The sequence below is a fragment of the Pan troglodytes genome, chromosome 1 (genome assembly GCF_028858775.2).
Source record: "Pan troglodytes isolate AG18354 chromosome 1, NHGRI_mPanTro3-v2.0_pri, whole genome shotgun sequence".
Classification (NCBI taxonomy): domain Eukaryota; kingdom Metazoa; phylum Chordata; class Mammalia; order Primates; family Hominidae; genus Pan; species Pan troglodytes.
Window position 1 is genome coordinate 208,925,581 of NC_072398.2, and position 142,976 is coordinate 209,068,556.

The 142,976-nt window shown below is 47.1% G+C and overlaps 3 protein-coding genes, 1 long non-coding RNA gene and 3 pseudogenes across 12 annotated transcripts; 1 reads left to right on the forward strand and 6 right to left on the reverse strand.

Moving 5' to 3' along the window:
- Positions 1-581: 581 nt before the first annotated feature.
- CDC42 (cell division cycle 42) lies at positions 582-61,997 on the reverse strand. Of its 9 annotated transcripts, none has more exons than XM_063812540.1 (6): positions 61,942-61,997; positions 14,913-15,067; positions 11,701-11,773; positions 6,968-7,077; positions 6,650-6,847; positions 582-2,087 (listed from the first exon to the last, which is right to left on the reverse strand). In XM_063812540.1, the coding sequence occupies exons 2-6, from the start codon at positions 15,015-15,017 to the stop codon at positions 1,998-2,000; spliced, it is 576 nt and encodes a 191-aa protein (XP_063668610.1). In that variant the 5' UTR covers positions 15,018-15,067; positions 61,942-61,997; the 3' UTR covers positions 582-1,997.
- On the forward strand, positions 24,656-25,185 carry LOC104006664 (M-phase phosphoprotein 6-like; annotated as a pseudogene).
- A 153-nt stretch (positions 61,998-62,150) lies between the features above and the next one.
- Positions 62,151-67,875, reverse strand: LOC134809326 (uncharacterized). Its single transcript, XR_010154774.1, has 2 exons — positions 67,718-67,875; positions 62,151-63,084 (listed from the first exon to the last, which is right to left on the reverse strand). It is a non-coding gene; the product is annotated as an uncharacterized LOC134809326 (long non-coding RNA).
- Positions 67,876-80,881: 13,006 nt separating this feature from the next.
- CELA3A (chymotrypsin like elastase 3A) lies at positions 80,882-91,783 on the reverse strand. The gene is made up of 8 exons (XM_003307857.6): positions 91,723-91,783; positions 90,347-90,432; positions 87,899-87,996; positions 87,647-87,781; positions 86,426-86,562; positions 85,925-86,067; positions 83,569-83,721; positions 80,882-80,974 (listed from the first exon to the last, which is right to left on the reverse strand). Exons 1-8 carry the CDS (start codon positions 91,763-91,765, stop codon positions 80,957-80,959), a joined length of 813 nt encoding a protein of 270 aa, XP_003307905.3. The 5' UTR covers positions 91,766-91,783; the 3' UTR covers positions 80,882-80,956.
- On the reverse strand, positions 82,322-82,434 carry LOC112207033 (U6 spliceosomal RNA; annotated as a pseudogene).
- Positions 91,784-104,144: 12,361 nt separating the features above from the next.
- LOC456491 (chymotrypsin-like elastase family member 3B) lies at positions 104,145-116,480 on the reverse strand. The gene is made up of 8 exons (XM_513081.7): positions 116,420-116,480; positions 115,049-115,134; positions 112,584-112,681; positions 112,333-112,467; positions 109,651-109,787; positions 109,153-109,295; positions 106,796-106,948; positions 104,145-104,237 (listed from the first exon to the last, which is right to left on the reverse strand). Exons 1-8 carry the CDS (start codon positions 116,460-116,462, stop codon positions 104,220-104,222), a joined length of 813 nt encoding a protein of 270 aa, XP_513081.4. The 5' UTR covers positions 116,463-116,480; the 3' UTR covers positions 104,145-104,219.
- LOC112207024 (U6 spliceosomal RNA) lies at positions 105,564-105,676 on the reverse strand (annotated as a pseudogene).
- Positions 116,481-142,976: the final 26,496 nt, after the last annotated feature.

Sequence of the window (142,976 nt, forward strand, 5' to 3'; positions counted from 1 at the left end):
ATGATCATGTAGATCAGTATAATGTCCTAAAGGTAAATAAACCTTTCTTGCTACCTAAAGAAAATGTATCCCATATTCAGATTCGCAGCACAGAACCTGTATTCTGATAGTAGTAGTTTGAGATAACCAACTAGGTGTGGTGATTCCCAAACTTGGCTACATTTTAGAAATGCCTGGAAAACTTAAAAATCACATTGTTCAAGCTGCACTCCAGTTGGAGAACCACTGATGCAGAAAACTTGGGGGAAAATGAGCTGCTTTCCAATGATCTATGGATTAAAGGTACACTGACATTTCCTTCCACCATGAGCAGTGAGCTTCCTGAACACTGCTTCACTAAGAATTATTATGGACCTACTTGGTATTTAAGGGAAGGGTCAAACTTAGAGGAGAAAGCACAAACCTGAACATATAGAGGGCTAAATATTATCTCAAACTAAAATGCCAGAAAATAAAAATAATAAAGCTTTAAAATTTTATCCCAAAGTTTGTTAGAAATTGATGTTATCAAGAGTCAAATTCCCACTCCTCAATATCTGAAAAGTAAGAGACGGAGGGAAAATAACAACCCTCAGGCTGGCTTGTGAAGGGTTTTTGTTTGTTTAATACATCTGAAAAGAATGCATATACAAAGAATTGAGACATGAGAAAGCATTGGTTCAACACTAATGCATCTACAAGAATTAGGTTTGGGAAGGTGGGAAAGATTACCTCAACATTTTTAAAAATTGGAAACTGCAACCAAAATAAGCTGAAAAATCCCTATTAACACTTAAGAAGAGTCTGCATGACTCTTTCCATGATTTTTATTAAACTAGAGAGCCTCAGGGGCTGCTCTAGGGTTCCTCATATGCAAAACAGAAATAAGGGGATTCCCCTGACTGGTCCCCATGTTGTTAAGTGTTCTCCCCACCCCCACCCTACCCCCAGCTTCTTAATGAAGCAGGCCTCCATCCTCCTAACTTGAGAGGATGTGAATCATTCCACAGATGTCTGTCTTCTAGCACCACCCCTCGTATTTCCTCTACATAACAGGTCTTCAGCTGCATTCTAGGAACACCATATACTACTGAGCTGCAAATCTATGCTAAGCATATAAGACAATGACTGAAAGGGAAAAAAATTTTTTTAATTACAAACTCAATTCATTTGGTGCATTTCAAAGGTGCAATACTTTTCTTCATTTATCAGTGAAAGAAGTTAGAAATTAACTTCCCAAAAAAATCAGCAAATGGCAAACAAATGTCCTTGAAAGTCACAGTCACATATAGTGCGTCCTAGAAAAGAGGAGGGGCAAGACGGGCTCCACCCACTTTTATGAGTTTCATCAAATACTGGATCTACTCAAGGGTGGAGAGAAAAGGCAACTTTCAAAAAGGAGTATGTTATTAAATGAGGCATTTACTATACTCCTTCCTAAGAGCACCAGATGGGGAACATGTTTTCTAAACTAGATCTAGGAAGTGGAATGTGGAATCAATCCGTCCTCCTCCCCTTAAGGGCTAACCACTGGTTAATGAATTAAAAAAACAAGACTAAAAAACAAACCCCACACACACTCCCCCCAAAAAAAAGAGGAGGGAAAAAAACAAAACAAAACACTAAGATGTCCCAGATTACTCTCCAGAGTGGAACCAGGGAGCAGCTTCAACAATTCCAATTAGTCTGTTACAGAGTCATCCACAAGCATGCCTTGCTTTTAAACAAAAAAAAACACACACACACACACACAAAAATTTTTTTTTTGAAACAACAAAAAAAAACTAGTACTAATCACTTTTCTGACAATACAATTACTCAAAATTAACTAGTACTGGGAGGGGGAAGAGGGGGGCCATACCTATGGGCCTTGTCTCACACGAGTGCATGTGGGTAGGTGCAGGGTATTTGTCATTATTGCAAAAACGAATTTTAATTTTTAATCTTTAGTTTGATTTAAACATTGCTTTTAGTATGATGCCGACACCAGCTGTGCAGAAAGGGCTCTGGAGAGATGTTCATAGCAGCACACACCTGCGGCTCTTCTTCGGTTCTGGAGGCTCCAGGGCAGCCAATATTGCTTCGTCAAATACATTCTTTAGGCCTTTCTGAAAAGGGGTAGAAAGAAAAAATGGGCGGTCTGATTTTCAGTATAATAAAGTTGGAGTTCAAATTTAAAACATTCAAACCCCCAAGAGTTGGCAAAGAAAGAAACATTAAAAACAACCCTGAATCTCAACACAATAATCTCACTTCACCAAGATTTGTCCAGGGCACTGGAAGGATTCAGCAATTCAGGAGCAGAGGAGCAGATATTCATGAGTGAGACAGTGGTCCTTTGAGAAAGCTTTGCGCAGACCAATGTATGTCACAAGAAGCAAACAAGCACATGTGTCATTTGCTCATTCAGTATGAGTTTTGTAATGTGCTGCTGAAACATTTTACATAAAAACAAGGGAAGCAGCTCTGCATTCAAATGAAACAGCTGGATATGAAACAGAGGACTGAGAGGACGGGCACGGGTCAGTGGCATCCTTATTCTATGGAAGGCACAGGCAGAGAGAGAGAGGGTGATTATGGTAGCTGCAAAGATAGTCACTTTGAACTCCCTTTATCCCACCAGTTAGACAGAGTCAAGGAGATTCAAGGGAGCAAAAATGTGGGTACCTGATACATACGTAAAATTAGAGCCAGTCAGTGCAACAGGAATAAAGCTTCATCAGGCATTTATACAAACGGTTGTATATTTTTAATTTCAAAATTTGAAGGTAACCACAATTGTATATTTCCCTCACAATAAAATCAGAAGCAGGAAAATATAAAGGTGGCAGCTTTACATCTCAGCATTAACAAACTGTAAGTCAACTGTTTAAATGGATGCTACTCTTAAAAGATAATGTAACAAATGAACTCATAAAGCAGTAGCAGATACATCAATATCTCCCCCACCCCAGACTGACAAATACTCCACTACAGCACAGACAGCCAAAGCAACAGCAACACAAAGTTTCACCACACAAAGGAAAACCACAAAAGAATCCTCCCTTCCCCATTACACTCTACTAGGTCACCCCTTTTCCATAAGGTTTGTCATGCAATTACAATTAACAATTGATCATAAGAGTAAAATGATGTTTGTGTTACTTTCTCCATCTAGAACTAAGATCTAGAAGTGTTAAAACTCTTGTTATTTTCTCCAAGAGGACATTCTTAATGCCAGACCAAGTTCCCTTTTGCAATAGTAATCCAAACCAAAAAGCTCTGAGCATCAGGCAACTCAAGCAGCAGAACATTAAAACAAGTCCAACTTGACTACTGATCACAAAAAATTTATATGATATTGCATTCTTGATCAAAAACTAATACAGAGGTTGCTCTAAGGTGGTGAGTAAAAAGACGCAGAGGCTTTCAAACAGGATGGTTTTATTCCTTTGCTTTTAAACGATCTTTCTACAGTAGTGGGACAGGAAGCAGCAGCAAAGAAGGGAAGGAGAAAACAGTTTAGAATATACAGCACTTCCTTTTGGGTTGAGTTTCCGGAGGCTCGAGGGCAGCTAGGATAGCCTCATCAAACACATTCTTCAGACCTCTCTACAAGACAGAGGGGAGGAGAGAGAATAGCAGCCAGGTTAGAGGATTAGAAAGACTAGCAGGTACAACAGCAGTCCGGATTAAATGAGCTGAATTCACAGAAGCAATGTGCCTTAAGAAAAAACGCTAGAATGCTAGATCTTAAGCCCATTATAACCAGGAGAGTAGATAACTGACCAAAAACTTCACCTCAAGCAAGGTTAACTGAGCAGGAAAGCAATTTTTATTAAAACGCAATATGTTGACTTCTAACACATTTTGGAAATAAATCTATTACAATTTCAGGCTTATGTGAATTCAGCCCCTGAATAACTGAAGGACACAAATAGCAGACTAACAGGCATGCTATGTATTTCTAGGTTCAATGACATATCTGAATGTGATTAACCAAGATTTCAGAGTAAACTGGTTTCCCAGAACGGAAAGGTTCAGACATTTAAAAAGTGTTAATTGTGCAACAGTACCAACTAGAAGGACTTTAAAGAACAGACTCTAGAAACAGCATACACTTCAGTTATTCAGCAATGTTATTAGAGCAAGTAACCACCACCCAAGTCATAAGAAAACAAAGAATGGGGTCCTAGAATGAGTTTTAGCAAGCAGTCCAGTGCTTTAAGATGTCTGCATGGGTATCAGAGCATAAAGCATGGAGTGAAAACGAAGAATATTCTCAGATCTTACGGGGATTAAGATACAGAAATACACTTACACCTCAGCCAGAAACTCCAACATGACAGTGTGACTCAGCATTGGTGGTACTTAGGACCCAGGTCTACAGACTCACCTAAAATCACCTAAATCTGAAGCCACAAGTTTACCACCCAAGGTTGTTTCACATGTTCTTTAGTTTGATCAGTTTGATCCCAAGTAAATATGTCCTAAAAGTTCCAGAACACAGCTCCAATTGTAAGTGCCAACCCCAGACCACCCCAAGTGTTCCCACCTCCACCCTGCCCCCATCCATGACATCCCACAGGACTGGTACCCACATGTCACATTAGACACAAAATAAATCAGAAACAGCAGTAAATTCTTTAAAAGCAGCAAAAGTTAAAAAGCCTTCCTCTTTCTACATCATTTACAAAGTAGAAATGCCACATAAAAGTTAAAATTCCACTGCAATTCTTTCTACACATCTAGGAACCAACTCTGGCAGTAAAATATAAAAGGAAGGAAGGAGTACAGAAAGGGAAATATACTTTATAAGGAAAAAAAGAGGAGGAGGACTATTAGAAACTGGAGTGTATCCCTTAACAAGAAGGAATTCCTTTCTTGCTTACCATGGACGAAGATCAACAAATGCTCTATGAAACAAAACTAATCTTTGCTTGACCACCATCTGTTTATATTAAGACTTTAGTTTTAGAGGAATCAACAAACAGAATCTGTAAGCCTCAAAGTTCTAGCTCCCAAACACAACCACAGACCCCATTTTCTAACTTCCCCTCTTTTGACTTCTCCATACTTCAAACTCTGGTAAGAAAAATGTACCTGCTAAGACCTTTTAAACTTCATACTCTCTACAAATGGATTTACTATATACACCTGTTGATACTGTAAAAATCTTACATTAAAAGCATCCAATTATCTAAAGCATCACTAGTAACCTAAAAGTGAATCCACAGGGCCTATGTGTCTTCCCTCAAAGCAACCCATATCTAGAGAACAGAGGTATGCATCAGAAGCACACAGAATTAGTGTCTAACATGGACATGACTGTTTCACACATGACTTTCCCTTGTCTCCCCCAATATACAGACACAGGCACACTTTTCTGGGAATGTTACTAAAACACACAGAGAAGCACCAGGCATTTTTTAAAACTCTCAAAACAGTGCTATGCATGAGAAGGTGTAAAATCTTCTAAACTTTTAAATAACTGCTTCTATAATAGCACTAAACTGCCCAAAAAAACGAGGATTAGAAGATTATGTTTAAATCATCTGATACTAGGCCTCGAAGTTATTTTGAGAGATATCCCAGTTAAGCATAAAAGTTTTATCTGTAAATATCCAACCAAGTACTAAACTGACTATTAAATTATGCACTAGGCCCTATAAACTAAATACCTAGTGCATATGTAATAAGTAATCATATATGCCATTTACCCTAGTATACGCGTAGTTAAGAATCCAATAGTGTTTTTTAGAAACACAATAAAAATGAATGAATTACCTGAAAACATAAGCATAAATATAATGAGTTTAATATAATTATTAGAAACCTCCACCCTTCAATCTTGCCCTATTAGGCATGTCTGCTCAGTGTTCAAACTTCAAAGCATCAGTACCAGTAGAACATACAACTTTTGTGCTAATTATTCCCATAACTTTTTCCTTTGCCCCCAGAACAGTACTCAAAGGACGGAATCAGCGATATCATGAAGGTGAAAAAGTTTAAACCATACACATCAGTTACAAGTCCCATTCCAAATACCCTAACATTGCTCCCTATCTTCAACAAAATCTGAGTTTCCCATCAAACTACAAAAGGAGTTCCAATTAAATCACTCAAAAACGGCCGGAATGCATGAGGAAGGAATACTTCCAAAAATATAGGAATAGAGACACTATATAAAGCATGCTTGAGAACTGTGGCAGAAATAGCCATGGCTGCCTTCTTTGACATTAAAGTCTCAATTATTATGACTAATTCCCTATCCTGGTTGAATTGCCCAAGAAACAGTATAGTATCAATTGTCAGAATTGGCAAGAAAAGATCAGACATATTCAGATGAAAATTTAAGTGTTTAGAAAAAAAAAAAATCATTCACATCCTCTCTTGCAAGTTTATGCTTATCTGAACCTTTCCTGTAAGGTTTTTGTTTTAACACGACCCTGACCACTACGAATCATTCAGTACAATACGAGAGCTTACCAACACAAGGGGTTTAGGAACTAATAATATTCTCCAAAAAACAAAGAGGCCTCTAACAAAAGAACATACAATATGAAGCTGTTCATATTCTTGCTGGGCATCTTTGAGCACTGCTGATCACTGTTAGAAATAACTCCTGTATCCTAATGCTCTAATAAATGACTCGACCATAAATACACATGGGGTTTCATGCCACCCTTACCTGTGTAAGTGCAGAACACTCCACATACTTGACAGCCTTCAGGTCACGGGCCAGCTTTTCAGCAGTCTCTGGAGTGATAGGCTTCTGTTTGTTCTTGGCAAGTTTCTCAATAGTAGAGGGGTCATCTCTGAGATCAATTTGAGTCCCAACAAGCAAGAAAGGAGTCTTTGGACAGTGGTGAGTTATCTCAGGCACCCACTAAAAAAAGGTATTTTAAAATACACCTTTGTTAATCAACAAGCCTCTAATGCTATTTATAACAGGTCAGTAGAAATTCTGAGATGATCTTCTTAGGGCAAGAGTATCTGATCAGCTTACCTTTTCTTTCACATTTTCAAATGAAGATGGAGAGACCACTGAAAAACAGACTAGAAATACATCTGTTTGTGGATAACTCAGCGGTCGTAATCTGTCATAATCCTCTTGCCCTAGAAAAAAGAAAAATATTGGAGAGAATTCAGCAACTGAATCTTGGTGTCCTCAAAGTGTTAAAAGCATGCTGGTCATTACTCAAAAAGCAACTTACTTATCTAATAAAATGTATGGCTTTGTAATATAATATGTGGGCAATATTCTCAATCAGCTAATTCTACAAACTTCAAGCACTCAGAACAGCAATGAATTTACTATTATGTTATTTGCTTTTATTACCAGTTTGTGGTGTTCAATCTTTGTGTCCATTAGAAACCCAATAATAAATGTAATAATAAACTCTTGCTACAGAAATGGTTAAAAATCAATCCTTGTAATCCCAGCACTTTGGGAGGCCGAGACAGGCGGATCACCTGAGGTCAGGAGTTCAAGACCAGCCTGGCCAACATGATGAAGCCTCATCTCTACTAAAAATATAAAAATTAGCCGGGTGTGGTGGTGCACATCTGTAATCCCAGCTACTTGGAAGGCTGAGGCAGAAGAATCACGTGAACCCAGAAGGCGGAGGTTGCAGTGAGCCGAGATGGCATCACTGTACTCCAGTCTGGGTGACAGAGTGAGACTCCATCTCAGATATGGGAAAGAAACAATCACAGTGAAATCATCTAAGGAAAGAAAAACCTCACTGAAACCCAGATGACAAAATCCACTGCCCATCATGACTACAAACACAGGTTCATATATTTAGTTAATGCGTGTATATAAGACCGGTATCTGAAACTGATAACGCCTAGAAAACAAATTTAGCAAGAATTAATCGATACTCAAAATAATAAAAATACTTAGAATTAACTTAATCAGAGGCAAAAGACTTGGATAACAAAAAAATTCAAAACTGCTGAAAGAAATTAAAGAAGACATAAATAAATGGAAACACATCCCACATTCATGAACTGGAAGACTTAATATTGTTGACATGTCAACATTATCCAAAGCAACCTACAGACTCAATGCAATTCCTATCAAAATCCCAACAAGGGATAGTAATCTTGAAACAAGGGACAATAGACAAAATAATCTTGAAAAAGAATAAAGCTGAAGCACTCCCATTTCCTGATTTCAAAACTTACTACAAGGCTACAATAATCAAAACAGTGCGGTATTGGCATAGGGAGATATATAAGACAATGGAATAGACTAGAGAACCCAGAAATAAACCCTTACATATGTGGGCAAATAATTTTTCTTTTCTTTTTTTTTTTTTTTAGACAGAGTCTCACTCTATCACCCAGGCTGGAGTGCAGTGGCACAATCTCGGCTCACTGCAACCTCCACCTCCCCAGTTCAAGAGACTCTCCTGCCTCCACCTTCTGAGTAGCTGGGACTATAGGCACACACCACCGCACCAGGCTAATTTTTGTATTTTTAGTAGACACAGGGTTTCACCATGTTGGCCAGGCTGGTCTTAAACTTCTGACCTCAGGTGATCTGCCCACCTCAGCCTCCCAAAGTGCTAAGATTACAGGTGTGAGCCACCGTGCCTAGCCTAGCTCAAATAATTTTTGATAAGGGTGCCAAGACCATTCAGTGGTAAAAGGACTCTTCAATAAATGGTGCTGAGAAAATGACATATTCACACGCAAAAGACAAAGATGAAACCTTACCTAATACTATATACTAAAATTAACTCAAAATGGATAAAAGGTCTAAACGTTAGACCTAAAACTTTAAAACTCCCAGAAAACATAGGGCAAAAGATTCAGGTGGACTTGGCAATAATTTGTTTGGATATCACACCAAACCACCAAAAAATAGACAAACTTCATGAAGTTGTGAAAATTTTATACATCAGAAGATAGTATCAACAGAATAAAAACGCAACCCACAAAACAGGAAAAAATATATGCAAATCGTGTATGTGATAAGAGATTAATACCCGGAATCTACAAAGAACTCCTAAAACTTACCCCCCCAAAAAAATCCCAATTCAAAAATGGGCAAAGAACTTGATTAAACCGACCTTTCTCCAAAGATATATAAATGGCCATAAGATGCTCAACATCACTAATCATTAAGGAAATGCAAATCAAAACCACAATTAGATACCACCTCACACTAATTAGGATGGCTACAATTAAAAAAAAAAAACAGGAAATAAGTGTCGAACAGAAGAATGTGACTATATCAAACCCCACGTACTGTTGGTAGGAATATAAAATGGGACAGCCACTGTGGAAAACAATACGGAGGTTCCTCAAAAAAATTAAAAACATGATCCAACAATTCCACTTCTGGGTATATACCCCAAAAGAACTGAAAGCAGGGTGTCAACAAGGTATTTGTATACCCATGTTGATAGCAACATTATTCAAAATAGCTAAAACGTGGAAGCAATTCATAGCACCAGTATTAAAACTGGAACCCAAACATCCATCAACTTGTTAATGGATAAACAAAACTGTGATATATTCATAGAACAGAATACCACTCGGCAATCAAAAGAAACAACTACCAATACACACAACATGGACAACTCTCACAAACATTATGCTATGTAAAAATAGTCACACAAAAGACTACATATTGTATGGTGCCATTTATATGAAACCCTAGAAAAGGAAAACAGTAGAAACAAAGAAAGCAGATCAGTGGTTGCCTGGAACCAGGTCAAGGTACAGGGCTGACTGCAAAGGGAACCCAGAAATAAACACTCACATATATGGTCAAATAATTTTTGATAAGGGTGCCAACACCATTCAGTGGTAAAAGAACTCACCACAGAAAATTTGAGGGGTGATAAAAATGTTACACATTTTATTATGGTGGAGGGTCTGCAAAATGCATCACACTGAACACTTAAAACGATTTTTTTTTTTTAAAAGACGGAGTCTCACTCTGTCACCCAGGCTGGAGGGCAGTGGCAGAATCTCGGCTCACTGCAACCTCCGCCCCCTGGGTTCAAGCAATTTTCCTGTCTCAGCCTCCTGAGTAGCTGGGACTTAACAGGCATACACCACTACACTGGGCTAATTTTGTATTTTTAGTAGAGATGGGGTTTCACCATACTGGCCAGGCTGGTCTCAAACTCCTGACCTCAGGTGAACTGCCTGTCTCAGCCTCCCAAAGTACTGCAATTACAGGCGTGAGCCACCGCGCCTGGCCTTAAAATGATTTTTATTGCACTACGCATCAAAAAAGCTTTCAAAAGTACTCGCCAGAAAATGTAAAGGCTTATAAATAATAAACTTTGAAATCTGAAAATACTAATTTTCAACCACAAGTAGCCATAAATTATCTTTTCTTGCCAGGCGCGGTGGTTCACACCTGTAATCCCAGCACTTTGGGAGGCCGAGGCAGGCGGATCACCTGAGGTCAGAAGTTCGAGACCAGCCTGACCAACATGGAGAAACCCTATCTCTACTAAAATACAAAAAAATTAGCCGGGTATGGTGGCACATGCCTGTAATCCCAGCTACTCAGGAGGCTGAGGCAGAAGAATCGCTTGAACCTGGGAGGCGGAGGTTGCGGTGAGCCGAGATTGCACCATTGCACTCCAGCCTGGGTAACAACAGCAAAACTCCATCTCAACAAAAAAAAAAAAAAAAATTTCTCTGTGCCTTTGGACACAAATGAACACAGAAGAAAACCCCTCATTTATCATGACATTATGGGTCATTGTTTTCTCTATATTCCAAATTTAATATACCATTACTTTTATGATTTTAATGTATTAAAAATTTCTCTAATCTTTATTGTCTCTCCATTTCACGTTCTCAATTAAATCCAAACAGTTCCTCGTGGTACACAGTATAACACCACATTCCATGGGAGCAACATGTTAACTTGCAAACAGTAACAGTAACTCAAAGCACAAAGTTTAGAATTCCTACATTCTAAAGATACTCTAAAGGATATCTTTCTGAGATTTTCCTCTGGCTAACTGAGCTGATAATAAGACGGCACATAGAGAAAAGTCAGAAATTAAGATGAGCAGCCACTCTTGAAAACAAGAAATAGCACTGAGGAATTAGGTACATTTAAGGAAGAAAGTAATTTGTTCTTACAATTTGGATAGCTGACAAATGTCAATACTGTGAGCAGATAATAGTTCACTCTCAAAATATTTTCAGATACAGTTTAAAATAAGCTATCTAAGAAACTAAACATGTTATTAGACACATAAATTGAATAAGCCTTCAAATATCAAGAGTAATAATAATAAATACTGTAAATGGCTTACGACCTTATAACCTTAGGCATATTTAGGAAACTCTAGGCTTTAAAAAGGAGCAGGTAGGGGTGAAGGGAGAGAATCAGTGGGCATGATTCCTATGAATTCATTCCCTTAGTCCCTCCCCAACCACTAATGCAGTCCCCAATTCTCTGCAAGGTGCACGCATCAGGATTTTAGTTCAATTTGGAGCTTGTATGATGCACTCTAGTCTCACTCTACTTCATCTACTACACTGTTCACCCAGGGTACTCCAAACTCCTATTTGCCAACCCAGGTCTGGGACTGCTCCTTGGTCAAGCATCGACAATCATTATATTCAATCCTGCTAACTAATAACAAAAGGCAATTACTTTGCTCATGTGCTAGTTTCTCAAAATGTCCACAAGAGACAGACAACTAGCAACTGTTAAAGATCAAAACAGTATAAAAGACATTAAGTTTTCACCTGCAGTATCAAAAAGTCCAAGAGTATATGGTTCTCCACCAATCATAACTGTGACTGCATAGTTGTCAAAAACCTAAAAACAAAAAAATACAACACTGTTAGTGTGCAAGGAGAGAGTTAAAATGGCACAGGACAACTCTTAAGCTAAGGCAGTGTTTCCTTGCTAAAACTTAATCGTCCCTTAGTCCATCCATCATCCTTATATAACCAATCTTGCCAACCAAGTCCTTGCATGAGCTAAATGATTCCTGGAAAAAGACAAAGGATGTGTTCTGAGATTTCTGCTCTACCCCAGCAGCCTGGATAAAGAGCCAGAAAAGGTTTAGAGGTGTCACAGGAGCAGAGTCCTCTAGCTACACAAAATGAACCGAACCTGTTCAAGTTTGAAACTTTTCAGACAGTGGTCTACCTCAACATTCAATCTGATTCCTAAGAAACTACTTCTTCATAGACCATTTCCTTTTCATCTAGAAATAAAATATCCTAGATCCATGACCTTTCTTCCTTTCAGAGTCCTAGAAAAGATGAGCCTTGTTATAAACAAGCCCATTTGAGAGAAATAACGGTTCCCTCAAAGTACTCAAAGTGTCCAAGAAAAAGCTGGCAGATTATTTGCTGGGAAGTTTTTTTTGAGACAGAGTCGCACTGCGTCATCCAGGCTGGAGTGCAATGGCATGGTCTCGGCTCACTGCAACCTCTGCCTCCTGGGATCAAGCGATTCTCCCACCTCAGCCTCCTGAGTAGCTGGGACTACGGGTGCATGCCACCACACCCAGCTAATTTTTGTATTTTTAGTAGAGACAGAGTTTCACTATGTTGGCCAGGCTGGTCTCAAACTCCTGACCTCATGATCCACCTGCCTCGGCCTCCCAAAGTCCTGGAATTACAGGTGTGAGCCACTGCACCCAGCCAGCTGGGAATTTTATGAGTAAAATTCATGTTATTGGGCACAAACTGCATGATCTAAGACATCTTCTTTAACAAGATGCTTAATATGTAAATAGACCATAAAACCCTTATCAAATTCAGTACAGCATATGCTAATATTGGTTGTACGAAGTTATTTGTGAAAATGGGAGGTTTAACAATGCTAAATGGGAAAAGACCCAACACAAATTCTGGAGTCTTTAGAATTAATTTACAATTGAAAAGCAATGCTTTCATATACAACTATAATCTGTCAATTTACAATAAAAATTTAAAAATTAAATGATATCTACAAAAAGAAAAGCAAAGCTTTCCAACTAGGAGAAGAATGCCACATTTTAAGACCAGCCCTACTTAACTTTTAGGTACCTACTCTGATTTTCTGACTTATGTTTTAACAGATTGTTCAAGAGCTTATTTAAATGTAAAGAAGAGAAGCAAGGGCATGAGGGAGATGACAGTTAAAGGAAAGTCGGTTCTTAAAAACAGGAACAAAGAAATTGAATGAATGTGGTTAAGCTCTCAAACCAAACAGATTATTTTCTTAAATCACACTTAAGAGACTCAAAAACAACCCTCCTTTACTAGATTGTTCATATCCAAAACTAGACTAAGAATCAGAAAAGCTGGCTTCCATTCCAAAGTCTACTTATGCTAGTGTAATTACGCTAAGTAATTAAACTTAGACTTCTAAGTCTCATCCCTAAATTGGGCCTGAGTACCCTCATCCATTAAGACATGGGTAAGACAATATATATTGTCCCATCCAGCTCTGAATTTCTATTACTCTAGAAATGGCAAGCCCCAACTCATAGATGGGAACTTAAATGCATTCTACACCAAATCCATTTCCATATTAACTTCAACAGGTACCATGAGAACACTATTTGTGCCTCATGGTCCATTCATTTACCTAAATCGGTTCATTTAAAATTTTATTCTACTACTACTCTTCCTTCCACTCTATCACTTTTCCAGAGATGTACAACACAAACATACATATAAAACACCCACAAGCCCACTTAAAATATAACACCAGAAGATCAAAGTCATAAAAGACTCAGAAATTATGTTTACAAGTAAATAACTTCAATGGAGACTGAAACAGAAAAATTCTGATAGCTGTCCTCACTCTGAAACAAGATTCATGTACCTCTAAATGTCCCCTGTAAGTCCACTGAACCTCAAAACGTCTTCCATTTATCTTGTCTCCAAATGAGCCAATTCAAAATATCAATGTGATTTTAGTGTTTAATAATACCTTCAAATTCTCCCCCCTTCAAAAAAAAAACCTTCCTTATTTTTGAGACAGGGTCTCACTACCTTTCACAAATGAGTGTTACTCTAACTCTTGTCTCTCTCTCACTTCAATATTTTTGTTATTCCCATCTTCCTTCTACCATTCCAAAGAGTTGATTTAAAAAACAGTTATGGGGCCAGGCATGGTGGCTCACGCCTGTAATCCCAGCACTTTGGGACGCTGAGGCAGGTGGATCATTTGAGGTCAGGAGTTCAAGACCAGCCTGGCCAACATGGTAAAACCCCGTTTCTACTAAAAATACAAAAATTAGAAAGGCGTGGTGGCGGGCGCCTGTAATCCCAGCTACTCAGGAGGCTGAGGCAGGAGAACTGCTTGAACCCGGGAGGCGGAGGGTGCAGCAAGCCGAGATCGCGCTACTGCACTCCAGATAGAATGGGCGATAGAGACTCCATCTCAAAAAAAAAAAAAGAAAAAAAGAAAAGAACAGTTGTGGGGGTGACCCCCAAAGGATTCTGTTGGTGTTCTCGAAACATAACAGGTCTTCTCTTCTCTGCCCCTAAGAACCAGTTTGGAGCTCCATTACTGCTAAGCGAACAGCTCCACAAGAAAAGTGGAGACACATACTACTTTCTCTCAAGTTACAGGACCTCAAATGGTATCCCAGGAGACCTCCAAGTACTGATCAATAATTGGCCAAAATATCAAAAAAAAAAAAAAAAGTCACCTCATTCCAAGATGTAGGGCATACTTCACCAAATTGAGACCACCACTCGTTAGAATCTTGTCTACTGGAGTTTTGCCTCCCAGCACTTCTTGCAAACCCTGTGTCACCCCTTCTGACTTTCCACTGATTTTTCAGCTGTTTATAAAGTGTATATAATTTACCCATGAGAAGTCAAGATCTTTAAAAACAGGAAACAAAGGCAGACAACAGAAAAAAATTCAGTACACATAGAGAAAGCGTTTTCAAAAGGATATCAAATTTTACAACATTTTACTAACAGAAGGAAACCTTTATACTTACAGTCGGTACATATTCCGATGGAAATTTGTTTGTTGTGTAGGATATCAGGAGACATGTTTTACCAACAGCACCATCGCCCACAACAACACACTTAATTGTCTGCATTGCTGAAATAGTTTTGTATCCACTTTAAATATTTCAAATCTGATGTTGACCTGCAAAAAGATTAAAGACATTTGTTTATTTATACTTACATATGGATTTTTCTTCCTCACTTAGCAACAGGTTCAGGCACTGAGAGCAAGAAAAGAAGTAGCACAATTATTATGGCTAAAAGAAGCCAATAAGAGAAACAATGACTTGCTATAAGTTACAATAACAAATAAGGTCCATTTCTAAGTTTCTGATCCCTGGCTGTTTCAACTTCTTAAGTGTTATTTTTAAAAGGTCCAAAGGGTGTGATAATCAGCGAATTTATTTTTATCATGAAAGAGAAGAGGCTGTATCAGAGAAAATTCCACATAGTGTGCTAAATATTATTTTGTGAAAGCTGTTCTTCAGTTACACGTGCACACACACCTGTATGTATGCATGTATGTGAACTAGACTGCAATACAAAGGCCACTGCTTTAAAGAATGGTTCATGATCCAGCCTTATTCAGCCTTACTCAGGCTCTGACCAACAAGCAGCAGAGCACCACACGATCACACGGTAATTATATGAGTAACGTGAGGAACTGAACAAAGAACAGGGTGATCGCTGGCCTCAGCAGCTGTTTTAGCACCAGAATGCCTAGTCCAAAACCTACATTTTTATAATGAAAAAGTCAGATTGCTCTAAAGCATACTGACTTATAAACAGATACTATAGCTTCTCTTACTAGAGTCCTCCTCCATTTTAAGAAGCTATCAATTACAAGTACCAAAGAGTCATTAATTTGAGATGCTTTTTTTCATGTAAACATCTCTAAAGTCAGAATGTATCTTTGAGTCTCTTACAGTCATTATCAGCCATTTTTCCCCCACATTTTGACTTCTATGAAATTGGAATCTTAGATTCAATGAAATACTTTAACAGTTTTCTGAAAGAATAAAAAGAAACACCACCCAATATGTACCTAAATTTTAAGATTTATATTTAAATTAATTTAAATTATAATCCTAAAGGGGTTATAATTAAACATAAAAATACAGAACCACCTAACTCTTGGTCAGATGCCACCATGCTCCTATAGCACCATTCACAACAATTAATCATAACAATTTATAAATGCCTATTAACATCCCTGTAAATGAACCTATACTACCTCATGCACCACTATACTTCTAGCACTGAGCACTTCTAGACTGACACACTGTTGAGTTGTTGATTGGATGCAAAAATCACGAAACAAAAGAACATGAAACTACATTAGTGTGAGTAACCCACATGAAATACACACTCTCCCGCTCCTCATCAAAATTATCTGCAGTATATTTTTCTTTTTTTTAGACAGGGTTTTACTCCCGTCACCTAGGCTGGAGTGCAGTGGCACAACCTCAGCTCACTGCAACCTCCACCTCCCAGACTCAAGCAATCCTCCCACCACCTTGGCCTCCCAAGTAGCTGGAACCACAGACACATGCCACCATGCCCAGCTGGGTTTTTGTTTGGTTTTTGTTTTTTTAAGAGACGGGTCTCACTGTTACCCAGGCTGGTCTTGAATTCCTGGACTCAAGCAATCCACTCGCCTCGGCCTCCCAAAGTCCCAAAGTGCTGGGATTACATGCATGAGCCACCGCAGCCAGCCATATTTATCCTTCTTTATTCAACTTCCTTTTATATCTCTTTTTTCCTTCTCCTTTCCCTTTTATGCACTAAGAAGCACCCATACTAACTAATACAGCATTAAAGGTTAACAACCCTGATCCCTAAGATCAATCAATTACTGGTTAAATCTAAAAGCACTCAAATAATAGTAAGCAGCAAACACTTATACAGCATTTACTAAGTGCTATGTACTGTTCAAAACATATTACACATATTCACACATTTCATCCTCCCAAAAAGCCTATGAAGTATGTGCTGTATTATCCCTATTTTACAGATAAGAAGAGTGAGGCTCAGCAAGTAACTAAGCCAAGGCTATTCAGCCAGTAACTGGGAGAACTGTAATTTAAACCCAAGCAGTCTGACTCTCAAGTCCCTGCTTGTTGTGTGTGTGTGTGTATGTGTCAGTGCAGTGGCATGATCTCTGCTCACTGCAACCTCTGCCTCCCGGGTTCAAGCGATTATCCTGCCTCAGCCTCCAGAGCAACTGGGATTACAGGTGCATGCCACCACGCCTGGATAATGTTTGTATTTAATAGAGACAGGGTTTCACCATGTTGGCCAGGCTGGTCTTGAACTCCTGACCTCAAGTAATCCAACTGCCTGGGCCCCTCAAAGTGCTAGGATTACAGGTGTGAGCCACCGTGCCCAACCTCAAGTCCCTGCTCTTGATAAACATTACATTACACTATACTAAGAAGTGACATTAATAAAAACAAATATAATCAGTGCTAGTGGAATGACAAGTATATATCCATGAGTTACCAGCAATGCAAAGAGGAAAGCAAATATAAAGAAGAGGAAGCAAAAAATAGGGGCTAAGCTCATTTCCTGTTTTTCACCCTGCATATAACTACTGAATTTTATTGGGAGAAGGGAGTAAGATAAGAGTTTGTTCTTCCCCTTTCTATTTACCCACAAATCTTCCACTTCTTAGACTTCCCGACCTGACTGCTCAGCAATTTGTTACAAACTGGTTGGTTGTGAGTCCCCTGTTAAGCCTGGGTTCTGGAGTCAGAGTGGCTCTACCACACACTGGCTATTCAACCTCTGTGTTATTCAACCTCTGTGTAGCTTGGTTTCCCCTTCTCTAAAAATGAAAACAGTACTACCTTTCTCATAAGGTAAACTAAGATAATACATGTAAAGAACTTGCAACAGTGCTTGGCATACAGTACTTGCTTAGTACATGTTAATTATTAGTCTTCAACAAGTAATGGTAACTTTAAAGTCAATATAAGGAATTTTAAAACAGCAATTCCAAACTTCTTAGAAAGAAACTCATAACACTTTTTATCTCCAAGATAATTACAGTACAGTCAGCACTCCATGTACACAGAGGCAGAACCCACAGATACAGATGGATAACTGTACTATGTAATTTTATATAAGAAACTTGAGCATTCCAGGATTGTTGTATCCTTGGAGAGTTCTGGAATCAATCCCCTGCAATATCAAGGGAAGATTATACTAATTGTTCTCAGTACAAATGTAGTCAAATGTAGAGTTACCATTACAAAGATGGTCATTTCAGAGTCAAGTTCTAATTAAGACTATTCTGCAAAGCATTTGGCATGTATTAATAATTGTTTCATGTGTTAAATAAAAACTATAGGAGGCTACCGTTGTGGACTAATCTCCTGCACTAGGCCCCAAGTGACCAGACTAAAAATCAAAATGGAGTTACTCATGCTAAAGTTTCACATCACTAAACTTAAATTTAGTTGTTATCTGACCTTCTGAGAAACAGGAGAGATGACAGCCAGTTTACCAAACAGGCCACTTTCAATCTTCAATTGGAATGATAATGAAGTTCCCTCTGCTTTAACCCTTACACAAAAAAAAGCAGCCTGAAGTAACCTGATATTAACTAATCAGTTATTTTTCTATTGTTCTGTCTTCTCCCTGTCCCTGCCTTACAAGAAAGGTAGCTCTGAAACAACTAATAGGCCCTTTGTTCTTTGCTTCCCCTTTCCTCAGCTCTTCTATTAAGCCAACCTCTTCTGCTCAGCTCCTTCCAACACTTAACTCTGTTTTGTGGAATGAAGCACACTGCCCAACTCTAAAATCACAATAAAGCCAAGTGAGATTTAAATTTGTTGTAGTTTTGCCCTTTAACACATGTATTAAAGAGCACAGTGGCTCACCTGTAATCCTTGCACTTTGGGAGGCCAAAGTGGGAAGATCACTAGAGCTGAGGAGTTCAAGACCAGCCTGGGCAACATAGTTAAGACCTGACCTCTATTTCTTTTTTTCTTAATTTTTTTTCTTAATGTCACCAGATACTCCACAGATTGGGATGGGTAAAGGGAGCAATCAGGGGAGAGACTTTGGGTTTTACAATATATATAAGCCAGACATGTTCATATACCCTATGTTAATTTCCTATTAAATAATGTCAAATCACTACGGCAGCAAAGAGGCCACATAGAAACAATTACCATTCTGCTAACCAGAAAAGTTATTCTGCGCCGGGCACGGTGCCTCATGCCTGTAATCCCAGCACTCTGGGAGGCCGAGGCAGGCAGATCACAAGGTCAGGAGATGGAGACCATTCTGGCTAACACGGTGAAACCCCATCTCTACTAAAAATACAAAAAATTAGCTGGGCGTGGTGGCACGCACCTGTAGTCCCAGCTACTCAGGAGCCTGAGGCAGGAGAATCGCTTGAACTCGGGAGGCAGAGGCGCACTGCAGTGAGCCAAGATGGCGCCACTGCACTCCAGCCTGGGCAACACAGTGAGACCCCGTCTCAAAAAAGAAGAAAAAGAAAAGCTAAGTTATTTTGCACCAATAACTGAATCCTACCTCTTTTTAACAGTGAAGTTCATTTGTACCACAACTTAGAATTGGGGTTGGGCAACTTACAGCATAAAAAATGATTCTGCAGGGTCAGGCATGGTGGCTCACACCTGTAATCCCAGCACTTTGGGGGGACAAGGTGGGGAGATTGCTTGAACCCAGGAGTTTGGGACCAGCCTGGGAAACAGAGTGAGACCCCATCTCTACAAAAAAAAAATTAGCTGGGTGAAGTGGCACACACCTGTAGCCCCAGTTACCAGGGAGGCTGAGGTGGGAGGATTGCTTGAGTCCAAGGCTGCAGTTGGCTATGATTGTGCCACTGCCCTCCAGGCTGGATGACAGAGCAAGACCCTGTCTCAAATATTTTTTTTAAATGATTCTGCCAATCATAAGGAAATAAAATTGTGAAATAAGGTATATCTTCCTTCTTTCCTTCCTGGCATCTACCCCTCCAATACCCGTATCTTCTAGGTTTTTTATTTTTCTTTTTTTTTTTTGAGACAGAGTCTTGCTCTGTCACCCAGGCTGGAGTGCAATGGCGTGATCTCGGCTCACTGCAACCTCCGCCTCCAGGGTTCAAGCGATTCTCCCACCTCAGCCTCCCAAGTGGCTGGGATTACAGGCACGCACCACCATGTCTGGCTAATTTTTGTATTTTTTTAGTAGAGACGGGGTTTCGCCACGTTGGCCAGGCTGGTCTCAAAATCCTGACCTCAGGTGATCCACCCACCTCAGCCTCCCAAAGTGCTGGGATTACAGGCACGAGCCATTGCACCTGGCCTCTTCTAGGTTCTTAACACTATGGGAATTCAAATATCCTTTAAGAATCTCAGAGCTATAGCACCTGAAATTTTAAGTCCACGCACTACAGATTTTAAAAGGTTATGGAACCCTCTCTATGGTATCATTATGATTGGCTGGCTGCCATCTAAACTCCACCAGACAATCCCTGAGCAAACGATCTGTATGGAGGAAGGGGATACTCCCAGCTACAAATGCCCTATTTTCCCGTGCCCCATGGTTCATTCTAGGCACAAACAGACAGCAACCTTAAGATTTGAGATTAAATATTTGCTAGTAAGTTTTACAAAAAATTTATATTCTCAATAAGATTACACCTCTTTTAAAACTATGTCAAGTATTAATAGTAACTGTGAATAAAAGGCAAGTCAAATTTTTGGTAATACACCAAATATTTGGCAATATTTGGTTTCCGTCCCCACTTTCTAGCAGAGAGCTCCTAAAAACCCTAGGAATTTCCTGAGGCCTGAGTGTCTCTTGTTTTTCATAACAAATTCACACCTGAATTTATGTTAATAAAGTGACAGGGTGGCGGTGGAAGGGATGCTAGGAAGTCTCAGGATGGGGCTGGTCACCAGAAAGACAAAGTGACTAGAGGGATGTAACTTTCAGCCCCATGCACCAACCTCCAGAGAGGGGAGGAGGGCTAGAAACTGAGCTCTATGAAAACTCCAGAACAGGAGATTTGGAGAGCTTCCAGGTCTGTGAACATTTCAAGGTGAGGGGAAAGCAGGTCACCTGAATCCCTCCCCACCCACAACCGTGCCCTATGTATCTCTTCCATTTGGCTGTTCGTGAGTTGTACCCTTTATGACAAAGGCATAAAGGTAAGTAAAACGGCCGGGCACGGTGGTTCACGCCTGTAATCCCAGCACTTTGGGAGGCCGAGGCGGGCAGATCATGAGGTCAGGAGATCGAGACCATCCTGGCTAACATGGCGAAACCCCGTCTCTACTAAAAATACAAAAAATTAGCCGGGCGTGGTGGCAGGCGCCTGTAGTTCCAGCTACTCGGGAGGCTGAGGCAGGAGACTGGCATGAACCTGTGAGGCGGAGCTTGCAGTGAGCTGAGATCACGCCACTGCACTCCAGCCTGGGCAACAGAGCGAGACTCCATCCCAAAAAAAAAAAAAAAAAAAAAAAGGTAAGTAAAACGTTTTCCTGAGTTCTATGAGTTGTTCTAGCTAATAATCAAACCTAAGAAGGGCCATGGGAATCCCAAAATTTGTACTCTACTGGGCAGAGGTATAGGTAGCCTAGGCACTGCATTTGTAGCTGCTGCCTAAAGTGAGGGCAGTCTTCCAAGACTGAGCCCTTAAGCTGTGGGGTGGGAGTATCAGAATTAAACTGTTAGTATCAGAACTGAATTTTCTTTTTCTGACAACCACATTCACTCTAATCCAAAACACACTAAAAGTAAAGTTGTCTTCATGTGAAATACATTTGCCCCTGAAGTAACCCATTTTCATACTTAGGATAAGAAAGAAGAGGCACTACAGGAATCAAGAGAATGACCCAATTTCACAATCTTCCTGATCAGTTCAACAGAAGGACTAGTCTGGTTGTAGGATTAAACAGAATAAAATCAAAACTACTTGTCTCTCCTGTCAAATCCAGCCACTTTGGAAAACGCAGCTTATATAACCTTCTGCTGTAAGTTATAGTAGCATATCTAACGTACAATTTTTTAAACACCTACCCATGCATGTGATTTTTAGGCAACCAAAAGTACTCAAACCACAGCAATGTATTCCATGCATTCACACACGTATGCAAGTGTGCTAACAAACTGTCTTGTTTGCATAACTTCTTGTTTGCTTCTATATCACAGAAGACATGTAACAAAAAGCATACAGCTGGCCTTATATGTTCGTTAGAAATGCTTGTTCCGACCGGGTGCGGTGGCTCACACCTGTAATCCCAGCACTTTGGGAGGCCGAGGCGGATGGATCACGAGGTCAGGAGATCGAGACCATCCTGGCTAACACGGTGAAACCCCGACGCTACTAAAAATACAAAAAAATTAGCCGGGCGTGGTGGCAGGCGCCTGTAGTCCCAGCTACTCGGGAGGCTGAGGCAGGAGAATGGCGTGAACCCGAGAGGCAGAGCTTGCAGTGAGCCGAGACCGCACCACTGCACTCCAGCCTGGGCAACAGAGCGAGACTCCATCTCAAAAAAAAAAAAAGAAAGAAAGAAAAAAAAAGAAATGCTTGTTCCTCGGTGCTGTAAAGAAATAGCACTTGAACATAAATTTAATTTTCTCAGCAAGGCCATTTATACCTTCTGCAGAAAGGATACACTTGCCCGCAGTTTTGCCACAAAAGTACACCGAGCAAAGGAGACAGGGTCATTTATAACCTGACGTGTCTATCCTACTGCTATGTCCGGTTTTTATTGGCTGGAACGGGACCTCACGTTTTGTATTTGTCCTGATAGGCTAGCAACTTACAACTTTTAAAAAGAGGCAAATAAGGCCAGGCGTGGTGGCTCACGCCTGTAATCCCAGCATTTTGGAAGGCCGAGGCAGGCGGATCACGAGGTCAGGAGATCAAGACCAGCCTGGCTAACACGGTGAAACCCTGCCTCTACTAAAAATCCAAAAAAATCAGCTGGGCGTGGTGGCGGACGCCTGTAGTCCCAGCTACTTGGGAGGCTGAGGCAGGAGAATGGCATGAACCTAGGAGGCGGAGCTTGTAGTGAGCCAAGATCATGCCACTGCACTCCAGCCTGAGCAACAGAGCGAGACTCTGTCTCAAAAAAAAAAAAAAAAAAAAAAAAAAGAGGCAAAGGCAGAGGACAACAAAGGAAGGAGGAAGTAGCTTGTGGAATGCTGAGAAAGGTAAAAATACCTTTAAACAGGCTATGACCTAATGCTTGCTTGGACCAGTATAAGCATGCCAGGGCAAATATTTAGGCTAAATTGTGGGAGCTAAGAACATAAAGTACACTGATTTATTTATTACAGCTAGCAGATATTTAAGAATGTTAGCACAGGTCTTTGAATAAATTTTGCTTTTAAGAGAAGTTACTATTTATTTCTGATTAGATGTGGGGGAAGTCTTTGAAGAGGAATCTCTACTTTACTTTTTATATGTTCAATTAAGAATACAACATTGCTTAGAAAATCCTACCCAGAGGCTGGGCACAGTGGCTCAAGCCTATAATCCCAGCACTTTGAGAAGCCAAGGCAGGTGGATTGCTTGAGGCCAGGAGTTTGAGAACAACCTAGGCAACATGGCAAAACTGCGTCTCTACCAAAAATACAAAAATTAGCTGGGCATGGTGGCATGCGCCTGTGGTCCCAGCTACTTGGGAGGCTGAAGATCATCTGAGCCCAGGAGATGGAGGTTGCAAGTAAGCCAAGATTATGCCACTGCACTCCAGCCTGGGCAACACAGGGAGATGCTATCTCAAAACAACAACAACAACAAAAAACAAACAAACAAACAAAAAAACCTCTACCAAGGCTGGGTGTGGCGGCTCACGCCTGTAATCCCAACACTTTGGGAGGCCAAGGCAGGAGGATCACTTGAGCCCAGCAGATCAATGGGCAACATGACAAAACCCCATCTCTACAAAAAATTAAATTAAAAAAAAAAAAAGTGGTGGCATGTGCCTGTAGTCCCAACTACCAGGGAGGCTGAGGTGAGAAACCACCTGAGCCAGGAAGGTCAAGGCTACAGTGAGCTGTAGTCACACCACTGCACTCCAGCCTGGGTAAGAGAACAAGACCCTGTTTCGGCCAAGCGTGGTGGCTCACGCCTATAATCCCAGCACTTTGGGAAGCTGAGGCGGGCAGATCACTTGAGGTCAGGAGTTCGAGACCAATCTGGCCAACATGGTGAAACCCAGTCTCTACCAAAAATACAAAAATTTGCCAGGTGTGATGGTGCTCACCTGTAGTCCCAGCTATTTGGGAGGGTGAGGCAGGAGAATTGCTTGAACCCAGGAGGCAGAGGTTGCAATGAGCCGTGATTGTGCCACTGCACTCCAGCCTGGGGACAGAGTGAGATTCTGTCTCAAAAAAAAAAAAAAAAAAAAAAAAAAAGGAATAAAATGGAGATTACAATAAGATTTTTTCCTCAAAATACTCAAGACTTGTAGATCTACTCATTCATCTACTCATTCATTCAACAAGCCTTTACTAAGTACCTACCATGTGCCAAGCTTTGTCCTATATGTAGGCACACCCCACAATTCACATAACAAAGTTCACGCCCTCTTGGAGCAACAATTCCAGTGGGGTACACAGACAATAAACAAGCATCACCCCCTACATATTTTTCCTTCAATAATACTACCAACTGACATCCTTACATGTAACTTTCTCATTCTAGTCTCTTAACTAAGAAACAGCAGGTGGCCAGAACACAGCACAAGCTGAAGCCAGCATGGCACCTGAGCACAAGACCAAGTTCTCCAAGAACCTGCTGTACATGAAGTTCATGCAAAGAAGACTGGACTCAGAAACTAAGAAATGACTAGAAGAGGAAGAAAATAAAATTAGTTAAGAGCACTGGTACTCAGATTTGCCAGAGCTTAATAAGTAAAGAATTTCATAACAGAAGAGCAGCATCTCTTGTTATGTGAAGATCATTTCTATGGAAGGAATTTCATTCATCAGATTTACTCCTGAGGTTGAGAAATTAGTGCTTCAGATGAATACTAAGAACAAAGCAGAAATTGAAGATGAAACAGTGGAATTTTACGTGTCAGATGAAGAAGAAATGGCTAGAAGAAATGGCTAGAATATGAGACCTTGGTGGGGACAACAGGAAAAAAGTCTGCCAAAAAGGGAGATCAAGCCAATTATGAAGACAATGAAAATGGAGACCTACAACTAATTAAAGCAAAGAAAATGTTCTTAAAGCCCCGGGATCAAAATACAGAACTTAAGAGATGGCTCAGAGATGCCTTGTGAAAGTTAGCAGCATGTTTTGTAACTAGTTCTGATGGTGCCTCTATAGTTATTAATACTATAACGTTTATTTGTAAAGAGATGTATAATTTTGGAAACATGCTGTTTTTGAAACAGATGAGTAATGGATGTCATACATCCTCTGCTAAATGGTACTGAGTGGATTTTTAGCCCTTGATCTTCAAATATACAGGTTTCCTAAAGATTTTTTTTGTTTTTGAGACAGGGTCTCACCCTGTCACCTAGGCCAGAGTGGAGTGGCTCAATCACAGCTCACTGCAGCGTCAACCTTCCTGGGCTCAAGGGATCCTCCCATCTCAGCCAAATCTTGGGTGTCTGGCCTTACAACTCACCCTATTTTCAAGCTACCCTTCCACTACAAAACCTCTCCTTCTCTGAGACCTTTCCTAACTAGTCTAGGTATTGAAACTGCCCCAACCGCCTGACCACCTGCTATGTTTGTGTCCCAAAATTCATAAGCTGACACCTGATCACCAGTGTGATGTTGTTAGAAGGTGAGACTGCTGGGAGGTGATTAGGTCCAGAGGGCAGAGTCCCCTCATCCCCAAATGGGATTAGTGGCCTTATAAGACACCCCAGAGAGCTCCCCTACCCCTTGCACCATGCAAGAAGACACAGCAAAAAGGAACAAACTGGTCTGGGTGCAGTGGCTCAGGCCTGTAAACCCAGCACATTGAGAGGCCGAGGCAGGCGGATCATCTGAGGTCAGGCGTTCAAGACCAGCCTGGCCAACTTGGTGAAACCCTGTCTCCACTAAAAATACAAAAATTAGCCGGTGGCGCATGCCTGTAACCCCAGCTACTCAGGAGGATCGCTTGCTTGGGAGGTAGAGATTGCAGTGAGCTGAGAGCACCAAAGCAAACTTGGGAGGCGGAGGTGGGAGTGAGCTAAGAGCACCACTGCACTCCAGCCTGGGAAACAGAGTGAGACTGTCAAAAAAAGAAAAAGAAGAAAAGAAAAAACCAGCATCTATGAACCACAAAGCAGGCCCTCACCAAACATCAAATACGCCAGCACCCCAATATTGTCCTTCCCAGGATGCAGAACTGTGATAAGTTTCTGTCGTTTACAAGCTACCCAGTCTATGGTATTGTTAAAGAAGCCTAAACGGACTAAACAGAACCCATGGCAAGGCCCTTCTTCTTGCCTTCTCAAACCTTCTCATGCTCCGTTCCCCTGTACTCTCCATGCTCTAGCTACACAGGTCTCTTACCTCCCCAAACGTGCCAGGCTCTGTCCTGCCTTCAGGTCTTTTTTGGCCCAATCTCTGCTCACCACAACCTCCGCCTCCCAGGTTCAAGCGATTTTCCAGCCTCAACTTCCCGAGTAGCTGGAATTACAGGCATGTGCCACCACACCCGGCTAATTTTGTATTTTCAGTAGAGACGGGGTTTCTCCATGTTGGTCAAGCTGGTCTCAAACTCCCAACCTCAGGTGATCCGCCCACCTCGGCCTCCCAAAGTTCTGGAATTACAGGTGTGAGCCACTGCACCCGGCCATGCCTTGAAGTCTTTACCAACAACACTCCTGCCCCTGCTCTTAAAGCTTTTGGCTTCTCACTCTCCAGATCTCAGCTCGAATCATCATCTCCTCCAAAAGTCCTCCCCTGACCACATTATCCAGGGCAATAGTGCCCTCCCTCCTTACACTCCTTTCATATTACCTTATTTCCTTTATTGTAAGGTCATAATCTATAATTATCTTGTTTATCTGTCATATGGCAGTAGAAACAGACTTTTAAAAATAAGGAAATCTCCATAAAGGTAATAACTGCTGTATGCCCACAAAATAGCTCAATACCAGTCACACAGGACACACTCAACGAATAAATGAATCACAGGAGTAATTAACCATGTTATTTTTAGTCACATATGCTTAGTTTATTCTAATAGATTTTTTTTTTTTGGAGACAGGGTATCACTCTGTCACCTAAGCTGCAGCACAGTGGCGCAATTTCAGCTTACTGCAACGTCTGCCTCCCACGCTCAAGCGATTCTCCTGCCTCAGCCTCCCAAGTAGCTGAGACTACAAGCATGCACTACCTCACCTCACCCAGCCCCTCTAATAGATTTTAAGCTCTCTGAGAGAACAACTAGGCTTATACTTCTTTATTCCCCGTCCCAATGCAGCCAATACAATACTGAACAGTATATTAAGGGCAAGAAAAAATAAAATTCTTAAATGTCTTTTACAACTTTGTTGACTAAAGTAGTAATATGAAAAAAACGCCCAGGCACAGAGGCCTGTAATCCCAACACTTTGGGAGGCCAAGGTGGGTCAATTATTTGAGGTCAGCAGTTCAAGACAAGCCTAGCCAACATGGTGAAATCCCGTCTCTGCTAAAACTACAAAAAATTAGCCAGGCATGGTGGCGCACGCCTGTAATCCCAGCTACTCGGGAGGCTGAGGCTTGAGAATCGCTTGAACCCGGGAGGAGGTTGCAGTGAGCTGAGATCATGCCACTGCACTCCAGCCTGGTTGACAGAGACTCTGACCCCTCCCCCTCCAAAAAAAAAGACGAGATTTTTAAAGACAAGCAAATATGGGTTCCAATCTTAGCTCCACCTCAATGTGTACGATCCTGGCAAGTTACTTCACTTCTATGCCTTAACTTTCTCATCTACAAATTGACATCTAATTCACAAGACCACTACAGAGAAATGAGGTAATGTATATAAAGCAACTGGTACACCACCTAGCAGAGAGTAAATACCTAATATGGCACCTTATTCTTATGCAAAATTAAAATCTGCAGAAACAGCCCTAAAAAGATCAGAACAGTTGTTAAGTAAAAGCATCTAAATATCATGAATAAGAGGGAACTCAGAAAAATCCTTGCTTCTACTAGAGAGGATTATTTGCTAATTTTATCAATCCTTTCAGAAATCCCTTCATTCCAATCTCAAAGAGCAATTTAATTTAATAAGTGTCACATTTGTAGCCAAGAGATTCAAAATGTTACAGAAAGGGCTGTAACCCACCTCGCCCTATTTTAAGAGACGAAATAACCTAATCACACAGCAAGTATTTCTCAAGTCTCTAACATGCCCAAGGAAGACTACAGAGTTGCAGTAAAGGGCATATGCTTTCAATCAAGCAGCCCTAAAGCTCAGATTCCCATTCTTGTGTGATTTTGGGCAAGCTACTTAAAACTCTTTTAAGCCTCGCTTCCTTTGTAAAACAGAGACAATAGTATCACCATCACAGGTTGTCAGTCACTCTGCAAAGAGCACTTAACACTCAACTATGAACTCTTACTATCAACGTGAAATAATCCAAATATGCAGGCAATTTAGCGGTGGCTCACGCCTGTAATCCCAGAATGCCGAGGTGGGTGGATCACCTGAGGTCAAGTTCGAGACCAGCCTGACCAACATGGTGAAACCCTGTCTCTACTAAAAATACGAAAATTAGCCAAGCGTGGTGGTAAGTGCCTTTAATCCCAGCTACTCAGGAGGCTGAAGCCAGAGAATTGCTTGAACCCGGGAGGCAGAGGTTGCAGTGAGATTGCGCCACTGCACTCCAGCCTGGGCAACAGAGTGAGACTCTCAAAAAAAAAAAAAAAAAAAAGAAACTTCTCTAGGCAATCTTCTATAGCAGGCTGTGTTCTAAACTCCATCAAAGTGAAAGTCAATTATACACCCCTGAAAACAAAATAAGAGCACTCACAAGGCCAGGCGCAGTGGCTCACACCTGTGATCCCAGCACTTTGGGAGGCCGAGGCAGGCAGATCTTCTGAGGTCAGGAGTTCCACACCAACCTGGCCAACGTGGCAAAACCCGTCTCGACTAAAAATACAAAAATTAGCAGGCACGATGACGCACACCTGTACTCCCAGCTACACAGGAGGCTGAGACAGGAGAACTCCTTGAACCCAGGAGGCAGAGGCTGTGGGTGAGCCAAGATCATGTCATTATACTCCAGCTTGAGTGACAGAGCGAGACTCTATCTCAAAAAATTTTAAAAAAAGAGCATTCACAAGAGTATTTGATTAGAAGGGAAGAAAGATTACAGTAAGATTTTCCCTCAAAATATTAGGAAAACACAAGGTTTTTTGTTTTTTTGTTTTTTTAATGCCCTACACATATATTTCCACTTCAGGTAATTTATCCAAAAAGAAGGAAATACTTTATCAAGAAACAATGAGATGCTGTATCATCAAAACAGTTAATGTAACAAAAAAAAAAAACAAGTAATAATACACCACAGGATGAAATGTTATACATACTAAAGATGACTGTGAAGGCCTGGCGCAGTGGCTCACGCCTGTAATCCCAGCACTTTGGGAGGCCAAGGCAGGAAGATCATAAGAGGTCAGGAGTTCCAGACCAGCCTGGTCAACATGGCAAAACCCCATCTCTACTAAAAATACAAAAAGTAGCTGGTGTGGTGGCTCGCACCTGTAATCCCAGCTACTCGGGAGGCTGAGGCACAAGAATCACTTGAACCCGGGAGGCGAAGGTTCCAGTGAGCCATGATGGCATCACTGCATTCCAGCCTGGATGACAAGAGCAAGACTCTGTCTCAAAAAAAAAAGTTGTGAAGGTTACCAACAAAGTAATACAATGTTATTAAAAGCACATAACTGTTAAATCCTTTTTTGTTCTAAAGGGGAAAAAAGCGCAAAAGAAATTTAACAGTAGTTGTGCTGGTATGTGTGCAGTTGAAGAACAAGATCCCAAGCACCTAACAGACCCTCTCTAATTAGGACACAAGTTAGGACCTAAAACATCTGTTAAAATAGGATTTCGTTCTTCCAAGAACCTACTCTATTAACTTATTACAAAAGTTATCTAAGTAAGATATCTAAATGCCTACTACAGCATTACACTGGGTAACAGAAATCTTGCCTTCAAAGGCCTTTAACACATTTCAATAATTTACTAAATGCCTACTCTGTACCAAATTCTATGCTAGAAAGTTCATCATACATCATCTAGTATACTTTACTGGTTATGAGGAGAAGAGGCTAACAACTGTAGTAGTCTCAGATTGCTACAATTTTACACTATGAAATACGAGTGCCACAGATTTTCAGAGTAAACATGGGAGAGTAATCTAAAATAATGTGAAAATAAATCTCTAGTTAGATAGGAGTATCAGGAGAAAAGGCACAAGCAAGCATGCAAAGTGGAAAAAAGAAACAAACAAAAAAAACTATGAGTCCAAGTCATATAGACTCTAAAAGCTAAGCACAACAGTCACTTCTTCCATATCCATGAACAGTGTTTCAGGAGTATCAATATTGTGCCTGTATTCCAAGGTGGACTGCCAAAGACAACCAGATAGTCAAGGAAGTCAGCTAAGAAACTAGGGTAATAATCTAAGATTGAAATGGAGGATCTGCCCTGCGGTAGTAGCATAGAAATAGAGAATAGGTCATCAGATTGGAGGTGGAGTGTTTAAGGACAAAGTTATAAAGAAGTTTTTTGGTTTGAAAAATTAGAGGATAGGTTTGTACCACAGACAAATGGATAAGTTCGGAAAAAATCTTTTTTTTTTTTTTTTTTTTTTTAAATAGAGCCACGGTCTCACTATGTTGACCAGGCTACCAGGCTCGTCTCAAGCAATCAAACTGCTGGCCTCAAGCAATCCTCCCACCTAGGTCTCCCAAACTGCTGGGATTACAGGCATGAGCCAACACAGCCAACCAGAAAAAAACTCTTAAGATCAGGCAACTTATGTTCTTATACATGCACCAAAAAGACAAATCTTTTCAGAATCAGTACAGAGTAATTTGGTCATAAGTCTACAAGAATGAAATCATGCCAGCCTATATCAGAAATCCTAAACAAGCAGACATTTGCAGCATAAAATAAGTCACTACATTACCTAGGCAGCAAACGTGACAAATTGAGAACCTTTCTTTTAAAAGTTATGAGGTGAGATGCCAACTACAAAACAAACTATGATTATTTAGACTTTCTTTGTTCTAGCTGATGAGGTAGAAGTACCTACATTCAGATTCTCAAACAATTTGTCTTATAAACCACAAGCCATTTTTTAAATGGGTCAAACAGCCAGGCATGGAGGCTCACGCCTGTAATCCCAGCACTTTGGGAGGCCAAGGCAGGCACATCATTTAAGGCCAGGAGTTTGAGACCAGCCTGGCCAACGTGGTGAAACCCCGTGTCTACTAAAAATACAAAAATTAGCTGGGTATGGTGGCACATGCCTGTAGTCCCAGCTACTCGGGAGGCTGAGGCAGAATTGCTTGAATCCAGGAGGCAGAGGTTGCAGTGAGCCAAGATCACGCCACTGCACTCCAGCCTGGGTGACAGAGTAAGAATCCGTTCTCCAAAAAAAAGAAATAAATAAAATAAAAAAGGGTGTTCCATAGGGGTGATGGGGAGGATGAAACGTCATCAAACAAGTTTAAGAAACATCAAGTTAGGCCGGGCGCAGTGGCTCACGCCTGTAATCCCAGCACTTTGGGAGGCTGAAGGGGGCGGATCACTTGAGGTCAGGAGTTCGAGACCAGCCTGGCCAACACGGTCTCCACTAAAGTGGAGATGGCCAACATCTCCACTAAAAATACAAAAATTAGCCGGGCATGGTGGCGGGCACCTGTAATCCCAGCTACTCGGGAGGGTGAGGCAGGAGAATTGCTTGAACCCGGGAGGCAGAGGTGGCAGTGAGCCAAGATCATGCCACTGCACTACAGCCTGGGCGATAGAGCAAGACTCCATCTCAAAAAAAAAAAAAAAAAAAGAAAGAAACATGAAGTTAAACTGATTGACCGTCTAACTTCCCTAACCCTTTAAAATAAACTTATATACATTATGATTTCCAGGATGAAGACATAATAAAGGGTTTTTTTTTTTTTCCCTGAGACAGAGTTTTGCTCTTGTTACCCAGACTGAAGTGCAGTGGTGCAATCTCGGCTCACTGAAACCTCCACCTCCCGGGTTCAAGCGATTCTCCTGCCTCAGCCTCCTGAGTAGCTGGGATTACAGGCACATGCCACCACACCCGGCTAATTTTTTGTATTTTTAGTAGAGACGGGGTTTCACCATGTTGGCCAGGCTGGTCTCGAACTCCTGACCTCAGGTGATCCGCCCGCCACGGCCTCCCAAAGTGCTGGGATTACAGGCGTGAGCCACTCTGCCCGGCTGGGTTTCTAATTTATCTGACACCCAAGCCCATGGAAATGTCTTTCAGATATTCTGAAACACATTAAGCCACACAGGCCTTACTCTAAAATTATCCCCTACCCTCATCTTTACTAGCTTATCAACTATTAGGATGATCTAACATTTCCTTTGCCCCTATGATGAACACAGCAAATAAACAGCACGAATAAAATAGCAAAATAAAAAAACACTGATATCCATAGAACTATCCTTTCAAGTTATAAACCAAACTTTACACATTCTAAAATCTAATCACTTATTTTAAAATCTTGTTAATCTTAAACCCTATAATAAAAATGTTTTTTAGGCAAGCAAGTGATATGAATGTATTAATTCCATTTCAGAATTTATCTAAAACTGAGTTCTTCTCCAATAGTATTCAGCTAATGAAACAAATACTAGTAAAGTTGTAATGAAAATCCCTGAAACCAGAGATAAGTGTTATTCAAGTAACATTATTCTTTCACTTCCCACTCCTCTTCATCTGCTTTTATATAGATTAAAAACAAACTAAAAATATTACAAATACTCCTAAGCTGTCTTCCAGCAAAGCAAATGAACCATAGCTGAAATCTTGTTTATGCTTTCTTCTACTAAATTTATCCTCTTTTCTCATACCCCTTAACACTAATTAACATAATATTCTTTTATTCCACCTCCATCTCCCTCTGGTTTAATCATCTGTTCCTCATTTGATCTGTTCTCAGACACCTCTCCTCCTTCCACAAGGAGTAATGAATTGCAATAATCTTTTTTTTTTTTTTTTTAATTTTTTGAGACGGAGTCTCAGCTGTCACCCAGGCTGGAGAACAGTGGTGCATCCCCGCTCACTGCAGCCTCTGCATCCCAGGTTCAAGCGATTCTCGTGCCTCAGCCTCCCAAGTAGCTGGGATTACAGGTGCATGCCACCATGGTTAATTTTTGTATTTTTAGTAAAGACGGCGTTTCACCACGTTGGCCAGGTTGGTCTTGAACTCCAGCCCTCAGGTGATCTGCCTGCCTCAGCCTCCCAAAGTGCTGGGATTACAAGCATGAGCCACCGCACCCAGCCTACTGATAATCTTTTAATTGAAAAGGACATAGATGGCTTCAAATGGCCACTTAAGACACAGAGAATGGACACAGGTAATAAACACAGGTGTTCCTGAGACACTGATCCCCCAGCTCTCAGGGATAGTCCTGGAGAATTTCTCCTACACCATATAGTTAAAGAAGGAAAAAGGAAATATCAGAGAAATAAATTCAATCTGGCCCTTGAAAAATAATAGGCTGGGAGCCGTGGCTCACGCCTGTAATCCCAGCACTTTGGGAGGCCAAGGCAGGCGGATCACCTGAGGTCAGAAGTTCAAGACCATCCTGTCCAACATAGTGAAACCCCGTCTCTACTAAAAATACAAAAATTAGCCAGGCATGGTGGTGTGCACCTGTAATCCCAGCTACTTGGGAGGCTGAGGCAAGAGAATCGCTTGAACCTGGGAGGCAAGGTTGCAGTGAGCCAAGATCGTACCACTGCACTCCAGCCTGGGCAACAGAGCGAGACTCTCAAAAAAAAAAAAAAAAAAAAAGAAAAGAAAAATAGCAATAATTTTTTCAGGTGGGTAGCTGAAAAAGATGATTTTGGTTCTTAACATTTTCCCTTGAAATTGGAAATATGATTTTAGCAAAGAAAGCAGAAAACATGTTTACATTCGACAAGCTAAATGCCAAGTCTGTATTTCACCTAAGTTTTCATAATGAATATGAATTATCCTAATCATATGCTTAGACCATTCCTCGTCACCACAATTAGCTTTCAATAAAATGTCACTTAAGTTCAAATGTACAATTAAGGCCCCGTGCTGTGGTGGCACATGCCTGTAATCCCAGCTACTAGGGAGGTGGAGGCAGGAGAATCACTTGAAGCTGGGAGGCGGAGGTTGCGGTGAGCCGAGATTGCGCCATTGCACTCTAGCCTGGGCAACAAGAGCAAAACTCCGTCTCAAAAAAAAAAAAAAAATTAAGGCCCGGTGCAGAGGCTCACAACTGTAATCCCACAGCTCTGGGAGGCCAAGGTGGGAGGTCACTTGAGGCCAGGAGTTCAAGAACAACCTGGGCAACATAAAAAGGCCCCATCTCTACAAAAATATATATATATATTTGCAATTAGCCAAGTGTGGTGGTGCGTGCCTGCAATCCCAGCTACTTGGGAGGCTGAGGTTGGAGGATCCTTTAAGCCCAGGAGTTCAAGGTTACAGTGAGCTATAATCACACCACGCACTGCAGCCTGGGTGACATAGCAAGACTCTATCTCTAAAAAATAAAAATAAAATTAAAAAATACGTAATTCGGCTGGGTGCGGTGGTTCACGCCTGTAATCCCAGCACTATGGGAGGCCGAGGTGGGTGGATCACCTGAGGTCAGGAGTTTGAGACCAGCCTGACCAGCATGGAGAAACTCCCAACATGGAGAAACCCCATCTCTACTAAAAATACAAGATCAGCCAGGCACGCTGGCACATGCCTGTAATCCCAGCTACTCGGGAGGTGGAGGCAGGAGAATCACTTGAACCCGGGAGGTGGAGGTTGCAGTGAGCGGAGATCATGCCATTGCACTCCAGCCTGGGCAACAAGGGCAAAACTCCATCTCAAAAAAAAAAAAACTTTAAATAACACATTAGTTCCTGATAATGGGCAGACATGAGGCAATTCTACGTAATAGGCAGGAAACTACAATTCCTTTAAAAACTAAATATGCTTCAGATTCATTTTCAGATTATGATCCTTGCAATAAATTGTGGTACACTGCCTAAAATAAACCAGGTTATGCTTCCATAGGAAAATAAAATGAAATAAAGCATTCACATTGTTTCCGAAATTTGAGACATCACTCTAGCAGTCCTGAAGAGGGTGCTTCAAGCCTTAATACACATAAAAATCATGTGGGGATCTTATTAAAATAAGATTCTGGGTCAGTAAGACTGGGATGAATCCTGATAGTTCTAATGAGCTCCCAGGTGATGCTTATGCTGATGGGTCCACAGACTATACTGCATACCTGAGGCCTGACACCCTTGCTTCTATGACAACGGTAAAGGTAACGGATAAAAATGTAAAGGAGGCCGGAATGCAGCGGCTCACGCCTGTTAATTCCAGCACTTTGGGAGGCCGAGGCAGGCAGATCACGTGAGGTCAGGAGTTGCAGACCAGCCTGACCAACATGGTGAAACCCCCCCCCACCTCTACTAAAAATACGAAAATTACCCGGGTGTGGTGGCGGACACCTGTAATCCCAGCTACTCAGGAGGCCGAGGCAGGAGAATCGCTTGAACCCGGGAGGCAGAGGTTGCAGTGAGCCAAGATCGCGCCACTGCACTCCAGCCTGGGTGACAGAGCGAGACTCTGTCTCAAAAAAAAAAAAGAAGAAAAAAAAGGTAAAGCAATCTCCACTTCATTTAGAAATGTTTTTGGGCTAGACGTGGTGGCTTATGCCTGTAATCCCAGTACTTTGAGAGGCCGAGGCGGGCGGATCACCTGAGGTCAGGAGTTCGAGACCAGCCTGATCAACATAGAGAAACCCCATCTCTACGAAAAATACAAAATTAGCCAGGGGCGCTGACGCATGCCTGCAATCCCAGCTACTCAAGAGGCTGAGGCAGGAAAATTACTTGAACCCAGGAGGCGGAGGTTGCGGTGAGCCGAGATCACGCCATTGCACTCCAGCCTGGGCAACAAGAGCAAAACTCCATCTCAAAAAAGAAAAAAGAAATGTTTTTGGATTCATCAGATTAGTCCGGGAGAAGGATGGTTATTAAAATGTTTATGTTTGAGAGAAACACAGCTTCTCAAAGATGGCGGGGAAGGGTCCTCAGAGTTGTGCCAAGAGCAAAAATCTATACAGCACTCACTATGTGCCAGTGAACAGTCCTAAACACTTCATATATATTAATTCAATCTTCCTAACACTGCAGCCCTGTTAGGTAAGCACTACTGCTACCCCTATTTTAGAGGAAGTAAACCTGAGTCACAAAGACGTTACTTAGACTGCACATACCTAATAAGTGGCAGAACCAGGATCTGAACCCAGGCAGTCTGGTACCAGAGTCTATGCTTTTAATCACTATAGTAGCAATATACCAATCAAGAACACACAGCAGAATTGAAATGGCAAATGGCAATGGCTTAATTTTACAGAAAAGGATGCAAGGTTAAAGTGTAAAGCGTTACAGAACAACAGGAAGTAACAGAGCCTAAATCAGACTTTGTCTTAAGGTGATAGAGCACCAATGCTTAGTGAATACCATGGCTGAACAATATAGTTTTCTGCTCTATTAGAAATTGTTCTGGACTTTAGTATAATGGCTAATGCCAAATCTTTGATTTAAAAAATATTTTTCTAAAATTGCAAAAAGGGACGCCACATTGGTGGCAGAAAGCCTGGTTCCACTTCACGGAATAAGCAGTTTGAGATCAATGTCCCAGAAGAGTTTTGACATTCAGGACTTAAAATAGCAGCAGCAGCAGCAGAGGTAGCTGAAATGGCAAGTAATGAAAATTGCTTTAGTAAAAATATTTTGGACTGAAGGTATGAGAAACTAAAAGTAGAAACTAGTAAGACACAAAGCATAACATGACCAGGAATCTGATACAGTAGTGAACAAGCGGTAAAAGTTATTTGCAAACAAAGAAATAAAGGAAGATAAGGAAACAAACATTAAGTGAATAATTTTTAGGAGAGTAAGAGAACTAGTAGTCATCACAGATTTTCTAAGTGATGGTAAATTGTCCAGACAGTGCAGCTGCAGAAGATACTGACCTAAACAGATGGAAAAAGTCAAGCAAGAGTAGATTAGTAATTACTACTTCAATGAGCCCAAATAAAGATATGGCTGACCAAGCACAAAAGCTGTCTCAGGAAACACAGCAAAAAGGCCCATGGAATATTAGGGAAAACGTTAACCCTCAGACATCATCAAATTCATTCACTTGAAAAATATTTCTTAAAACCTACTGTATGTATGGCAGTATTCTAGGCATTAGCAATGGGGTGACCATGCCAGGCCAAAGCCCTGCCCTCACAGAACTTACAATCTAATGAGGAAATGTATGTGGAAGAGAACACTGAATAAGGCATTACCATAAAATTCCAGAATGAAGCCTTTTAATACAGAGAGATATTTTCATGGAAGATATGTTAACACAATATTTAACCCTCTCTCCCCTTCAAAGGAAGCCCTGGAGCCTAAGGTGCTCATTGTTTCTCATCCTCTCAAAAAAAAAAAAAAAAAAAAAAAAAACTCTAAAACAATAGAGAAGTGCATTTAAAATACATCTATAAATAAAAGCACAACTTGTCTTTTACTTCCAAGAAAGCCTGTCAGCGGCACAGCCGCTCATGCCTATATCCCAGCACTTTCAGAGGCCAACAGGAGCAAATAGCTTGAGTTCAGGCATTCCAGATCAGCCTGGACAACATGACGAAACCCGATCTCTACGAAAGATACCAAAATTAGCCGGGTCTGGTTGCATGCACCGTAGTCCCAGCTACTGCAGAGGCTGAGGTGGAAGGATCAGTTGAGCCTGGGAGGCCGAGGCTGCAGTGAGCTGTGATCACACCACTGCACTCTAGCCTGGGCGACAGAGTAAGACCCTGTCTCCAAAAAAAAAAAAAAAAAAATCACCAATTTTTTATTTAACTCCCTATACTACTCTAGGCTATAACATCTGCCTTAGATTCCCAAAAAATTAAGTTTAATACGAACAGGTATTGGTTGTAACATGAAAACATTTTAAGAGTATAAACAGAGGATGTGATACCTTTCTGGTCTTGAAGAAATTACTGAAAACGAGCTCATTCAATACTTAGTTGATTACCAATCTCTTATCTCCATCTCAGTATAAAAACTATAAATTCAGGCCGGGCGCGGTGGCTCACGCCTGTAATCTCAGCACTTTGGGGGGACGAGGCGGGCGGATCACGAGGTCAGGAGATCAAGACTATCCTGGCTAACACCGTGAAACCCCGTCTCTACTAAAAATACAAAAAATTAGCCGGGCATGGTGGCGGGCGCCTGTAGTCCCAGCTATTCGGGAGGCTGAGGCAGGAGAATGGTGTGAACCTGGGAGGCGGAGCTTGCAGTGAGCCGAGATTGCGCCACTGCACTCCAGCCTGGGAGACAGAGCGAGACTCCTTCTCAAAAAAAAAAAAAAAAAAAATATATATATATATATATACACACACATAAATTCAAACTACTGTTATTTTCTAAAAGGAAAGATACAAATTGATATTATTTAAAATTATTAAATATAGAAAACTCAAGAAAATAAGGCAGATGTGTTCCAATTTTATATGCCTAAAATATTACATCAAGGCTAACAAATGTATTTCAGAAGATTCAAGTTCCACACCTATCCAATGGTCTGTAATGCCTACACACTACAGAAAGCTGCCTTGAACCTACACTCCTTTTAAGTGTTTACCAATCTGTTCTCTATAGAAATGAGAAACAGTGGGAAAGCACTTGTTTCGACATGAATTATCTTTACAACAATGCATTACACAATTGGATCTCATTTGCTTTACAGAGTCAACATTTTTGTGTGATACTATTGCAGTCGCGGAAGGATACAAAATTTAGAATGTAAACACCCTAGGGAACAAAAATTGTGATCTCTGCTTGACCCCAGGAGTCCGAGACCAGCCTGGGCAACATGGCGAAACCCTGTCTGTACAAAAAATACAAAAATTAGCGGGGCATGGTGGTACATGCCTGCAGTACCAGCTACTCGGGAGGCTGAGGTGGGAGGCTCACTTGACCCCGGGAGGCGGAGGCTGCGGTGGGCCAAGATCGCGCCACTGCACTGCAGCCTGGGAGTGCAATATCCATTATATTTAGTAACGTCTTTGAGACCCTGTCTCAAAAAAATAAAAATTGTGATCTCAAAATTATGAAAATATTAAGTTTTTTGCTTAAAGATCGAAGTCTCGTTTTTAATAACAAAACTAAAATGTCTAGCATAGATCTGGCATAAACTGATCCTCTTTTCAACACAACTTCACCACAAAAAGTGCACTTGAATCAACCTACGGAGATTCCCAGCATGCAGTAAGTCATAAAGGAGAATAAACAGTCTGGGAAAGTCATTTTGGACCGAAAAGTGTTCCCACAAATAAACCCACCTCATTCTAGTATAGTCAAAGGGACCTCTATTTAAAGTTAATGCCACGCAAGGGGCCGTGGACGGTGTTGTCTTACACTTTATTCCCTGACACAAACTAATCCTGGGATTTTAAACCTTCCTAGCTTTTAGGTGCACTGAAGGCGGTCATGAACACATGTAACAAGCTTTCAAAACATCATCTGTGAATACGACGTCTTGGGAAGCAGGCAGGATAAGCCACTGGGTGACCGACTAAGGCTGCAAAATGCTGTTTGAATTTAAGTCCCTGACTTGTAGGAGTTAAGTCTCACTCCTTATACCGCGATGACGTAATCTACCACACTGCATTTATCTTGGACTTAAAGGGGAGGAAAAACAAACGAACAAAGAAAATTCCCCCCCGATAAGAGGAATTAACCAAGCAGCAGAACGACGGCTTCGGGAGGTGGTTAGGTAACTCCCCGAAAGGGAAGCTTCAGCTAAATCGGCAGGGAGCGGGCTGGAGGAGCGGATGGAAATGCTAGGAACTCGACCTCCGAAAGGAAGAGCAGCCTGGAGGCCGTGGCCGGCGCGGAGGGGAGCGCGCACAGGCACCGCCGCGGGCAGCCCGCGAGCTGCCCTCCTGCCGCCGCCCCGCCGCGGCCGCAACGCCACTCCCCTCCCCCGCCCCCCCACCCCCGCCGCAAAATGTCCGCGGCGGCACCCGGCGAAGCAGGAAGTCCAGGCCGGAGCGCAGGGCACGGAACGCAGCCTGCCAGCCCCGAAGACCGGCGCCCGGCCCGGCCCAGGCGCCCGCGAGTCGCTCTGAGGCCCCCGGCCGCCCTTAGGAGCCCGCCGGGCCGGGCTGGGGGGAGGGGAGCCCGGGCGCCCAGGATGGGTGTGACCCCCTTCCTTCCGCCGCTGCCGGTGACAGCCGGGTCCCGCTCGCGCCCCGAGCCCCGGCCGCGCGCCCCTCCGCAGACGGGCGCCCCCTGCCTCCCCGGCCGCGACCCGCGCCCCGGCTCCCCCACAGAACGCGGACCCGCGCCCGCCCGGAGGACGCAGCGCGAGCCGGGCACTCCCCCACAACCCGTGCTCCCGGGCCCCCCACGATCCTGCAAACGGGGTGTCCCCGAGGACTGGGAGAGGACGGAGACGGCGGGGACGGGACGGTAGGGTGGCCGCTCCCGCGGGGAACCTCGGGCCCCGCACTCACCTCAGCTTCTCCACCGGGGCGTTGGCAGCACTGCGCGGGGTCTCCTCGGCTGCCGGACAGGGGCACGCACCTGACGTCAGCGCGCAGGAGACGCACAGTTGGGTGCCCGCGGAAGTGGGAGGAACAGGGAAGGGGAAGAGGCTGGGGCGGGTCAAGGCGGTGCCTGGACTGCCCTGGCTCCGCCCGCCTGTCGCGCACGCGCGGGCCGGCGCAGCTCGTGAGTTCGGGGCTATGCTCTGCATGTTTTCCCAATGGTTGTATTTGTAATAATACTGTGAACGATAGTATGCAAAGCGCTTCCTCTACCAGTTCTTTTTTGTTTGTTTTTTCTGAGACAGTCTTGATCTGTTGCCCAGACTGGAGTGCAGCGCGCGATCTCAGCTCACTGCAACCTCCACCCCTTGGGTTCAAGCGATCCTCCTGCCTCTGCCTCCCGAGTAGCTGGGATCACTGGCACCTGCCACCACGCCAGGCTAATGTTTGTATTTTTAGCAGACACGGGGTTTCGCCATTTTGCCCAGGCTGGTCTCGAACCCATGACCTCAAGTAAGTGATCCACCTGCCTCGACCTCCCAAAGTGCTGGGATTACGGGCGTGAACCACCGCGCCCGGCCCACTACCAGTTCTTTTGATCCTTGCAAGCTTGTGAAGCAAGGTATTGTCCCATTTTGCAGAGAAGACGGAAGCTTCTCTGAAAGGGCTGGTGACTTGCCCCAGATCACAGGGGTGGATGGTCTCTCACTCCCCCGGGCCTGTATTCAGTCCGCCGTGATGTGAGAACTGAGTATCACTCTTCTTATCTCTACCTACACCCAGTGTCCCTCGCTGTAGCCACATGGGTCTTTTTTAGAGTTACAACCTTCCCCCAACCACAGGCCTTGTGTTTTGTTGTTGTTGTTGTTGTTGTTGTTGTTTCTTTGAGACGTTCTTGCTCTGTCACCCAGGCTGGAGTGCAGTGGCACGATCTCAGCTCACTGCAATCTCGACGTCCCGGCGATTCTCCCACCTCAGCCTCCCAAGTAGCTGGGACCACAGGCGCATGCCACCATGCCTGGCTAATTTTTGTATTTTTTTGTAGACACAGGGTTTTGCTGGATTGCCCAGGCTGGTCTCGAACTCCTGGACACAAGCTATCAGCCTGCCTCAGCCTCCCAAACTGCTGGGATTACAAGGTGTGAGACATTACGTCTGGCCAAGGCCTTGAACTTTCTTTGCTCTGCCTCCCTCCTCTTCCCCCAAATTTATATCACTGCATTCTTCAATCATCCTATCTTCGCAGTATCTATTATTTGTCTTCTCTACTAGTATGAAAGCTTCAGGAAAATTGAGAACTTCCCTCTCTTATTCTTAGATGTTTCCCCATGTTAGAGAAAAATCGCTTAAATTGCTTATCCTAGGCCGGGCACGGTGGCTCATGCCTGTAATCCCAGCACTTTGGGAGGCCAAGGCGGGCGGATCACGAGGTCAGGAGATGGAGACCATCCTGGCTAACAGGGTGAAACCCCGCCTCTACTAAAAATACAAAAAAATTAGCCGGGCGTGGTGGCGAGCTCCTGTAGTCATAGCTACTCGAGAGGCTGAGGCAGGAGAATGGCGTGAACCCAGGAGGCGGAGCTTGCAGTGAGCCAAGATCGCGCCACTGCACTCCAGCCTGGGCAACAGAGCAAGACTCTGTCTCAAAAAAAATTAAAAAAAAAATTGCTTATCTTAATAACAGCTCATTTATTGTCTACTGCCACAGCTATTTGGCCAACAAAGACACTTAATTCCAGTATATTGACTTATAGTCATATTTTCTTTTGGATTTTTTTTTTTTTTTGAGACGGAGTCTCGCTCTGTCACCCAGGCTGGAATGCAGTGGTTCGATCTCGGCTCACTGCAACCTCCGCCTCCCGGGTTCAAGCAATTCTCCTGCCTCAGCCTCCCAAGTGGCTGAGACTACAGGTGCCCACCACCATGCCCGGCTAATTTTTGTATTTTTAGTAGAGACGGGGTTTCACCATATTGGCCAAGCTAGTCTTGAACTCATGACTTTGTGATCCACCCGCCTCGGCCTCCCAAAGGGCTGTGATTACAGGTGTAAGCCACCGCACCCAGCCCTCTTTTGGATTTTTTAATTACCCAAAAATAAGAACTACATTTTTTAGTGTTTACTGCAGGTATGGCTAATAGCTTTGCAGGTAGTAGTAGCTAATTTAATACTCACAGCCACCCTATGAGTTAAGAACTGTTACCCCCACTTTATGGTTACATGAACTGAAGCTCAGAGGTGTTAAGAGACTTGCCCATAGCCGCCATGCCAAGCAGTGGCAGAGCTGAGACTTGCACTCAGGAGGCTGGCTCTAGTTGACTACGACACTACCACACTATCAAGCAGGTTTATTATAGAGAAATTAGAAGATAAGCTTCAGGCCAGGCACAGTGGCTCACATCTGTAATCCCAGCACTTTGTGAGGCTGAGGCTGGTGGATCACCTGAGGTCAGGAGTTGAAGACCAGCCTGACCAACATGGTAAAACCCCATCTCTACTAAAAAACACACACACAAAAATTTGCTCGGTGTGGTGGCAGGTGCCTGTAATCCCAGCTACTTGGGAGGCTGAGGCAGGAGAATCATTTGAATCCAGGAGGCGGAGGTTGCAGTGACCCCGAGATCATGCCATTGCACTCCAGCCTAGGCGACAAAAAAGTGAAACTCTGTCTCAAAAAAAAAAAAAAAAAAAAAAAAAAAAGCCAGGTGCGGTGGCTCATGCCTGTAATTCCAGCACTCCGGGAGGCCGAGGTGGGCGGATCATTTGAGGTCAGGAGTTCAAGACCAGCCTGACCAACATGGTGAAACCCTTTCTCTACTAAAAATACAAAAATTAGCTGGGTGTGGCATGCACCTATATTTGCAGCTACTCGGGAGGCTGAGACAGGAGAATTGCTGGAACCTGGGAGGCAGAGGTTGCAGTGAGCCGAGATTGCGCCATTGCACTCTAGCCTGGGCAACAAGAACAAAACCCCACCTAAAAAAAAAAACAAAAAACAGGAAGATAAGCTTCAGCTGTAGTCCTACCTCTAATGTGGCTCACACCTATAATCCCAACACTTTGGGAGGCCGAGGCGGGTGGATCACTTGAGCCCAGGAGTTCAAGACCAGTCTGGGCAACATAGCAAGACCTGCCCCCACCCATCTCTACAAAAAATACAAAAACAAAACAAAACAAAAAAACTACATTGTGAACATCTTTCCATGTCAAATAAAGCATCATTTGTAAAGGCTGCATTTTACTCTCCGGGCATTGCAATATTTACCCAGACTCCTACTGTTGGAATTTGGGTTGTTTTGGGCTATTGTGAATTTATTACTATTGTAAAAACGCATAAGCTTCATTTTTTAAACTTGAGGGGAAAATGGTTGTTTCTTCCCTTCACAAGTCCAGCTGGCAGTGCCCTTTCCTTCATCCTGTCTCACAATCCCATGAATGTCCCCAGACAACGTCTGCCCTTTCCAGTAGCAGCAATATCTTGATGGGGTGTCACCCAACTGTTCAGCTTTTCCTGCCTTTATTCTGAGGACAAGGACTTACTTAGCACTGTGTCTTTTATGTTATCAGGTTTTTTTTGTCAGAAGAACCCTCCTAGACCTTTTCACAGCCCCAAACAGCAGTGGCAATGGTGTTACTATTACTTGACCCAATCTACCATGTCCCTCACTGCCGGCCCAGCCCCCAGCCTCCTAGTGCCTCCCCGCTACAGCCCCACTGCTATAGCTGCCTCATGTTAACAGGAGGGACAGCCTGTGGGACTCCAGCTCCCTTCCCGGTGGCTACCATTCCGGTGTCCATTCTTCCTTCTGGTAACAGCACTTCCATTTCTCCTAGAGCAGCCCCTGCCCCAACTCTCAATCCATGTGGCTCTAGAGATGACACTATCTCTAGTTGCGGGAATGGACACGTGACCCAGGCTTGGCCAATCACAGCATTATAGAGAGCCCTGTTGCCACACCATTTCAGCAACAGGCATGTGACCCAATGAGATTTAATTCTGGAACTTTGGTCACAACTATTCAGTTCAGTGAATCTCTGTTTGCTGAGAGTAGGATGTAATCGTGGCACTGCTGGCAGCCAGCTTCCCACTGCAAGCAGAGATGCTGCCTGAGAATGAGACCAAGACAGAGGGGGAAACAGAACTGAGAGATGGAGACATGAAACCAAGTCCCAGTGGCATTGCATGAGACATCAGATCCAGTCTTGCTTCAATCTTCAGTCACATTAGCAATAAATTCCCTCTATTGCCTGAACCAGGTTGAGTAGGTTTCTGTTGCTTATGACTGCCAAACTCTTGATGAATCACTGCCACCCCTGCCCTGCTTGTCTGCCCATGAGGTACTTGTCCCTACCCTCTAGGTAATAACTCCCAAATCTATACCTCTTCCAACCCCTATTCCCACCCCCAATTTTTTTTTTTTTTTTTTTTTGAGACAGAGTCTCACTCTGTCAACCAGGCTGGAGTGCAATGGCGCGATCTCAGCTCACTGCAACCTCCGCCTCCCAGGTTCAAGTGATTCTCCTGCCTCAGCCTCCCGAGTAGCTGGGATTGCAGGCAACTGCTACCATGCCCAGCTAATTTTTGTATTTTTTAGTAGAGATGGGGTTTCACCATGTTGGCCAGGCTGGTCTCAAACTCCTGACTACAGGCGATCCACCCGCCTCAGCCTCCCAAAGTGCTGGGATTACAGGCGTGAGCCACCGCGCCCGGCATCCTACCCCCATTTTCAAATTTCCAGCTACTCAGCACCATCAAAATCATCTTCCAGCTCCCACCTACTCCAGGGTCTAAGCACCTATGTCTGCTTTTGGCCCCTACAGCCTTGTATATCCAGGAGTTCTCAAACTTTTCTGCATCACAGATCCTATACCCACAAAATTCATATCTAATTTCTAGAGGTTCCCTTCAAGCTCTCTGCTTTAGTCCAGGCATGGTGGCTCATGCCTATAATCCCAACACTTTGGGAGGCTGAAGCGGGAGGATCACTTGAACCCAGGAGTTTGAGACCAGCCTGGGCAACATACTGAGACCTCATCTCTACAAGAAATATAAAAACCGTGTGGTGGCAAGCACCTGTAGTCCCAGCTACTTGGGGAGGCTGAGATGTGAGGGTCGCTTGAGCCTGCGATGTTGAGGCTGCAGTGAGCCATGATCATGCCAGTGCACTACACTGCACTCCAGCCTGGGTGACAAAGCAAGACCTTGTCTCAAAAAAATAAATAAAAAGAATCTCAGCTGGGTGCGGTGGCTCACGCCTGTAATCCCGCACTTTGGGAGGCCAAGGCGGGAGGATCACGAGGTCAGGAGATCAAGACCATTGTGGCCAACATGGTGAAACCCTGTCTCTACTAAAATACAAAAAATTACCTGGGTATAGTGGCGCGCACCTGTAGTCCTAGCTACTCAGGAGGCTGAGGCAGGGGAATCGCTTGAACCCGGAAGGCGGAGGTTTCAGTGAGCAGAGATCGCACCACTGCACTCCAGCCTGGCCACAGAGCAAGACTCCGTCTCAAAAAAAAAAAAAAAAAAAAAGAATCTCTGCTTTAACTCATTTGACAAAGCACAGCATTTATCTTCCTATATCATCGCTCTGATTAGGTCACTCCCTTACTCAGAAACCTTCAGTGTTTTCTCCTTTGTCTTCAGAATAAAATTTAAGACCTTTGGTCGGGTACAGTGACTCAGACCTGTAATCCCAGCACTTTGGGAGGCCGAGGTGGGCAGATCATGAGGTCAGGAGTTTGAAACCAGCTTGACCAACATGGTGAAACCCCATCTCTACTAAAAATACAAAAATTAGCTGGGCATGTTGGTGCATGCATGTAATCCCAGCTACTCAGGAGGCTGAGGCAGGAGAATCGCTTCAATCTAGGAGGTGGAGGCTGCAGTGCCTGGGCGACAGAGAGAGACTCCATCTCAAAAAAAAAAAAAAATTTAAGACTTTACCCAGACATTCTATGTCCTCTATGATCTTTGCCTTTCCAAAGTGATTTCCCTTTCTTTTTGTATTAGTCATAGTTCTCCAGAGAAACAGAACCAATAGAATGGTAATATATATTATTTATATATTACATATAAAACCATTCTGGCCATGTGCAGTGCCTCACACCTGTAATCCCAGCACTCTGGGAGGCCGAGGCGGGTGGAACACTTGAGGTCAGGAGTTCGAGACCAGCCTGGCCAACATGGTGAAACCTCATACCTACTAAAAATACAAAATTAGCTGTGTGTAGTGATGCGTGCTTGTAATCTCAGCTACTTGGGAGGCTGAGGCAGGAGAATCATTTGAACCCAGGAGGTGGAGGTTGCAGTGAGCTGAGATCGAACAACTGCACTCCAGCCTGGGCGACAGAGGGAGACTCCATCTCGAAATAATAATAAAAATAAAACCATTCTCTATATAGAGAGTGGTTATATATACATATAGAATGGTCTATACATAATATATAAATTATATATTATATAATCATACATTATATAAATTATATATAATAATCTCTATATATAAAATATACATACATAGAGAGAGAGAGAAAGATTTATTATAAGAGATTTATTATAATTGGCTCACTCACACGACTATGGAGGACAAGTCCCAAGATACACAGGGTGAGTCACTGAGCTGGAGACCCAGGAGAGCCAATGGTGTAGCTCCAGTCCAAGCCTGAAGGCCTGAGAACCAGGAGAGCTGATGTTTCACTTCCAGTCCAAAGGCCAGCAGGCTCAAGACAGAGGAAGAGCCAGTGTTTCTCTTTGAAGTCTGAAGGCAAGAAAAATTCTCCCTCAGTCAAGGGAGGGTCAGCCTTTTTGTTTTATGTTGGCCTTCAACTGATTGGATGAGAGGGCAATTTGTTTTGCTCAGTCTCCTGATTCAGATCTTAATCTCATCCAGAAACAAGTTTGCAGTCACACCGAAAATAATGTTTGACCAAATATCTGGGCACCCCATGGCCCAGTCAAGTTGACATATAAAATTAATCATCACACCTTCCACTACACACCTATGCTACAGCTAGACTGTATAATACTTAGTATCATACAGGCAGGAACCATGACTTCTCACCTCTCTGCCACTGCTCATGCTGATCCTCTTCCCTAAAACACCTTTCCTGCTTATCCATCCTACATGTCAAGTCCACTCTTCTTCCCACCATGAACTGTACATTTTGCCAACATCCACCTTGTGTCCTTTCCCACCTCTGTGCCTCTGTGGATTCAGTGGCTCCCTTCTCTGTCTGCCAAACTCCACTCTTCTCTCCTTCAAGGACTAGCCTAGGCCTCAGTTTTGAAATCTCCCGACAACCCCAGGCAACCAATCAGTCTTATATCACTTTGTATTTAAAGCATCTCATATTGGAATTATTTGTATCTATTTATGCTAAACTATTAGGCCATAAGCAGGCAGAGATCTTATTCATTTTATTTTTTTTACCTAATTTCCTGGCACACTGCCATCCCTCAAAAATGTTTGATAAATGATGCATGAATGCATACAACACCACCTCTTGCACAAAGCCAGCTCTGCTTCCCACTGCCAAAAGGGATTGCTGGCTCTTCTAAACCCCCAGAGCCCTTATCAGAGCACCTCTCCAGGCCCTCTGTCTGGGCTATCATGTTTACCCACACTTTTTCCACCCTACTGCAAGCTCCCAGGGGCAAGCTTGGTTTTGGATGCATTGCTGTGCCCCTCACACTCCTCTTCAGATCCCTAGAACAGTTTGGCTGAATGAGAGAAGCCTCATACTGCATTCTCTGCCAAATCCAAGACTGCAAATCCACCACCATCTCCCCAAGGGCCTGCCAAGATTTACTAAAGAAGAAGAAGATCTACATTAAAGAGGCTCTCCTCCAAGGTCTTCAGGCTTGGGATTTGTGTGAGAAAATTCTAATTTAAGACTTTCTGTGTGATTCATAGGCGAAAACTATGAAGAAAACCAAGGAAGTGATTATCATACAAATTCAGCTAGTGGCCGCCTCTAAAGGGGGTTAGGATCTGGAAGGGATGGGGGTACTGGGGGGGCAGTGTTGGCAGTGTTCTATTTCATGACCTGGGTGATGATTACATGGATGTTTGCCTTATCATTATTTATTCTATGGTACATGTTTTATTTGCTTTTCGTATGTGTAATAGTTCATTAAAAAATAAAAGGCCAGGTGCAGTGGTTCATGCCTGTAATCCTAGCACTCTGGGCGGCTGAGGCAGGTGGATCACTTGAGGTCAGGAGTTCAAGACCAGCCTGGCCAACAGGGCCCGTCTCTACTAAAAATACAAAAATTAGCCAGGCATGGTGATGCATGCCTGTAGTCCCAGCTACTTGAAAGGCTGAGGCAGGAGAATGGCTTGAACCCGGGAGGCGGAGGTCGCAGTGAGCCAAGATGGTGTCATTGCACTCCAGCCTGGGTGACAGAGCAAGACTCTGTCTCTAAATAAATAAATAAATAAATAATAAAAGTTAAGGCCAGACACAGTGGCTCAAGGCTGTAATCCTAGCACTTTGGGAGGCTGAGGCAGGCAGATCACTTGAGGTCAGGAGTTCAAGCCTGACCAACATGGTGAAATCCCATTTCTACTAAAAATACAAAAACTAGCAGGTGTGGTCGTGGGTGCCTGTAATCCCAGCTACTTGGGAGGCTGAGGCAGGAGAATCACTTGAACCCAGGAGATGGAGGTTGCAGTGAGAGGAGATCATGCCACTGCACTCCAGCCTGGGCAACAGAGTGAGACTCTGTCTCAAAAAAAAAAAAAGTTAAAGCCTAGGCAACATAGCAAGACCCTCGTCTCTACAAAAAAAATACAAAAATTAGCCGGGAATGGTGGCGTGCGTCTGTAGTGCTAATTACTCAGGAGGTGGGAGGATCATTTGAGCCAGGAGGTCAAGGCTGCAGTGAGCCAAGATCACACCACTGCACTCGAGCCTGGGCAACAGAGTGAGACCACCGTCTCAAAAAAATAAATAAAAATTAATTAAAGTTGAAAATAATTATATTAAAGTATCTCTGTTGTTGCCAAAAGGTTGATGTGTTGTATAATTCATATCACTGAGACTGCAGCCCACCCCTCTTTCCTGATTCCCCTGGCTGGTCATGGCCCAGACCTCTCCAGGAGCCCCCCAACCCTACTGCCAGGACTCCAGCCGTGTTCCTGGTTTACCTGCTGCACCACAAGGGGTTACAGCTGCTGGGGCTGCCTCCACTAAGGGATCTGCTCCCTCTGCAGCCCCTCCAGCTGTTCAGCCTCCCTCCTCCACTTATGCCCACATCATTATGCTTGTCTAGGGACCTGAACCCTTCCTGGAGGCAGAGAAAGGGGAGGAACTCACCAAACCTGTTTCCTTCTTGCCTTTTCTCTAACTGGCCCAGGCTTGCCTCCTTCATCTTGCTTACACATCTCTGGCGAAGATAATCTGGGTCACTGAACAAGGGTGGGTGAGAAAGGATAGGGGAAAGAGTAAAGTCCAGAAATAACTGAGCAACTCTGTCCCCATCGTGTAGGCCCTTGTCCATCTCTCCAATTTCATCAGGACCACGTACTCACTCACTGGGCTCCAGCCATGCCGCCCTGGTTGCTGTTCCTCGGACACACTGAATTTATTCCGCCTAGCTCAGAGGCTTTGCTCTTGCTGTTCCCCCTGGTTATCTGTACACACCTGCTCCTTTCCACCCCACAGGAATTTGCTCCAATACCACCTCTTCAAGAAGACCTCCTCCTTCTCAGCTTAACTAGCACCCCCCACCTGCTATCACACACAGCTTTGCTTCCCTCATAGTGCTTATCTCTATCTGAAATGGTCTCAATTCTGTATTTTTCTTACTGTCTCCTCCCATTAAAGCCAAGTAAAACCCAGTAAATCCAAGGGCTTGCTTCATCACTGTACCCTCAGTGCTAGAATATAGTGCATACTCAATAGAAATCTGTTAAAGAAATACAAGAGGCCGGGCGCGGTGGCTCACTCCTGTAATTCTAGCACTTTGGGAGGCCTAGGCTGGCAGATCACAAGGTCAGGAGATCGAGACCATCCTGGCTAACACAGTGAAACCCCGTCTCTACTAAAAATACAAAAAAATTAGCCGGGCGTGGCAGCATGCGCCTGTAGTCCCAGCTGCTGTGGAGGCTGAGACAGGAGAATGGCGTGAACCCAGGAGGCGGAGCTTGCAGTGAGCTGAGATCGCACCACTGCACTCCAGCCTGGGCGACAGAGCAAGACTCCGTCTCAAAAAAAAAAAAAAAAAGAAATACAATAAGACCATAAGACCAATCCCTACTCAAGGAATTAAGGACTCCCAGTGGGACAAACAATAATTAAAACGAGGCTGGGTGGGTGCGCTGGCTCACACCTGTGATCTCAGCACTTTGGGAGGCTGAGGCAGGCAGATCACCTGAGGTAAGGGGTTCGAGACCACCCTGGCCAACATAGTGAAACACCGTCTCTCCTAAAAATACAAAAAAATTTAGCCAGGTGTGGTGGTACGCGCCTGTATAGTCCCAGCTACTCAGGAGGCTGAGGCAGGAGAATCACTTGAATCTGGGAGGCGGAGGTTGCAGTGGGCCGAGATTGCGCCACTGCACTCCAGCCTGGGTGACAGAGTGAGACTCCATCTCAAAATAATAATAATAATAGTAATTAAAACAAGCACTAGGACAGGGTATATATAAGGTGTAGAGGAATTGGAAAAGCAGACTATCCACAATAGTTCTAGCTAACATTTGTTAAGCACTTCCTACACTCCAGGCACTGCTCTAAGTATTTAGTATGTTATTATCTCACTTGAAATTCACAACAGCTCTGAAATATATAAATTATCAGCAAAAGTCAGGCATGGAGAGGTTAGTAATGTTTGCACAAATTCATGCAGCTGGTAGGTGGAAGGGCTGGGATTCAAACTCAGAGCTGATCATGGAAGTTTTCCCAAAGGAGCAAGGTCTGATCTGCATCTGGAGTGGCTGCCCAGACTGGCTGGGCCAGGATAGAGCATGCTGTGTCCTGGCAGAAAGAACAGGCGTGTTCAGGTACACAGGCATGGAAAAGCAGGATGCTCGGGGGATGGATGATCTCACAGACAAAGTGTTCAACATAAGAAGACAGACACTAATGACTCCCTTTGGTTCAGAAACAGACAACACTAGGGCAATAATATTTTGGAGGTTAATAATTGGGAGAGGGCCTGAGGAAGGCTTCTGAGGTGCCTGTAATATTCTGTATTTTGATCTGGAAGGTGGTAATAAGGGTATGCCCACTTCGTACAAATTCATTAAGCCATACAATTAAGATTTGTACACTTTTTAGGATGCATGTTATATATATATGTGAAATTTATTATATATTCTTATGGTTTTTTTTTTTATTTTTTGATATGGAGTCTCGCTCTGTAGCCCAGGCTGGAGTGCAGTGGCGCGATCTCAGTTCACTGCAACCTCCGCCTCCTGAGTCCTGGTCAAGCAATTCTCCTGCCTGAGCCTCCCAAGTAGCAGGGATTACAGGCACACGCCACCATGCCCAGCTAATTTTTGTATTTTTAGTAGAGATGGGGTTTCATCATGTTGGCCAAGCTGGTCTTGAACTCCTGACCTTGTAATCCGCCCATCTCAGCCTCCCAAAGTGCTGGGATTACAGGCGTGAGCCACTGCGCCCGGCCTATTTTTTATTTTTTTGGAGACGGAGTCTCATTCTGTCACCCAGGCTGGAGTGCAGTGGCACAATCTTGACTCACTGCAACCTCCGCCTCCCAGGTTCAAGCAGTTCTCCTGTCTCAGCCTCCCGAGTGAGCGATCTGGGCTCACTGCAATCTCTGCTTCCCGGGTTCAAGGGAAGCTGGGATTACAGGCACGCGCCACCATGTCCGGCCAATTTTTTTTATTTTTAATAAAGGCAGGGGTTCATCATGTTGGCCAGGCAGGTCTCGAACTCCTTACCTCAGGTGATCCACCCCCCTCGGCCTCCCAAAGTGCTGGGATTAGAAGCATGAACCACTGTGCCCGGCCTTTATTTATGTATTTATTTTCTTTTGACTCAGGATCTGACTGTCACCGAGGCTGGAGTGCAGTGGCACAATCTCAGCTCACTGAAGCCTCCACCTCCTGGGCTGAAGGAATCCGCCCACCTCACCCTGCTGAGTAGCTGGGACTACAGGTGTGGACCACCATACCTGGCTAATTTTATTATTTTTTGTAGAAATGGAATCTCGCTATGTTGCCCAAGCTATCCTTGAACTCCTGGGCTCAAGCGATCCTCTTGCCTCAGCCTCCCAAATTGTTGGGATTACAGGCGTGAGTCACCATGCCTGGCCAAGAACAGGATTTGACGTATAGAAATTTGACATAAGATGGAGCTGCCTGCAGAGAGAGGGTCAAAAGAACAAGATCCAAGGGACAGCTGAGAAAAGGTCACTCACTGAATCTTCCCCTAATTAAGCAGATTCAGATTCAGATACAGTAGCATTTACTGAGTATTTGTGGACCTGGGCTGCTGTGCTAGGGTAACCCTGCCTGAGAATAAGCCAGGACCGAGACAGATATAGGAGCTGAAGCTCAGAAAGGTGGCATGACTTGTCTGACATCACACATCTAAGTGGTAGAAGTTATTGTTGCTAGAAACCTTCCATTTGTGTTTCTAAGACAGGGCTCAAAACATTAAGTATTGGCCCCAATTGGAGGCGGAGTTTTGGCTCAGAGGAAGTGAAGGGGAGGCCCTGGCTGCTCTGGCGGTGTTGGTGGCTTCCTGCCCAGGAGACCACACCCAGCTTCAAAATCACCATTCTGGGTAGTCAAGTTGTTGCTAGGCACCTAAAGAGGCCCCTGCGCTTTGCAGAGCCAACTAAGGGCAGTTAACCTCATCTCACTGCAAGGTCAGATGCAGAACAGAGAAGTGAAGCCTTCCCTTTGTAGTTTTCGTTTTTGTTTTGTTTTGTTCTTATCTCCATCCCTACTTCTTCTACAGGAGACTACTAGTCTCACTCCTTGTTTCCTCCACAACATAGCACCTAGTGGTCACTGATGAACCGTGGATACTTGTGTTTGCTAAAAGGAAATATCTTAAGAAGTAGCAACCGTGGCCAAGCACAGTGGCTCACACTGGTAATCCCAGCACTTTGGGAGGCCGAGGTGGGCGGATCACGAGCTCAAGAGATCGAGACCACCCTGGCCAACATGGTGAAACCCCATCTCTACTAAAAATACAAAAATTAGCTGGGCGTGGTGGCACGTACCTGTAGTCCCAGCTACTTGGGAGGCTAAGGCAGGAGAATCGCTTGAACCCAGGAAGCGGAGGTTGCAGTGAGCCAAGATCGCGCCATTGCACTCCAGCCTCACAACAGAGAGAGCCTCTGTCTCAAAAAAAAAAAAAAAAGCCAGGCGCGTTGGCTCACACCTGTAATCCCAGCACTTTGGGAGGCCGAGGTGGGCGAATCACGAGGTCAGGAGATCGAGACCATCCTGGCTAACACGGTGAAACTCCGTCTCTACTAAAAACACAAAAAATTAGCCAGGCGTGGTGGCGAGCGCCTGTAGTCCCAGCTACTCGAGAGGCTGAGGCAGAAGAATGGCATGAACCTGGGAGGCGGAGCTTGCAGTGAGCCGAGATCGTGCCACTGCACTCCAGCCTGGGTGACAGAGCGAGATTCTGTCTCAAAAAAAAAAAAAAAAAAAAAAAGGAACAACCATGTCTCCCATGTCTCCCACAAAAGTCAAAGTGCTCCTTGAGGATCCCCCAGGTGCAGGCCCTGTGTTCAATGCAAAGAACATAGAAAGTCTCCCTCTTCATGGAGCTCACAATCTGCCTGGGACACAAACAAGATGCTGCACTGCAGTGTGATGCTTAGAATGGGGCATGGCACTATTTGCTGGTGTTGTAGGAGCTCACAGGGGGGCTTCAAGTGCTAGTTCAAGGCAGAAATCAAAGAAGGCTTCATGAAGGTGACCGTGTCTATCTGCATCATAAAGAATGAACAGTTTGGGAGGCCGAGGTAGGCAGGTCACTTGAGCCTAGGAGTCTGAGACCAGCCTGGGCAACATGGTGAAACTCCTTCTCTACTAAAAATACAAAAAATGAGCCAGGCATGATGGCACACATCTGTACTCCCAGCTACTTAGGAGGCTGAGGTGGGAGGATCACCTGAGCCTGGGAAGTCAAGACCACTGCACTCAAGCTTGGGTAACAGGAATGAGATCCTGTCTCAAAATAAATAAATAAATAAAGAACGAACAAACAGGAGTAGGCTGGCAAAGATTCAGGGAGGGGCATTCCAGGCTGAGGGAAAATGTCCAATTGTCTAATACATGCGTAGCAGTGGGTGGAAAGAGAATGCTTAGCAAAAGAGTCAAGTCATTGTCAAGCGCATTGTACTAAGCTGTCTAGGGAAACTGACCCCACGTGATGCTCTGGGAGGACCAGCTGCACTTGAATTCTGCAGCCACCATCATCACTACCACAGTCGATTCCTCGTGGCCCCCACACCCACTGGAGCTGGCCTCCTTTCTGGCAGCCAGGGCCTGGCACCCACTCACTGCTCAGGGAGTAGCTGCCCAACAGATGACATGTTTTTCCATGGCACAAGCCAGTTGCTAGCGATCTCATATTACCTTGTGGTCCTAACACTGGTTTTTCCCAGCAGCCATCTCGCAGGAGCACTTTTCAATAACTAGATGAAAGTATTATCTTGTGGAACTTGCAGTCAAAATAATCACAAAGGGGAAATAGACATCTTAGAAATACAATATGGAAGTATTTTACATTGACTTCCTCCTTCCCCCAAGATTCATGGGCAGAGTTTTTAGGGTTCTTTAGAACTGAGGTCTAGATTGATTCAAGAAACAATGACAGACACAGGCACCATCTCAGAGGTGCGGCGACAGAAATGGGGAATTCCTCTATTCCCGAATCCTCACAGAGCCCTTCAAACAGTGGAGCTGCTCTATTCTTTGACATTCAGGTAGTATGACCTTGTGGCAAGGGCATGAGGCTAGGGCCAGATGAAACGAGAGATGAACTGTAGCTTCTCCACTTACTAGGTTTCTTTGGGACAATCTAATCTGTAAATTCACTTCCATAACAAAGAACTGGTACCACGGGGTTGTTGGGAACCAAAGCTGGTTTCAGAACGTGAAAGTTGAGCCCTGGCTCTGTCAGTCACCTCTCTAAACCTCACTTGTGCCTCAGTGGTTTGAGTCCATACCTAAATCCTCTACCTTACACTTCTTGCTCGAAAGTAAAAGGCCAAGTACAGCCATACAGCTGCCAAAAAAATTTTTTTTACTTTTTTTTTTTTTGAGACAGTCTTGCACTGTTGCCTAGGCTGGAGTGTGGTGGTGTGATCTCGGCTCACTGCAACCTCTGCTTCCGAGGTTCAAGGGATTCTCGGGCCTCAGCCACCCGAGTAGCTGGGATTACAGGCATCCAAAACCACGCCCAGCTAATCTTTGTATTTTCAGGAGACAGGATTTCACCATGTTGGCCAGGCTGGTCTCAAACTCCTGGCCTCAAGTGATCCACCTGCTTTGGCCCCCCAAAGTGCTGAGATTACAGGCATGAGCCACCACACCCAACCAATTTTTTAAATAAAGTAAATCTCTGTGTGTTGATAGCAAAAGGCCTCTAAGACTTATTGAGTAATGAAAAAATATGCACTAAACATGCATATTTTTATGTAACTTCTAAAGGAATATATATGTGTATCTGCTCACATAATTTGTATTTTCTGCTCACATATATATAATTTGTATTTTCTGGAAGGATACATAAGAAACTGTTAATAATGAGAAGAGGGCCTTTAAGTTTTCTTTTTATATCCTTCTATTCTCCTGGACTTTTCTATCCATATGCAAATATATATTTTTATATATATTACATATATATACATTTATATAAACTAAACATTTAAATTTATATATAAATATGTAAATGTATATATGTATATTCTTTTTTTGAGACAGGGTCTCACTCAGCCACCTAAGTTGGAGTGCAATGGCACAATCACAGCTCACTGCAGCCTTGACCTCCTGGGTTCAAAGGATCCTCCCGCCTCAGCCTCCTGAGAAGCTGGGAACTACAGGCATACACCACCACACCCAACTAATTTTTTTGTAGAGACAGGTCTTGCTATGTTGCCCAGGCTGGTCGTGCACTCCTGGCCTCAAGTGATCCTCCCATTCTGGCCTCCCAAACTGCTGGGATTACAGGCATGGCCTCTACTGACATTTTGTTTTGAGACAGTCTCACTCTGTCACCCAGGCTGGAGTGCAGTGGCACGATCTCCGCTCACTGCAAGCTCCGCCTCCCGGGTTCACGCCATTCTCCTGCCTCAGTCTCCCAAGTAGCTGGGACTACAGGCGCCCGCCACCACACCGGGCTAATTTTTTTTGTATTTTTAGTAGAGACGGGGTTTCACAGTGTTAGCCAGGATGGTCTCAATCTCCTGACATCGTGATCCGCCTGCCTTGGCCTCCCAAAGTGCTGGGATTACAGGCATGAGCCACTGCACCCAGCCTCTACTGACATTTTTTAAAGGTAAAAGAAATACTTGCAGGACAGGTGTGGTGGCTCACACTTGTAGTCCCAGCTAAGAATGAGACCCAGGCTCTTAAAAAAAAGTCAATAGGAATTACCTGGGCAGTGAGATTATGAACCTTTTTTTTTTCATACTTTTTCTGTATCAAATGAATCTAAGAAATGTTATTTTAAATTGTAAAATAGAGATTTTTAAAAAGCAAAAGAAGGGCCAAGCACGGTGGTTCACGCCTGTAATCCCAGCACTTTGGGAGGCTGAGGTGGGCGGATCACAAGGTCAGGAGTTCGAGACCAGCCTGGCCAAATTGATGAAACCCCGTCTCTACTAAAAAATACAAAAATTAGCCGGGCATGGTGGCAGGTGCCTGTAGTCCCAGCTACTCAGGAGGCTGAGGCAGGAGAATCGCTTAAACCCGGGAGGCGGAGGTTGTACTGAGCCGAGATCGCGCCACTGCACTCCAGCCTGGAAGACAGAGCAAGACTCTGTCTCCAAAATAAATAAATAAATAGCAAAAGAAGAAACACTGTGCATACAGGAGGTTCTCAAATGTTAAATTAACATTTCCATACATGAGGGATGAAGGCCCACGCCTTGGACAGACATCTAAGGCTCAGATCCTAGCTCCACACTTATTAGCCATTATTGCTTAACTGCTGGACCTCAGACTTCTCCTCTGTAAAATAGGCAGATTTACTATTTACCTCACATGACTGTTAGGATTCAATGAATCATAGATGCATCAATGCAGACTTTGGCACACAGTAAACCATCCCAACTGAATGTTCTACAGGTTGACGATTGGGAGGTATAGCATTTAGTCTTCACATCAAAGAGCTGCTTTTTTTTTTTTTTTTTTTTTTTTTATGAGATGGAGTTTCGCTCTTGTTGCCCAGGCTGGAGTGCAATGGCACAATCAAAGCTCACAGCAACCTCTGCCTCCCAGGTTCAAGCAATTCTCTTGCCTCAGCCTCCCGAGTAGCTGGCATTACAGGCATATGCCACCATGCCCAGCCAATGTTGTATTTTTAGTAGAGACGAGGTTTCTCCATGTTGGTCAGGCTGGCCTGGAAATCCCAACCTCCAGTGATCCGCCCACCTTGGCCTCCAAAAGTGCTGGGATTACAGGCATAAGCCACTGCACCCGGCCAAGAGCTTTTTTAAGATTTGCCAGAGTAGGTGGTATTACTCAAGCACATAATAGGAATTTTTTTTTTTTTTTTTTGAGATGGAGTCTCACTCCGTCACTTAAGCAGGAGTGCAGTGGCGTGATCTCTGCTCACTGCAACCTCCACCTCCCTGGTTCAAGTAATTCTTCTGCCTCAGCCTCCCGAGTAGCTGGGACTACAGGCATGCGCCACAATGCCTGGCTAATTTTTATATTTTTAGTAGAGACGGGGTTTCACCATGTTGGCCAGGCTGGTCTGGAACTCCTGACCTAAAGTGATCCACCCACCTTGGCCTCCCAAAGTGCTGGGATGACAAGCATGAGCCACCGCGCCCAGCCATATAATGGGGATTTAAAGACTAATTTATTATATATCCCACTCTTCCTACAGCATTCTCAGTTCAACGTTAAGCCTGAGGCCAGGGATTGGAGGGCTGAGTTCCATGACCCCCTCAAATGGCCATGATGAACTCTCCTACATAATCAGTGGTTCTCGACCAGGGGCAATTTTGCATACACCCTCACCCCCACCCCCAGGACATTTGACAATGTCCAGAAACATTTTTGGTTGTCACATCCAGACAGGTGCTACTGGCATCTGGCAGGTAGAGGTTAGGGATGCTGCTAAACATCCTCCAATGCACAGGGCACGCCCCTACAACAAAGAGTTATCTGGCCCAAAATGTCAATAGTGCCAAGGCTGAGGAATTCTGTACTAGGGTCACTCAATTCAAGAAACCTCAGCTGACCACGCGGGGTGGCTCGTGCCTATAATCCCAGCACTTTGGGAGGCTGAGGTAGGAGGATCATTTGAGCACAGGAGTTCGAGAACAGTCTGAGCAACATAGCAAGGGCCTGTCTCTACCAAAAAAATTTAAAAATTAGCTGGGTGTGGTAGCACACACCTGTAGTCCTAGCTACTTGTGAGGCTGAGGTAGGAAGATCGCCAGAGCCCAGGAGGTCAAGGCTGCAGTGAGCCGTGATCCTACCACTCAACGACAGCTTCAGTGACCCAGTGAGACCCTGTCTCAAAAAAAAAAAAAGCTCGCCTCGGTGGCTAATGCCTGTAATCCCAGCACTTTGGGAAGCCAAGGCAGGTGGATCACTTGAGGTCAGGAGTTCAAGACCAGCCTGGTCAATATGGTGAAATCTTGTCTCTACTAAACATACAAAAATTCACTGGGCGTGGTGGCGCACCTGTAATCCCAGCTGCTTGGGAAGCTGAGGCAGGAGAATCGCTTGAATCGGGAGGCAGAGGTTGCAGTGAGCTGAGATCGTGCCATTGCACTCCAGCCTGGGTGACAAAAGCAAAACTCCGTCTCAAAAAAAAAAAAAAAAAAAAAGAAAAGAGGCCAGGCACCATGGCTCACACCTGTAATCCTAGCACTTTGGGAGGCCGAGGTGGGAGGATCACTTGAGGTCAGGAGTTCGAGACCAGCCTGGCCAACATGGGGAAATCCCGTCTCTACTAAAAATACAAAAATTAGCCAGGCGTGGTGGCATGTGCCTGTAATCCCAGCTACTCAGGAGGCTGAGGCAGGAGAATTGCTTGAACCTGGGAGGTGGAGGTTGCAGGGAGCCAAGATGGCGCCACTGCACTACAGCCTGGGCAACAGAGCAAGACTCTGTCTCAAAAAAAAAAAAAAAAAAGAAAGAAAGAAACCTCAGCTGTTGTGTCATAAAATCTGAGTCCACCTGTAAAGCCAGGTCCTTTACTTGCAGACCAAATCCTAGATCACTGAAGCAGCTGAGAAATTGATGGAGGCCAGGAAATTCCCGAACGCCAGGAGTTCCGGATCCCTGCAGACTAAAGGAAGTATCTTCAGAATGATTCAAAATACTACAACCCTATCAGTGATACTAACTCCTTTGCCAATGTGACATTTTACTATTCAAATTAAGGATAGAAAACCTTACCTTACAGTGGCCGGGCACGGTGGTTCATACGTATAAGCTTTGGGAGGCCAAAGCAGGCAGATCACGAGATCAGAGACCAGTCTGGCCAACATCCCGTCTCTACTAAAAATACAAAAAATTAGCCAGGTGTGGTGGTGGATGCCTGTAATCTCAGCTACTTGGGAGGCTGAGGCAGGAGAATCACGTGAACCCTGGAGGCAGAGGTTGCAGTGAGCCGAGATCACGCCTTTGCACTCCAGCCCAGGTGACAGTATGAGACTTCGTCTCAAAAAAAGAAAAGCTTATCTTAGTTACTAGAAAGCATAATTAACTAATCTTATGGTCACTATTCCCTGAACACTACATACGATTGCATTCCCATGCTTTTGCCTTCTGTCCAGTGATCTCCCACTTCTCTTCCAAAATTCCATTAAAATGTCACTTCTCCACTTTGACTGTCCTCTCTCCTCTGCTTATAATTTTTTTTTTTTTTTTTTAAGACGGAGTCTTGCTCTGTCGCCCAGGCTGGAATGCTGTGGTGCGATCTCGGCTAACTGCAAGCTCTGCCTCCCAGGTTCACGCCATTCTCCTGCCTCAGCCTCCTGAGTAGCTGAGACTACAGGCACCTGGCTAATTTTTTTGTATTTGTAGTAGAGACGGGGTTTCACCGTGTTAACCAGGATGGTCTCGATCTCCTGACATCATGATCCACCCGCCTCAGCCTCCCAAAGTGCTGGGATTACAGGTGTAAGCCACTGCGCCTGGCCTGTAATTTTTTTTAAATTAAAAAATATTTTATCTTGGTGCTATTTCAAACGAGATACCAAAAGCAAGGCTGGTTTTACTCCGACTTTTTTTTTTTTTTTTTTTGAGACAGTTTCGCTCTGTCGCCCAGGCAAACAGAGTACAGTGGCGCGATCTCGGCTCACTGCAAGCTCCACTTCCCAGGTTCATGCCATTCTCCTGCCTCAGCCTCCCGAGTAGCTGGGACTACAGGCGCCTACCACGGCGCCTGGCTAATTTTTTTTGTATTTTTAGTAGAGGTGGGGTTTCACCGTGTTAACCAGGATGGTCTCGATCTCCTGACCTCTTGATCCACCCGCCTCGGCCTCCCAAAGCGCTGGGATTACAGGAGTGAGCCACTGCGCCCGGCCAACATTTCTAACAATGAATTTTTAATGCTTTTTCCTCTCTTCAAAAATGACACACTTCCTTAAAAGTGGGTTTTACATTTCCATTCTAGAAGAGTCAGAGGCACAGGAAGTACTCAACAAACCCTAGCAGAATCAACAAGAGTTCCAGCATGCAGCTGACCACTCCCTATACCAAAAGCGGTTTCTGAAGTGGCACCAAGTTTGTTAGAGAAGGAGCAGAGCTACAAGTCCCGGAGCCAGACCACAGAGGCAGACAGGTTCCTCCGAACTGGGTTGTGCCGGGAAGGCAGCTGCTGTTTACCCTGCCTGTCACAGACACAGCTACTGCTCTATGTCAGCTGTTAGCCACAGAACAGGTCTCCACACACAGAAAAACAAGGATGACCTCTGTTGCGGAAAAAGCAAAACACAGTAGTGTTGGGGAGCTTTACAGTAAGTTCTCTTGCAGAAAGGCAAGCTATAGAACAAAGGTGATGGACATGGTGAAACAGCCAATCAAACAGCTCTGTGTACAGGTTACTTACCTCTTATGACCGTTTGACCCCTTTCTCAGTTCTGTCCAATCTAAATCTTGACTTTGAATACAAAGGCCAGGACTGTTCCTATTTCCCAGCACAACAAACACCACAGCCATAGTTCTTATCACTAGCTCTCATCTACACCTGATAATTATCTCACCTGTCTCCAATTGCTGACTACTAAGCGCTAACCTGATTAATCACCACAGCACGTATTTATTGAGGACCAAACTTTAATATTTCAAGGGCACCCCAAATGAGTTACTGGTGGGGTTACATAACCTTTCATTCATGCCACCAAACCAAGATTCATGAATTCTGAAAGTTAAAGTTGATTACCTCTTTGGATACATAAAAAAATATATATTAAAGCATGTCACAAAGTGCAAAAAAAAAAAAAAAAGAGGCATCCAGCAGATGAAAAATACGCTCTTGGAAAAGCCCAAAGCAGCAGGCTGATTGTCCTAACAAGAGGACAGAGAAACTCTTTCTGTAGGAAATAAAGCTGCCTCAGCCAAAGGAGAGATCCAGACATGGGTTTTGATGGATTCTTATTACAACCAAAGACAAGCTCAAAGAAAGTGGAAGTTCAGATTTCTCATGGGTGCAGTTGGATCTTGCATCCAAGAGAACGCTTGGTTGACTTCTCATATGTAGGCTGAGCAAGAAGCAAGCAGCAAGACTTAGCCAGTGATTCTGATTCCAGGCTGACATCTCTGTGCTTGAGCTCTGAGCTCCTCAGGCAGGACAGCCTGGAATTGCTCCTGCACCAGCATTTCCACAGTCTGCTCCTTTGTGTGGATATCAGGTCTCAGCCACCGTCCAGCAAGGTCCTAGAGATGCCTGAGGACATCCCTGGGGCCAGCTGCATCCTCATAGCAGAACTTCCTGAACCTCTGCCGGGAGGCTTTCTAGCATGGTCTTAAAGTCTTCAACAGAGTCTTCACTGAGGGTCTCTGGTGGGAGCCCAGAAGGCTCTCGTGGAATCTGGACCTGGAAAGCAGGTAGTAGGACAACTTCTGGCTCCTCGGCCCATCATTTCATTGGGTAGTGATCTCATTTGATCATTCTGGACTTCTGTATTTCTTTGTGTCTCTGGGTACACTTCAGTCTCAATTCTGGAACTCTAAGAAAAAACGTTCCAGACTTCTAGGCACAAACAGAAAAGTAAGAATCAGCAAAAACAGACCATAAAAGCTGTTAAACCACTCTGATCTCACGGATCTGGTCCAGACCCAGGTTCCATCAGCCTTCCAATCTTAACAGGGTTTCTTAATAAAGCTACTAGAAACTCTATTTTTGTCTTCTTCTTGGTAGATCAATTAACACAACTGAGGAAACATGACAGTAGTTTACCAAAATAAGAAATGTAGGTTCTCAAAGCCGATTGAAGAATACTGGCCTTGCTAGAGAATCGTGCATTCATTTTGTCTCTCACTATGAAGTATTTTACATTATGTTGAAACAAGAATTGCATATGCACATGATTTGCTTGGGAGAGGGCTTTAAAATCATGGGTGTTTGCTTCCTCCAACCATTTTTGTTTCTTTTTTGAAGACAGTGTCTTGCCCTGTCATTCAGGCTGGAGTGCAATGGCACGATCTCGGCTCACCACAACCTCCGCCTCCCAGGTTCAAGCAATTCTCCTGCCTCAGCCTCCTGAGTGGCTGGGATTACAGACACGTGCCACCACCTCCAGCTAAATTTTGTATTTTTCATAGAGATAGGCTTTCACCAGGTTGGTCAGGCTGGTCTCGAACTCCTGACCTCGTAATCTGCCCCCATCGGCGTCCCAAAGTGCTGGGATTATAGGCATGAGCCACCACGCCTGGCCCCTCCAACTATTTTTATATAACATTTGCTATGTCTACAAAGCAATTTATGAAGAGGAGCTAAAAGAGGAGAATAAGGTCAGTTCATTTATATCTAATCTACTGACTTTCTACCTCCCTCCATCTCTTTCATCATGATTAAAGAATAGCAAACATTAACAAGTACTTCAAAGGAGCAGTGCACTATGATTGCACCTGTGAATAGCCACTGCACTCCAGCCTGAGCAACACAGCGAGAGCTCTTTAAAAAAAGAAAAAGAAAAAGAAAGCCAGGTGAGGTAGCTCACGCCTGTAATCCCAGCACTTTGGGAGGCCAAGGTGGGTGGATCAACTGAGGTCAGGAGTTCAAGACCAGCCTGGCCAATATGGTAAAACCCCATCTCTACAAAAAATACAAAAATTATGGCCGGGCATGGTGGCTCACACCTGTAATCCCAGCACTTTGGGAGGCCAAGGTGGGTGGATCAACTGAGGTCAGGAGTTCGAGACCAGCCTGACCAACATGGAGAAACCCTGTCTCTACTAAAATTACAAAAATTAGCTGAGCATGGTGGCGCGTGCCTGTAATCCCAGCTACTTGGGAGGCTGAGGCAGGAGAATCGCTTGAACCCAGGAGGCAGAGGTTGCTGTGAGCCGAGATCGTGCCACTGCACTCCAGCCTGGACAACAAGAGCAAAACTCCATCTCAGAAAAAAAAAAAAAAAAAAAAAAAAGCTGTAACACTTGAGCCCAGGAATTCGAGACCAGCCTGGGTAACATGGCAAAACCCTGTCTCTACAAAAAAAAAAAAATTATCTGGGTGTGGTGGCACATGCCTGTAGTCCCAGCTACTGGGAGGTAGAGGCTGCAGTGAGCCGTGATCACGCCACTGCGCTCCAGCCTGGGCAACAGAGTCCTTGTCTCCAAAAAAAAAAAAGAACCCAGGTTAAGATCAAGAATGAAGCACCTCTGATCAGTGTATGGGACTTGTCAAAATCCTAATAGAGTACACTTCCAACCCTTTGGATATTTGAGAGCTCCAGGATTATCAAACCAGCTATAGCCGGGGCGGGGCGGGAGGCAAATTAAATACCCGTAAAATGCCAGAAAAAAAGCCTTTGCTTCATTTGGGCTAGGGCCCCAGTTCAAAAGAGGAGTTATTTACAGGAAAACACATCCTATGTTAATTAACTTTAAAACAAGAGAGTTCAAATAACAGAAATGACCAAATTAATTCTCACATTAGGGTACAGCCCCATGATGCAGTCACTTTTCAAGGATCATCATTTTATTTATTTTTTTTTTGAGACGGAGTCTTGCTCTGTTGCCCAGGCACAATCTTGGCTCACTGCAACCTCTGCCTCCCAGGTTCAAGCAATCCTCCTGCCTCAGCCTCCTGAGTAGCTGGGACTACGGCGCGTGCCACCAGGCCCAGCTAATTTTTTTTGTATTTTTAGTAGAAATGAGGTTTCACCATGTTAGCCAGGATGGTCTCGATCTCCTGACCTCATGATCCACCGGCCTTGCCTCGGCCTCCCAAAGTGCTGGGATTACAGGTGTGAGCCACCGCGCCCGGCCCATTGTTTTCTTTAATACTCTCTTCCCTCAAAGAACTAATCCTTTCCAGACATATAATACATAGCAGGAGAGCTGACATTTAAAATCCTTCCCACCTCAGAGAATCTCTCCAATCTGTTTCCTGAGCAACAATTGACAGAAGCCAACAATCACTAACGCTGACTAGCTGCCGTGCACCCAGCACCTAGTCATCCCTTCTCTAAAGGTTCCCTGACCCATTTCTTAGGAGACTTTAATTGATTCTAGACCCAGCAGCTTGGATATTCTTGGGAGTACACCAATTCTTCTCACATTATCTTGGTTTTTGCTCAGTTAATAAGGTGTGCTCATCCCCCAAAGTAAGCTGTTACTAACCTAGGGTGGTGAATAGGGAAAAGCAGAATCACTTAGGGTGAGTTGGACTAAAATATTTCGTCCAAGAAAGGTTGGGTGAAACATTGTGGGAAAGCAAAATCTTGGGAACAACCTAAGTGACCATCAACAGGGAAATGACTGAAGTACAGTCAACCACTCAGTGGTGCCGCCACGTAAAAAATGAAGCAGGCTTATGAGTACTGGTAAGAAAGCTGTCCATATCACAACATGACTAAGGTCCTGATCGATGTGTAGTATGACCCCCCTATCTGAGGAAATTAAAAATAAATAAATACAGATATAAATAAATAAATAAAACCTGATATATCCAAATAATAGATAGTTATCAAAGAAATTAATTGTATTTACTTCTGAAGGGCAGAAACAGTAGAAGGGGGAAACACTTTTCATTTTCCATCTTTCTGCATTGTTTTCTAACTACACACATGTATTACTTTTATAACAACTCAAGAGGAAGAAAACTTCTCAGGCTTTCCCCTCCTGCCCAAAAACCTTTCTGAGTGAAAACCCCTAACCCACTTAGGAAAACACCCTTTTATTACTTCTTCTAGCTCCCAGCACCCAACGTCTTTACAACCCAGGTTTCTAGGAACAGACTGTCAGTGGGCCTTTTTCTTTCTTTTTTTTTTTTTTTTTGAGACAGTCTCACTCTGTCGCCCAGGCTGGAGTGCAGTAGTGTGATCTCGGTTCACTGCAACCTTTCCGCCTTCTGGGTTCAAGCAATTCTCTGCCTCAGCCTCCCGAGTAACTGGGATTACAGGCGCCCACCACCACACCTGGCTAATTTTTATGTTTTTAGTAGAGACAGGGTTTCACCATGTTGACCAGGCTGGTCTCGAACTCCTGACTTCGGGTGATCCACCCGCTTCGGCCTCCCAAAGTGCTGAGATTACAGATGTGAGTCACCACGCCCGGCAGTCAGTGGGCCAATTCTTAAGGCTGGCTCTCAAAGATGAACCAGCACCACAATTTACCCGGCTTATAAATCCTGTCAGCTTCAGAAGACGACTTACCAAACACAAATTTATCCTCACCAGTTAATAACTCCTTTTCTTTGCTCAAAAACCCAGTGAGAAAAAATAACTCCAGGCCAGGCACAGTGGCTCATGCTTATAATTCCAGCACTTTGGAAGGCCGAGGCGGGTGGATCACCTGAGATCAGCAGTTCAAGACCAGGCTGGCCAACATGGTGAAACCGTCTCTACTAAAAATGCAAAACATTAGCCAGGCGTGGTGACGTGCGACTGTAATCTCAGTTACTCGAGTGGCTGGGGTAGGAGAATCGCTTGAACCCATGTGGCAGAGAAGGTTGCAGTGAGGCGACATCGCGGCACTGCAACTCCGGCCTGGGCGACAGAGCGAGACTCCGTCTCAAAAAAAAAAAAAGAAAAAATAACTCCAGTGCACTGCGCCCTTACTTCCTATCTAACATTGTGCCGAACGTTATACACAGATCCTCCTCCGTATGATCCTTAGCTCAGGATCATAAACTCTTGATAAATTACTGCCCCAGGAACCTCCAGTGACATCAACCGCTGCTACCATTTGTGGAATTCTGCCGGCCAGACACCCCACACTGCATTCCCTCACAACTGATCCTCCCGATAGCCCATGGGGTAGACACTGTTATTTCCATTCACAGATAAGCAAAGTGAGGCTCGGAGGGCGGGGACTTGCCCAAAGCCACAAGGATGAAAGGTAGTGCGATGACTCAACCGATAAAAATAATCCCGGTTGCGGTGGGGGGGAGCTGAGCCCGACTCCTCCCACTATGCTGCCGCGGCTCCGAAGGCCTAGCCCGAGTGCGGAAATGGGCTTCTAGGGTCCCAGGACGAGGTCCACCTCCAGAGCTGCAATGAGGTCCAAGTCAGCCCGAGGAGCCCGCAGGTCCCACATTTCAATCATTTCCCTACCCCAAAGGCAGGGACTCCCCGCTCCTGGGGCAGGCAGCCACTGTGGCCGCGAGCAAGCGTACGCGGGTTAGGAAGGAGAAGGAAGGGGACAGGGGGAACGTTCACCTACGCAGCTGCCACCTCGGAGGACGGGGGAGCGGGGGACGAGGAAAGATCAGGATAAGACCCTAACTCCCACAAATGACTCCAGGAAAGGGAGACCACCACTCCCCAAGCTTTGGAGCGCCGCGCGGGAACCGGAAGTCATGCCCCGCCCGGAAGTTAAAAGGAGGGGCATAGGTTGGAAAGGTGGGGGGCCGGGTCTCTCTAGCCTCCGCGGTACTCCGCAGCTTCATGGTTTTAACTCTTGGTGGTCTTTTGACCGTCCTCAGTCCTTACCGTGCGGAATTTTGGATACATTCTTAGCAGCTTTTTCGCTCCGGAGAAGTTCTTTGTCTTTCTGAGCCGCAGTTTGCCCAACTGCAAAATGGAAAGAGATGAAGCAGGAATTAAGATACTCTAGGAGCTCGCCCACAGCTGAGTCAGGGCCCCATTCTGAGGTTACACCCTTAAGCCTTTGCAGCACTCAAAGGAAGGAAACCAAGAGAGAGGGGTGGCTGGCTGCTGTTTGGAGACAGTGGTCCTTGTATTGGCGCCCCGCGGAATCACTCCAGATGAGTCAGTGGATACAGTCTATAGGTCCCGCCTCATTGTACGCAAACAGCAGTGGGCATATGGCCGTGGGGGGTTGATACAGCCTGTCCGGGGTGGGACTCTGTGTGTATGGGAGGCTAAATCTCAGCAGGACTTTTCCAGTTGCTACCAGACTACGCACTGTCGCCTGATGGTTAAGAACTGAAGCTTTAGCCGTGCGCGGTGGCTCACGCCTGTAATCCCAGCACTTTAGGAGGCAGAGGCGTGTGGATCACCTGAGGTCAGGAGTTCGAGACCAGCTTGACCAACAAGGTGAAACCCAGTCTTTACTAAAAATACAAAAATTAGCCGGGCGTGCTGGCAGGCGCCTGTAGTCCCAGCTGCTCGGGAGACTGAGACAGGAGAATTGCTTGAACCCGGGAGGCGGAGGTTGCAGTGAGCCGAGATTGCGCCATTGCACTCCAGCCCGGACGAGGGAGCAAGACTCCATCTCAAAGATGAAGCTTTGAAGTCATACTGATCTGGTTTGCGTCTGATCACACAGGTTCAATGACAGAGCCGGCTAGAGGAAGCAGAGATGCTAACCACTGCAGCCCCGATCTTAACCCTGAAGGGGAGGGATTAAGCTGTTAGAGAGAGGTACTCAGTTGACTTCTGCCTCTCTCTTTCCAGCTGGCGTATCCGAATGGGCTGAGCTACCGGATTAAGAGGGACACCCCAAAGCCCCCATTGCTGGGTTATTGCTCCAGAGCCAATGTCCTTGGGGAAAGGAAGATATGCCCTTTGTCTACACTGCCGCTGCTGGTCTGTAAACTCCTAGACGGCCAGCTGGTGGTTCACAAACCAGGACTCCTTGCTCTGGCGCTACTCCTACCTACCAGAATGACCGTGAACCCTTCCCCACTCACTCCTACAACCAGGTTTCCATCTCCTCTCTCAGCTTAGGTTTCCCTAACTGTAAAAGAAAAGGGTTGGACTAGGTTAAGAACTTCCTGCTATTTCTCTCTCCCACACTCTAAGGTTCCTTAGGAATGCTTCAGAAAACAGCAGGGGTTGGGGCAAGGATGCCACTTGAGTCCCAGAGCAACTCCAATTTCATAGGTACATAAATTTATGTGAAAGTATATACGTTTAGGCTTGTGTAAGATTATTTTATCATCCCAGGTAAAATTCAGCCTTTGTGCTTCATCTTTCCCCACCCTCCTGCTCACTCAGTTTGCTCCAAGAACACTGACCTTCTGGCTGTTTTGCAAATCTGACAAGTTCATCTTCACTTCTTTTTTTTTTTTTTTTTTTGAGACGGAGTTTCGCTCTTGTTGTCTAAGCTGGAGTGCAACGGTGTGATCTCGACTCACTGCAACCTCTGCCTCCCGGATTCAAGCGATTCTCCTGCCTCAGCCTCCCGAGTAACTGGGATTACAGACACGAGCCACCACACCCGGCTAATTTTTTGTACTTTTAGTAGAGATGGGGTTTCGCCATATTGGCCAGGCTGGTCTCGAACTCCTGACCTCAGGTGATCCGCCCACCTCAGCCTCCCAAAGTGCTGGGATTACAGGTGTGAGCCACCACGCCCAGCCTTTTTTTGAGACAGAGTCTCATTCTGTCACCCAGGCTGGAATGCAGTGGCATGATCTCGGCTCACTGCAATTTCCACCTCCTGGGTTGAAGTGATTCTCTTGCCTTAGCCTCCCAAGTAGTTCAGATTACAGACTTGTACCACCCTGTCCAGCTAATTTTTGTATTTTTAGTAGAGACAGGGTTTTGCCATGTTCCCCAGGCTGGTCTCGAACTCCTGACCTCAAGTGATCCACCCACCTCGGCTTCCCAACCACCCACCTCGGCTTCCCAAAGTGCTGGGATTACAGGCGTGAGCCATCGCACCCGGCCTCATCTTCACTTCTTTTGCTGATCTCTGCTTGCAGTGCTCTTTCCTGAGATCTGTTCACCCAGGTTCCAGTTCAACTGTAGCGTCTCCTTTTCTGCCCACCTCCTCTATCCCCGGACCCCGGGCACCTTTCCAATTCCTTTATAACCTGTTACTTTGTTTTTGTGATTACCTAGTTATTTTCTATCTCATCCACTAGAGGCAGGGTCCACAAAGCTAAGGACTTTGTCTGCCCTGTCACCACCATGACCCCAGTACTTAAAACTGAGCATAGGCCGGGCGCGGTGGCTCACGCCTGTAATCCCAGCACTTTGGCAGGCCAAGATGGGCGGATCACAAGGTCAGGAGATCGAGACCATCCTGGCTAACACGGTGAAACTTCATCTCTACCAAAAATACAAAAAAATTAGACGGGCGTGGTGGCAAGTGCCTGTAGTCCCAGCTACTCGGGAGGCTGAGAAAGGAGAATGGCGTGAACCCGGGAGGCGGAGTTTGCAGTGAGCTGAGGTCATGCCACTGCACTCCAGCCTGGGTGACAGAGCAAGACTCTGTCTCAAAAAAAAAAAAAAAAAAAAAAACTGAGCATAGGAGCCAGGCACAGTAGCTCACGCCTATAATCCCAGCACTTTGGGAGGCCGAGGTAGGCGGATCACCTGAGGTCAGGAGTTTGAGACCAGCCTGGCTAACGTGGTGAAACCCCGTCTCTACTAAAAATACAAAAATTAGCTAGGCATGGTGGCAGGCGCCTGTAATCCCAGCTACTCAGGAGGCTGAGGCAGGAGAATTGCTTGAACCTGGGAGGCGGAGGTTGCAGTGAGCTGAGATCACGCCATTGCACTCCAGCCTGGGCGACAAGAGTGAAACTCCATCTCAAAAAAAAACGAACAACAACAAACTGAGCATAGGCTGGACAAACACTGAATGAATGGATCAATGAGTGAGTAAAGGAACAGAGCAGCTGGGCGTGGTGGCTCACACCTGTAATCCCAACACTTTTGGAGGCTGAAGCAGGAGGATCCCTTGAGCCCAGGAGTTTGAGACCAACCAAGGCAACATAGTGAGACCCATCTCTACAGAAATTTTTTAAAAATCAGCCTGGTGTGGTGGGGCACATCTGTGGTCCCAGCTACTTGGGAGGCTGAAGTGGGAGGATCGCTTTAGCCCGGGAGATTGAGGCTGCAGTGAACTGTGATTGAGCCACTGCACTCCAGCCTGGGCGGATAGAACAAAACTCAGTCTCAAAAAAAAAAAAAAAATGGTCTGGGCATGGTGGCTTACGCCTGTAATCCCAGTACTTTGGAAGGCTGAGGCGGGTGGATCACCTGAGGTCAGGAGTTCGAGACCAGCCTAAGCAACATGGTGAAAACCCATCTCTACTAAGAATAGAAAATTAGCTGGGTGTGGTGGTGCATGCCTGTGACCCCAGCCACTTGGGAGGCTGAAGCAGAAGAATTGCTTGAACCCGGGAGGCAGAGGTTGCAGTGAGCCAAGATTGTACCACTGCACTCCAGCCTGGGCAACAGAGTGAGACTCCGTCTCAAAAGAAAAAAAAAAAAGAAAACAGAAAGCCTGAATTTTATGACAAATCCAATCTGATAAAGACCACTAGGGATATAGCTGTAGTTTAACAAAATTAGGCTTATTAACTTGATGTAGCAAGAGAGACAACACACCAGAGAAACTGTGGAGGGTCTCACCAAACAAAAGAAGAAATGGGATTATCATAGGATTTGGGGGAGGTTGGAGTTTAGGTGAAATTGAAATGAAGCCATGTTGATAGGCGCAAAGCAAAGCTGGCAATGTGTAAAGGGGTTAACATCTGGCGTGGGCTGAGAATCAGACTCAGAGTCTTGTTTCCTTGGACACCACAAAGGTAAGACAAATATAGACTATTGTGTCCAAAAACTCTTCATCTGAAGCTCTGCATCTGGGTAGATACAGGCTATGTCTCTGTATCAAACCTGGCTCTTCTGACCCACTAGAGAAGCGTGGGATGTTCTGCTCTCACTGATGTGATTTCAAACAGCAAAGTTTCTGACAGTCTCTGATTTTAGAGAATGAGATTCCTTTTTTCTTTTCTTTTTTTTTTTTTTAGGTAGAGTTTCACTCTTGTCGCCCAGGCTGGAGTGCAATGGTGCGATCTCGGCTTACTGCAACCTCCGTCTTCTGGGTTCAAGCAATTATCCTGCCTCAGCCTCCTGAGTAGCTGGGATTACAGGTGCCCGCCACCACACCCAGCAAATTTTTGTATTTTAGTAGAGATGAGGTTTCACCATGTTGGCCAGGCAGAGAACGAGATTTCTCAGCACTGTCTTTTTTTTTTTTTTCTTTGAGACAGTCTCGCTCTGTGGCCCAGGCTGGAGTGCAGTGGCGTGATTTTGACACTGCAACCTCTACCTTCCTGGTTCAAGCAATTCTCCTGCCTCAGCCTCCAGAGTAGCAGGGATTACAGGCATCCACCACCACGCCCAGCTAATTCAGCCTCCCAAAGTGCTGGGATAGCACTATGTCTTTGATGTTAATTGACAAAAGAAAGTTTGACAGATTCACCTTTTTTTTTTTTTTTTTTTTGAGACAGAGTTTTGCTCTTGTTGCCCAGGCTGGAGTGCAATGGTGTGATCTCGGCTCACTGCAACCTCCACCTCCCAGGTTCAAGTGATTCTCCTGCGTCAGCCTCCCTAGTAGCTGGGATTACAGGCATTTGTCACCACGCCCAGCTAATTTTGTATTTTTAGTAGAGATGGGGTTTCTCCATGTTGGTCAGGCTGGTCTCAAACTCCCGACTTCAGGTGACCCGCCCACCTCGGCCTCCCAAAGTGCTGGGATTACAGGCATGAGCCACTGCGCCCGGCCTCACCTTTTTTTTTTTTTTTTTTTTTTTGACAGAGAGTCTTGCTCTGTGTCCCAGGCTGGAGTGCAGTGGCATGATCTTGGCTCACTGCAACCTCCACCTCTCAGGTTCAAGCAATTCTCCTGCCTCAACCTCCTGAGTAACTGAGACTACAGGTAAGTGCCACTACACCCAGCTAATTTTTAAATTTTTAGTAGAGACAGGGTTTCACCCTGTTGGCCAGGCTGGTCTTGAACTCCTGACCTCAAGTGATCCACTTGCCTCGGCCTCCCAAAGTGCTAGGATTACAGATGCAAGCCATTGCGCCCAGCCCAGATTCACATTTGATCTCAATCATCTGACCTATGTCCAGAATATATAAAGAATTCTACAAACCAGCCAGGCGGGGTGGCTCATGCCTGTAATCCCAGCACTTTGGGAGGCTGAGGAGGGCAGATCACAAGGTCAGGCATTCAAGACCAGCCTGGCCAACATGGTGAAACCCCGTCTCTACTAAAAATACAAAAATTAGCCAGGCGTGGTGGTGGGCCTGTAATCCCAGCTACTCAGGAAGCTGAGGCAGGAGAATCGCTTGAACTCGGGAGGTGGAGGTTGCAGTGAGCCAAGATTGCACCACTGCACTCCAGCCTGGGTGACAGAGTGAGACTCCGTCTCAAAAAAAAAAAAAAAAAAAGGAATTGAAGTATTGACATTGTGCCTTCTTGAAAAATGCATTGTTGGCTTTTCATGATTTAGAAATCAAAAGCAAAAAATTATTGGCCTTGACATTCTAATCATTATTCAAAGAATTAAGTTATTGACTATATGGGTTTTAAAAGACTTGAATTGATAAGACTTGGAGATTTGAACAAAGGAAAATTGAATGTTGGCAGTTTTAGGCAAGATTCCCTGACTCTCTGCTGCCCATGTGTGGAGAGAACTGGGTCATCACAGCTCCCAGCCTCCCTCTGAGGATGAGTAGAGGTCCCTTGGGGGCCCGCTGGCCAGCCACATTATGAAATTACATATATCCCACTGCCCTTTACTCTGAAACTATTTTGGAGAATTATCCAAGGGTTCTTCCTGACTCATTGGGAGGAAGTGGACACTCAGCCTTTGCAACCCTACTGTGCCTTGGCAACGCCTGACAGTTACATGTCAGCAGGCACTGTCTGTCTGACTCAATAACAATGATAAATGTGTGTGGTTTCAGAACTTCCTCCCCACCTCCCACCACCCTCATGATGCGGAAGTCTCTGTTCAGCTTGACTCCATTTCTTCCCTGCTCTCACTCTGCCCTTGCCATACCAGTTCTCAGGCTTTGCAAGACCTGGAGCGTGCAGGCAGATCACCTGAGGTCAGGAGTTCAAGACTAGCCTGGCGAACATGGTGAAATCCCGTCTCTACTAAAAATACAAAAAAATTAGCCAGGCATAGTGGCGTGTGCTTGTAATCTCAGCTAGTTGGGAGGCTGAGGCAAGAGAATCACTTGAACCCAGGAGGTGGAGGTTGCAGTGAGCCGTGATTGTGCCACTGCACTCCAGCCTAGGAGACAGAGTGAGACTCCGTCTCAAAAAAAAAAAGAGCTGGAGTGAGAGTAAGGATGGGAAGAGAGTTGTAGGGGACGGCTGAGATGCCAGAAGTGGTTTAGGAGAAAAATGGGGCCAGTTTGTAACGTGTAGGGGCAGTGGATGGGAAAAGAAAAAAAAAAAAAGAGAATTTGAAGGAGTATTGTTGATACAATCACTTTGGAGAGCAATTTGGCAATTGGTAAAGTTGAAAATGAGCATGTCCTCCCAGTCAGCACGTCCATTTCTTGGAATATACCCTAGAGAAACTCTCCCACATGTGCACCAGGAGACATGTCCAAGGACATCCACTGAAGCACTGTTCGCAATCACAAAAAATTAGCTCTGCTTTAAATATCCATGAGGAAGGAATAAAGAATAATAAAAATTTAGGCAATGGGATATGCTACAAACAGCAGCAACGAACTAGAGATATATAAAACAGCATGGATAGACCTCAAAAACACAACATTAAGGCCGGGCGGGGTGGCTCATGCCTATAATCCCAGCACTTTTGGAGGCTGAAGCAGGCAGATCACTTGAGGTCAGGCATTCGAGACCACCCTGGCCAACATGGTGAAACCCCATCTCTACTAAATATATATATATATATATATATATGTGTGTGTGTGTGTGTGTGTGTGTGTGTGTGTGTGTGTGTGTGTGTATATATGTGTGTGTGTGTGTGTGTGTGTATATATATATATATATATATATATATATAAATTAGCCGGGCATGGTGGTGGGCACCTGTAGTACCAGCTACTCAGGAGGCTGAGCCAGGAGAATCACTGGAACCCGGGAGATGGAAGTTGCAGTGAGCCGAGGTGGCACCACTGCATTCTGGCCTGGGTGACAGAATGAGACTCCATCTCAAAAAAAAAAAAAAAAAAAAAAACCCACAACATTGAGTGAAAGAAGCAATTTGCAGGACAGTCCATACAGCATGAAGCTGTGCATGTATTTTTAAAAACCAAAACAATGCAATATATTGGTTTTGGATATTTATATATATGATAAAAACATAACAGCACAGAATAGAAGGACAAACACCAAACTCATATTATCAGTCAGGATAGGTTAGGTCCATGCCTCTGTGATAAATAACACCCAGTCTTAGTGGCTTATAACAGAGTTTATTTCATGGTTGGGCTACATGTCCATCAGGGGTTAGCAGAGTCTCCAGTTCACATCTCACTCTGGGACCAGGCTGACCAGCAACAACCAGATGTCACACCAGAGAGAACGAGAGCCTGACAAATTGCTTTGTCTCTCAATATTTCACCTTGGCAAGCCTAATGGCCAGACCCAACTTTTTTTTTTTTCCCCCAGATAGACAGGGTCTCACGGTCACCCAGGTTGGAGTACAGTGTGTGAGCACCACTCACTGAAGCCTCAACCTCCCAGGCTGAAACAATTCTCCCACTGTAGCCTCCCGAGTAGCTGGGACTACAGTCAGATGCCACCATGCCTAGCTAATTATTTTATTTTATTTTTAGTGGAGACAAAGTCTCATTATGTTGTCCAAGCTGGTATCAAACTCCTGGGCTCAAGCAATCCTCCTGCGTTGGCCTCCAAAGTGTTGGCATTACAGGCATGAGCCATCCCATCCAGCCAAGGTGATAGATGTATTATTATTATTATTTTCTTTAAGACAGAGTCTCCCTCTGTCACTCAGGCTGGAGTGCAGTGGCATTATCACGGCTCACTCAATCCTCAATGTCCTTGGCTCAAGCGATCCTCCTACCCTCAGCCTCACAAGTAGCTGGGACTACAGGCATGTGCCACCATGCCTGGCAAATTTTTTACTTTTTGTAGAGACGGCATCTCACTATGTTGCCCAGGCTGGCCTTGAACTCCCAGGCTGGTCTTGAACGCCCAGGCTTAAGTGATCCTCCCACCTCGGACTCCCAAAGTGCTGGGATTATAGGTGTGAGCCACTGTGCCTGGCCCAAACCTAACTTTAAGGGGGCAAGAAAGAGGTATCCTATTATGTGCCCAAAAGCAAAAGCAGTAATTGATGGATAAAAACCCTCTGTCCATCATGGTGATGACTTTTGGGAAGAATACAAAGGTGCTTCCACCTTAACTGTGAAAACTGAAAATAAAATCCTAAGCCCTCTCAACCAGTGAATGGGCCTCCTCTTGGCCAAGAGGACCCCAGAGAAACCTTAAAATTTGAGTTCCCGGCCATGACAGGATGGGAGTCAGACACACCTCATTAGACTTCCTTTTGGTGGTATAGACACAACTGACCAGCATTAATGTTAAAAATTAGGCCGGGCGCTGCGGCTTATGCCTGTAATTCCAGCACTTTGGGAGGCCAAGGTGGGCGGATCACCTGAGGTCAGCAGTTTGAGACCAACCTGGACAACATGGCAAAACCCAATCTCTGCTAAAAATACAAAAAATTAGCCGGGCATGGTGGCCCATGCCTGTAATCCCAGCTACACAGGAAGCTGAGGCAGGGGAATCACTTGAACCCAGGAGGCAGAGGTTGCAGTGAGCCGAGATCGCGGCATTGCACTCCAGCCTGGGTGACAGAGTGAGACTCCGTCCCCCACCCCCGCAAAAAAAAATTAATGTTAAAATAGAGATCTTACAACTGACAGAACAGATTCTCAGTGGCAGTAAGATACCAAATTATAACAAGAGCTAAGGTCATGGCAGATAAGGGTTAAGACCCCTACACTTAAAAAAATAAGCTATGTTCTAACTGCCACAAGATTTTTCTTTCTTTTTTTTTTTTTGGAGACAAGGTCTCAATCTGTCACCCAGGCTGGAGTGGTACAGTGGTGCAATCACAGCTCACTGCAGCCTCAACCTCTCGGGCTCAAGTGATCTTCCCACCTCTGCCTCCCAAGTAGCTGGGACTACAGGCATGTGTCACACCACCCAGCTAAGATGGGGTTTTGCCATGTTGCCCAAGCTGGTCTCAAACCCCTGGGTTCAAGCAGTCCTCCAGTCCTCCTACCCTAGCCTCCCAAAGTGCTGGGATTATAGTCATGAGCCACCGCTCCCAGCTGCCTGAGATTTTTCCTTTTCTCTAGCAGCTCAACAAGCACGGGCCTTGAGATCAATAATATTAAAACAACTGCAGCTCATCCACCACCAGACCCTAACAGACCCCCTGCTCCTGCTCCAAAGCCATAACTACAGCTTTGATTGGTAAGGACACAGATTTCAGTAACTTTCTCCTGATAAGAAGACCACAGAGCATGGACTGGTTCTGTCTGGTTTACAGAAGCGGCACTTGAGTACCTTCATGTTCCTGCTTCACCTTTTGATGCACAGGGTCTTGTTTTCATGCTTAAAGAGGTGGGGTCTCACTATGTTGTCCAGGCTGGAGTGCAGTGGCTATTCACAGGTGCGATCATAGTGCGCTGCAGCCTTGAACTCCTAGCTTCAAGCTACCCTCCTGTCTCCACCTTCTGAGTAGCGGGGACTATAGGCACATGCCACCATGCCCAGCAGTAATGCATTTAACTGTCAAATCTCCACCCCACAGTGAACATGGGACACATGTAACATACGTTTGTTCAGTACACATGTGTCAGGACCCCCTTTGTTAATATTCACAGCTCCTTTTTTTTTGAAACGGAGTTTTGCTCTTGTCACCCAGGCTAGAGTGCAATGGCACGATCTCAGCTCATTGCAACATCTACCTCCCAGGTTCAAGCAATTCTCCTGCCTCAGCCTCCTGAGTAGCTGGGATTACAGGCGCCCGCCACCACATCTGCCTAATTTTTGTATTTTTTAGTAGAGACAGGGTTTCACCATGTTGGCCAGGTGGTCACGAACTCCTGACCTCAAGTGATCCACCCACCTCAGCCTCCCAAAGTGCTGGGATGACAGGCATGAGCCACTGCGCCCAGCCCACAGCTCCTTCTATAACCTGTTGAATATGTATGTTTAGCCAACTCTTTCAGCTTCAAGCTTCCACTCCAATCCCTCCTCCTTTGGAGTGCCTGTTTCTCCTCTTTGCAGGAGGCTACATTTCCCAGCCTGTCAGCATGGCCACCATGCAGGCTGTAACCCTTTATAAGATATAAAATCCCCTTTTCAAATTTATAGATCCTGGCCAGGTACAATGGCTCACGCCTTGAATCCCAGCACTTTGGGAGACCAAGGCGGGTGATCACTTGAGGCCAGGAGTTCGAGACCAGCCTGGGCAACATGGTGAAACCTCATCTCTACTAAAACTACAAAAATTAGCTGAGCGTGGTGGCGTGCGCCTGTAGTCCAAGCTGCTTGGGAGGCTGAGGCAGGAGAATTGCTTGAACCCGTGAGGCAGAGGTTGCAGTGAGCTGAGATCACGCCACTGCACTCCAGCCTGGGTGACAGAGCGAGACTCCAACTCAAAAACAAAAAAAATAAGCCAGGCATGGTGGTGGGTGCCTGTAGTCCCAGCTACTCGGAAGGCTGAGGCAGGAGAATCGCTTGAACCTGGGAGGCGGAGGTTGCAGCGAGCCAGGATTGTGCCACTGCACTCCAGCCTGGGTGACAGGCTGGATCTAAAAAATTATAGATCTCTTGTTTTTTTTAGTGAATGATTGTAATTAATATTTTTTAGAATATGAAGCAAAATGTGAAATTTGTTAATTCTGAAGGGAGGATACCTATCTGAGTCTCTGCTATATTATTCTCTATGTTGCATCTTTTTCAGTTGTAGCTGAAAGTATAAAGGGAGGCTACAAATGGGCCATTAATATCAAAGTCATTTGTGTGTGGCCTTGCTGGGACAATCTTTCCTTTCATGGTGTTCAAACAGAAATATGAGGAAAGAGATTCCATTGAATTTTTTTCTTTCAGACAGAGTCTTGCTCTGTGCCCAGGCTGGAGTACAGTGTCACAGTCTCAGCTCACTGCAGCTTCTGCCTCCTGGACTCAAGTGATTCTTCCACCTCAGTCTTCTGAGTAGCTGGGACTACAAGTACCCACCACCACACCTGGCTAATTGTTATGTTTTTTGTAGAGATGGGGTTTTACCATGTTTCCCAGGCTGGTCTCAAACTCGTGGGCTCAAGTGATCCACCCACCCTGGCCTCCCAAAGTGCTGGGATTACAAGTATGAACCACCAGGCCCAGCCAGACTCCCTTGTTTTATGTTGCTTTTGTCTGTGTAACAGCATTCTTTTTTTTTTTTAAGAAGGAGTTTCGAACTCGTGACCTCAGTTGATCTACCTGCCTCAGCCTCCCAAAGTGCTAGGATTACAAGCATGAGCTACTGCACCTGGCCAGCGTTCTTCCTTTCAAAACTCAACTGTTTGCTGGCTCTGGGCTCGTGCGCAGCATTGTGTGTACCTGTGTGTGTATACCTGTGTACCTGTGTGTGTGTCTTCTCCCCCCTTTCAGCAAGGGCTCTTCCTAGGGTTGCCTGACTTGTCTCTGTTTTTCCAGCCCTGAACTTGCCACAAGGCAGGTACCTAATACATGTTTAATGAATGACCGTGATATGCTCATGACATGGTTAGGCTTTATGTCCCCACCCAAATCTCATCTTGAATTGTAATCCCCATAATCACCATGTGTCAAGGGAGAAGGTAATTGAATCACAGGGCGGTTCCCCCATGCTGTTCTCATGATAGTGAGTGAGTTCTCACCAGATCTGATGGTTTTCTAAGGGGCTCTTCCCCCTTTGCTAGGCAATTTTCCTTCCTGCCACCTTGTAAAGAAGGTCCCTTGCTTCCTCTTCATCTTCCACCATGATTGTAAGTTTCCTGAGGCCTCCCCAGCCATGCTGAACTGTGAGTCAATTACACTTCTTTCCTTTATAAACTACCCAGTCTCAGGCAGTTCTTTATAGCAGTATGAACACAGACTAAGAGAGCTATCTTTAAATAATGAGCCACTTCAGGGCAGGAACCATGTCTCCTTACCCCTCTAAGCCCTCCTCTAAAACAAGGAATAAGTGTTTGTTGAATGGACGAATACCAAAGCCCCCAGCCCATCAGTGGAAGCAGAACACACATTGTCCTTCCCACTCTACCACGAGCCTCCTCAAGGGCTGGCAGGGTCTGTTTATCTGCAGAGTTTTACCATGTTTATATGCCTGCATTGAAAAGCTACTGACTTATGTGCGACTATATACTAAGGCGACCAACTTTTCCAACTTTTCCTGGGACCTTCCCAGTTTTAGCATTAAATGTCCAGTGTCTTCACTCCTGAAGTTCCAGGCAAACCAGGATGGTCAGGTCACCACACAGCAACTCCCTTCTCTCCCAGCATCATTTTTCCCTCGTCTTCATATGAAAGGGTTGGACCTGGTCCTGTCTCTGCATATGAGATCTAAGATTTTAGGAACAGGCCAGAGGGGAAGAGGTGAGTCAACAAAGAAAGAAAGATTCAACTTGGAATTTTCTGAGAGATCTTTATTCTTTATTCAGGATGTGGGATCGATCAGCACTGCCAGCTGGGCCTTGGTTCTAGTGGCTTGCTATGGTCTGGAAAAGTTGGGGGGGCAGACAGAATAGTCAATTTAGGAGCACAGGTTCTGGAGTCAGATGAAACTGGGTTCAACTTCCGGCCCTGCTGTGTGACCCTGGGAGAGGGATTGACCTCTCTGAGCCTCAGTTTCCTCCTCTATGTAGTAGGGATAGAACTTACCTCATGGGGGGTTCTTGATTAAATTGTTAACTAAGGTTCTCTCTACAATGCCCAGCACAAATTTAGATGGGATGTGTATGTATATATATATGTGTATGCATGTGTGTGTATATGTGTGTGTGTATATATATACGTATTTGTGTGTATATATACGTATGTGTTTGTGTATATATATACGTATGTATGTGTATATATATAAACAAAATCTATATTTTTTTTGTTTTTTTGGTTTTTTTTGAGACAGAGTCTCACTCTGTTGCCCAGGCTGCAGTGCACAATCTCAACTCACTGCAACCTCCACTTCTTGGGTTCATGCCATTCTCCTTCCTCAGCCTCCCAAGTAGCTGGGACTACAGGCGTACGCCACCATGCCTGGCTAATTTTTGTATTTTTAGTACAGATGGGATTTCACCGTGTTAGCCAGGATGGTCTCAATCTCCTGACCTCGTGATCTGCCCACCTCGGCCTCCCAAAATGGTGGGATTACAGGTGTGAGCCACCGCGCCCGGCCTTTTTTTTTTTTTTTAAGACAGAGTCTTGCTCTGTCACCGAGGCTGGAGGGCAATGGCACAATCTCAGCTTACTGCAACCTCTGCCTCCTGAGTTCGAGCAATTCTTCTGCCTCAACCTCCCAAGTAGCTGAGATTACAGCGACGCACTACCACGCCTGGCCAATTTTTTTATATTTTTGTAGAGACAGGGTTTCACCATATTGGCCAGGCTGGTCTCGAACTCCTGACCTTGTGATCTGCCTGCCTTGGCCTACCAAAGTGCTTGGATTACAGGCATGAGCCACCGTGCCTGGCCTTATATATATATTTTTTTAACATGGGTCAGGGAACCAAGGGATTAAATGGTCTATAAATCATAACTGTTTTTTTGTTTGTTTGTTTTTGTTTTTGAGATGGAGTCTTGCTCTGTCACCCAGGCTGGAGTGCAGTGGCATAATCTCGGCTCACTGCAACCTCCGCCTCCCAGATTCAAGCAGTTCTCCTGCCTCAGCCTCCTGAGTAGCTGCGACCACAGGCATGCACCAATACGCCCGGATAATTTTTTGTATTCTTAGTAGAGATGGGGTTTCACCATGTCGGCCAGGCTGGTCTTGAACTCCTGACCTCAGGTGATCCATGCGCCTCAGCCTCCCAGAGTGCTGGGATTACAGGCATGAACCACTGCACTCGACCAGAAATGTTTTTTTATTGGAAGGCTTCATGACTTTGCATGTCATCCTTGTGCAGGGGCCGTGCTAATCTCTATATCATTCCAATTTTAGTACATGTGCTGCCAAAGCAAGCACTACTGTTTTAATTTATTTATTTTATTTTCATTTTTTTAAGAGAGAGGGTCTTGCTGTGTTGCCCAGGCAGGAGTACCGTGGCTATTCACAGGTGTGATCCTACTACTTTTCAGCATGTGAGTTTTGACCTGCTCTGTTTCTGACCTGGGACAGTTCACCCCTCCTTAGGCCACCTGGTTGTCCCCACTCCCAGGAGGTCACCACATTGATGCCAAACTTGGTGCAGAACCTGATGGGTATAGCACACTATGGCCCAGAACTCCAGGGCTCAACCGATCCTCCTGCCTCAGCCTCCCGAGTAGCTGGGACTACAGGTGGGCATCACTGCACCCAGCTAGCTATTACTCTTTTTTTTTTTTTTTTTTGAGATGGAGTCTCGCTCTGTCACCCAGGCTGCAGTGCAGTGGTATGATCTCGAGTGACTGCAACCTCCACCTCCCAGGTTCAAGCAATTCTCTGCCTGAGCCTCCCAAGCAGCTGGGAATACAGGCACCCACCACCATGCCCAGCTAATTTTTGTATTTTTAGTAGAGACAGGGTTTCACCATCTTGGCCAGGCTGGTCTTGAACTGCCAACCTCGTGATCCACCTGCCTCTGCTTCCCAAAGTGCTGGGATTACAGGCACGACTACGCCATGCCCAGCTATTACTCTCTCTCTTTTTTTTTTTTTTGTTTTGTTTAGCTGTTACTGTTACCATGAGCATTATTAGTCCTCTCTGATCACCCATCCCCAGATGAAGTCTGGGGCCTGGACTCCCCTCTCTCGGCTCTCATCAGACTGCATCGTTATCATTCATGTAATCACCTGTCCCCCACCAGGCAGCCTCTTGTCTGGCATGTCTCTCTATCCTCCCTGACAAGAGAGGACAAGACCAGAGGAGATACTTTATAAATACTTGTTGAAATAAGGAAGTTCAGCTGTAGTTCCAAGCACCACCCAGAAGCCATCAAGTTCCTGGGGTCATACTGTATCAGAAAACATCCCCAAGCCTTTCTGGAATGTCCCCAAGGGCCCTTCCCCATTGAGCTTCTAGGATCCTTTCAGGCCCTCCCCAGGATCCGATGTTTCTCACCTGTCACCTCTCAGAAGAGCCACCACCCTAAAGCCCTCCTGGCCGCCCTGCCCTCCTCACCTCCTCAATCCAGTCGATGAAGGCCGAGACTCGAGTGAACACCGTAGGCTTCCAGATGAAGTTGCAGCCAAAGCCAGAAACAAAGCTGGTCACACCGTGGACCTGCCAGCCACCATCCTCTGTGGGGCAGTTGAGGGGTCCTCCAGAGTCACCCTGGAACCGTCAGAGAGGAGTGGGTGGCTAAGCCATGTCTGAGGTTTATAGAACTGGTTCTGAATTCTAGGGATTTCAAGAAACTCTGACATTACTTGACACCTCTGAGCCTTAGCTCGCTCATTTTTTTATCATTTATTATTTTTATTTTTTAAGATGGAGTCTGGCTCTATTGTCCAGGCTGGAGTGCAGTGGAGCTAGCTTGGCTCATTGCAACCTCTGTCTCCTGGCTTCCAGGTTCAAGTGATTCTCCTGCTTCAGCCTCCTAAGTAGCTGGGATTACAAGCACCTGCCATCACACCCGGCTAATTTTTGTTTATTTATTTATTTATTTTTTTATTAGAGATGAAGTCTCACTCTGACGCCCAGGCTGGAGTACAGTGGCAGGATCTCAGCTCACTGCAAGCTCTGCCTCCAGGGTTCACGCCATTCTCCTGCCTCAGCCTCCCAAGTAGCTGGGACTATAGGCGCCCACCACCACGCCCGGCTAACTTTTTGTATTTTTCGTAGAGACGGGGTTTCACCGTGTTAGCCAGGATGGTCTCGATCTCCTGACCTCGTGATCTGCCCGCCTCAGCCTCCCAAAGTGCTGGAATTACAGGCGTGAGTCACTGCGCCCAGCCATATTTAATAGAGATGGGATTTCACCATGTTGGCCAGGCTAGTCTCAAAGTCCTGACCTCAGGTGATCCACCTGCCGGGGCCTCCCAAAGGGATTATGGGTGTGAGCCACCACGCCCAGCCAGCTGACTCATTTGTGATAGGGAATAGTAGTATCTGTCCAAGAGCCTAGGGAATTACATGAGATGATGCATGATCTTAGCATGCTATCCAGTAGAGAAGAAGCACTCGATAAACATAGTTCTTATTAGTGACACCATAGTTAATTATTAATTCATACTCAATTACAATACAATGAGGGTATTTGATAGTATTTTTTTTTTTTCTGAGTCAGTGTCTCCCTCTGTCACCCAGGTTGGAGTGCAGTGGCGCGATCTCGGCTCACGGCAAGCTCCGACTCCTGGGGTCACACCATTCTTCTGCCTCAGCCTCCCAAGTAGCTGGGACTACAGGCGCCCACCACCACACCCGGCTAACTTTTTGTGTGTTTAGTAGAGACGAGGTTTCACCATGTTAGCCAGGATGATCTCGATCTCCTGGCCTCGTGATCCGCCCGGCTCGGCCTCCCAAAGTGCTGGGATTACAGGCGTGAGCCACCGCGCCCGGCCTTTGTTTTTTTTTCTTAGACAAGGTCTTGGCCAGGAAAGTGGCTCACATCTGTAAACACAACACTTTGGAAGGCCAAGGCAGGAGGATCACTTGAGCCCAAGAGTTAGAGACCAGCCTGGGCAACATGGTGAGACCTCTTCTCTACAAAAAATTTAAAAATTAGCTAGGCATTGTGGCACACACTTGTACTCCTGGCTGCTTGGGAGGCTGACATGGGAGGGTTGCTTGAGCCCAGGAGGGCAAGGCTACAGTGGGCTGTGATGGCGTTACTGCACTCCAGTCTGGGCGACAGAGCAAGATCCTGTCTCAAAAAAAAAAAAAAAAAAAAAAAAAGAGAGACAAGGTCTTGCTCTGTCGCCCAGGCTTGAGTGCAGTGGCAAAAATCACAGCCACTGTGAGCTTGAACTCCCAGGCTCAAACAATCCTCCCACCTCAGCCTCTCAAGTAGTTGGGACTACAGGCGAGTGCCACCATGCCTGACTAAGTAAAAAAAGTTTTTTTGTAGATGGGCATCTCACTATGTTACCTAGGCTGGTCTCAAACTCCTAGCCTCAAGCAATCCTCCCGCCTCAGCCTCCCAAAGCACTTGGATTATAGGCATGAGGGACTGTGCCCAGAACAATGATGGTATTCTTAATGGTTAATTATAACTTTACAACCACAGAATTGACCTGCGTTAGAGGTCATGGGACCAGTATCACCTGCTGTGCTGATGCGGAAGCCTGAGGACCAGGGAGACACAGTGACTTGTCCCAAGTCATGTCAGTGTGTGAGCTGAGACTGCAACCCGGGGGTCCTGACTCCCAGGCCTGGGCTCTGTGTCTGGACTGCGCTGATTTCCTCCAAGTCCTGCCTGGCCTGGAGCCTGAATGGGGCAAGCAGGCAAGATCCTTCCTCCACCTTCCAGGCAGACGGCCCCATTCCAAGGTCCTGCACACCCAGCACCACCTCGGGCAGGTAAGAGCTGACTCACGTTGCAGCCGGAGCGGAGGTACCCTCCAGCACACACCATGGTTTCCTTCACGGCGGAACCCCACCAGTTCCACCTGGAGCAGTGCTTATAGTCCACCACGGGCAGCCGGGCCTGCTGCAGCTTGTCTGGGAGTGGCCCGTTGGCTGCAAGGATAAAAAGCACCGAGTCAGGGGTCTGGGGGCACACGGCTAGGTGCCCCAGAGGAAGGGGGCATTCAAGGGGCACAGTTCTTCTGCCCTGATGAGGACTCTCCTCCCACCCGCTAAATGGTCCTGCATGCTTTGTGCACCATTACATCCCTAGCACGTGGCACACAGAAGGTACCAAAACATGTACAATTGACCACATTCATGTTTTGGAGGTTGGTGGGAGAAGGCAGCAGCTGGAGAGAAATGGGAGAAAAGTACAAGGTCTGGTCTTGGTGTTACCTTCAACCTGCAGCCCCCAGGCCCTGTCTTTCTGCCACTGTCCCTGTGGCCAGCTAGAGAAGTCAGCACGTACTATAGAGACGGCCCCAGCCGGTGATGTAGCAGGGTGTCTTGTTGGGAAGGATGTCACCAGCAGGAGGGAGTGAGGCGAGCTGGACGGCGTCTCCCAGCTGGGCGCTGCGTGAGAGCTTGATGAGGGCGATGTCATTGCTGGGGAGGAGGGAACAGTCACGGGGCCTGGTCCTCCAGCCGGCCCAAGTGCTACCTTCTAGCCGTTGCTCCAGGCTATTCCACCTCTGAGATGCCCCAACTTCTTTACCCTCCAAATCCACTCTTTCATCATCATTATTATTATTATTATTATTATTATTATTATTGAGACAGAGTCTCGGTCTGTTGCCCAGGCTGGAGTGCAGTGTCAATCATAGCTCACTGCAGCCTCCTGGGCCAAGGGATCCTCCTGCTTTCACCTCCTGAAGTGCTGGAATTACAGGCATGAGCCACTACACCTGGCCCAAATCGTTCTTAAGGCTGAGGAATTTTATTTATTTATTTATTTATTTTTGAGTCAGAGTCTCACTCTGTTGCCCAGGCTGGAGCACAGTGGCATGATCTTGGCTCACTGCAGCCTCTGCCCCCGAATTCAAGCGATTCTCCTGCCTCAGCCTCTCGAGTAGCTGGGATTACAGGCTCATGCCACCACGCCTGGCTAATATTTGTTAAGATTTTTTCATACACTTGAAGGGCATAAGATTGTCTCCTTGGCCTTCACACCACCCAGGAAGCCCAACTTCATGGTCACCTTTTGACAAATGGCAAAACTAAGGCCCAGAGAAGGCCAGTGACTTGCTCAGGCCATACACAGAATTAATGCCAGAGCCTGACTCTCAGCCCAGTGCTCCTCCTTTTGCCCATAGTGCTGGGAGCCCAGGATGCACTGGGTGAGCCACCTGTTGAATGGAGAAACCCTCGGATGTGGGGGAAGGATGCCAGAGGAACCCTGAGCTCTGAAGCCACTAGCCAAGTGACCTTGGCAGAGTTCCCGCCCCTCCCTGAACACTGCCATCCCCTCTGTAGGGAGACAGGTTTGGTGGTGATGGTCCTTAAAGGCTCTCCTGGCTTCAATCCTCAGTGTGTGGGACCTGGGCACAGGCTGCTGGACTCAGCTCCCCCGTCCCTATGTCCTTATGTCCCTACTTCCCTACTCAGAGTTGGAGCCTACTCAGACTTGGCTGTGGGTCATGGAGGGATGAGTAGAGGAGCCTCTGGGTTCCAGACCGGAGCATTCACTCACCCACAGGCCACACACGAGCGGTTCCAGAGTGGATGCACAAACAGCTCCTCAGAGTTGATGGGGATCACCTGCTCGGGGCCCTCCTTCACATCAAGGTTGTACTCACCCAACACCACCTGGTAGGTCAGGTCCCTCCTGCAGGCAGAGGTGAGGTCAGTCTGGGCCTGACTGGCTCACCTCCCTCCTTCCCCATCATCACCCACTCTCCCACGCTGCCCAGGGCCACAGGCAGGGACAGGGTAGAGAACTCACGAGATGCAGTGGCCGGCAGTCACAACCCAATCGGGGGCGATGAGGCTACCGCCACAGGTGTGGTAGAAGCTTCCACTATTCTCATACTGCAGGGAAACCTGGTGGCCCAGGAGGAAAGGGCCTCAGTGGGCTGGGCCCCACCATGAGAGTTGCCACCAATGGCTGTATAGGTTGTGCACTGTGCAACTCTAGAGGGCGCCATTCACATGGAAAACGAGAGCACCCTCTGAAATATGCAGCATACAACCTGCGACCTGGGCAGCTGCCCGTGGTGGCCCTATCACTTTTCCATGGGGGTCACATTCTGATTCTCCAAAGCCTCCCCACAACAGGACTACGACCTCCCTGGGGACCCCAACGTTCTCTACCTTCTGCCTCTTGAGAGCCCTTGAAGGCCCTCTGTTCTATCACACACCCCTCGCCCTGTGACTTTTTTTTTTTTGAGATGGAGTTTTGCTCTTTTTACCCAGGCTGGAGTGCAGTGGTGGCAATCTCAGCTCACTTCAACCTCCGCCTCCCGGGTTCAAGCGATTCTCCTACCTCAGTCTCCAGAGTAACTGGGATTACAGGCACCTGCCATCGTGCCTGGCTAATTTTGTATTTTTAGTAGACACGGAGTTTCACCATGTTGGCCAGGCTGGTCTCGAGCTCCTCACCTCAGGTGATCTGCCCACCTCAGCCTCCCGAAGTGCTGGGATTACAGGCATGAGCCACCGCGCCCAGCCCCCCTGACTCTTTTGAACCTCAGCTCTTTCAAGGCCTCTTGAGCCTTCTGAAGCACAGTACACCCAGATGAGTTCTTTGCCTCTCTTCCCATTTCCTACACATTCTGATTTTCAAAAGCTCCATCTAGACCAGGGTTAGCAAACTGTGGACAGTGGGGCACATCAGGCTTCTGGTCTGTTTTTGTAATAAAGATGTCCTGGAAATAGTCACATTCATTTCTGTATTGTTTGTGTCTGCTTTCATGCTACCATGGCACAGTCAAGTCATTACTATCCAAACCATCAAATAACCTAAAATATTCATTCTCTGGCCCTTTACAGAATAAGCCTGCTGACCTTCTCCAATAAAACTTCCCATAATGATGGGAATGTTCTATATCTTTGCTGTCCAATATGGTAGCCACTAGCCACATGTGACTATTGAACATTTGAAATGTGGCAAGCAGACCAAGCATGGTGGCTCACGCCTATGATCCCAGCACTTTGGGAGGTCAAGACGGGAGGATCACTGGAGCTCAGAAGTTCGAGGCAAGCCTGGGCAACATAGTGAGACCCCATCTCTACAACAATATATAAAAATTAGCTGGGCGTGGTGGCGCATGCCTGTAGTCCTAGCTACACAGGAGGCTGATGTGGGATTATTGCTTGGACATAGGAGGTCAAGGCTGCAGTGAGCTGAGATCACACCACTGCACTCCAGCCTGGGCAACACAGCAAGACCCTGTCTCAAAAAAAAAAAAAAAAAAAAGAAATATGGCAAGCACTGAGGAAATGAATTGTTAACATTTTTAATGTAAGTAAATTTCAGCTGGGTGCAGTGACTCACACCTGTAATCCCAGCACTTTCATAGGCCGAGGCAGGTGGATCACCTGAGGTCAGAAGCTCCAGACCAGCCTGGCCAACACAGCGAAACCCTGTCTCTACTAAAAATACAAAATTAGCTGGGCTTGGTGGTGCGTGCCTGTAATCCCAGCTACTTGGGAGGCTGAGGTAGGAGAATTGCTTGAACCCAGGTGGCAGAGGTTGCAGTGAGCCAAGATCGTGCCATTGCACTTCAGTCTGGGCAACAAGAGTGAAACTCTGTCTCAATAATAATAGTAATAATAATTTAATTTAATTTTTTTTTTTTGAGACAGAGTCTCACTCTGTTGCCCGGGGCTGGAGTGCAGTGGTGCAATCTCATCTCACTGCAACCTCCAACTCCCGGCTTCAAGCGATTCTCCTGCCTCAGCCTCCTGGGTAGCTGGGATTACAGGCGTGAGCCACCGCACCTGGCCTAATTTAATTAAATTTAAATAGCCACAGCACATCAAGTCCAGCCTTCTGAGCTTCCCTCCACTGGCCTTACAAGATCCCTCACTCCCTTATTGCTTTCAGACCCCATAGCCCTGTTGTATCATCCTAGGAATCTAGAAATGAGTCTCTCAAAATCTCACTTCTTCAACACAGTGCCTGAAATTCCACCATCAGTGTGCCAACTCCTTGAGTTTAGCATTTCCTTCACCCCCGATTCCACTTTTAAGTTGCAAATAGCCCAGTGAGGGTTACAGATGAAACGGGCAAAACCTCCCTGTGAAGTAGATGGTCCAAGGGCTGCCTGGTCTTTGGAAGCTGAAGTGGACATTGCAAAGGGAGCAATGGTGTCAAGGCTGGACGCCGTGCCATTAGAGCTTAGGGTCCAGAGCCCACGGTGGGAAGGAGGGCAGCTGCTATTGCTCTTACCTGCCAGGGCCAGCTGTAGGGGACCGCATCCTCACCATTGACAACGCGGCTGGAAGGGCGAGAGGAAGGTGGGCCATAGCCTGAGGCTAGAGGGGAGAGGAGAGCTGTCAATCAGCGGGAGGGTCCCCAAAAGCAAAGAGGAGGCCAGGGTCCCAGTCCAAGCCGTGCCTTCAACTGGCTGTGTGACCCCATGTAAGCCCCTTTTGCCCTCTGGACCTCAGTAACCACATATGAACAGTGAACATTTAAACTAGAGCAGGGCTTTCCAGAATCCCAGGAGTCCAGGGATAGAGATTCAAATGTGGCCTCCTTCATTGGGAGGATTGAAGAGCTTGATACACTTAGAACAATGCCTGGCCCTCGATGAGCCCTCAAAAAGTGAGAGCTATTGTCATACAGAGTGGAGGCTTTAAAGAAGGACTTCCTGGGTTCAAAGTGCAGCTCTGGGCTGCGTGTGGTGGTTCACACCTGTAATCCTAGTGCTCTGAGAGGCCGAGGCGGGAGGATCGCTTGAGCCCACGAGTTTGAGACCAGCCTGGGCAACATAGCAAGACCTCATCTCTAGAAAAATAAAGTACAATAAAATAAAGTAGCCAGGTATGGTGGCATGTGCCTATAATCTCAGCTACTCAGGAGGCTAAGGTGGTAGGATTGCTTGAGGCCAGGATTTTGAGACCAGTCTGGGCAACAAAGCAAGACCCCATCTCTATAAAAAAAAAAAAAAAAGCAAAAAATAAAAACATTAAGTGCAGCTCTGCCTTTTGTACTATGATAAGCTACTTTACTCCTCTGAGGGTCGGTAAAATGGGGATAATGATATTACTGATCTCCTGAGGCTGTTGTGAGAATTACATGAGAAGATGTAAGAAAAACCCTAAACATTCTGCCTGGCATAGTAAGCACTCAATCAATGTTATCTGTTACCATTATTGTCAGTCAAGGGAGGCTGCTTGGAAGAGGTGGCCCTGAGCTGGAATGTAATATGGCAGAGAGACCAGGAAAAGGCCAGAGCATAGAATATGGAGCCAGGTAGGGGGAGTGAGAGGAGAGTTGGAGTGGTAAGTAGAACTGTGGAAATTCCAACCCAAGAAGTCCAACCACACAGTCCAAACTCTTAACCGTTTGACTTTGTTTACTGCCCCCATCAAGGATTTCCACCACAGCCCTTTGGGGTCTTTCTCCATCCACGGCTTCCCCTCCACTCTCCTGCTCCATCATAAGCTGAAAGCCCCCACAGTCATGCCCCCGGGTACAAGCTGAGACCCCCTCCTGTGGAACCGGGCATAGGGTGTCATGGGACTCAGAGCGAGTGGTAGATTTCAAGGATTCCTAGTCCAGGGCAGCCCAGGGAGCACACACACAGGTTGGGGTCTTACCAACGGCCACAAGGAGGAGGGAACTGAGCAGCTGGAGCATCATGAGTTTTGCGATGATAGGAAAAGGGCACAGAGCCTGGGGCTCTAATATAGGGCAGAAGGTAAGCAAGGGGGGCTGACTGGGCCCCACTCCCAGAACAGGTGGTGGAAATGCAGGTCTCCCATGGTCCAAGGCCACAGTCCTCGCCTGCTGCAGATGGAGGAGTGACAGCCAAAGGAAGGACCTAGTGTTCCCTCCAACAGGTGGCCGCACAGGTGGTGTGGAGTGGCCAACTGATAACAAGAGTTCAGGAAGAAAAGCTCATGTCAGGACAAGACCTCCTCTTTCGGAAAGAACAGGGGCACTGGAACCGGGCAGACCACGGTTCAATCCTGGTTCTGCCACCTCCAAGCTCTGCGACTTTGGCCACATGGCTTAACCTCTCTGAGTCTCAGTTTTTTCCTCTCTAACATGAGATTCATATTAGTACCCACCTCCACAAAAAAATTCTTGTTGAGCACTTTTTCTCTATATATCAGGCACTGTTCTAGGGGATACAGCTGTGAAAAATACATGGTCTCAGCCCTTCTAGAGTTTGAGTCTAGGCCAGGAGCGGTGGCTCACACCTGTGATCCCAGCACTTTGGGAGGCAAAGGTGGGAGGATCACTTGAGGTCAGAAGTTTGAGACATGATGAAACCCTATCTCTACTAAAACTACAAAAATTAGCCAGGCATGGTGGTGGGCACCTGTAATCCCAGCACCTGTAATCCTAGCTACTGGGAGGCTGAGGGAGGAGAATCACTTGAACCTGGGAGCGGAGAGGCAGAGGCTGCAGAGAGCCGAGATCATGCCACTGCACTCCTGCCTGGGCCACAGAGCAAGACTGTCTCAAAAACAAAGAAACAAACAAAAAAAACACAAAAACAAAAAAAAACAGAAAAGAAAAGAAAATGAAACATATGTGATTGGGGTAGGAATGGGAGTAAGTCATTTAGATGGGTGGACAGAGAAAGTGACATTTGGGCTGAGGAGGTCATATCTGATGGAGTCCTGAGGATAAGTAAAAGCCAGCTACGGGAATCCCTGAAAGAAACGCGCTCTGAAGTGAGGGGACAGCAGGTGCGAAGTTCTGGAGGCTGCAATGGGCTTGGCTGGTTCAAGGAAAGGGAGGCCAGTGTGACAGGAGCTTGGTAATCAAAGTAGAGTGGTGGGAGATGAGGTCAAAGAGCAGGTGACCCCGAAAGTGGAATTCACAGGTGATCCAGCAGTTTCCCTCCTAGGTCTATACCGTGAGAAAACCTTATGAATGTGCTCCAGGAGGTGTGGATGAGATTGTTTGCCGCAGCCCCTCTTCTCAAACCTCAACAGCAAAGACCTAGAAACAACTCTCACGTCCATCAAGGTTCATAGGTCAATATGTGTAGCATATTCACACAATAGATTTTTTTTTTTTTAATAGTGGTGCGATCTTGGCTCACTGCAACCTCCACCTCACGGGTTCAAGCGAATCTCCTGCCTCAGCCTCCTGAGTAGCTGGGATTACAGGCATGCACCACCACACCCGGCTAATTTTTGTATTTTTAGTAGAGACGGGGTTTCACCATGTTGGCCAGGCTGGTCTCCAACTCCTGACCTCTGGTGATCCACCCACCTCGACCTCCCAAAGTACTGGGATTACAGGCATGAGCCACTGCACCCGGCCAGATGGGGCAATTTAAATGGATCCCTCCTGGGGGAAAGTCAGGCATCTTGCTGGGCAGGTTTTCTTTTAGGAGTGAACCCCCTCCAATCACACCCTAGCCACTCTGATAGCCTGGGTTCATGGAACGTGTGTGGACACAAGGGAAGCAGCTGTGAAAATCCTTCATACTGTGATAAAAATAGCCATGCCCTCCCCTGCCCTCTGTTCCCTATGCACCTGGACATGTTTGCTCAGCTTGAAAGCTCTGAGCCATTCCCTAGACCCTACGCCAGGGAAGAAGGAGGGAGGGGCCCAGGAGGCGGCTGGGGAGAGAGAGGGTTAGGTCCGATAAGCCCAGATTCCACTGTAGAGTGTCTGAAACCCACAGGGCCTAAAACGCGATCTAATCCAACCACTTACATCTGACAGAAGGAAAAATAATGGACTGGGCACGGTGGCTCACGCCTGTAATCCCAACACTTTGGGAGGCCGAGGAGGGTGGACCACCTGAGGTCAGGAGTTCGAGACCAGCCTGACCAACATGGAGAAACCCCATCTCTACTAAAAATACAAAATTAGCCGGGTGTGGTGGCACATGCCTGTAATCCCAGCTACTAGGGAGGGTGAGGCAGGAAAATCGCTTGAAACTGGGAGGCGGAGTTTGCGGTGAGCTGAGATCATGCCATTGCACTCCAGCCTGGGCAATAAGAGCAAAACTCTGTCGCAAAAAAAAAAAAAAGAAGAAGAAGAAGAAAATGATGACCCAGAGAAAAGCCAGGACTTGGTCAAGTTTCCCTGGTTTGTTACTGCTTAGCCTGGTGAAGGGTAGCCCACGGGCACGGGGAGGGTCCACTCTCCCTCCCCCAACTTCAAACGAGAAGCCTTCCCGGCTTCTTACCCAGGTGACCTTGAGCAAGTCCCAGCCTCTCTGTGGGCTCTGCTGGGTCCCCAGGGAGAGGGGCTCCCTGACGCCAACTGTCCCATCACAACCCCTGCCTGACTGGTCACTTCAAGGCCTTATGGACTGACACTGGCAGTTGCATGGCTGATTAACTCTCCGAGGGTTTTCTGGCCTAGGAGTAGCTTGAGTGAAATCCCTGAAGATGAACCTCCTCCCAACACCTGCCCCCCAAGAGGGAAGATGGAGGGGTTAGATCTACTTTAGGCCTCAGCCTGAAGCAAAGCAAGCCATTTCCTGAATGGGAGGTGGAGGTTAGGTAGGAGAGTATGCAAAATTAGGAGGTGAGTCTGGGAAGGAGAGGGAGGGCAGGGAAGCTGGCGAGGGCACAGGGGGGAAGCTGGTGAGCCTTTTTCCTGGGACTGGGGGAGTTCCATTCTTTCTAGTTCCCACCCCAGAGGAAGCTCTTTGAGGATCAAAACTTTATCTTATTCATCTTCGGATTCCCAGTACCTAGAAGGGAGCCTGGCACATGGTAGGTTTTCAACAGCATTTATTCAAGGAGGCAACAATGAATGAAGGAAGGGAAAGGACTCTTCAAATGCCCTCCTCTTCCTACCCTGAAAGCACGGTTGAGCCTGATATTCATGCAGGGTGCACCTGGAGGGTGTCCCCTCTGTGTGGCCTGGAAAAGCGCAGCAGCATGGATGGTGTCCTGATGGGCACATTCTAGAGATATTAATAGATGTTTGATGATAAATGGCCCCACTAGAACGGAGCCCCCATGGGGCGGGGGGTTTTGTGTGCTTTGTTCACTGTTGTGGCCTCGGCTCCCAGAATATAACCCAGTGGGCACTCAGTGAAGAACTAAAGGTCAGATGGGATTGGAAAATATGAGCTCAAACAAAGTTCAAATTGTCCTTTCCTACAGGACTTCTCAGAGCCTTTAATATGCCAGTGTTCACAGTGAATCACACACAGTGGTCCTAAGTCCAGGACTCTGGTGCCTTGTTGCCCTGTAGTTTCTGTGAAAATAAGATATTCAAAATCTAAGCTGTTGGAACTTTAAAATACCTTAGACTTAAGGGAATGAGATTATGGGACCTGAGTAATGTAAACAGGAAGGCATAACTTTTGTTTGTGTTATCGATTAGCTTTTCTTTACCTACATTGTTTTATAAAATGTTGTAAATGACTAAAGGGTGACAGGGCAGACTGTTTCCCTCTCAACAGTCAATCTTCATTATAGATTAACTTCCTTCTTTTCTCTCTCACACAAAGACTTCATGACTATCACATTATCTAAGATAGAATGTTAAATACACAAATTGGAAAGGAAAATAAAACAAACTGTATGGAAAAGAAGACAAATTTTAACTAGCTATATTGTTGTAACTCATAAACCAGCCTGGTATAGAAATGTTGTAGTCCTACTAAATTTGTTTTCTGCCTGTATGAGCAAGATCATAATTTTTTTTTTTTTTTTTTTTGAGACGAAGTCTCACTCTTGTCCCCCAGGCTGGAGTGCAATGGCTAGATCTCGGCTCACTGCCACCTTCGCCTCCCGGGTTCAAGCGATTCTCCTGCCCTCAGCCTCCCAGGTAGCTGGGATTACAGGCACCTGCCACCACACCAGGCTAATTTTTGGATTTTTAGTAGAGGCAGGGTTTCACCACGTTGGCCAGGCTGGTCTCAAACTCCTAACCTCAGGTGATCCACCCCCCTTGGCCTCCCAAAGTGCTGGGATTACAGTCGTGAGCCACCACGCCCAGCATTTTTTTTTTTTTTTTTTTTTTTGAGACGAGTCTTGCTCTTGTCTTGCTCTTTTTTTTTTTTTTTTGAGACGAGTCGTGCCAGACTGGAGTGCAATGGCACGATCTCAGCTCACTGCAACCTCTGCCTCCCAGGTTCAAGCAATTCTCCTGCCTCAGCCTCCCAAGCAGCTGGGGTTACAGGCATGCACCACCACGCCCGGCTAATTTTTTGTATTTTTAGTAGAGATGGGGTCTCACCAGGTTGGCCAGCCTGGTCTCAAACTCCTGACTTCAAATGATCTGCCCGCCTCAGCCTCCCAAAATGCTGGGATTACAGGCGTGAGCCACCGCACCCGGCGGGACTTTAACTTTTAACTTTGGAGCACTTACTCCTCTTCTCTGGAGCCCATGTTTCTGGATGACTATTCTCAGATTTTTGCTGGAAAAAATTCTTAAAAACCGGATTTTGATCTCTTTGATGACTACAGGTCAACATTTCCCAGCTACCAGCCCCAGCTGTCTCAGATAGGACAGCAGTGTCAGGGATGGGGAAGGAGGCCCTGCAGGTGCCCCACCTGTGGTACAAAGAAGCCACCATGGGAACCCAGGGCTAGGACAGTATGCAGGTATCTCTTGTCCCAGGGAAGGCATCACCCCAGCTGGGATCCAAGGAGGTTATTGAGCAATGGCAGTGGGGACAGGCACAGCCCTTTCCCCACGGCCAGTGCCTTACCTTCCTGGTGTTACAGGAAAGGGGTCCCAATCCAGATGCCAAGAGAGGGTTCTTGGATCTTGTGCAAGAAAGAATTCAGGGCGAGTTCATAGAGGAAAGTGAAAGCAAGTTTATTAAGAAAGTAAAGGTATAAAAAATTGTTACTCCATAGACATGCCCATTTTTATGGTTATTTCTTGCTGATATGCTAAACAAGGGGTGGATTATTCATGCCTCCCCTTATTTTAGGCCATATAGGGTAACTTCCTGACGTTGCCATGGCATTTGTAAATTGTCATGGTGCTGGTGGGAGTGTAGCAGTCAGGACGACCCGAGGTCACTCTCATGGCTATCTTTGTTTTGGAGGGTTTTGGCCGGCTTCTTTACTGCAACCTGTTTTATCAGCAAGGTCTTTATGAGCTGTATTTTGTGTGGATGTCCTATCTGATCCTGTGACCTAAAATGCCTTAACCTTAACTGGCTATCTGTCTGGGAATGCAGCCCAGGTCTCAGCCTCATTTTACCTGGCTCTGTCGCTCAGGCTGGAGTACAGTGGCGTGATCTTGGCTCACTGAAGCCTCCACCTCCCAGGTTCAAGCAATTCTCATGCCTCAGCCTCCCCAGTAGCTGGAACTACAGGCATGTGCCACCACGCCCGGCTAATTTTTGTATTTCTGTAGAGACCTCGTTTTGCCATGTTGGTCAGGCTGGTCTCGAACTCCCGACCTCAGGTGATCTGCCCGCCTCAGCCTCCCAAAGTGCTGGGATTACAGGCTGAGCCACTGTGCCCAGCCTGACTGGTGTGCTTATATAAAGGGAAAACTGGGACACAGAGAAACTGCGGAGAGGGAAGGTGGCCATCTACAAGCCAAGGTGAAGGAACAGAACCTTTGCTCGTAGCCCTCAGAAGGAAACAAGCTGCTATATATCCTGATTTCCTTTTTCTGGCCTCAGGATTGTGAGACAATCAATTTCTGTTGTTTAAGCCACCCAGTTTGTGATACTTTCTTCTGGCTTCCCTGGCATTAAAAGTGATGGCAAAAACTGCAATTACGCTTTTACACCAATCTAAAAATAGAGCATGAAATGGCTCCTCCAGGACAACCACATTCCAGATGAAGAAAAGGGAAGGGGAGAACTTCACCTTTACATGGTCAACCTGAAATTTGCACGCATCTCTTCTGCCACAGCCAGAAATCAGCACACGGCCTCACCTGGCTTCCAAGGAGACAGGCAAGCGTGGTTTCCATTCTGCACAGCCCCTGGACACAATAAAAAGTCCTCTTAACAAGCAGGGTGCAGTGTCTCACGCCTGTAATCCCAGCACTTTGGGAGGCCGAGGCGGACAGATCACGAGGTCAGGAGTTCAAGACCAGCCTGGGCAAAATGGTGAAACCCCGTCTTTACTAAAAATACAAAAATTAGCCAGACGTGGTGGTACACACCTGTAGTCCCAGCTTCTTGAGAGGCTGAGGCTGGAGAATTGCTCGAACTTCAGAGGCAGAGGTTGCAGTGAGGTCATGCCACTGCACTCCAGCTTGGGTGACAGAGCGAGACTCTGTCTCAAAAAAAAAAAAAAAGAAGAAAAGAAAAAGAAAAGAAAAGAAAGGGGGAGAGCCAATATTGGGGACAGCCACCACAGGTCTCTTCCACAAAATACAAATAGTTTCAGATGCAAACAACAGGACACTCTGCCTAAGTGAAACAATTAGGATTTTTTTTTTTTTTTTTTTTTTTTTTTTTTGAGACAAGTCTCACTCTGTCGCCCAGGCTGGGGTGCAGTGGCATGATGGGAGCTCATTGCAGCCTCAACCTTCCTGACTCAGGCGATCCTCCCACCTCAGCCTGCTGAGTCGCTGAGACTGCAGGCATGCACCACCACGCCCAGCTAATTTTAAAATATTTTTTGTAGAGAGAAGGTTTCGCCATGTTGCCCAGACTGGTCTCAAACTATTGAGGTCAAGTGATCTGCCTGACTCGGCCTACCAAAGTGCTGGGATTACAGATCTGAGCCACCATGCCTGGCCACAACTAGGAAATGTACAATCTCACAGGACTTCACTTTAAGTGGAGAGGCAAGGGAGCTGAAGAGAGATGCACCCGAGCTCAGGCTTAGGATTTCTGCCATTCCCCTGGCTCTGCCCCACACCAGCTGCTGGCTTCCTCCTCAGGATGGAAGTCTGCCTTTGTCAGTCAGAGTCAAACCAGAAAACAGAAATCTCAAGTATTTGAAGTATAGGGAATTTAATCTGGGGAATTGGCTGTCTCGGTGAGGGAGGTGCAGAGAAGCCAGCAGGGAAGATGTGGGAACCCAGAGATTAGTACAGCTCCCTCCCAAGATGGTAGGACAGAGAGAGGAGATGCTGGTAGCTGGAGCCCAAGAGCAGAGGTCACCTCGCCAAAGCTGGGCCCAGCCCAGGCATGTCTGGTGGGAGCAGTGGAGGAAGTGTAGGGAGAGAAGTACCTTTTGGAGGACAGGAGGGAGGTTTCTCTCTCCCTCCAGCCTTTCAATCTCCCACTGGAAGTGGGAGAAGCCTGCTGTCATAGGTGCCTGGGAAATCCAGCCTGCCCCTGCCCAGCCACGATACAGCGAGGAATAAATCTAAGGACTGGAGCTTCTCTGGGAGGGGAGCAGAGAAGTGGGGCTGCAGATTCCTGCAGGGCAGGCACCCAAGGCCACAGGGGGCCTTTGAAGGGTTTTCCACAGGAGAACATGATCCAGCTTATGTCTTGAAGCGTGTCTCTGGCTGCTGAGTGGGAAACGGTTTGAAGAGGAGCCAGAATGCCATCAGAGAGGCTAGTGTGGGTTCTGCAGAGGTTCTCCAGGTAACCAGGGTGGGGGCAGTGGAGGAGCGGATGGGCTGAGGTCGAAGGAGGTTTTCAAGAAAGACAAAATCTGAGTCCAGGTGCAGTGGCTCACACCTGTAATCCTAGCACTTTGGGAGGCTGAGGTAGGTGGATCGCTTGAGCCTGGGAGTTCAAGACCAGCCTGGGCAATGGGGTGAAAGTCTGTCTCTACAAAAAAATACAAAAATTAGCTGGGCATGGTAGCATGCACCTGTAGTCCCAGCTACTTGGGAGGTTGAGGTGCGAGGATCACTTGAGCCGGGGAGGTCAAGGCTGCAGTGAGCAGTGATGGGGCCACTGTACTCCAGCCGGACAACAGAGCGAGACTGCATAGAAAAAAAATTTTTTTTAAAGAAATTCAGAAGTATTTGGCTTTGAAAAATAAATAAATAAATACAATTTCTTTTCTTTTCTTCTTCTTCTTTTTTTTTTTTTGGAGACAGGGTCCTTTCTGTTGTGCAGGCTGGAGTGCAGTGGTGCGATCTCAGCTCACTGCAACCTCCGCCTCCCAGGTTGAAGCAATTCTTCCACCTCAGCCTCCAAAGTAGCTGGGATTACAGGCACGCGCCACCATGCTCAGCTACTTTTTTGTATTTTTATTAGAGACGGGATTTCGCCACGTTGGCCAGGCTGGTCTTGAACTCCTGACCTCAAGTGACCCACCTGCCTCAGCCTCCCAAAGTGCTGGGATTACAGGCATGAGTCACAGTGCCCAGCCATAAATACAATAACCTTTTTAAAAGAAAATTTAGTATTTTGTTGATTTAAAGAAAATTATCCTTGGTATTTTAGTGCGGAAATACATCAAAGCATGACTGTAAGTGTCTTAAAAGCGGATATTGTGATGTGGTATCAGGACACCTGGACATCCTGCCATTAGAACTATGTTCTAACTGCCACAAGATTTTTCTTTCTTTTTTTTTTTTTGGAGACAAGGTCTCAATCTGTCACCCAGGCTGGAGTGGTACAGTGGTGCAATCACAGCTCACTGCAGCCTCAACCTCTCGGGCTCAAGTGATCTTCCCACCTCTGCCTCCCAAGTAGCTGGGACTACAGGCATGTGTCACACCACCCAGCTAAGATGCGGTTTTGCCATGTTGCCCAAGCTGGTCTCAAACCCCTGGGTTCAAGCAGTCCTCCAGTCCTCCTACCCTAACCTCCCAAAGTGCTGGGATTATAGGCATGAGCCACCGTTCCCAGCTGCCTGAGATTTTTCCTTTTCTCTAGCAGCTCAACAAGCACTGGCCTTGAGATCAATAATATTAAAACAACTGCAGCTCATCCACCACCAGACCCTAACACACCCCCTGCTCCTGCTCCAAAGCCATAACTACAGCTTTGATTGGTAAAGACACAGATTTCAGTAACTTTCTCCTGATAAGAAGACCACAGAGCATGGACTGGTTCTGTCTGGTTTACAGAAGCTGTACTTGAGTACCTTCATATTCCTGCTTCACCTTTTGATGCACAGGGTCTTGTTTTCATGCTTAAAGAGGTGGGGTCTCACTATGTTGTCCAGGCTGGAGTGCAGTGGCTATTCACAGGTGCGATCATAGTGTACTGCAGCCTTGAACTCCTAGCTTCAAGCTACCCTCCTGTCTCCACCTCCTGAGTAGCGGGGACTATAGGTACATGCCACCATGCCCAGCAGTAATGCATTTAAATGTCAAGTCTCCACCCCACAGTGAACATGGGACACATGTAACATACGTTTGTTCAGTACACATGTGTCAGGACCCCCTTTGTTAATATTTACAGCTCCTTCTTTTTTTTTTGAAACGGAGTTTTGCTCTTGTCACCCAGGCTGGAGTGCAATGGCACGATCTCAGCTCATTGCAACATCTGCCTCCCAGTTTCAAGCAATTCTCCTGCCTCAGCCTCCTGAGTAGCTGGGGTTACAGGCACCCACCACCACATCTGCCTAATTTTTGTATTTTTTAGTAGAGACAGGGTTTCACCATGTTGGCCAGGCTGGTCACGAACTCCTGACCTCAAGTGATCCACCGGCCTCAGCCTCCCAAAGTGCTGGGATGACAGGCATGAGCCACTGCGCCCAGCCCACAGCTCCTTCTATAACCTGTTGAATATGTATGTTTAGCCAACTCTTTCAGCTTCAAGCTTCCACTCCAATCCCTCCTCCTTTGGAGTGCCTGTTTCTCCTCTTTGCAAGAGGCTACACTTCCCAGCCTGTCAGCATGGCCACCGTGCAGGCTGTAACCCTTTATAAGATATAAAATCTCCTTTCCAAATTTATAGATCCTGGCCAGGCACAGTGGCTCACACCTGTAATCCCAGCACTTTGGGAGGCCAAGGCGGGTGGATCACTTGAGGTCAGGAGTTCGAGACCAGCCTGGGCAACATGGTGAAACCTCGTCTCCACTAAAAATACAAAAATTAGCTGAGCGTGGTGGCGTATGCCTGTAGTCCCAGCTGCTTGGGAGGCTGAGGCAGGAGAATTGCTTGAACCCAGGAGGCAGAGGTTGCAGTGAGCTGAGATTACACCATTGTACTCCAGCCTGGGCGACAGAGCGAGACTCCATCTCAAAAACAAAAAAAATAAGCCAGGCATGGTGGTGGGTGCCTGTAGTCCCAGTTTCTCAGAAGGCTGAGGCAGGAGAATCGCTTGAACCTGGGAGGCGGAGGTTGCAGCGAGCCAGGATTGTGCCACTGCACTCCAGCCTGGGTGACAGGCTGGATCTAAAAAATTATAGATCTCTTGATTTTTTTTAGTGAATGATTGTAATTAATATTTTTTAGAATATGAAGCAAAATGTGAAATTTGTTAATTCTGAAGGGAAGATACCTATCTGAGTCTCTGCTATCTTATTCTCTATGTTGCATCTTTTTCAGTTGTAGCTGAAAGTATAAAGGGAGGCTACAAATGGGCCATTAATATTAAAGTCATTTGTGTGTGTCCTTGCTGGGACAATCTTTCCTTTCATGGTGTTCAAAGAGAAATATGAGGAAAGAGATTCCTTTGCTTTTTTTTTTTTTTTTTTTTTTCAGAGACAGAGTCTTGCTCTGTGCCCAGGCTGGAGTACAGTGTCACAGTCTCAGCTCACTGCAGCTTCCGCCTCCTGGACTCAAGTGATTCTTCCACCTCAGTCTTCCGAGTAGCTGGGACTACAAGTACCCACCACCACACCTGGCTAATTTTTATATTTTTTGTAGAGATGGGGTTTTACCATGTTTCCCAGGCTGGTCTCAAACTCGTGGGCTCAAGTGATCCACCCACCCTGGCCTCCCAAAGTGCTGGGATTACAAGTATGAACCACCAGGCCCAGCCAAACTCCCTTGTTTTATGTTGCTTTTGTCTGTGTAACAGCATTCTTTTTTTTTTTTTTAAGAAGGAGTTTCGAACTCGTGACCTCAGTTGATCTACCTGCCTCAGCCTCCCAAAGTGCTAGGATTACAAGCATGAGCTACTGCACCTGGCCAGCGTTCTTTCTTTCAAAACTCAACTGTTTGCTGGTTCTGGGCTCGTGTGCAGCATTGTGTGTACCTGTGTGTGTATACCTGTGTACCTGTGTGTGTGTCTTCTCCCCCCTTCAGCAAGGGCTCTTCCTAGGGTTGCCTGACTTGTCTCTGTTTTTCCAGCCCTGAACTTGCCACAAAGCAGGTACCTAATACATGTTTAATGAATGACCCTGAGATGCTCATGACATGGTTACGCTTTGTGTCCCCACCCAAATCTCACCTTGAATTGTAATCCCCATAATCGCCATGTGTCAAGGGAGAAGGTAATTGAATCATAGGGTGGTTCCCCCATGCTGTTCTCATGATAGTGAGTGAGTTCTCACCAGATCTGATGGTTTTATAAGGGGCTCTTCCCCCTTTGCTAGGCAATTTTCCTTCCTGCCACCTTGTAAAGAAGGTCCCTTGCTTCCCCTTCATCTTCCACCATGATTGTAAGTTTCCTGAGGCCTCCCCAGCCATGCTGAACTGTGAGTCAATTACACTACTTTCCTTTATAAACTACCCAGTCTCGGGCAGTTCTTTATAGCAGTATGAACACAGACTAAGAGAGCTATCTTTAAATAATGAGCCACTTCAGGGCAGGAACCATGTCTCCTTACCCCTCTGAGCCCTCCTCTAAAACAAGGAATAAGTGTTTGTTGAATGAATGAATAACCAAAGCCCCCACCCCATCAGTGGAAGCAGATCACACATTGTCCTTCCCACTCTACCATGAGCCTCCTCAAGGGCTGGCAGGGTCTGTTTATCTGCAGATTTTTACCATGTTTATATGCCTGCATTGAAAAGCTACTGACTTACGTGTGACTATATACTAAGGCGACCAACTTGTCCCATTTTTCCTGGGACCTTCCCAGTTTTAGCATTAAATGTCCAGTGTCTTCACTCCTGAAGTTCCAGGCAAACCAGGATGGTCAGGTCACTGCACAGCAACTCCCCTCTCTCCCAGCATCATTTTTCCCTCATCTTCATATGAAAGGGTTGGACCTGGTCCTGTCTCTGCATATGAGATCTAAGATTTTAGGAACAGGCCAGAGGGGAAGAGGTGAGTCAACAAAGAAAGAAAGATTCAACTTGGAATTTTCTGAGAGATCTTTATTCTTTATTCAGGATTTGGGATCGATCAGCACTGCCAGCTGGGCCTTGGTTCTAGTGGCTTGCTATGGTCTGGAAAAGTTGGGGGGGCAGACAGAATAGTCAATTTAGGAGCATAGGTTCTGGAGTCAGATGAAACTGGGTTCAACTTCCAGCCCTGCTGTGTGACCCTGGGAGAGGGATTGACCTCTCTGAGCCTCAGTTTCCTCCTCTATGTAGTAGGGATAATGATAGAACTTACCTCATGGGGGGGTTCTTGATTAAATTGTTAACTAAGGTTCTCTCTACAATGGCCAGCATGAATTTAGATGGGATGTGTGCATAGATATATATACATATATATGTGTGTGTGTGTATATATATACGTATGTGTGTGTATATATATGTATGTATGTATGTATATAAACAAAATATATATTTTTGGGGTTTTTTTTCTTTTTGAGACAGAGTCTCACTCTGTTGCCCAGGCTGGAGTGCAGTGGCACAATCTCAGCTCACCGCAACCTCCACCTCTTGGGTTCATGCCATTCTCCTGCCTCAGCCTCCCAAGTAGCTGGGACTACAGGCGTACGCCATCATGCCTGGCTAATTTTTGTAGTTTTAGTAGAGACAGGGTTTCACATTGTTAGCCAGGATGGTCTCAATCTCCTGACCTTGTGATCTGCCCACCTCGGCCTCCCAAAGTGGTGGGATTACAGGCATGAGCCACCATGCCCGGCTTTTTTTTTTTTTTTTTAAGATGGAGTCTTGCTCTGTCGCCCAGGCTGGAGGGCAGTGGCGCAATTTTGGCTCACTGCAACTTCTGCCTCCCGAGTTCAAGCAATTCTTCTACCTCAGCCTCCCAAGTAGCTGAGATTACAGCCATGCAGCACCACGCCCGGCCAATTTTTTAATATTTTTGTAGAGACAGGATTTCACCATATTGGCCAAGGTGGTCTCGAACTCCTGACCTTATGATCTGCCTGCCTCGGCCTACCAAATTGCTGGGATTACAGGCATGAGCCACCGTGCCTGGCCTTATATATATATATTTTTAACATGGGTCAGGGAACCAAGGGATTAAATGGTCTATAAATCATCACTGTTTTTTTGTTTGTTTGTTTGTTTTTGTTTTTGAGATGGAGTCTTGCTCTGTCACCCAGGCTGGAGTGCAGTGGCGTAATCTCGGCGCACTGCAACCTCCGCCTCCCAGGTTCAAGCAGTTCTCCTGTCTCAGCCTCCTGACTAGCTGGGACCACAGGCATGCACCAATACGCCCGGATAATTTTTTGTATTCTTAGTAGAGATGGGGTTTCACCATGTCGGCCAGGCTGGTCTTGAACTCCTGACCTCAGGTGATCCATACGCCTCGGCCTCCCAGAGTGCTGGGATTACACGCATGAACCACTGTACTTGGCCAGAAATGTTTTTTTAATGGAAGCCTTCATGATTTTGCATGTCATCCTTGTGCAGGGGCCGTGCTAATCTCTATATCATTCCAATTTTAGCATATGTGCTGCCAAAGCAAGCACTACTGTTTTATTTTATTTATTTTATTTTCATTTTTTTAAGAGAGAGGCTCTTGCTGTGTTGCCCAGGCTCGAGTACAGTGGCTATTCACAGGTGTGATCCTACTACTTTTCAGCATGTGAGTTTTGACCTGCTCTGTTTCTGACCTGGGACAGTTCACCCCTCCTTAGGCCACCTGGTGGTCCCCACTCCCAGGAGGTCACCACATTGATGCCAAACTTGGTGCAGAACCAGATGGGTATAGCGCACTATGGCCCAGAACTTCAGGGCTCAACCAATCCTCCTGCCTCAGCCTCCCAAGTAGCTGGGACTACAGGTGGGCATCACTGCACCCAGCTAGCTATTACTTTTTTTTTTTTTTTTGAGACGGAGTCTCGCTCTGTCACCCAGGCTGCAGTGCAGTGGTATGATCTCGACTAACTGCAACCTCCGTCTCCCAGGTTCAAGCAGTTCTCTGCCTCAGCCTTCCGAGCAGCTGGGATTACAGACACCCACCACCATGCCCGGCTAATTTTTGTATTTTTAGTAGAGACAGGGTTTCACTGTCTTGGCCAGGCTGCTCTTGAACTCCTGACCTTGTGATCCACCTGCCTCTGCTTCCCAAAGTGCTGGGATTACAGGCATGACTACGCCATGCCCAGCTATTACTCTCTTTTTTGTTGTTGTTTAGCTATTACTGTTACCATGAGCGTTATTAGTCCTCTCTGATCACCCATCCCCAGATGAAGTCTGGGGCCTGGACTCCCCTCTCTCGGCTCTCATCAGACTGCATCGTTATCATTCATGTAATCACCTGTCCCCCACCAGGCAGCCTCTTGTCTGGCATGTCTCTCTATCCTCCCTGACAAGAGAGGACAAGACCAGAGGAGATACTTTATAAATACTTGTTGAAATAAGGAAGTTCAGCTGTAGTTCCAAGCACCACCCAGAAGCCATCAAGTTCCTGGGGTCACACTGTATCAGAAAACATCCCCAAGCCTTTCTGGAATGTCCCCAAGGGCCCTTCCCCATTGAGCTTCTAGGATCCTTTCAGGCCCTCCCCAGGATCCGATGTTTCTCACCTGTCACCTCTCAGAAGAGCCACCACCCTAAAGCCCTCCTGGCCGCCCTGCCCTCCTCACCTCCTCAATCCAGTCGATGAAGGCGGAGACTCGAGTGAACACCGTGGGCTTCCTGCGGGTGTTGCAGCCAAAGGCAGAAACAAAGCTGGTCACACCATGGACCTGCCAGCCACCATCCTCTGTGGGGCAGTTGAGGGGTCCTCCAGAGTCACCCTGGAACCGTCAGAGAGGAGTGGGTGGCTGAGCCATGTCTGAGGTTTACAGAACTGGTTCGGAATTCTAGGGATTTCGAGAAACTCCGACATTACTTGACTCCTCTGAGCCTTAGCTCGCTCATTTTTTTTTATCATTTATTATTTTTATTTTTTTCGATGGAGTCTCGCTCTGTTGTCCAGGCTGGAGTGCAGTGGAGCTAGCTTGGCTCATTGCAACCTCCGTCTCCCGGCTCCCAGGTTCAAGTGTTTCTCCTGCTTCAGCCTCCTAAGTAGCTGGGATTACAGGTACCTGCCACCACACCCCGGCTAATTTTTGTATATTTAATAGAGATGGGATTTCAACATGTTGGCCAGGCTAGTCTCAAAGTCCTGACTTCAGGTGATCCACCTGCCGGGGCCTCCCAAAGGGATTATGGGTGTGAGCCATCACGCCCAGCCAGCTGACTCATTTGTAATAGGGAATAGTAGTATCTTTCCAAGAGCCTAGGGAATTACATGAGATGATGCACGATCTTAGCATGATATCCAGTAGAGAAGAAGCACTCAGTAAACATAGTTCTTATTAGTAGCACCATAGTTAATTATTAATTCATACTCAATTATAATACAATGAGGGTATTTGATAGTATTCTTTTTTTTTCTGAGTCAGTGTCTCGCTCTGTCGCCCAGGTTGGAGTGCAGGGGCGCGATCTCGGCTCACTGCAAGCTCCGCCTCCCAGGTTCACACCATTCTCCTGCCTCAGCCTCCCAAGTAGCTGGGACTACAGGCGCCCACCACCATGCCAGGCTAATTTTTTGTATTTTTAGTAGAGACGGGGTTTCGCCGTGTTAGCCAGGATGGTCTCGATCTCCTGACCTCGTGATCCGCCCGGCTCGGCCTCCCAAAGTGCTGGGATTACAGGCGTGAGCCACCGCGCCCGGCCTTTGTTTTTTTTTCTTAGACAAGGTCTTGGCCAGGAAAGTGGCTCACATCTGTAAACACAACACTTTGGAAGGCCAAGGCAGGAGGATCACTTGAGCCCAAGAGTTAGAGACCAGCCTGGGCAACATGGTGAGACCTCTTCTCTACAAAAAATTTAAAAAATAGCTAGGCATTGTGGCACACACTTGTACTCCTGGCTGCTTGGGAGGCTGACATGGGAGGGTTGCTTGAGCCCAGGAGGGCAAGGCTACAGTGGGCTGTGATGGCGTTACTGCACTCCAGCCTGGGCAACAGAGCAAGATCCTGTCTCAAAAAAAAAAAAAAAAAGAGACAAGGTCTTGCTCTGTCGCCCAGGCTTGAGTGCAGTGGCAAAAATCATAGCCACTGTGAGCTTGAACTCCCAGGCTCAAACAATCCTCCCACCTCAGCCTCTCAAGTAGTTGGGACTACAGGCGAGTGCCACCATGCCTGGCTAATTTAAAAAAGTTTTTTTTGTAGATGGGCATCTCACTATGTTACCTAGGCTGGTCTCAAACTCCTAGCCTCAAGCAATCCTCCCGCCTCAGCCTCCCAAAGCACTTGGATTATAGGCAGGAGGGACTGTGCCCAGAACAATGATGGTATTCTTAATGTTTAATTATAACTTTTTTTTTTTTTTTTTTTTTTAGACAGAGTCTCACTCTGTCGCCCAGCCTGGAGTGCAATGGTGCGATCTCCACTCACTGCAACCTCTGCCTCCTGGGCTGTAGTGATTCTCCTGTCTCAGCCTCCCAAATAACTGGGATTACAGGCACCGGCCACCATGCCTGGCTAATTTTTGTATTTTTAGTAGAGACGGGGTTTCACCATGTTGGCCAGGCTGGTCTCGAACTCCTGACCTCAAGTGATCCACCCGCCTTGGCCTCCCAAAGTGCTAGGATTACAGGCATGAGCCACCATGCCCAGCCATAATTATAACTTTAGAACCACAGAATTGACCTGTGTTAGAGGTCATGGGACCAGTATCACCTGCTGTGCTGATGCGGAAGCCTGAGGACCAGGGAGACACAGTGACTTGTCCCAAGTCATGTCAGTGTGTGAGCTGAGACTGCAACCCGGGGGTCCTGACTCCCAGGCCTGGGCTCTGTGTCTGGACTGCGCTGATTTCCTCCAAGTCCTGCCTGGCCTGGAGTCTGAATGGGGCAAGCAGGCAAGATCCTTCCTCCACCTTCCAGGCAGCTGGCCCCATTCCAAGGTCCTGCACACCCAGCACCACCTCGGGCAGGTAAGAGCTGACTCACGTTGCAGCCGGAGCGGATGTCCCCTCCAGCACACACCATGGTCTTCTTCACGGAGGAACCCCACCAGTTCCACCTGGAGCAGTGTTCATAGTCCACCACAGGCAGCAGGGCCTCCTGCAGCTTGTCTGGGAGTGGCCCGTTGGCTGCAGCGATAAAAAGCACAGAGTCAGGGGTCTGGGGGCACACGGCTAGGAGCCCCAGAGGAAGGGGGCATCCAAGGCGCACAGTTCTGCTCCGATGAGGACTCTCCTCCCACCCGCTAAATGGTCCTGCATGCTTTGTGCACCATTACATCCCTAGCACGTGGCACACAGAAGGTACCAAAACATGTGCAATTGACAACATTCGTGTTTTGGAGGTTGGTGGGAGAAGGCTGCAGCTGGAGAGAAATGGGAGAAAAGTACAAGGTCTGGTCTTGGTGTTACCTTCAACCTGCAGCCCCCAGGCCCTGTCTTTCTGCCACTGTCCCTGTGGCCAGCTAGAGAAGTCAGCACGTACTATAGAGACGGCCCCAGCCGGTGATGTAGCAGGGTGTCTCGTTGGGAAGGATGTCACCAGCGGGAGGGAGTGAGGCGAGCTGGATGGCGTCTCCCAGCTGGGCGCTGCGTGAGAGCTTGATGAGGGCGATGTCATTGCTGGGGAGGAGGGAACAGTCACGGGGCCTGGTCCTCCGGCCGGCCCACGTCCTACCTTCCAGCCGTTGCTCCAGGCTATTCCGCCTCTGAGATGCCCCAGCTCCTTTACCCTCCAAATCCACTCTTTCATCATCATTATTATTATTATTATTATTATTATTATTATTGAGACAGAGTCTCGGTCTGTTGCCCAGGCTGGAGTGCAGTGTCACAATCATAGCTCACTGCAGCCTCCTGGGCCAAGGGATCCTCCTGCTTTCACCTCCTGAAGTGCTGGAATTACAGGCATGAGCCACTACACCTGGCCCAAAACGTTCTTAAGGGTGAGCAAATTTTTTTATTTTTTTTTTGAGTCAGAGTCTCGCTCTGTTGCCCAGGCTGGAGTGCAGTGGCATGATCTCGGCTCACTGCAACCTCTGCCTCCTGGGTTCCAGTGATTCTCCTGCCTCAGCCTCCTGAGTAGCTGGGATTACAGGTGCATGCCACCATGCCTGGCTAATTTTTGTTTATTATTTTTAGTAGAGACGGGGTTTTGCCATGTTGGCCAGGCTGGTCTAGAACTCCTGACCTTAGCTGATATGCCCGCCTGGGCCTCCCAAAGTGCTAGGATTACAGGCATGAGCCACCGCGCCCAGCCAAGGCTGAGCAATTTTAAGAAACCCTTCTAGTCCCTTGGGTCACTCTGACCCTTGGCCTTCAGAATTGTCCGCTCCTTTGACCCTTTAACCCTCACAGTTCAGCTGTATCAGAATCATCTGGAGGGCTTGTTAAAACAGACTGCTGCGGATCACGAGGTTAAGAGATTGAGACCATCCTGGCTAACACGGTGAAACCCCATCTCTACTAAAAATACAAAAAAAATTAGCTGGGCTTGGTGGCGGGCACCTGCAGTCCCAGCTACCCGGGAGGCCGAGGCAGGAGAATGGTGTGAACCTGGGAGGCGGAGCTTGTAGTGAGCCAAGATTGCGCCACTGCACTCCAGCCTGGGTGACAGAGCGAGACGCAGTCTCAAAAACAAAACAAAACAAAAACAGACTGCTGCATCCCACCCCAATTTCTGATGCAGTGGATCTTGGCTAAGGCCCAATAATTCACTTTTTTTTTTTGAGACAGAGTATAGCTCTGTTGCCCAGGCTGGAGTGTAATGGCACGATCTCGGCTCACTACAACCTCCACCTCCTGGGTTCAAGCAATTCTCCTGCCTCAGCCTCCAGAGTAGCTGGGATTATAGGTGCGCGTCACCACACCTGGCTAATTTTTTTAATTTTTAGTAGAGATGGGGTTTCACCATGTTGGCCAGGCTGGTCACAAACTCCTGAGCTCAAGTGATCCACCCACCTCGGCCTCCGGCAGTGCTGGGATTACCTTGCCTGGCCAATAATTCACATTGCTGCAGGTTCCCAGGTGATGCTGATACTGCCAGCCCAGGTACCACATTTTGAGAACCACTGCCCTCTGTCTTCACCTGCCTGCGTGTCACTCCAGTCCTTTTGTCTGGGTCTCCCTTTTCTCTCTACTCACCCCAGAAGCCCTGTGAAGATGGATTGAGGTTTCCATCATATTGTGCTTCACTCCTATACTGCATTTGCAGGAGTTCTGCACCCGTCTTTGACCCTCTCGCCAGAAAAAACTCTGAGAAAAAAGTCTGAGCCACTCAGACTTAAGAATTTTTCATATGGCAGGGCGCGGTGGCTCATGCCTGTAATCCTAGCACTTTGGGAGGCCGAGGCGGGCAGATCACGAGGTCAGGAGATCGAGATCATCCTGGCTAACACGGTGAAACCCCGTCTCTACTAAAAATACAAAAAATTAGCCAGGCGTGGTGGCGGGCGCCTGTAGTCCCAGCTACTCGGGACGCTGAGGCAGGAGAATGGTGTGAACCCGGGAGGCAGAGCTTGCAGTGAGCCAAGATCGTGCCACTGTACTCCAGCCTGGGCGACAGAGCGAGACTGCATCTCAAAAAAAAAAAAAAAGAATTTTTCGTACACTTGAAGGGCATAAGATTGTCTCCTTGGCCTTCACAACCACCCGGGAAGCCCAACTTCATGGTCACCTTTTGACAAATGGCAAAACTAAGGCCCAGAGAAGGCCAGTGACTTGCTCAGGCCATACACAGAGTTAATGCCAGAGCCTGACGCTCAGCCCAGTGCTCCTCCTTTTGCCCATAGTGCTGGGAGCCCAGGATGCACTGGGTGAGCCATCTATTGAATGGAGAAACCCTCGGCTTTGGGGGAAGGATGCCAGAGGAACCCTGAGCTCTGAAGCCACTAGCCAAGTGGTCTTGGGGGAGTTCCTGCCCCTCCCTGAGCTCTGCCATCCCCTCTGTAGGGAGACAGGTTTGGTGGTGATGGTCCTTAAAGGCTCTGCTGGCTTCAGTCCTCAGTGTGTGGGACCTGGGCACAGGCTGCTGGACCCAGCTCCCCCGTCCCTATGTCCCTATGTCCCTACGTCCCAGCTCAGAGTTGGAACCTACTCAGACTTGGCTGTGGGTCATGGAGGGATGAGTAGAGGAGCCTCTGGGTTCCAGACCGGAGCATTCACTCACCCACAGGCCACACACGAGCGGTTCCAGAGTGGATGCACAAAGAGGTCCCCAGAGTTGATGGGGATCACCTGCTCGGGGCCCTCCTTCACAGCACGGTCGTACTCGCCCAACACCACCTGGTAGGTCAGGGAGCTCCTGCGGGCGGAGGTGAGGTCAGTCTGGGCCTGACTGGCTACCTCCCTCCTTCCTCATCATCACCCACCCTCCCCGGCTGCCTGGGGCCACAGGCAGGGACAGGGTAGAGAACTCACGAGATGCAGTGGCCAGCAGTCACAACCCAGTCGGGGGCAATGAGGCTACCGCCACAGGTGTGGTAGAAGCTTCCGCTTTTCTCATACTGCAGGGAAACCTGGTGGCCCAGGAGGAAAGGGCCTCAGTGGGCTGGGCCCCACCATGAGAGTTGCCACCAATGGCTGTATAGGTTGTGCACTGTGCAACTCTAGAGGGCGCCATTTACACGGAAAACAAGAGCACCCTCTGAAATATGCAGCATACAACCTGCGACCTGGGCAGCTGCCGGTGGTGGCCCTATCACTTTTCCATGGGGGTCACATTCTGATTCTCCAAAGCCTCCCCATACCAGGACTATGACCTCCCTGGGGACCCCAACATTCTCTACCTTCTGTTTCTTGAGAGCCCTTGAAGGCCCTCTGTTCTATCACGCACCCCTCGCCCTGTGACTTTTTTTGTTTGAGATGGAGTTTTGCTCTTGTTCCCCAGGCTGGAGTGCAATGGTGGCAATCTCAGCTCACTTCAACCTCCGCCTCCCGGGTTTAAGCGACTCTCCTGCCTCAGCCTGCACAGTAACTGGGATTACAGGCACCTGCCGTCATACCTGGCTAATTTTGTATTTTTAGTAGACACGGAGTTTCACCATGTTGGCCAGGCTGGTCTCGAGCTCCTCACCTCAGGTGATCTGCCCACCTCGGCCTCCCGAAGTGCTGGGATTACAGGCGTGAGCCACCGCGCCCAGCCCCCCTGACTCTTTTGAACCTCAGCTCTTTCAAGGCCTCTTGAGCCTTCTGAAGCACAGCACACCCTGATGAGTTCTTTGCCTCTCTTCCCATTTCCTACACATTCTGATTTTCAAAAGCTCCATCTAGACCAGGGTTAGCAAACTGTGGACAGTGGGGCACATCAGGCTTCTGGTCTGTTTTTGTAATAAAGATGTCCTGGAAATAGTCACATTCATTTCTGTATTGTTTGTGTCTACTTTCATGCTACCATGGAACAGTCAAGTCATTACTATCCAAACCATCAAAAAACCTAAAATATTCACTCTCTGGCCATTTACAGAATAAGCCTGCTGACCCTCTCCGATAAAACTTCCCATAATGATGGGAATGTTCTATATCTTTGCTGTCCAATATGGTAGCCACTAGCCACATGTGACTATTGAACATTTGAAATGTGGCAAGCAGACCAAGCATGGTGGCTCACGCCTATAATCCCAGCACTTTGGGAGGTCAAGACGGGAGGATCACTCGAGCTCAGAAGTTCGAGGCAAGCCTGGGCAACATAGTGAGACCCCATCTCTACAACAATATATAAAAATTAGCTGGGCGTGGTGGCGCATGCCTGTAGTCCTAGCTACACAGGAGGCTGATGTGGGATGATTGCTTGGACATAGGAGGTCAAGGCTGCAGTGAGCTGAGATCACACCACTGCACTCCAGCCTGGGCAACACAGCAAGACCCTGTCTCAAAAAAAAAAAAAAAAGAAAAGAAAAGAAAAAAAGAAATATGGCAAGCACTGAGGAATTGAATTGTTAACATTATTTAATGTAAGTAAATTTCAGCTGGGTGCAGTGACTCACACCTGTAATCCCAGCACTTTGACAGGCTGAGGCAGGTGCATCAGCTGAGGTCACAAGTTCCAGACTGGCCTGGCCAACATAGCGAAACCCTGTCTCTACTAAAAATACAGAATTAGCCGGGCTTGGTGGCACATGCCTGTAATCCCAGCTACTTGGGAGGCTGAGGTAGGAGAATCGCTTGAACCCGGGTGGCAGAAGTTGCAGTGAGCCAAGATCGCGCCATTGCACTTCAGCCTGGGCAACAAGAGTGAAACTCTGTCTCAATAATAATAATAGTCATAATAATTTAATTTAATTTTTTTTTTTTGAGACAGAGTCTCACTCTGTTGCCCAGGGTTGGAGTGCAGTGGTGCGATCTCATCTCACTGCAACCTCCACCTCCTGGGTCCAAGGGATTCTCCTGCCTCAGCCTCCTGGGTAGCTGGGATTACAGGCGTGAGCCACCGCACCTGGCCTAATTTAATTAAATTTAAATAGCCAGGGCACATCAAGTCCAGCCTTCTGAGCTTCCCTCCACTGGCCTTACAAGACCCCTCACTCCCTTATTGCTTTCAGACCTCAAAGCCCTGTAGTATCATCCTAGGAATCTAGAAATGAGTCTCTCAAAATCTCACTTCTTCAACACAGTGCCTGAAATTCCACCATCAGTGTGCCAACTCCTTGAGTTTAGCATTTCCTTCACCCCCGATTCCACTTTTAAGTTGCAAATAGCCCAGTGAGGGTTACAGACGGAATGGGCAAAACCTCCCTGTGAAGTAGATGGTCCAAGGGCTGCCTGGTCTTTGGAAGCTGAAGTGGACATTGCAAAGGGAGCAATGGTGTCAAGGCTGGATGCCATGCCATTAGAGCTTAGGGTCCAGAGCCCACGGTGGGAAGGAGGGCAGCTGCTATTGCTCTTACCTGCCAGGGCCAGCTGTAGGGGACCGCATCCTCACCATTGACAACGCGGCTGGAAGGGCGAGAGGAAGGTGGGCCATAGCCTGAGGCTAGAGGGGAGAGGAGAGCTGTCAATCAGCTGGAGGGTCCCCAAAAGCAAAGAGGAGGCCAGGGTCCCAGTCCAAGCCGTGCCTTCAACTGGCTGTGTGACCCCATGCAAGCCACTTTCACCCTCTGGACCTCAGTAACCACATATGAACAGTGAACATTTAAACTAGAGCAGGGCTTTCCAGAATCCCAAGACTCCAGGGATAGAGATTCAAATGTGGCCTCCTTCATTGGGAGGATTGAAGAGCTTGATACACTTAGAACAATGCCTGGCCCTCGATGAGCCCTCAAAAAGTGAGAGCTATTGTCATACAGAGTGGAGGCTTTAAAGAAGGACTTCCTGGGTTCAAAGTGCAGCTCTGGGCTGCGTGTGGTGGTTCACACCTGTAATCCTAGTGCTCTGAGAGGCCGAGGCGGGAGGATCGCTTGAGCCCACGAGTTTGAGACCAGCCTGGGCAACATAGCAAGACCTCATCTCTAGAAAAATAAAGTACAATAAAATAAAGTAGCCAGGTATGGTGGCATGTGCCTATAGTCTCAGCTACTCAGGAGGCTAAGGTGGTAGGATTGCTTGAGGCCAGGATTTTGAGACCAGTCTGGGCAACAAAGCAAGACCTCATCTCTACAAAAAAAAAGCAAAAAATAAAAACATTAAATGCAGCTCTGCCTTTTGTTCTATGATAAGCTACTTTACTTCTCTGAGGGTCGGTAAAATGGGGATAATGATATTACTGATCTCCTGAGGCTGTTGTGAGAATTACATGAGAAAGTATAAGAAAAACCCTAAACATTCTGCCTGGCATAGTAAGCACTCAATCAATGTTATCTGTTACCATTATTGTCAGTCAAGGGAGGCTGCTTGGAAGAGGTGGCCCTGAGCTGGAATGTAATATGGCAGAGAGACCAGGAAAAGGCCAGAGCATAGAATATGGAGCCAGGTAGGGGGAGTGTGAGAGGAGAGTTGGAGTGGTAAGCAGAACAGTGGAAATTCCAACCCAAGAAGTCCAACCACACAGCCCAAACTCTTAACCGTTTGACTTTGTTTACTGCCCCCATCAAGGACTTCCACCACAGCCCTTTGGGGTCTTTCTCCATCCACGGCTTCCCCTCCACTCTCCTGCTCCATCATAAGCTGAAAGCCCCCACAGTCATGCCCCCGGGTACAAGCTGAGACCCCCTCCTGTGGAACCGGGCGTAGGGTGTCATGGGACTCAGAGCGAGTGGTAGATTTCAAGGATTCCTAGTCCAGGGCAGCCCAGGGAGCACACACACAGGTTGGGGTCTTACCAACGGCCACAAGGAGGAGGGAACTGAGCAGCCGGAGCATCATGAGTTTTGCGATGATAGGAAAAGGGCACAGAGCCTGGGGCTCTAATATAGGGCAGAAGGTAAGCAGGGGGGCTGATTGGGCCCCCCTCCCAGAACAGGTGGTGGAACTCCAGGTCTCCCATGGTCCAAGGCCACAGTCCTCGCCTGCTGCAGATGGAGGAGTGACAGCCAAAGGAAGGACCTAGTGTTCCCTCCAACAGGTGGCCGCACAGGTGGTGTGGAGTGGCCAACTGATAACAAGAGTTCAGGAAGAAAAGCTCATGTCAGGACAAGACCTCCTCTTTCGGAAAGAACAGGGGCACTGGAACCGGGCAGACCACGGTTCAATCCTGGTTCTGCCACCTCCAAGCTCTGCGACTTTGGCCACATGGCTTAACCTCTCTGAGTCTCAGTTTTCTGCTCTCTAACATGAGATTCATATTAGTACCCACCTCCACAAAAAATTTTTTGTTGAGCACTTTTTCTCTATATATCAGGCACTGTTCTAGGGGATACAGCTATGAAAAATACATGGTCTCAGCCCTTCTAGAGTTTGAGTCTAGGCCAGGAGCGGTGGCTCACACCTGTGATCCCAGCACTTTGGGAGGCTGAGGCCAGAGGATCACATGAGGTCAGAAGTTCGAAACGTGGTGAAACCTTATCTCTACTAAAACTACAAAAATTAGCAGGCGTGGTGGTGAGCACCTATAATCCCAGCACTGGTAATCCTAGCTACTGGGAGGCTGAGGGAGGAGAATCGTTTGAACCCGGGAGGCAGGGAGGCAGAGGTTGCAGTGAGCCGAGATCATGCCACTGCACTCCTGCCTGGGCCACAGAGCAAGACTGTCTCAAAAAAAAAAAAAAAAAAAAAAACACAGAAAAGAAAATGGGGCGGGCGCGGTGGCTCACGCCTGTAATCCCAGCACTTTGGGAGGGAGGCCGAGGCGGGCGGATCACGAGGTCAGGAGATCGAGACCATCCTGGCTAACACGGTGAAACCCCGTCTCCACTAAAAATACAAAATGTTAGCCGGGCGAGGTGGCGGGCGCCTGTAGCCCCAGCTACTCAGGAGACTGAGGCAAGAGAATGGCGTGAACCCCAGGGGGCAGAGCCTGCAGTGAGCCAAGATCGCGCCCCTGCACTCCAGCCTGGGCGACAGCGAGACTCCGTGTCAAAAAAAAAAAAGAAAATGAAAATGGGTGATTGGGGTAGGAATGGGAGTAAGTCATTTAGATGAGGGGGACAAAGAAAGTGACATTTGGGCTGAGGAGGTCATATCTGATGGAGTCCTGAGGATAAGTAAAAGCCAGCCACAGGAATCCCTGAAAGAAACGCACTCTGAAGGGAGGGGAGAGCAGGTGCGAAGTTCTGGAGGCTGTAATGGGCTTGGCTTGTTTAAGGAAAGGGAGGCCACTGTGACAGGAGCTTGGTAATCAAAGTAGAGAGTGGTGGGAGATGAGGTCAAAGAGCAGGCGACCCCGAAAGCTGAATTCACGGGTGGTCCAGCAGTTTCCCTCCTAGGTCTACACGGTGAGGAAACCTTACACATGTGCTCCAGGAGGTGTGGATGAGATTGTTTGCCGCAGCCCGTTCCCAAACCTCAACAGCAAAGACCTAGAAACAACTCCCACGTCCATCAAGGTTCATAGGTCAATATGTGTAGCATATTCACACAATAGATTGTTACTTTTTTATAGTGGTGCGATCTTGGCTCACTGCAACCTCCACTTCGCGGGTTCAAGTGATTCTCCTGCCTCAGCCTCCCGAGTAGCTGGGATTACAGGCATGCACCACCACACCCGGCTAATTTTTTTATTTTTAGTAGAGATGGGGTTTCACCATGTTGGCCAGGCTGGTCTCCAACTCCTGACCTCTGGTGATCCACCCACCTCGACCTCCCAAAGTACTGGGATTACAGGCATGAGCCACTGCACCCGGCCAGACGGGGCAATTTAAATGGATCCCTCCTGGGGGAAAGTCAGGCATCTTGCTGGGCAGGTTTTCTTTTAGGAGTGAACCCCCTCCAATCACACCCTAGCCACTCTGATAGCCTGGGTTCGTGGAACGTGTGTGGACACAACGGAAGCAGCTGTGAAAGTCCTTCACACTGTGATAAAAATAGCCATGCCCTCCCCTGACCTCTGTTCCCTATGCGCCCGGACATGTTTGTTTGCTCAGCTTGAAAGCTCTGAGCCATTCCCCAGACCCTACGCCAGGGAAGAAGGAGGGAGGGGCCCAGGAGGCGGCTGGGGAGAGAGAGGGTTAGGTCCGATAAGCCCAGATTCCACTGTAGAGTGTCTGAAACCCACAGGGCCTAAAACGCGATCTAATCCAACCACTTTTATTTGACAGAAGGGAAAATGATGGACTGGGCGCGGTGGCTCATGCCTGTAATCCCAGCACTTTGGGAGGCTGAGGAGGGTGGATCACCTGAGGTCAGGAGTTCGAGACCAGCCTGACCAACATGGAGAAACCCCGTCTCTACTAAAAATACAAAATTAGCCGGGTGTGGTGGCACATGCCTGTAATCCCAGCTACTAGGGAGGGTGAGGCAGGAGAATCGCTGGAACCTGGGAGGCAGAGTTTGCAGTGAGCCGAGATCGTGCCATTGCACTCCAGCCTGGGCAATAAGAGCAAAACTCTGTCGCAAAAAAAAAAAAAAAGAAGGGAAAATGATGACCCAGAGAAAAGCCAGGACTTGGTCAAGTTTCCCTGGTTTGTTACTGCTTAGCCTGGTGAAGGGTAGCCCACGGGCACGGGGAGGGTCCACTCTCCCTCCCCCAACTTCAAACGAGAAGCCTTCCCAGCTTTTTACCCAGGTGACCTTGAGCAAGTCCCAGCCTCTCTGTGGGCTCTGCTGGGTCCCCAGGGAGAGGGGCTCCCTGACGCCAACTGTCCCATCACAACCCCTGCCTGATTGGTCACTTCAAGGCCTTATGGACTGACACTGGCAGTTGCATGGCTGATTAACTCTCTGAGGGTTTTCTGGCCTAGGAGTAGCTTGAGTGAAATCCCTGAAGATGAACCTCCTTCCAACACCTGCCCCCCAAGAGGGAAGATGGAGGGGTTAGATCTACTTTAGGCCTCAGCCTGAAGCAAAGCAAGCCATTTCCTGAATGGGAGGTGGAGGTTAGGTAGGAGAGTATGCAAAATTAGGAGGTGAGTCTGGGAAGGAGAGGGAGGTCAGGGAAGCTGGCGAGGGGACAGAGGGGAAGCTGGTGAGCCTTTTTCCTGGGACTGGGGGAGTTCCATTCTTTCTAGTTCCCACCCCATAGGAACTATGGGGTTAAAACTTCGAGGGTTAAAACTTTATCTTATTCATCTTCAGATTCCCAGTACCTAGAAGGGAGCCTGGCACATGGTAGGTTTTCAACAGCATTTATTCAAGGAGGCAACAATGAATGAAGGAAGGGAAAGGACTCTTCAAATGCCCTCCTCTTCCTACCCTGAAAGCACCGTTGAGCCTGATATTCATGCAGGGTGCACCTGGAGGGTGTCCCCTCTGTGTGGCCTGGAAAAGCGCAGCAGCATGGATGGTGTCCTGATGGGCACATTCTAGAGATATTAATAGATGTTTGATGATAAATGGCCCCACTAGAACGGAGCCCCATGGGGCAGGGAGTTTTGTGTGCTTTGTTCACTGCTGTGGCCTCAGCTCCCAGAACATAACCCAGTGGGCACTCAGTGAAGAACTAAAGGTCAGATGGGATTGGAAAATATGAGCTCAAACAAAGTTCAAATTGTCCTTTCCTACAGGACTTCTCAGAGCCTTTAATATGCCAGTGTTCACGGTGAATCACACACAGTGGTCCTGAGTCCGGGACTCTGGTGCCTTATTGCCCTGTAGTTTCTGTGAAAATAAGATATTCAAAATCTAAGTTGTTGGAACTTTAAAATACCTTAGACTTAAGGGAATGAGATTATGGGACCTGAGTAATGTAAACAGGAAGGCATAACTTTTGTTTGTGTTATCGATTAGCTTTTCTTTACCTACATTGTTTTATAAAATGTTGTAAATGACTAAAGGGTGACAGGGCAGACTGTTTCCCTCTCAACAGTCAATCTTCACTATAGATTAACTTCCTTCTTTTCTCTCTCACACAAAGACTTCATGACTATCACATTATCTAAGATAGAATGTTAAATACACAAATTGGAAAGGAAAATAAAACAAACTGTATGAAAAAGAAGACAAATTTTAACTAGCTATATTGTTGTAACTCATAAACCAGCCTGGTATAAAAATGTTATAGTTCTACTAAATTTCTTTGTTTTCTGCCTGTATGAGCAAGATCTTCTTTTTTTTTTTTTTTTTTTTTTGAGACAAAGTCTCACTCTTGTCTCCCAGGCTGGAGTGCGATGGCAAGATCTCGGCTCACTGCCACCTTCGCCTCCCGAGTGCAAGTGATTCTCCTGCCCTCAGCCTCCCAAGTAGCTGGGATTACAGGCACCTGCCACCATGCCAGGCTAATTTTTGTATTTTTAGTAGAGGCGGGGTTTCACCACGTTGGCCAGGCTGGTCTCAAACTCCTAACCTCAGGTGATCCGCCCACCTTGGCCCCCAAAAGGGCTGGGATTACAGGCACCTGCCACCATACCAGGCTTTTTTTTTTTTTTTTTTTTTTTTTTGAGGCGGAGTTTCACTCTTGTTGCCCAGGCTGGAGTGCGATGGCGCAATCCTGGCTCATCACAAACTCCACCTCCCAGGTGCAAGCGATTCTCCTGCCTCAGCCTCCCGAGTAGCTGAGATTACAGGCATGTGCCACCATGCCCGGCTAATTTTGTACTTTTAGTAGAGATGGCGTTTCTCCATGTTGGTCAGGCTGGTCTCAAACTCCCGACCTCAGGTGATCCACCCTCCTCAGCCCCCCAAAGTGCTGGGATTACAGGCGTGAGCCAACGCGCCCGGCTTTTTCCTTTTTTTGAGACGAGCCTTGCTGTTGTCACCCAGGCTGGAGTGCAATGGCACGATCTCGGCTCACTGCAACCTCTGCCTCCCAGCTTCAAGCAATTCTCCTGCCTCAGCCTCCCGAGTAGCTGGGATTACAGGCGCCCAGCTAATTTTTGTATTTTTAGTAGAGATGGGGTTTCGCCATATTGGCCAGGCTGGTCTTGAACTCCTGACCTTGTGATCCACCCACCTGGGCCTCCCAAAGTGCTGGGATTACAGGCGTGAGCCATGTGCCCTACTGTGTTTTTTTGTTTGTTTGTTTTGTTTTGTTTTTTAAGAGAGGTAGTGTTTCACTCTGTAGCCTAGGCTGGAGTGCAGTGCTGTGATGATAGCTCAGAGCAGTCTCCAACTCGGGATCATGCTATCCTCCCACCTCAGCCTCCTGATAGCTGGGTCTACAGGTTCACGTCACCACACCTGGCTCCAAGACCTTAACTTTTTTTTTTTTTTTTTTTTTTGAAATGGAGTCTCACTCTGTTGCTCAGGCTGGAGTGCAGTGGCACGATCTCGGCTCACTGCAACCTCTGCCTCCTGGGTTCAAGCAATTCTTCTGCCTCCTGGGTTCAAGCAATTCTCCTGCCTCTGCCTCCTGGGTTCAAGCAATTCTTCTGCCTCCTGGGTTCAAGCAATTCTCCTGCCTCAGCCTCCCAAGCAGCTGGGGTTACAGGCATGGACCACCACGCCCGGCTAATTTTTTGTATTGTTAGTAGAGATGCGGTCTCACCAGGTTGGCCAGCCTGGTCTCAAACTCCTGACTTCAAATGATCTGCCCGCCTCAGCCTCCCAAAGTGCTGGGATTACAGGCGTGAGCCACCATGCCTGGTGGGACTTTAACTTTTAACTTTGGAGCACTTACTCCTTTTCTCTGGAGCCCATGTTTCTGGATGACTATTCTCAGATTTTTGCTGGAATAAACTCTTAAAAACTGGATTCTGATCTCTTTGATGACTACAGGTCAACATTCCCCAGCTACCAGCCCCAGCTGTCTCAGATGGGACAGCAGTGTCAGGGATGGGGAAGGAGGCCCTGCAGGTGCCCCACCTGTGGTACAAAGAAGCCACCATGGAAACCCAGGGCTAGGACAGTATGCAGGTATCTCTTGTCCCAGGGAAGGCATCACCCCGGCTGGGATCCAAGGAGGTTATTGAGCAATGGCAGTGGGGACAGGCACAGCCCTTTCCCCACGGCCAGTGCCATACCTTCCCGGTGTTACAGGAAAGGGGTCCCAATCCAGATGCCAAGAGAGGGTTCTTGGATCTTGTGCAAGAAAGAATTCAGGGCGAGTTCATAGAGGAAAGTGAAAGCAAGTTTATTAAGAAAGTAAAGGTATAAAAAATTGTTACTCCATAGACATGCCCATTTTTATGGTTATTTCTTGCTGATATGCTAAACAAGGGGTGGATTATTCATGCCTCCCCTTATTTTAGGCCATATAGGGTAACTTCCTGACGTTGCCATGGCATTTGTAAATTGTCATGGTGCTGGTGGGATTGTAGCAGTCAGGATGACCCGAGGTCACTCTCATGGCTATCTTTGTTTTGGAGGGTTTTGGCCGGCTTCTTTACTGCAACCTGTTTTATCAGCAAGGTCTTTATGAGCTGTATTTTGTGTGGATCTCCTATCTCATCCTGTGACCTAAAACGCCTTAACCTTAACTGGCTATCTGTCTGGGAATGCAGCCCAGGTCTCAGCTTCATTTTACCTGGGTGTCTCTCAGGCTGGAGTGCGGTGGCACGATCTCGGCTCACTGCAGCCTCCGCCTCCCAGGTTCAAGCGATTCTCCTGCCTCGGCCTCCCCAGTAGCCGGGACTACAGGCACGTGCCACCATGCCTGGCTAATTTTTGTATTTGTGTAGAGACCTCGTTTTGCCATGTTGGTCAGGCTGGTCTCGAACTCCCGACCTCAGGTGATCTGCCTGCCTCAGCCTCCCAAAGTGCTGGGATTACAGGCTGAGCCACTGCGCCCAGCCTGACTGGTGTGCTTATATAAAGTGGAAACTGGGACACAGAGAAACTGCGGAGAGGGAAGGTGGCCATCTACAAGCCAAGGTGAAGGAACAGAACCTTTCCTTGTAGCCCTCAGAAGGAAACAAGCTGCTAATACCCTGATTTCCTTCTTCCGGCCTCAGGATTGTGAGACAATCAGTTTCTGTTGTTTAAGCCACCCAGTTTGTGATACTTTCTTCTGGCTTCCCTGGCATTAAAAGTGATGGCAAAAACTGCAATTACGCTTTTACACCAATCTAAAAATAGAGCATGAAATGGCTCCTCCAGGACAACCACATTCCAGATGAAGAAAAGGGAAGGGGAGAACTTCACCTTTACGTGGTCAACCTGAAATTTGCACGCATCTCTTCTGCCACAGCCAGAAATCAGCACACGGCCTCACCTGGCTTCCAAGGAGACAGGCAAGCGTGGTTTCCATTCTGCACAGCCCCTGGACACAATAAAAAGTCCTCTTAACAAGCAGGGTACAGTGGCTTATGCCTGTAATCCCAGCACTTTGGGAGGTCGAGGTGGGCAGATCACGAGGTCGGGAGTTCGAGACCAGCCTGGCCCAAATGGTGAAACTCTGTCTCTTCTAAAAATACAAAAATTGGCCAGAGGTGGTGGTGTGCACCTGCAGTCCCAGCTTCTTGGGAGGCTGAGGCTGCAGAATTGCTTGAACCTTGGAGGCAGAGGTTGCAATGAGGTTGCGCCACTGCACTCCAGCCTGTGTGACAGAGCAAGACTCTGTCTCAAAAAAAAAAAAAAAAGAAAAAGAAAAAGAAAAGAAAGGGAGAGCCAATATTGGGGACAGCCACCACAGGTCTCTTCCACAAAATACAAATAGTTTCAGATGCAAGCAACAGGACACTCTGCCTAAGTGAAACAATTAGGATTTTTTTTTTGGAGACAAGTCTCACTCTGTCGCCCAGGCTGGGGTGCAGTGGCATGATGGGAGCTCATTGCAGCCTCAACCTTCCTGACTCAGGCGATCCTCCCACCTCAGCCCGCCGAGTCGCTGGGACTGCAGGCATGCACCACCACGCCCAGCTAATTTTAAAATATTTTTTGTAGAGAGAAGATTTCGCCATGTTGCCCAGGCTGGTCTCAAACTATTGAGGTCAAGTGATCTGCCTGACTCGGCCTACCAAAGTGCTGGGATTACAGATCTGAGCCAGCAGGCCCGGCCACAACTAGGAAATGTACAATCTCACAGGACTTCACTTTAAGTGGAGAGGCAGGGGAGCCAAAGAGAGGTGCACCCCAGCTCAGGCTTAGGATTTCTGCCGTTCCACTGGCTCTGCCCCACACCGGCTGCTGGCTTCCTCCTCAGGATGGAAGTCTGCCTTTGTCGGTCAGAGTCAAACCAGAAAACAGAAATCTCAAGTATTTGAAGTATAGGGAATTTAATCTGGGGAATTGGCTGTCTCGGTGAGGGAGGTGCAGAGAAGCCAGCAGGGAAGATGTGGGAACCCAGAGATTAGTACAGCTCCCTCCCAAGATGGTAGGACAGAGAGAGGAGATGCTGGTAGCTGGAGCCCAGGAGCAGAGGTCACCTCGCCAAAGCTGGGCCCAGCCCAGGCATGTCTGGTGGGAGCAGTGGAGGAAGTGTAGGGAGAGAAGTACCTTTTGGAGGACAGGAGGGAGGTTTCTCTCTCCCTCCAGCCTTTCAATCTCCCACTGGAAGTGGGAGAAGCCTGCTGTCATAGGTGCCTGGGAAATCCAGCCTGCCCCTGCCCAGCCACGATACAGCGAGGAATAAATCTAAGGACTGGAGCTTCTCTGGGATGGGAGCAGAGAAGTGGGGCTGCAGATTCCTGCAGGGCAGGCACACAACGCCACAGGAGGCCTTTGAAGGGTTTTCCACAGGAGAACATGATCCAGCTTATGTCTTGAAGCGTGTCTCTGGCTGCTGAGTGGGAAACGGTTTGAAGAGGAGCCAGAATGCCATCAGGGAGGCTAGTGTGGGTTCTGCAGAGGTTCTCCAGGTAACCAGGGTGGGGGCAGTGGAGGAGCGGATGGGCTGAGGTCGAAGGAGGTTTTCAAGAAAGACAAAATCTGAGCCCAGGTGCAGTGGCTCACACCTGTAATCCTAGCACTTTGGGAGGCTGAGGTAGTTGGATCACTTGAGCCTGGAAGTTCAAGACCAGCCTGGGCAACGGGGTGAAAGTCCGTCTCTACAAAAAAATACAAAAATTAGCTGGGCATGGTAGCATGCACCTGTAGTCCCAGCTACTTGGGAGGTTGAGTTGCGAGGATCACTTGAGCCCAGGAGGTCAAGGCTGCAGCGAGCAGTGATGGGGCCACTGTACTCCAGCCAGACAGCAGAGCGAGACTGCGTAGAAAAAAAATTTTTTTAAAGAAATTCAGTATTTGGCTTTGAAAAATAAATAAATAAATAAATACAATTTCTTTTCTTCTTCTTCTTCTTCTTCTTCTTTTTTTTTTTTTTTTGGAGACAGGGTCCTTTCTGTTGTGCAGGCTGGAATGCAGTGGTGCGATCTCAGCTCACTGCAACCTCCGCCTCCCAGGTTGAAGCAATTCTTCCACCTCAGCCTCCCAAGTAGCTGGGATTACGGGCATGCGCCACCATGCTCAGCTAATTTTTTGTATTTTTATTAGAGACGGGATTTCGCCATGTTGGCCAGTCTGGTCTCGAACTCCTGGCCTCAAGTGACCCACCTGCCTCAGCCTCCCAAAGTGCTGGGATTACAGGCATGAGTCACAGTGCCCAGCCATAAATACAATAACCTTTTTAAAGGAAAATTTAGTACTTTGTTGATTTAAAGAAAATTATCCTTGGTATTTTAGTGTGGAAATACCTCAAAGCATGACTGTAACTGTCTTAAAAGCGGATATTGTGATGTGGTATCAGGACACCTGGACATCCTGCCATCATAGGAGTTTGCCTTGCAGGAATTACTAAACCGCTTCCTTTGCCAGAAACATCTCATGGCCGTGAGTTGTGACTGGCTAGGAGTGTGTCTTGTTAGTTTGAAGATGCAGTTCATTTTATTATTTTATTATTTTATTTTATTTTTTGGGACAGAGTGTCACTCTGTCACCCAAGCAGGAGTGTAGTGGCATGATCTCAGCTCACTGCAAACTCTGCCTCTCAGGTTCAAGCGATTCTCCTGCCTCAGCCTTCCGAGTAGCTAGAATTACAGGCGCCCGCCACCACACCCGACTAATTTTTGTATTTTCAGTAGAGAGGGCATTTCTGCATGTTGGCCAGGCTGGTCTCGACCTCCTGACCTCAGGTGATCCACCCGCCTTGGCCTCCCAAAGTGCTGAGATTATAGGTGTGAGCCACTGCACCCAACCACAGCTTATTTTAAAATGGTGTCAGCCTGACTCTCTTATTCTCTGTTTCCCTAACTGCCACCGTGGACCCGGGCTCTTGCCATCTTTGCACTCTGCCAACCTCAGTGTGTTGCCCGCCCCGGGCTGCCTCCTTCATCTCCCAGGAGAAGACTCTGAGGCAGGATTCGAGCGCAAGTGATTTATGTGGGAGGAGATCCCAAGAAGCATGTGTAAGGGAGTGGGGAAGTGAGACAGGGAGGAGAGGGAAGCCAGAACAGGTGACGTTCATGAACAACTGGCACCCGATCCCACTAGGGAGCTCAGAGTCAAAGCCTCAGAGCTGCTCCATCTGAGGTGAGAATGCTGCCCATGCACCTCCATGCATGTACTCAGTGAACACCTAGTGTGCGCAGGTAAGGACTACTCACACGCACTTCTCCATAGCACCAGAGCATGCTTGTAGGCAGATAGCCTGTTGCATGGCAAGAGTGACATCATCATGAAATGAAACTGCCATGATGACCGATGTCTGACTCCAGCATACCACAGTGTTTTGCAGCAATTTTATTACTTTTTTAAGACAAGGTCTCGCTCTGTCACCCAGGCTGGAATGCAGTGGTGCAATCACTGCAGCCTTGACCCCCCCCAGACTCAAGTGATCCTCCCACCTTAGCCTCCCGAGTAGCTGGGACTATAGACACACACCATCACACCTGGCTAATTAAAAAAAAAAAAAAATTTGAAGCCAGGCACAGTGGCTCATGCCTGTAATCCCAGCACTTTGGGAGGCCGAGGCAGGCAGATCACCTGAGGTTGGGAGTTCAAGACCAGCCTGACCAACATGGAGAAACTCCGTCTCTACTAAAAATACAAAATTAGCTGGGCATGGTGGCATATGCCTGCAATCCCAGCTACTTGGGAAGCTGAAGTGGGAGAATCGCTTGAACCCTGGAGGCAGAGGTTGCAGTGAGCTGAGATCGCGCCATTGCACTCCAGTCTGGGCAACAAGAGCAAAACTCTGTCTCAAAAAAAAAAAATTTGTACGTACAGGGTGTTACTGTCACATAGTGCTGGGATTTAGGCATGAGTCACCTGCCTGACCAGCAAGTTCTTAAATTCTGCAGCAAGTTCTTAAGACAATGGCTGTAGCATAGATAACCCTTCATAAAAACGCTAATCACGATGCTGGGGTGGTGGCTCACGCCTGTAATCCCAGCACTTTGGGAGGCCGAGGTGGGCAGATCACAAGATCAGGATATCGAGACCATCCTGGCTAACACGGTGAAACCCCGACTCTACTAAAAATACAAAAAAATTAGCCAGGCGTGGTGGTGGGCGCCTGGAGTCCCAGCTACTCGGGAGGCTGAGGCAGGAGAATGGCGTGAATCCAGGAGGCGGAGCTTGTAGTGAGCTAAGATCATGCCACTGCACTCTAGCCTGAGCAACAGAGCGAGACTCCATCTCAAAAAAAAAAATGCTAATCACGGCCGGGGCGTGGTGGCTCACGCCTGTAATCCCAGCACTTTGGTAGGCTGAGGCAGGTGGATCCTGAGGTCAAGAGATCGAGGCCATCCTGGCCAACATGATGAAACCCCGTCTCCACTAAAAATACAAAATTAGCCAGGCATGGTTGTGGGCACCTGTAATCCCAGCTACTCGGGAGGCTGAGGCAGGAGAATCGCTTGAACCCGGGAGGCAGAGGTTGCAGTGAGCCGAGATTGTGCCACTGCACTCCAGCCTGGTGACAGAGTGAGACTCCATCTCAAAAAAAAAAAAAAAAATGCTAATCTGGACTCCCCAGTGGTCAAGAGCTTCAGAATATCTGAGGCATGACCAGCTGCACATGTCTTTACCCTAAAAGCTTGCTATAAAAAGAATGTTTTCTGGAGGGTAGGTAAAGGGGTGCACCATCTTGCAATTGCTCAACGGTGTCGCTATGGATAGATCTCAAAAGCATTTTATTGAGTAAATGAATTTGCAACTTCTGTTTGCAAGTCCCTATTTTCTTTCTGATAAACTGCACTTGTCAGCCTCTTTCTTTGGCCTCTCAGCTCCCTCGGTCTTTGGTGGTGGTTTGCATAAGCCTGCTCACCGCAGGACAATGATACACAAGCACAAACTCAGAATGTGCACCCGGGCACCCCCGTGTACAGACCCCTCCCGTGTACAACACTGGAGCACACATCCATGATGCACACACACATTCCAGAGCACACACCCCGTCCCCCCTTCCCAGTACAGCAAACATACATCTGTCACCGCTTCTTACTCTGGCCTTTGGCTTGGGCCTGACAAAGGCTAGGGCATTAGGCCGGGCGCAGTGGCTCACACCTGTCATCCCAGCACTTTGGGAGGCTGAGATGGGTGGATCACTTTTGAGACCCACCTGGCCAATATGGTGAAACCCCATCTCTGCTAAAAAATACAAAAATTAGCCAGGCATGGTGGCACACACCTGTAGTCCCAGCTACTGGGGAGGCTGAAGCAGGAGAATCACTTGAACCCGGGAGGCGGAGGTTGCAGTGAGCCAAGATGGAGCCACTGCACTCCAGCCTGAGCAACAGAGTGAGATTGGTCTCAAAAAAAAACCAAACAACAACAAACAAAAGGGTAGGGCACTAAACATTTATGACAAGGACCGCACTCTTAGAAACTCCTAGAATGGAACTGCTGGCAGAAGTTGCAGTGCACCAGGAGTTAGTGGGGAGCCAGGGCAGCACCTTCCCAGGGTCACACTTGGACTCTCCAGCCTAGGATGCAACATCCCAAGTTACCAGCAAGGGGCGCCCGAGAGCCATGATTGTCTCCAGGTGTTTTCTAGGAAGTTGCTAGGTGTGAGGGTGTGTTTGTCTCTGGGTGCGTCTGAGGGACAGGGCAGATCTCAGAGCCTCCTCTTAGGGGTTGAGTTGAGTGTGGTGGACGCACTCACCACCAATTCTGGGGACTGCCTCACTCAGGTTCCAATGCCCTGGCACAGGGCTGGTGCTCAGTTTGTGTTAGATGAGTGGATGAATTAACGAATGAATGGATGACTGGGGAATGAGGAGATAGGACAGAACTCAAGAGAAAGAAGGTAAAAAGAGAAGGATGGACCCCAGAGATCAGAGGGGAGCTGGAAGAAAGAGAAATGCAGGGAATGGCAGGGAGGAGTCAAGGGGTCGATGAGTGATTTGGGGGCAGGGGCTCAGTCGGCCAGCCTCCAAGCCTTGGCCCAAATGTCTCCCTCCCAGATGCCTCCCACTGCTGCCCTCTTCAATGTTCATCTTTCTAGGCCGGTTGGGACTGTCACCTCCTCCAGGAAGCCCTCCCTGAGCACCTCCCTGTTGGGACCAGTCCTTCCTGCCTTTGTGCTTCCACAGCTCTGCAGGATCGTACCAGGGACCCTCTGCTCTGGCTGAAATGTGGGAAGTTGTATCAGACAGACGTAGAATTGGTTTGAATTCCTGTTCAACCATAATTGTGTGATCTTTGTCAAGACACCTAACCTCTCTCTGTGTTTTTTTTTTTTTTTTTTTGAGACGGAGTCTCGCTCTGTCACCCAGGCTGTAGTGCAGTGGCACAATCTCAGTTCACTGCAACCTCCGCCTCCCAGGTTCAAGCGATTCTTCTGCCTCAGCCTCCGAAGTAGCTGAGATTACAGATATGTACCACCACGCCCAGCTAATTTTTGTATTTTTATTAGAGATGGGGGTGTCACCATGTTGGCCAGGCTGGTCTCGAACTCCTGGCCTCAAGTGATCCACCCACCTCAGCCTCCCAAAGTGCTGGGATTACACGTGTGACCCACTGCACCCAGCCTGAGACACTTAACCTCTCTGTGCCTCAGTTTCTTCACCTAGGGTAACACCAATAGCTCCCTCACAAGGTTTCTGTGAGAATTCAAGGAGATAAAGCACTGAACACTGGGCTTGGCCCATAGGAAACACTGAACAGAGGGCAGCAATGATTGCTCTCCTGTCCCAGAGAGTCCCAACCTTAAGTGCTCCGTCCCATTGTCAAGTCGTTTGCTGTAGTTTGGGCTCATAACATATTGTTATCAGAGCCTGTAGTGAATACCCCGGCTCAATGAATATATGCTCCCTGATAACACTCATCTGTAATTCATTTTTTTTGACATGTATGAGAATATTCATTTCAGTGTTGCTTGAAATAATGAAACATAATTGGAAACAACTTAAAAGTATGCATATCAGGAGAATGGATGAATTGGGTATATATAGAATGCAATGTTAAGCAGTGAAAATGATTAAATTAGAGTCATATGTGTCGCTATGGATAGATCTCAGAAGCATTTTATTGAGTAAAAAAGCAAATTACAGAATAATGCATTCAGTATAATGTCATAGTATGTAAAACATTTGAATCCATGCAGACCAATGCTATGCCATATACAGCAATGTGTAGGAATAGAATAAATACACGTAGCAAAGATAATCAGAGATTAGATGGTGCCACCCTCCAAGAAGAAGGGGTGTGAAGTTGGCCAGGGCTTCAGCTGTATCTGGAAGCTTAACTTGTTTTGAGTTCCTTGAATATGGTAAAGGAAGAGAATTCATGTGAGACCTTCTCTATTTTAATCCCTAAGCGTGAAATAGGATGAAGCAACTGAGGCTCAGGGAGGCGTGGCAAAGTGCCCATGCTTTCCCAGACACTGAGAAGTAGAGGTGGGAACTGAACCCAGAGCTCCTGACCCCAGCACCTTCCCTGCCAGGGCAGGCTGCTTGGAACTGCTGGTGGTGGTTTCAGAGGCAAAGACTGTCCCCAAGTTGCTACAGCAGAGCAGCTCTGCCAGGCTGAGAAAGAAGGGTGGGCTTTTTGGTCCACTGGGTCCAGGCAGGGCTCAGCCCATGCCCGGTAGGAGCTTGGGTCCAGGCCAAGCCCAAGGAAGGTTTCCGGCCTTAAGGTCTGTTTCCTGGCACTCTCCTGGTGGAGTCAGAGGTCAGGGCTGGAGCCAGGCTTGGGCAGGGTCTCCACTGCAGGAAGTGGAGGCCTCTGAGCCTCCAATCCAGTTACCCTTTTACTCCTGCCACCTCCCTCACCTCTCAGGGCATCCAGGGGCACAGGCAGGAGGAGGTGCATGAGTGGGCACCAGTCTCAAGGAGATCCAAGGCTTCCTGTTCCTGTCCAGGAACCCCAAACCCTTCAGGGGCAGAGGTGTTCTGAGACACAGGCTGGCAATCATTCATCTGTCCTCTCCTTCCATGAACCCACTAAGTGCCAGGGCCTGTACCAGGCTCTGGGGAGACAGCCCCTACCCTCTAGGGCCTCAGTGGCTGGTGGGAGGAGATTTGATATGTAAATAAACAGACACCCAGTAGATAACACTTGTGTGGATTGAAGTCAATGAAAATTATCTAATTAAGTATGAGCTCTGGAAAGGCCCGTAGAGACTGGCTAGTGTGGCCCAGAGAAAGGCTGGGACTTGTCAATGTCATAGAGTGGTTCAACGGCATAGCACTGACAATAGAACCCAGGATTCCAGACGCAAGCCAGGGCTCTTTCTGCTGCATCCTACCCCTGCATTTTCTATTCAGGTGTATCACTGTGAAAAAATTCAAGTGAACAGAAAAATTTATTTTGTTTTGTTTTGTTTTTTTTATTTGAGACAGAGTCTTGCTCTGTCGCCCAGGCTGGAGTGCAGTGGCGCGATCTCAGCTCACTCACTGCAAGCTCCGCCTCCCGGGTTCACGCCATTCTCCTGCCTCAGTCTCCAGAGTAGCTGAGACTACAGGCGCCCGCCACCACGCCCGGCTAATTTTTTGTATTTTTAGTAGAGACGAGGTTTCACCATGTTAGCCAGGATGGTCTCAATCTCCTGACCTTGTGATCCGCCCACCTTGGCCTCCCAAAGTGCTGGGATTACAGGCGTGAGCCACCACGTCCGGCCGTGAACAGAAAAATTTAAACAGAACCATGCCTCTTGGGAAGCCACCAGCAGGCTTTGTCACATCCTCTCAGTGATCATGGCTGGTGCCTTCCCACTCTGAACAAGATGCTCTCCTTGTTTCCTGGGACACATTTCATTTTGTGGGTAGGAACTTCTTTCATTAATTTTATTACTATTATTTTTTTTTTTCTCACCCAGGCTGGAGTACAGTGGTGCGATCTCAGCTCACTGCAGCCTCTGTCTCCCGGGTTCAAGTGATTCTCCTGTCTCAGTCTCCCAAGAAGCTGTGACTACAGGCACGCACAACCACACCCAGCTAATTTTGTATTTTTAGTAGAGACGGGGTTTCTCCATTGGCCAGGCTGGTCTCGAATTCCTGACCTCAGGCGATCCGCCTGCCTCGGCCTCCCAAAGTACTGGGATTACAGGCGTGAGCAACCACAGCTGGTCTTCTTTCATCAATTTTAATTTTAATTTTTGTAAAGTACTGTTTTTTGTTTGTTTGTTTAAGACAGAGTCTCACTCTGTCACCCAGGCTGGAGTGCAGTTGTGCAATCTTGGCTCATTGCAACCTCTGCCTCCCAGGTTCAAGTGATTCTCATGCCTCAGCCTCCTGAGTAGCTGCAATTACTTGCAGGCACCACCACACCCCGCTAATTTTTGTAATTTTTAGTAGAGAGAGGGTTTCGCCATGTTGGCCAAGCTGGTCTCAAACTCCTGACCTCAAGTGATCTGCCCACCACAGCCTCCCAAAGTGCTGGGATTACAGGCCTGAGCCACTGTGCCCAGCCTAAAAGAATTGCTTTTTTAAAAAAATTTTTGTGGAGACAAGGTCTCGCTCTGTTGCTCAGGCTGGAGCGCCGTGGTGCAATCATGGCTCACTTGCAGCTTTGAACCCCTGGGCTCAAGCGATCCTCCTGCCTCAGTCTCCCAGGGGAAATGGTTTTACCTCACAATGTTATTGAAAGGCGGTGCTTGTCTAAAGCATCCTCCCGCCTTGGCCTCCCAAAGTGCTAGGATTATAGGCAATGGCCACTGCCTCCAGCCTCAGCCTCCCGAAGTGCTGGGATTACAGGCATGGGCCACCGCATCCTGCCATGGCCTCCTGAAATGCTGGGATTACAGGCATGGGCCACCGTGCCCGGCCTAGAACTTCTTTAAGTGGAGGCTGGGAGGTGTTTTCTGATACCAACCACTTTTTCATCTATTTGACATCAACTGGGTATGCAACAATTCAATTCATTTCTGACACTGTCTACCTGACTTTAGCATCAGATCCCACAAGTTAAAGGGCTCGGGGCTCAGCCCCACAAGACTGTCCCCCTTCAGACACCAGTTGAAAGTCCTGGGGCCACCTCACCCTCATAATTCTGACCAACCAGCTATAAATTGGAGACTCCCACAACCCCCTCCTCAGGTTTAATAATTTGCTATTAATAGAACAGCTCACAGAACCTAGGAAGGTGATTTACTTACATCTACTGGTTTGTGATAAAGAATACAAATAGCCAGGCGCAGTGGCTCATGCCTGTAATCCCAGCACTTTGGGAGGCCGAGGTGGGAGGATCACTTGAGTTCAGGAGTTCAAGACCAGCCTGGGCAACATAGTGAGACCCCATCTCTATAAAAAAGAAACAAAATTAGTCAGGTGTGGTGGTGTCCACCTGTAGTCCCAGCTACTCTGAAGGCTAAGGGGGGATAGGGTGACTTCAGCCTGGGAGTTTGAGGCTGCAGTGAGCTATGATCATGCCACTGTACTCCAACCTGGGCAACAGAGCAAGACCTGGTCTCAAAACAAACAAGCAAACAAAGAAATAAAAAGGGTACAATGAACAGCCAGCTGAAGAGGTCAGGAAGGGTCCCGAGACTGGAGGACGCCATTACTGAGACCAATAGGACTGGAACAGGCTTTAGAGACCATTTGGTCCCCTATTTGGTCCCCCAAACTCCTCCTTTTCCAGTTGGGCAAACTGAGGCCCAGCTCATTCAGCAAATTAATAACAGAGCCGGGTCTAGAACCCAATTTTCTCAACTGTCAAATAATGGTGGCAACAGCTAGTATTGATTGAGAGCCTACTACATTAGGGATAAACCTGGTGGAGCAGATATTATCTCAGGTGAGGAATTTGAGTCTCAGAAAAGAGAAATAACTTACCCAAGGTAACCCAGCTGGTACAACTGGTACAAAGAAGAACCTCACTGCCAAATTCCTCTCTTGGGAAAATGACTCTTTTTTGTTTGTTTGTTTTTGAGACAGAGTCTTGCTCTGTCACCCAGGCTAGAGACAGAGTCGTGCTCTGTCACCCAGCTGACGTGATCCCAGCTCACCGTAGCCTCCACCTCCTGGGCTCAAGCGATCCTCCCACCTCAGCCTCCTGGGGGAAATGGCATTTACTTCACAATGTTATTGAAAGGATGTTGTCATCTAAAGCATATTTGCAGGAAGGAACAAGTTGTCATCTGTTGCTCCCACATCTTAGTGGGGTTGGCAGAAGGAAGTCTGCTCCTTTGTCAAGGAAACCCCCCACCCCCCCACCCCAGCTGAGAATCAAGATTGCCCGGAGCCACTCTGCTGGGTACAAGAAAGAACAGGGAATATTGGCTTTTCTAGTCAACAGCTGAAAGCCATCCATTTTTCAGGCTCAGCAGCCAGAGGGTGGGGGGACTACGGGGGCAGTGGGAGCCATGCAACAGGGGCAGGGGGAAGAGAGAAGCTGGAGAAAGGTCTCCTGTGGAGTAGCAGTCACAGAGCGGTGTGGCGGGGGCTGTGACTTTGCTGACAGAACATGACAGTCACAGAAGGTGGGGCGGCAAGAGGGGCTGAACACTGACCCAGAAGCAGAGATTCCGAGTGAGGGGTGACAAAAGGCCATAACAGCCTTCTGGGCTCCTTGAAAAATAGCAGGGAAGGCTCTGGACTTCCCACAGCCCGCGGGATGGAGACTTGAGCCATTATATCTGACGATTAAAGGAAAGGGGCTGGGCGCGGTGGCTCATGCCTGTAATCCCAGCACTTTGGGAGGCCGAGGCGGGCGGATCATTTGAGGTCACGAGTTCAAGACCAGCCTGGTCAACATGGTGAAACCCCATCTCTACCAAAAATACAAAAGTTAGCTGGGTGTGGTGGCACGTGCCTGTAATCCCAGCTACTCGGGAGGCTGAGGGAGGAGAATCACTTGAACCTGGGAGGGAAGGTTGAAAGGCTGAAGTGAGCCGAGATCGCACCACTGCACTCCAGCCTGGGAGACTCAGTCTCAAAACAACAACAACAGCAACAAGTCCTAATGTGTCATATCTGCCAATTCCTGTTGTCTAAATATTTTCCTTATGGCTGATTTCAAGCTACCTGTGTTTTAACAACCATTCACCACATTTCAGAACATTTAACAGTTGACTCTTGTGGGCCAGCACACGGCTGCAGCCACTTGTAAGGTAATCAAGCACTCGGAAATGTGCCTGGGACACAGGGAGCACTTTGTGAACACTCGCTGTGATTGCGAGCCAGTCAAGTCAACAGTGTTCCGGAAGTCCCCTCCCTACCTCCACTTCACAGAATAGGAGATTGAGGTTTGGAGAAGTTCACCTGTTTGCCCCAGGTCACAACACAAGCCTCTTACTTGCCGTCCTACCTTCCGTGGGTGCTGTTCTCTCAGCAAGGTTGTACATAAGCCTGCCTGTGACCGTTCTTCTGGACCCTCCTTACAGGGACTTTCCCGGGCCCCATCAAGATGGGAGCCCTGCTGCCTCCCAGATTGGCTGCTCTACCTGCAAAGCCCTCAGGTAGCTTGGCGGGCGGGAAGCTCTCGCTGGCAAGGACTCCTGCCAAGACACTCCTGCCCAGTGCTCCTGAGCTCAGATCTGCCCTGGCTTGTGCCTGCCACACGTGGACTTGGGGAAGCGCTGTTTTTGGCAGTGGGTGAGCAGGGGCCACATATCCTTGAGGGTGTTAGGTGAGGAGGACGCGTGACTCATTGTGCTCTGGTGGGTATAAGGCTGCAGCCGGGGGAGGGCCAGGTCCAGGCCCAGGAGAGATTTTCCAGTCTGGCAGGCAAGTTGGCTCAAGGCCAGGGATAGGCTCAGGACACAGTGCCAACAGTTGCCTGAGGCTGGACACAGATGCCCTTCGGGCAGGGTGGAGGGCTCTTGGCTCTAGCTGTCCCCTGAACTGACCTGGGTGTCACAAACATGTGGCTGCTGAGCTGGGCTTATAAGAGCCATGTGGCTGAAGGGATAAGGGGGCACTTCCCACCCTCTCAGGCCCCAGGGAAGGAGAGAAACTGCTGAGTGGCAGGTGAAGGCTTAATGGGCAGCACCTGCGCTAATGGGTCAGGGTCCTCAGGTCTCTGGAGAAGGGAGCTACTCCCCCTACCCAGGGGAGCACAGAGAATGAGATGCCCTGGAACTTCTGTGCTTGGGGTTGGGGAAGGGCCCCTAGTGTTCTTGGTGAGCACAGGATGGGCAGAGGATGTTGGTGGGACTGTGGCCCTTGGTGGGTGGGAGGGGGGATAGGTGAGAATGAGGAGAGCCGGTTGGGGGTGGGTGCAGGGGGAGGGCAACGGATGATGCAGAGCTACTTTTCAGCCAGTTTATCCTTGGCAATGAAGCCAAGGATCCAATGCTGGAGGTGGTGGAGAGGGGCCAGGTGGGGCAGCGGGTACCACTGTGGCTGGAGATGGCAGGACAGGGCACCCCACCACCCAGGACCTTCTGAGACTCTGCATCTTCTCTGCAGCGCTGGAAGCGGGAGCAGCTGGGCTTGGCTGGGGAGTGGAGAATGGGGCGAGTGGGGGATGAGACTGTTGCTGTCCAACATCCTGGGTCTCCAGACTAGACCCCTCCCAGTGCTGCTCAGTTCACAGGGCCACTTCCTGAGTCCTCACCGAGTGGGAGGGACAGCCTACCCTCTTTTGCACTTAAGAAGGCCAGGTTCTCACTCAAGCCTCCTGGGCAAGCTTGGGCAAGTCTCTAGCCTTCTCTGAGCCTCGATTACCTCATCTGGAAAACAAAATACCTCTTAGGGGTGCTGTGAGGATTAAATGGAGGGAAGGAGGCTGAGAAGGGCCTGGGACCCACAATATCATGTTCTATGGCACATGATATGTGCCTCACAAATATCAGCTTCCCAGGGTTGAGCCTAGGAAAGAGGTGGGGCAGACCTCTTCCCCATATCCTTCCCATCATGCGCCCCGGGCTTGGAGTCAGCGGGACTCCAGCCGGCCCAGCCTAACTCCAGCCTGGGCCCTAAGAGCCCAGGATCGAAGGCCAGAACTTCCCCTCCCCCACCAGGAAAGGGGCCTCCCACTTCCCACTCTTGACTCCCAGCCCCTTCTGGCTCTGAAGGCCTCTGTGGCCTTCAGTGGGGCTGGAGGTTCCCCTGAGGTGGGAGGCTGCAGAGGGACTGTCCTGATCTAGGACACAGCCTGGCTTTCTTGGAAGATGGAGGAATAGCACATTCTTCCTGAAATAATTGTCCTAGAGCTATTTCCAGTGCCTCTTAGGCCAGAAATGGGTAGTGATCTCGATGCCTGGGACCTTCGGGACAAGCATCCTAGAGAGGCCCAGCCCTCTTGCTGGGTGCCTGCCCACCCGGCCCCCTACCCAGAGCTGAACCAAGCCCTGGCTCAGGCCCCACAAGGGAACTGTGGACACCGCTTCCCTGGTCCACCGAGCTCCCTCGCACTCCTCTTCCGCTGGCTGCGGGCAGCCCTTCTGATCCCTCCTCCTGGCTCCCTGTTTCAGCAGCTGTAACTACCCAACCCAGGCAAAAGACTCCTAGTGACTGTGGACTGTGGATTGTGATGGGCCCACACAGGAGTTTCTATTACTAAAGAACTTTGTATGGCCGGGCGCGGTGGCTCACGCCTATAATCCCAGCACTTTGGGAGGACGAGGCAGGTGGATCACAAGGTCAGGGGTTCGAGACCAGCCTGACCAACATGGTGAAACCCCGTCTCTACTAAAAATACAAAAAAATTAGCTGGGCGTGGTGGCAGGCACCTGTAATCTCAGCTACTCAGGAGGCTGAGGCAGGAGAATTGCTTGAACCCGGGAGGCGGAGGTTGCAGTGAGCCGAGATTGCACCACTGCACTCCAGCCTGGGCGACAGAGCAAGACTCTGTCTCAAAAAAAAAAAAAAAAAAAAAGAACTTTGTGATCCTGGATCTGGTCATTAGCAAACATCAGATAAACCCAAATTGGAAAACATTCTCCACAATAACTGGCATGTACTCTTCAAAAATGTCAAAGTCATAAAAGACAAAGAAAGGCAATGATTCCAGGTCGAAGGAGCCCAAAGAGTCATAAGAACTAAATGCAATGCCTGATCCCGAAATGAATCCTGAATCAGGAAAATAATTGCCATGAAGGACATTAGAGGGACAATCGGTGAAATTTGAATATGGGCTGTAGATTTGATAATAGTACTATAGTGAAGTTCAGTGTCCTGAATTTGATCATTATGGTGTGCTAGAAAATGTCCTTGTTGGCCAGGCACAGTAGCCACGCCTGTAATCCCAGCACTTTGAAAGGCCAAGATGGGTGGATTACCTGAGGTCAAGAGTTCGAGACCAGCCTGGACAACATGACGAAACCCTGTCTCTACTAAAAATACAAAAATTAGCTGGGCATGGTGGCTTGCGCCTGTAGTCCCAGCTACTGGGGATGCTGAGGCAGGAGAATCGCTTAAACTTGGGAGGCAGAGGTTTCAGTGAGCCGAGATCACACCACTGAACTCCAGCCTGAGCGACAGAGCAAGACTCTATCTCAAAAAAAAAAAAAAAAAAAAAAAGACTGGGCACGGTGGCTCACTCCTGTAATCCCAGCACTTTGGGAGGCCAAGGCAGGCGGATCACCTGAGGTCGGGAGTTTGAGACCAGCCTGGCCAACATGGTGAAACCCTGTCTCTACTAAAAATACAAAAAATTAGCCAGGCATGGTGGTGCATGCCTGCAATCCCAGCTACCTGGGAGGCTGAGGCAGGAGAATTGCTTGAACTCAGGAGGCGGAGATTGCAGTGAGCTGAGATTGTGCCATTGGACTCCAGCCTGGGCAAGAAGAGTGAAACTCCGTCTCAAAAAAAAAAAAGAAAATGTTTTTGTTCTCCCAGCATGAGATACACATGGAAGTAACGGGGTGAAAGATCCTGTTGTCTGCAACTTACTGTCAACATAATAAGTATGTGTGTAAGGGAGGGGGTGATAAATATGGCAAAAGTTATAATTAGGGGATTTGGATGAAGAGTATATGGGAGTTCATTGTCTTAAAAGTTTTCAGTAAGTCAACATTTTTCAAAATAAAAACTACAACTGTATATATTCAACATTTGAGGGAAGCAAATGATGGGGAGAGTCTTTTCCTGGCACCTATTATGAGACCTCAAATGAGAATCTTGTTCATTCGTTCAACAAATATGTACTGAATGCCTCTTATAGACCAGAGGCCCCAATGAGAGGCACTGGGTTTTGAAAGTTCTGAAATTTGCTCCCTGAAGAGTCCTGAGATTGAGGCTGACCAGAGTTATATTTGAGCTAGCGTAGATCTTCCTGGCTCTTGGCATAATTAAACTGAGAAAACCAATAGCAAACGCTGGAAGACAGCCACCCCACCCTTGTTTCAAAAATAGGGCCCATCTGTCCTGGCAGGCTTAAAGTGGCTCTGGCCCTGAGGCAGGGGCCTGACCAGGATGACCTCGAAGGCCCCTCCCAGCTCTAGGATTTCATGATTCCATGACATGGTCAGCAGTCCAGAGTGGCAGCATGAGGGCATCCCTCGAGGAGAGCAAGAGGAGGTCTAAATCATCTACCTCCTAAAACACAGAGTGAGAAGGGAGAGGCCCCTGGTGGCAGGCGGGGACCAGGCAGTAGGAGAGGGAAGGGCAGGGTCCTGCAGGGATTAGCCCACCCTGGCCTCTTACTTTTCCAGAGGAGGAGATGGGGTGGGGTTGGACCAGGCAGGAAAGAAGCAAGGGTCTGGACATTCCACCCATATCAGACCCAAAAGACAAGGGCAGCTGAGGGGCCCAGGCTGGAAGGAGGGCAGGCAGCTGTTTGATGGGTGGGATGTGCTTAAACACTGCTCTCTTTTCACTAGGCAGACATGGAAAATCCACATCAAGCTGGTAGCAGTAGGGGAGAGAAGTCAGAGCCTTCCTTCTGGCTAGGGGGGTGGGGTGGAGTGAGTCCTGGGGAGCCAGGGGACAATGGGGACAATGGGGAATGGCACTGCTTCTGGCTGGGCCCAGGGTCAGGAGGTGGGGTTAAGTGGATGGGACATCTCTTTGGCCTGGTCAGGTCTTTGTCTCTGAGAAGTACCCACGTTTGGGCCAGGAAGAGTGGGAACCCCCATTCCCTCTCCCCTTGTGGGGTGGGTGAGGAGATTCTGTACTTTCAGAGAGGACCCAGGCCAAATCCCTCGAAAAGTTCTGATCTCATAATCCAGCCCCATCAGCGGGCTTATCACACCACCTGGCCCTCACCCTCATTTGGGGTTCTTAAAGTCAGGATCCACTTACTAGCAGGGTTACCTATAGCCCCTACTTCTCACCAAGGCCCCCATCTATGCAGGCAGAGCGGGTGTGGTGAGAATTCATCCTTAGCAGGCTACGGGGGAGGCCGAATTCACTGTGATGACGTGACATTGTCTGTTAGGGGTCAACAGAGACACCCAAGATGCTATCCTGACCCCACCACTTACAAGCTGTGTGATCTTAGGCCAGTCCCGTCATCTCTCTGTGTCTCACTTTCCCCATCAGCTAGGAATAGAATAGTAACTACCTCCTTGATTTGTAGCAGGAATTAAAGGAGTTAGCCCACAGGGGACACCCAGTGAGGAGTGTGGCACACAGTGAGAGTGTGTATAGCATTGCATCCATGCTAAGATACAGTTTTTAGTATCAGGGTGCATCGCATAGTTGATGGTTAGCTTTTTGATATGACCTCAAAAGCAGGTGTGTCTCTGTTGGAATTTCACCATTAGAGATTCAGTCCTTGGCCTCTGTGGTCTTCTGGAGTACCTGCTTCAAGGGGGAATGGGAATTTCCAAATGTGGGCTAAAGCTAAAAGAAAAAGAAGGCACTGCCCCACTTCTAGGCGGGCCCCTTGGTCTCAGTCATCACGATGGTCTGGCCTTATGCCCCATCTCTCATGCTTTCCCTGGTGCATTCTGAAGAAGAGGCTGTCGGTTTTCCAGTTTGAGAATTCCTGGGCCTGGGAGGAGGATGGCGAGAGGAGCAGGACATGGAGCCCTGGGGGCAGAGGGAACACCTGGAGAGAAAGCCTGGAGGGTGGCGGCAGGGAGAGCAGCTGAGCTGAACTAACTCTGTCCCTGCCAGGCCCCGGTAACCAGTACCCAATCTCCAGACACTGTCACCGCTCAGCCACGAAGCTTTGTCCACCCAGCCAGGATGATGTCTGGATACCAGGCGAGCCATTCCAACACTCACGGCCGCTTGGGCCATCCCAACAACACATCCTTTCCAGCCCAAATTCCAGGCTGGACCAAACGCACCCTCCTGAATGAGGCCAAGAGCCTCAAGTGCCTCCCCACCCAGAGTGGCTCTGGCTTGGAGTCCAGCAGCTGCAGCAGCTGCTCTGAGCAGCCCTTCAACCCCACTAGGCTTCTGCTAGGGAGAATCTGCATGGGCCGGCCCTGCTACTCCAAGTACGTAGAAACAAGTCACCTGGTGAACCCCAAGGTGGCCAGAAAGACCGCTTTCCAGGGCAGCCCCTGCTGCCTGCTCTGTAAGGATTGTCCCTCGGACTCCTCCAGCCCCACGTTCCTGGACGAGCTCATCAAAGGCATCAACTACCTGGACCAATCCACCAATGCCTGTAACAGCTGCCACAAGACATTGCAGAGCCTGCCAAAGCTTGCAGCCAACTACCTGGAAAGGGCTGCCAGCTCCCTCAACCTAGACCACCAGGACCGCCCCTTGTCCCAAAGTTACTCCAGCCCCAGCACCAGCGTGACCATCCCAAACAACTCCACCACCAGCACCTGCATGGTGCCGTCCCTCAGGGGTGCCAGTGCCCTGCAGTGCCTGGATGACTCCACCAACACGAGTTATCCGTGCAGGTCTCATTGCCAGAACTTCACTATCGCGCTGCCGCGGGGTCCACGTACAAAGCTGCCTGAGCTCCCTTTGCTTAGCAATGGGCTCTTTGCCTTAGGTTGTCTACCCAAGGTCTGGGAAGCAATCTGCTCAGGCTGGAGTGCCCCTGAGCCCACCTCCAAACCCCCAAGCTGGTGGTGACACTGACGCCAACCGTGAAATGGGCACATGCCCCTCAGGCCACAGTTGTGGAAAATAAATCGTCTGTGGCAAAATACTTCTTCTAAGGCTTTGTTGGAGGGGAATGGCCATTTAGATTAGGGTTATAAACTTAAGGGCCTCTGGGGCCAGGGAGGGAAAA

Coding starts and splice junctions, on each gene's coding strand:
- LOC456491 (XM_513081.7), bottom strand. CDS start 116,462: ATGATGCTCCGGCTGCTCAGTTCCCTCCTCCTTGTGGCCGTTG. Junction 112,682..115,048: donor CCTACAGCTGGCCCTGGCAG/GTAAGAGCAATA, acceptor CTGGGCCACCAG/GTTTCCCTGCAGTATGAGAA. Junction 109,296..109,650: donor CGGCTGGGGCCGTCTCTATA/GTACGTGCTGAC, acceptor TTATCGCTGCAG/CCAACGGGCCACTCCCAGAC.
- CDC42 (XM_054680212.2), bottom strand. CDS start 14,777: ATGGGTAAATTATATACACTTTATAAACAGCTGAAAAATCAGTGGAAA. Junction 7,078..11,700: donor TGGACTTTTTGATACTGCAG/GTGAAAACTTAA, acceptor TCTTTTTTCTAG/GGCAAGAGGATTATGACAGA. Junction 6,848..6,967: donor TTGAAAATGTGAAAGAAAAG/GTAAGCTGATCA, acceptor ACCTTTTTTTAG/TGGGTGCCTGAGATAACTCA.
- CELA3A (XM_003307857.6), bottom strand. CDS start 91,765: ATGATGCTCCAGCTGCTCAGTTCCCTCCTCCTTGTGGCCGTTG. Junction 86,563..87,646: donor CGCTCGTGTGTGGCCTGTGG/GTGAGTGAATGC, acceptor CCTCCTCCCCAG/CAATGACATCGCCCTCATCA. Junction 83,722..85,924: donor ACCTCCGCTCCGGCTGCAAC/GTGAGTCAGCTC, acceptor TGACGGTTCCAG/GGTGACTCTGGAGGACCCCT.